General features: G+C 36.7%; 1 protein-coding gene and 1 long non-coding RNA gene across 5 annotated transcripts; one reads left to right on the top strand and one right to left on the bottom strand.

The window, feature by feature from the left end:
• Positions 1-65,850: 65,850 nt before the first annotated feature.
• On the bottom strand, positions 65,851-134,561 carry Stat92E (Signal transducer and transcription activator Stat92E). 3 transcript variants are annotated; one of them, XM_089641553.1, is made up of 20 exons: positions 134,427-134,561; positions 120,707-120,819; positions 119,535-119,676; positions 117,585-117,752; positions 116,084-116,192; positions 115,211-115,331; positions 109,425-109,531; positions 109,162-109,268; positions 108,758-108,829; positions 105,623-105,832; positions 101,662-101,892; positions 100,378-100,501; positions 98,000-98,128; positions 95,575-95,681; positions 93,855-94,013; positions 92,549-92,697; positions 90,459-90,614; positions 87,499-87,667; positions 73,068-73,260; positions 65,851-71,023 (listed from the first exon to the last, which is right to left on the bottom strand). In XM_089641553.1, exons 3-19 carry the CDS (start codon positions 119,660-119,662, stop codon positions 73,071-73,073), a joined length of 2,436 nt encoding a protein of 811 aa, XP_089497679.1. In that variant the 5' UTR covers positions 119,663-119,676; positions 120,707-120,819; positions 134,427-134,561; the 3' UTR covers positions 65,851-71,023; positions 73,068-73,070. The 3 variants fall into 3 exon arrangements, with proteins under 3 accessions (XP_089497679.1, XP_089497680.1, XP_089497681.1); XM_089641554.1 differs by lacking the exon at positions 134,427-134,561 and adding an exon at positions 133,637-133,678; XM_089641555.1 differs by lacking the exons at positions 65,851-71,023; positions 73,068-73,260 and adding an exon at positions 81,542-86,647.
• LOC149416083 (uncharacterized) lies at positions 109,833-112,124 on the top strand. 2 transcript variants are annotated; one of them, XR_016303518.1, is made up of 4 exons: positions 109,833-109,995; positions 110,818-110,887; positions 111,267-111,329; positions 111,431-112,124. It is a non-coding gene; the product is annotated as an uncharacterized LOC149416083 (long non-coding RNA). The 2 variants fall into 2 exon arrangements; XR_016303517.1 differs by lacking the exon at positions 109,833-109,995 and having other exon boundaries at positions 110,021-110,887.
• Positions 134,562-135,193: the final 632 nt, after the last annotated feature.

The following is a 135,193-nucleotide window of genomic DNA, read 5'->3' as shown; positions in this document are numbered from 1 at the left end:
TATGGTATCATTGCATGGGGAGGGGGTACTTCATCAGCTCTAGATCCTGTTGAAAAGGCGCAGAAAACAATTATGAAAATTATTCTCAAACTTCCTCAAACTGCAAACAGTAACTTAATTTTCAACATAATGAGAGTATTTCATGCATCTCTTTAAAAACAAACACGTGCTTTACGAAAAAAAAACTAACTTTAGATTTACGCGTAATTCGAACAAAGACATGTTGCAAGTTCCAGCACTTTCTTCCACCTTTGGTCAACGAAGCTTTGGCTGCTTTGCCACAAAGATCTTCAACATGCTCCCGGAAAATATTAAAGAGAGTCAAACACGGAAAGAGTTTCAAAAAAAATGTTAAAATTTGGATTTATTCAAATGATCGAGCCTACACTGGTGCCCTCACCCAAACGCCTTGTCATTAACAGTTATTGCAGTATGTACGGTGCTAAAACTTACTATATACGTATTGTGTAAATGCAAACAATAATGAAAAGTAACCAAATGCCTTGTCACAGTGAGTTATTATAGTATGTATTGTGTTTAAACTTATTGTATCTGTATCTTCAATATGTAAACAATAATGTAACCTAAAATAATGGATTGCTGTATGGGAACCTATATAAAACATTTACATATTAGCAAACCATAGACAAAATGGAGAAATAATTAACTAAAAATTCTGCCTCAATACAGGTTCGCCTAGTGAGGCAGGTTATGCACAACCTAAAATATAGTATATTATGCCATTTCTATATAACACTCTTACATTCATATATATTTTTTCTTATATTAGAAACTGCCGTATTATTGTAACATTATTCTTTCAACAATTTCATTGTTTCTAACTGAAATATAATTATACAACTTACTAATGATATATTATATATATTCTGTAATTTTTTTGATGAAATAAATAAAATAAAAATTTAAAAAAATGTTATTTTAGAAATTAAGAATAAATATGAAGTATTTAAATTCGTAACAGCTTTGGGGATCTGGTGAGGAGGCACGAAATGAAAGAGGTCGTGATTGTCACAGTGTTTTATTGAACCAGGTTGCCGTATGTGATATGACTTGGGACCGATGTTGAACACTCCGAATGCAGGTGGTGATGTGCTGGTCAAGCGCGGGTCAGTGAGGCGACGCCGCTGCTGGTAACCGGACTCGTTGACGGTCAGGAACTGGTGAAGAGCGCGGGTCTTCCGGGTGCTCCAGTGCTGACGGGAAAGCCGAAGGTGCGGTGGAGCTGGTCGGAGGTTATACGAGAGGTGCTTAGACCAGGGAGAATGCCGCGTGGTCTAGATACGTGGATGTAGCGCTGGTCAGATGTGCTGGAACCAGGGCGCTGTGATCCGGTGTATCGCTGGACAGGTCCATCGCACCTTCTAGATAGAAGATTCTAGACCTCAATATCCATATCATCACAATTATGATATGGATATTGAGCGACAGAGAAGATCACTGTGCATCAGAGCAAATATTATTTCTCGACGATTTAATAAATGTAGACCAAAATCAAAAAGGCAACTTTTTAACACATACTGCACGAGCCTATACAGGGTGTATCGGCACTAACCCGACAAACTTTAACCAGCTATTCCTTAGCACATTTGTAGTAAAAAAAGTTATGGGCACTTTGCTGTCCGGTAGCATTTTTTTTTTCAATTAAAAACAAAAAAATAAAAATTTCCACACTACATCACTGTCATTGGCATTGCGTTTCGTGTTCAACAGCTGTTATAAGCAAGTATGTCGAAAAGCGTCTTCGCTCTTTCGCACACACTAAATTATAATAGTTAAAAATGAGACGAATGGTGCCGTGCCATTTCGTTGTGATTGTAAAAGCGCGCCAATATAGGTACACACGTACATTATTCAACGGAATTCGAATAAAATATTGCCAGATGGGTTTTCAAACTTTGACAAAGGATAAAACAGTGGTGACATGTGGTGAAAATATGAATAGTACATTTTTTATTAAAAAAAACGTTACCGGACAGCAAAGTGCGTATAAGATTTTTAACTCCAGATATGCTAAGGAATAGCTGGTTAAAGTTTGTCGGGTACGTGCCGGTACACCCTGTATACCTCGGACCTGTGGACCAACTTCAACACAGCATCTCTAAGAAGAATGGAAGTACAGTACAACAATTCATACCGAATACTTTTTGGGCTGTCCTGGTACTGCAGTGCCACTAAGATGTTTGTAGAAGGGCGTGCTCCCGGATTCCTTGCACTAATGAAAAAAACGGATCACCAGCTTTCGAACGCGACTAGCCACGAGCGAAAACGGTCTTGTGATGGCAGAACTGCACTTATGGCAGGGACCTATCTAGTTTTATGAAGTGTTTTTTAAACACTTCTGGTGATGATCTGGCTTGTAAACCACACAGAACATCAGGGGATAATTAATTCCCTATGAAAAAATGGGTTGATTACAAAATTTACTCTGCAGGAAACGTAACAAATCATCCAGCCACCAAATACAAAAAAAAAAACAGAACTCACCGAATATATCACTCGCATTGAGATTGGCAGCGATTCCTTAATTTTCAAATTCGGCAGCGGACGGCAATCAGCACAATAACACTTGAATTCCCACCATGAAATAATGATCTGTCACGACCAGCTCTCAAGAGAGTAGAATTTAGAATAAAATTGAATTAAAACATTGTAATTATAAAAGTACTGTCACTTTTCTTGTGACCAAAATATTTAAAATCAGAAGATGACAATCAGGACTAGTGGTGCCCTCTCTTGTCAAAAAATATAATTCAGGTGAATCCAGCTGCTTAAATGCACAGATGACTGAATTTCATTGTCACTTATATTACTTAATAGGGCCTTCACCGGTGCATTCACCCAAATTCGCAGTTATTGAAGTCACCACATTATTGAGCGAATACATCTTAATACAAGTATAGATATGTTCAAAGGTATTAGGAACTAACACGAAAAATTCTGCCTCAACACAGGCTAGCCTAGTGAGGCGGTATTTGAGAAACCTCAACTGACTATACTTTTATTTTCTTTTTACCTTCATCAAAAGTTACAAATCAATGTACACCATAATATGTATTTATGGTTGTAATGTGTAAACTTTCCTAAAGATATTATTATTATTATTACTTTACCTTCAGAGCAAAATCTATGCGAGACTTCCCAGAGAGGTCTATAAAATCACTATTTTTAATTTTAAGTTTAAAATTTTAAGTTAAACTAATTTTAAGTCTACTTCTTCTCCAACTTCACTCCAAGATATTTATAATTGAGTTGCACTGTTGTTTGTCTGAGTTTTCTATTATTTTAAAATGGTAAGTTTTATTTAGAATATTATCTTTTGTACATGTGTAATGTTGCGCTATATAAGTATAATGCATTTAGTTTTCTGACTTTCAATTCTTTAAACAGAAGTTCTGATGAAAATGTATATGATTTTAGTGGAATTAGTTTTAATATTATTGAAGTGAAACTTCTTTAGGCGCGTAATGGATTTTCGGGGACGGAGTAAAACCGAGTCAGGATCGACACGAAAATGCGGGTACCCCCACCACCGCTCACCGTTCACTGTCCCTCTCTCACCATATGCGCTTGTTGAGGTGGGGGAGCCGCTCACGAACGTTCTCTCTCTTCTCTTCTTTCCTCTCTCTCAGACACCAGCGAACTGCGCCACGCCAAGCATCAGCTGCTTGGTTAGTATACTGCGTCGTGAGTGTAATACGAGTGAAATACGTAATTGATTGTGGTTCATACGGTTTGGTACAGAATTTCAGTGTTAAAAATGAGTAGTGACGAGATAGAGGATAATTAATTATATTTTTAACAATCGATGCAGTTTTTGCACGATTCATTAAGGATTTAAGTGCTCATGTATATATCTCGCACTTTAGTTACCATAACCCAATTATCACGACATTAGGAAATGATATTCATGAAATTGACAATGAAAATGGCACATGATTGGTAAATTGTCATTGTAATTTCTTTGTAATTTTTAATTGTAATATTGTTATTTATGTAATATTGTATACTTGTGAATAAATTGAAAATTTTTGGAACTATACATTAATCGAACGTCATTCATCTATAAGAAAATATTAGAAAAAGCAAATCCATGCTTCGTCGTTGAATTATTTAACCTCTAATTTTCAAACTAACCTAAGAGAGAAAATAGAGATGATGAAATGAAAATAGAGAGAGAGGAATACTAGAAGTTTCACTTCTGTCTTGCGTAGGCTTGACACACCCACTTTTTTTTTTTGTTATGTGAAGCGGTTGAGTATGTTTTTAGGGGTTCCACATCTTCCTATAATACCATTTTGTATTAGTGATTGGCAGAAAGCAAGTATGTAATTCTGAGTAAATCCTAGATATATCTTAGTTTCCTCACTCTTTGAGTACGTTTATGTGTGTGGACCATTTTAGGCATTTGTCTACTGCAATGCATTGGTATTTTTTTTATTTTTTTTTTATTTTTTATTAACGACAATTATAATTACAAAGTTAAGTATATTATTCGCAGTCCTCCTCACTAGGTATTCCTGTTCCGAGGCGGACTGTAGGTTTTTGTATAGGTGTAGATCGTGCTTTCCTTGTTAATTTCTACAAAAAAAAAATTAAAAAATTGTCTTCACGTTTGTTCAGTTCATAATTTTATTGATTTCCTCATCTTCATGTTTACTTAGCCATAATTTGATGTCGTTTTTAAATTTTTGTGTCTCCGTTTTTTTGAGTTCAATTGGGAGGGCATTATATAGTTTTGTAGCATGGAAATGATGATTTTTCTGGCCAAAAGACGTATTTAATTTTGGGATGTTCACTAGTTTTGAGGATTTCTTCCTTGTAATATAGTTGTGTTGGTCAGCAGGGTACTCATATTTTTCTGTAAATTTGATTAGAGCATTTTTTGAGTATAGTTTTATTATACTGAACACTTTAAAATTTTTAAAAATTTCTTTTATTATTAAAAATCTTCTTTATTGGTATCTCGGTTTGTCTCTCCATCGCTAAACACGAGATATTGCAGTTATGTTTTTGTCTATTTATCCTAAATTGGATTATAATTTGTATTTCTTTTTTTAAAATGCAAAATGGTACATAATAAGTTTTTTGTTTTTTAATTAGCAAGTTAATGTCAAACTGCTTGTTTAGTTCATTGATATATTTGTGTGGGCCATGTTGTTTATTTAATAGCTTTTAGTAGTAGCGCTGTGTTTTCCGCGTGGGGGATGATTAATAATTTCTCCAGATTTAGAGACATTAAATATATCATTGACATATATGATAAATAGCAAAGGGCCTAGTACTGCAACAATGTATTGAGATTTCACTACATTCCGAGTCACTAACTTGATCAATTCATTTTACGGTAATTATCCGGGATCGCTGGCCACGCTTATTTCGCCATTTTTTAAAAATAAAACCTTTTGATTCACTTGAATAACTTTAAACGGCAACTCTATGGAAATTTTATTTTCAACATTGTAGTTTTCATTTAAATAAAATTAAAATTGGCTTTCGTTGCATGGGATGACAGCCATTTAATAATTTAACGAAGCGTGAATTTTACTTCTTGGGTTTTTTTATTTATGTAACAAGTTTTCTGTGCTAAGACTTTTCCATTTATTTTGTATATTACCTTTTTTAAATAACATACGTGTGTAACATACGTGTGTAAGGTAGGTAATAGTGAGAAATACTAGGAAACAGGTATTTGGATTAAGATTTTTTTCATACTCGTACTAGTTGTTCCTAGTACGAGTATTTAAAAAAAAGTATGACTGCCATGCTCTAAACACATTACGTCCTGCCACGCTATGCTGACTTTTTTACCGACACGCGTCGCTTTACTAATATACGTGTGTGGCCGAAGAACAAAAAAGGTTGAGTATCATTGCACTAGATTGTTCTTTTGTTTCTACTCTTAATGTACGCATTCTATCTATACTGTCTACTTCGGCTTGTTTTATTACTTTATGTTCGGGTTAAATCTTCCCCACAGGAAAAACTAAACCCTTCCACACACTTTTCCACAAATAATCATCTAGTCAATCCACATTATGCAAGTGCATTATATAAGCATAATAAATACAAAACAATACAAGAACAACACGTCAACTCACCAGAGATCAAATGGGAAAATAATTCACCGACTCCAGATATTTTCATATCAGAGGGTTCGGCTCGGTAGAACTTCTAACAGGGCCTATAAATCCTACTGATCCCTCAGTATAAATATTTAAAAAAATCGTTCGTAATCCTATGTATATTTAAAATGACTGATTTTTGCATTTGCATATATAAATTCTCTGACAGATCTAATGCGCCTAAATTTTGAATGAGTGAGCTAGGTATAATGCCAGTAGCCGAAATAACGAATTGTAATATTTTTATAGTCTGAGAATGCCAAATTCTTTTTATCTCATTTCCTAAATCTGTGTATTTTCTTATTTTTTCATTAACAGATTTTTGAATAATACAGGAATTTGGAATAGCGACATCAATGATTTTTTTTTTTTTTTTTTAAAGAAAGACAAACATTCCCAGGTTACGAATAACCCAACAATGTTTGAAAATCTCCTACTACCACCACAGAAAGCCGAAAATGTTGCTTGTGTTGTGATGGAGGACTTAGCCAGCCGAGGAATCGAACACGCGACGCTCGGGTGAGACCCAAGCGCTATGCCCACTCAACCACTGACCGGTGATAAAAGTAATTTTTTTTTTTTAATTTTGTCATGTGAAACTATATCGGGTCTATTGTGACTAATCGTTCGGTCTGTTAGTATAGTTTTATCATAATATATTTTATAAAATTCGTTTGCTAAAAATGAATTTGGTTCGTATTCACAATATGGTATTATATTACGGCAGTCAATCAAGTTATGTTTATTTACCAAACTTTGGTGAATTATTTTTAAAACTTGATTGTGCCTAAATGTATACTCGGACGGTGCTAATATAGAACATCCCGATATAATATGTTCTATAGTTTCCGGAAAAGCCAAACATTTTCTACATAAATCATCAATTTGATTTGTATCTTTGATTATATGCTTCCTATAATTTTCAGTATTAATTACTCTATCCTGAATGGTAAGCGTAAATCCTTCTATTTCTGCGCTCAACTCTCCAATACTCAACCATTCGTTTGACGAAAAATTGTCAACATACGTTTGGTTGAGATAATTGAAGTGTTTTGCGTGTAAAATTTTATTTGACCAGGAATCTAATAATTCCTGGTTGGAATTTATAAAAATGTTGGCATTCTCGTCGTATAAATTTAAAGGTGTATGTACTTATTTCTATTTACTTTCTCGTATTATTATTTACTTTATTTATTATCTAGCTAATTTATTTACTTACTTACTATTTATTATTAGATCTGTCAAAGAATTTTTATACATAAATTCTTTGATAGATCTAATACTCCTAAATTTTGAATGAGAGCTAGCCATTATAATATTATAATTATCATTGTTATAATACTTGTTATAATTATTTTTGTGGTTAATTTTAGATTGAATTAGGTATGTGTATTAAATTATGTTAATTTGTCGGTTGAATTACGTTTGTAGTATATATTTGAATATTGTTTACATATCGCCTTTTAGTCATTATTTTCTTTTTGTATATACTTACTCCTCCCATAAACACGAGTTCCTGGAGCTCACCTTATGGAATAGTAGAATAATTAGAAAAAATATTAACTATTCATAGACATTGCTAAGGCAGTTTGGTCCTAAAAATGACTCTTTAATGACAAGCGCCTTTGGGATTCAATTTTCGTCTTTCTCGATCATACAAATCATCATATCAAAGTTCACACATTTGATCTGTTTTTGAAATATCTTGAGTTGTATGGAATATGATAGAGTAAAAGAGTGCGGCATTTATTTCATTTATGAGTGCATTTTATATAGAACCAGAACAGAAATGAGCTCATTTTGTATTTTTCAACATAAGTATTTTATCTGGCCCTTTGATTTACTTAACAACACTTGTAAAATCGGATCATATTTTGCTAATAACTCGAAAATACTCAAAAAGTTTCTGAATGAATTAATGAATTCTTGCTGTTGTTGATACGTTAAACAAGAATAGAAACAGGTCAATTGTAGATGTCCTTTAGATAACCTATAACCTATATGGCCTTTGGTTGTGTCTAACTTTAGTTTATTTTATGTACTTTTTTAAAAATTTATAATTTTTACTAAATTTTGTTAAAAATGTTAGGTTACTTCTGACTTCTGAGTTCGCGGCCCCGCGGCGGCCGCCGCACAGTGGGCTGAAAATCGCCTTTCATAGACATAGAAACTTGAATTTTAGGGGATTTTTTTGGCTAGAAATGGATTCTGCTGATCATTACTATGCTATAAAATTTCGTACGAAGCGATTGCGTGTACAAATGAAGGAGATATCATTTTTAAGAAAAATTTGTGTGGCACTGACATTAAAAATGAGGCTATCTCTGGAATCATAAGGTTGGCCATTCTATCCTTACACACAGATATACTACTATTTATTTGTATTTTTTTGACATACTTCGCATTGTGGCGCAACTTGCGATTTTTTTTTTATCCTCAAGTTGAAAAAAAAAACTTTTTTATGTTGATGATTCATTTTAATGCTTAAATGCTTTACATATGAGTATGCTTTGTCTAGTTTACAATATTTTGTTTACACTGCAAGCCAAAACACTGTGCACAGTGGGTTGAAAATCGCCTTTCATAGACATAGAGACTTGAATTTTCAAGGGTATTTTTTTTTGGCTAGAAATGGATTCTGCTGATCATTACTATGCTATAAAATTTCGTACAAAGCAATTGCGTGTACAAATGAAGGAGTCATAATTTTTTTAAGAAAAAATTGTTTGGCACTGACATTAAGAATGAGGCTATCTCTGGAATCATAAGGTTTACCATTCTATCGTTACACACACAAATACTTCTATTTATTTGTATTTTTTGACATACTTCGCATTGTGGCGCAACTTGCGATTTTTTTTTTAAATCCTTAAGTTGAAAAAAAAACTTTTTTATGTTGATGATTCATTTTAATGCTTAAATGCTTTACATATGAGTATACTTTGTCTAGTTTACAATATTTTATTAACACTGCAAGCTATGTCTATGAAAAGCGATTTTCAGCCCACTGTGCGCCGTGGCATTTTGCCAGCCCTGCCACCCAATAGTTAATTTAGGACATATAAATAGTCACATGACGCAGGCCTAATCATAAATACCAAAATGCGATGCACATGCGATCTCCACATGTTTCAGTTTTAATTACACCGGAAATAATATCTCATAACTTTACATGTGTACATACATTTACCAGCCATGCAAATTTGATAAAATTGAAATGGTAAATGAAAACGTTAATCTTTGAGTGACTGTTGATTGTCATTTCATTTTAAATGAGACTTTCAAATAAAAAACATTTGTAAAAGACTGAGAGCGATTGTTGGTAGATCATATAAACAAAAATCATTTTTATTTTTTTAATGATAGGTAAACTAATGTTTATAAGACAATGTTTTTATGCATAGCATAAAGGACACCAGAAGGTGCGGGTTCAATTCGGCATTTATTTTTACTCGGGAGATACCTATTTTCAATTTGTATGGATATTTCAGGCGAGTAATTAATGCTTTTAATAATTTATACATATCTCTACCTACTGTCCAATGTATTATAAATTATGCCGCCGACGGCAATTGAACTCGCGGTTCAATTTTTATATACTGTCCTACGTTTTATACATATAACTAGTAGGAGTATAGAGTTAGAGAATAACAGGAGTAACAAATATAAAAAAAAAACAAGGGATTCATCGTGCCAGCAGTCCAGAGCAGGAGCTGCTCCTAAATGTCCCTATTCTGACCAGCTCCACAATGTTGAGTGCTCGACTTCCAGCTGAGAGACTCCCTAGAATAATATTTTTTGACGTGCCCCGTGAGCTATCAGATGATAACTTCGTAAAGAAGGCCATCTCCGGAATCTCTGTAAGTGAAGACTTTAGTGAGGGTGCATCCAAGTGCAAATTAAGTCATATGGCTGGTGCTCAAACTGGACCGTCTTGCCATAGAGTGTACTCGGTGCCCGCTCATATTCGCTTGCCAAACGGTTGGACACTCGCACAACTTCTGCGAAAATATAAAGAGATGTTCCCACTGCGGTGTAAAAGGACATGCACGCGAGGCCTACCCCACTGCTACAGCAGCACCCAGTTGTACCACGTGCGCCCGTTTCGGAAAGCCAACAGCTTCCCGTGCCCACCCCACTGGAGATAAGGATTGCCCGGCCTACAAGACTGCGCTATTGTAGGACCTCTCCACTATCGACTATGGCGTCTAATCATACAGAAAAAGATGACGATTTACTAACTGTTGGTGCATTCAATATATTTTATCAAAATGTGAGGGGTGTTCGAACCAAGACTGTCAGTGTACGTAATGACATTTTAATTAATAACTATTATATCATTTATTTTACCGAAACATGGTTGAACTCAACAGTATTCAGTGAAGAATTGTTTGAAGACAGATATATTGTATTTAGAAGAGATCGCGAGTCCACCAAATCTGTGTCTAGAGAAGGTGGTGGAGTTCTTACAGCGCCTTTGAGGTTATTTTGCACAAAAACGGCGCTATAAAAGTCATACAATTATTATTATTATTATTCTAGCAACCGTTTCTAAAAAACTTCTTGTTTCTAGAAAAACTGGGTGGGAAAGTGACAATGAAGATTTGTGGCTCGTGATCAAGTCCAATAATCATTCAAACTCGTTAATTTTTATTTGTGTCCTCACGTAAGTGAGATCGTCTGTAAAAACCCGGTATAAATATACCTACAGTTGATGTTACACACGCTCATAAGAGCTGTTTATTAGTATATTCAACAGCATGTCTGCAGTTTCCGGCCAAGATAATTATAATGACTAGCAGTTAAAAACCCGCTCCACGGGTTTTTTTCTGCTAGGCCCTGCGGGCGGCTCTTGGTTGGGCTTCGCCCATTTTAAGTGATATTAACAACAGTTACATTTAATAAATAGATATTAGGACATTCACAGAGAGAGGATGAGTATATATATATTGTTAAAACACGGAACAGGAAAGAGTTAATTAATAATAACATTCTAAATTTACGCATAATAAGAATGACACTTGTTTGAATAAATGAAATTTTACGTATTTGTGATGGATTATTTCAAATGAAACACTACTATTGACTACATGTCTACAACTGATATTAACTGTTATCGTACCTAATATAATTAGCTCATAGGAGACTTGCAGTGTTTAAATATATGTTACAACCGTCAATGTCTATAAGTTGAATCAATATCGTTTAGTTTGTCACAATTAAAGATAGTTATAACAAAGTTGACTTAAATTTTTTTTTTTTTTTTAAAGAAAGACAAACATTCCCAGGTTACGAATAACCCAACAATGTTTGAAAATCTCCTACTACCACCACAGAAAGCCGAAAATATTGCTTGTGTTGTGATGGAGGACTTAGCCAGCCGAGGAATCGAACACGCGACGCTCGGGTGAGACCCAAGCGCTATGCCCACTCAACCACTGACCGGTCAATAATAGATTATTACATATTGATTAATTGTACCCGTGTTTATGAATAAAAGGAGGGTAATTGTGCGATGAGATTAGCAGTCGGTTTAATTAAAAGGTGTTAATTTTACTCCAACTGGTGGTAATTCTTTACCTACAACTGTTACTGTATCTAATAAAGTTTAAAATTAGATTATATATACAACATCATCAGGAGAGTAAAAATCTATATATAAAGGAAGATTATTACAATATAGCGCCCCTGAGGTGATATCTCACAAAAGCGGCGCTATGCAAATTGTCCAATAAATAAATAAATTTAATGTTTACATTTTATTGTGTATACACCGAAGTCAAAAATTAAATATAGATTGCAATTGGGAAAGAAGAAGTGGAAGGAGGGGGGAGGGGTAAGAGTAGGCTGGGTTTATAATAATTAGGAATTACAATATCGTTAGACGGGAAAGACCAGTTGAGTGGGAAAATATTTAAAAGAGAGTTTATAAAAAAAATCTTGTTAATTATATCTGCTTTTATGTTAACATGTTTCCTTATTTCTAAAATTTCTAAATTATTTATAGTAAAGTATTTTAAGACCTGAAAAAAACAAATAGCATATAACCATAAAATAATATATTCATAAGACAAATAGCATTTAATAACGGTTATTCTAATAAATTTATAGTTGAAATACTAAATTAAAAAATTAAACAAATTCTCTTCAAACGGTCTTTCTAAAGATAGAAATAAATAATGGCGTAGAATTCTGTTTGTGGATAACGATACTTCTAAAATTATATATAAAAACAATCCTGGTACTATTCAACTGGCGTTTTACACTAATAACAAAATGAAGAAATATATTCTTAAGAATAAAGATAGCAAAATTCAAACAAAAAAATCAGGAGTTTAAAAACTCAATTGTAATTTCTTTTACAAAGGTAGAACCAATAGAAACTTTGAAGTCAGAACTAAAGAATATCGCAGGGGTCTAAATGGAAATAGTGAATCTGAGTTTGCAAAACATCTTTTGAACAATGATCACACTTTCGATAAAAATTCAGGTCTTAAAATACTTCACTCAGGATATAAAGCATCGTAAATAAATAATTTTGAAATTTTAGAAATTAGAAAACATGTCAATATAAAATCAGATATAATTAATAAGCAAAAAAAATATAAATAATAATGAAAAATGCCATTACAAAGTGATAAGCTTCCAGAAGAAATCTTATTATTAAACGCTTGTTTATCGTAAGTAGTCAAATATTGTGAGCTGCATTTTTAAATATTCGCGCTATTCATTTGGTTCGTTTTTAAAGCGCCAGAGGTGCGCTCTGTCGGCCATCTACAGCTGTGCGTATCGGCCATTGAAACGGCCATTATAAATGTCAAACATAATCACGTAACTGTGGATAATTTTCATTGTAATGTAATTAATCCAATGGATTGTGAACTTTCTAAAACATATTTTCTTCGATATTATCCAAAAATTATATGAGCAGAAACGATGCTTTTGAAGAAATCTCGTATTATTATGAGGCGATCCTATTTTAGTATGAAATCGTGTCTTAATTTTCAAGTAAGCTGAATTTACCGAAACAGACAATTTTAATTTGACCAATCAGAGGGCCTACATCGTCCAGACGCTAGGACAATAATACTATCAGATTAATTCCTTCCATTTTTGCCCGTTGGTAATAGGTAAAAAAATATTTAAACTAAAATATTGTTGAGGGAGAGATGTGATGAGTGGGGTATGGGGGGAGGTCGAAGTGGTAGAGAGGAGGGGGGGGGATTTTATTTATGTTGAATTGTTATGTGTATATTTTTATTTTTTATTATTATCTGGACACCGCGCATGAGTCCCAACTTCTCCCAAAGGGGGGCGTTGAGGGAGAATTGTAATGATTTAGGTTAGGGGGAGGTGGAGGTGGAAGCGTGGTGGGGATTTAAAAATTTTTGTATTGTTATATGAATAATTTTTCTATTCTGATTCTTCCTACATTTTTGTGCTTTTTCTGTTTCCCTAGAAAAAACATATTTTTTCCCCTATTTTGTAATAAAAAAGGAGCTAGATTGCATAAAAAAACTAGTTAACCATCACGCTGTTTCCCCGCAGGGGTAGGCAGAGAGGACGCACCCCAAACAACTCGGTCTTGACATACACTCCTTGCCTCATTCACATTCATACTTACTCTTCTATTATTCTGACTCTTGACATGGTCCGACTCGAGTATCTGATTCATGTCTTCCTCGGGCGTTCCCGACTTCTGCTACAATTCAAATTTGCGTCATATATTCTCCTTACACTATTTTCTTCGTTGATTAATGCCCAAATCATCTAAAGCAGTGGTTCTTGACCTTATTGGAGGTACCGAACCCCACCAGTTACATATGCGCATTCACCGAACCCCTCCTAATTTGAAAAATAAAATAAAATAAAGATTTTTACAAATTCAAATCATGGTAGGTATATATTTATATATAGGTGTACAAAATGAAAAAAAAAATATATAAAACATACGTCAAAACATTAAATTTTAATGGTGAAATAAAAACATGAAACATATTAATTATTATTTGCTTTAAATCAGTGTGCCTTCTGCTGTTGCCTTTCAGAAACCAATTCAGAAATTCACGGCTTTACCTTGGCAAGTGCCACTCTCATGTCATTTTTACAACAAAGTCTATTCCTCTTCTTCGTTTTTATATCCAGCATCTTCGAAAAGGATTGCTCGCAAAGATATGTTGTAACAAAGGGTATAAAAATCTCCAGAGCTTTCTTAGCAATAACAGGGTATGTTTCCATTTGTTGACACCAAAACGTTGGGAGCGATGTTGTTCTGAAGAGTTGCTGTTGAACCTGGCTCTGCTGTAATCGCAAGCTCTACCGCTGCTTGATCACCTGCAGCCAATGATGGATAAGCGGGGCATGTCACCACGAATCATATAAGTCGGGGGTCTTGACCTCCACCGAACCCCCGAGACTGACTCACCGAACCCCTGGGGTTCGGTCGATCCCAGGTTAAGAACCACTGATTTTACATTAGATTCTTAAGCCTTCCTTTCGTAATTTTATTTTATTTTATTATATTTATTTAGGAATAAAATCTAATGACAGGTTTTCACGTAAACATAAAATTAAAACAACAAACTAAGGGTCCAGTACCCCTGGTCTAAAAATATTTACAAAAAATACAAAATTGTGAATATTAAATAAAATAAAAATAACATTGGATAAAAGAACACAAATAAATGACCATGTATCATGACAATGTTAATCAAGTGTTAATCTCAAGTGACCTACCAGGTAGGTAAGTATGGTAGGTACTGTGCATTATCAATTCAATTCAATTCTGTTTATTCATTTCAAAAACATTACAAAATTGTTAATTTCAATGCGTTTTTAAAATATCTTTGTAATAAGAATTCTTAGATTAATATTAACAGTGTGTATATCAACTATACCAGTAATAATAGAGCTTACCTTTTAAAGGCAGCTTTACTTTCAGCTAAGTATGTCGATATCCGAATTGATTCTGTTCAACATCAAGACTGCTCTCCCCACCGGCATGACCTGCAGGCAAGTTAGTCCTGCAAGCCGGGAGATAAAATAGTCTATGTTGTCGGTGACGGAGATAACCATCGGGAACATAGAAATGAATGCTTTCCATGATGAGAATACAAGATACAAGATCTTGTATACAAGGTCTTGTATACAAGATCAAAGAAACCGCATGTATTTGAATATACAATCAATGAAATTATTCTCCAACACCTAAACCAAGGCTGCCCAACCTTTTTAACAGTTGGGCGAAATTGACGATTTTGAATCACTGGCGGGCCACTGAATACCTGACGGTTCCTATTTCCATGGGGGGGGGGTTGTTAGAGAATTTCTATAAAACATAATTCCCCACAAAAAAAAATCAAAATGAGTGCTCCCCACAAAATATTTGAAATCCATGGGGAGGGGGGGGTTGTTACGGAACTTCGCTGAGAAAAAATTCCGCGCACCCAAAAACATCATATGTGATTCCCCACAACAATTTTTCGAATTCCATGGGGGGGGGGTGGCTACAAGATTCCATTTCGGACGCGAAAAATATTATATCAAAAACCGGTGTATTTTTGTTTAAAAAGTAAGTTCAACAGGTTAGATTTTTTCGTCGCTGATTCTCGTTCTGAGTAGCCTATCGCCTAAATCGCCTTCGTTGGCAACACTGGTGACCGCGCGCAAGCTGCATTGTTTGTTTTACCGCGGGCCCGCGACACTTTTTCAAATTGGCGGATTGGCGGGTTTTTTGAAAATGGTTCACGCGGGCCACTTATAATTCGTTCGCGGGCCACATTGTGGCCCGCGGGCCTGGGGTTGGGCAGCCTTGACCTAAACCAAATCAAAGATCTAGGAGTTATTTACGACAGCAAACTAACTTTTCACCAACACATCGATGATTTAATAAGCAGAGCATACAGGCTTCTCGGCTTCGTAATTACAAACTCATATCCGTTTCGTAACACTAAAACACTGACGTTATTATATAACACACTAGTCCTAAGTGTACTTGAATCAAACTCGATCATCTGGGCTCCACATGAATTAATTCTCGCGGCTCTATGGACGTTACCCTTGGCTTTACCCATCGATTTATATATTAGGCATGACCAATTACCCCTCCCTAGAGACACGTAGAGGTATTGCTTTGCTTAAATATTTTTTTCAACTAATAAACGGTCACTTATCTAATAATGAGATACTGGCCCAATTAAATTTTTTTGTACCAGAGTCTCACTCTCGAGGACGTCATCACAATCTTCTAAATACCTGCAAACTCATGCAGGTGTTTCATCCGGGATGTGGCCAGGTAGATGCAAGAATGTTAAAAGAAGATGTTTATTGTTAGTTTATGTTGTTAACCAATACACAGCAATTTCTACGAACGAACGACGAGTCATGTGGAATAGTTATTTCTTCAACAGAAATTATGACATCATTCCGAGTGTAAACGAAAACTCCATCATTTTGTAAATAAATTTTTTGGTGCTGTGTGATATACTATGTATAATTATTAACTATGTATAATTACTAAATGTGTATAATTTTTAACTATGTATAAGTATTAACTAATAAATAAATAAAATAAAAATACCTACATTTTTAACTCCTTTAATTATTTATTTTGGTATTCCTTGATTTGATACCGACTCGTGTTACCTTAACCGACCAAACCGAAGTACATATGACGTCATGTGTATCTTGCCAGATTAAGATAGTTGTTATTAGATAAAACTTTTAAAATTATTTTAACTGTGAAAAAATTTAGAAGGCCAATTACATTAAAAAAGGAGAGGGGTATTTTGGCTGTCGTTTGTATGGTCTGTTAGTCAGTACATGCGCCATTCTTTGTCATACATAAAGAAACGCTTCATGAACAATGAGTCTTTATTGAAATAAATTATTGAAGCGTGATGTAATAATAAGCGATTATTCCGGTATGTTAGGAGGTTAGTGCAGTGCCACACATTTCATATAGAAATACATACAGTATTAAAATATGATAAAAAAACGGATGAATCGTACATAAAACAGAAAAAAATGATAATAATAATCAATTCCCGTCGGCGACATTTAATTTTACTCTGGAGATATTTCAGTCGAATAATTATTGCTTATAATCGTTTGTTATCCGTTAGAGATTGTAGGTAATATTTCGAGTGAACGTGTGATGTTTTGTCATCTAGAAGTTAACCACATAAGAATTATATGTAAACCTCTACGAAACCAAAAATTCCGACCGCAATGAAAAAATATAAGACGTTATTTTTTTTATTAATTATTTGAGGTGGCCATAATGTTTACACATTTGTCTAATATTTTTTGTTTTTCGTTTTTTCGCACGGAGGTTAACCAATGTGCAACTCTGAAAAAAATGAAGCAAAAAGCTGTATGTGTTATTAAAATAGCATGACAACGTTTAGTAATAATATATATAAGTAGTGGTGGTAAAACACAGAAGTATATACGGAAACCTTGTGACATTGCCCTCTCGAAATAGTCGCACGCGTGTATCGATTTTTCTAGTTAGTGAAGATTACATGGTACGCAAAAATTAAAAAGAAGTAGACATATTTATAATTGATTCCAGTTCTAATGTATATTAAACATAATATAAAACCGTTAATATTTATTCATTAGAAAAAAATGGGATGGGTAGTATTTCTACATTATCGTTATTTCGCGTGAGAACTTCACTGGGCATTTCTCAAGATCTGCACGATGACTCACGTTGTGGAGTCATTATAGATGTGACTCACCTCCCCGCCAGCGGCGTAGCTACCTAGGGGCTACGCGGGGCAGTGCCCCGGAGCCCTCAAGCTCAGGGGGCCCTCGAATCCTTACCAGAAATCTCGATCGAACTGAACTTTTGGAAATTTCTCCTATTTTTAAAATAAATATGACAGGTTGCAACTTGCAACCCCACTTTAATCATGACAATTCAGTTGAGAGAAATTCAAAAGTTATGCCTAGGGAATTCCCCTAAATTCTTTCTGTAGGTTGGCAGTGTTGTCAATTTGACGGATAGTGATATTATGTGCGTCATTCCCCAACGACACTTGTAGCGTATTAAAATATGGATAAAAAAAAGAAACCCAGTGTTGCATTTAAACACAAACAACGCCAAGACAGAGAAGATAGTAAACAAAAATTGCCCAAAATTGACAAGTTTTTTAGTCAGCCTTCTGCAAGTACATCTGGCCAAAATATTTATATTGATAGTGACTCAAATAATGTGGTAACTGCAGTGTTGGTTGAGAAGCCTACTGAAGAAGATTCGACAATTATTGCAGTTGGAGATACCTCCGCCGCCGATCATGTGAACGTGGATGATGTTTGCATGACACACATAAGAGCAGAGGGTTTGGAAGAACCACAGACCTCTACATTTTTCGAAAATGTGTACGACAAATCTTTTTATGACTTGGGAAACTTCACGAACAAAATATTAAGTGATAACGAAAAACGTCAAATTCTTGATATGGGGCCTTTACAGCCTTCAGAACCTTTTCCAACAGACATCAACCAGAACAATAGGTCTTTTTCAAAATCGTACTATTTTTCGTGTTCTAAATATGGGCCAGTTAATCGTTTTTGGTTGTGTTATTCCAAAATACTAGACGCTGCCTATTGTCAACCCTGCTGGTTATTTGCTTCACAAAGGAATAATGTTTGGTGTTCGGGAATTCGAGATTGGAAGCATTTATCAGAAAGAAAACAACACAGTTGTTCGAACGGCCATTCGGAAGCATATGCTGTGTATGAATTTTGGAAAAAAAACGATACTAATACTATCGACAAGGAACTTGAAGATGAAATTCGCAAAGAAGCATCATTTTGGAAAATGGTTCTTCAAAGGTTATGCGATATCATACTTACCCTAGCAAAGAGTTCTTTGGCTTTGAGAGGACATCAAGAAAACTTAAGTCAGGAAGGATACCACGGAAATTCTCTGTCCTTTGTAGAGCTTGTCGCTCGATATTATCACATTTTGCAGCAAGTTTTGGATATGCCCAAAGGTAATAATAATTATTTCTAAGTTTTTTTATCGGTTTATTTTGTTTATAATTATTAACTGTTTAACTTGACTTGACTTTTTGAAATTGTGTTTTTTATGTTTTTAGGATCTACAATATATCTGAGTGCAACAATTCAAAATGAAATGATTTAGATCTTGGGGACCAAACTCGAAACCCATCTACTAGAACAAATTAGAGCGTCACCATTTTTTGCCATCATAATGGATACGACACAGGACATATCGAAGGTAGATCAGCTAAGCATTGTTGTGAGGTATGCAGTAATAACCAGATCTGAAAATGGACAGCCAATTGATATAGAAGTAAAATAAGTGTTTCTAGACTATGATGGAGCCAGTGTGATGAATGGTGAGTATAATGTGTGGGGCAAGGCTATGATGGAGCCAGTGTGTTGAGTGGTGTGTATAATGTGTGGGGCAAGGCTATGATGGAGCCAGTGTGATGAGTGGTGAGTATAATGTGTGGGGCAAGGCTATGATGGAGCCAGTGTGATGAGTGGTGTGTATAATGTGTGGGGCAAGGCTATGATGGAGCCAGTGTGATGAATGGTGTGTATAATGTGTGGGGCAAGGCTATGATGGAGCCAGTGTGATGAGTGGTGTGTATAATGTGTGGAGCAAGGCTATGATGGAGCCAGTGTGATGAATGGTGTGTATAATGTGTGGGGCAAGGCTATGATGGAGCCAGTGTGATGAGTGGTGTGTATAATGTGTGGGGCAAGGCTATGATGGAGCCAGTGTGATGAATGGTGAGTATAATGTGTGGGGCAAGGCTATGATGGAGCCAGTGTGATGAGTGGTGTGTATAATGTGTGGGGCAAGGCTATGATGGAGCCAGTGTGATGAGTGGTGATTATAATGTGTGGGGCAAGGCTATGATGGAGCCAGTGTGATGAATGGTGAGTATAATGTGTGGGGCAAGGCTATAATGGAGCCAGTGTGATGAGTGGTGTGTATAATGTGTGGGGCAAGGCTATGATGGAGCCAGTGTGATGAATGGTGTGTATAATGTGTGGGGCAAGGCTATGATGGAGCCAGTGTGATGAGTGGTGTGTATAATGTATGGGGCAAGGCTATGATGGAGCCAGTGTGATGACTGGTGAATATAATGTGTGGGGCAAGGCTATGATGGAGCCAGTGTGATGAGTGGTGTGTATAATGTATGGGGCAAGGCTATGATGGAGCCAGTGTGATGAGTGGTGAGTATAATGTGTGGGGCAAGGCTATGATGGAGCCAGTGTGATGAATGGTGAGTATAATGTGTGGGGCAAGGCTATGATGGAGCCAGTGTGTTGAGTGGTGTGTATAATGTGTGGGGCAAGGCTATGATGGAGCCAGTGTGATGACTGGTGAATATAATGTGTGGGGCAAGGCTATGATGGAGCCAGTGTGATGAGTGGTGTGTATAATGTGTGGGGCAAGGCTATGATGGAGCCAGTGTGATGACTGGTGAATATAATGTGTGGGGCAAGGCTATGATGGAGCCAGTGTGATGAGTGGTGTGTATAATGTGTGGGGCAAGGCTATGATGGAGCCAGTGTGATGAATGGTGTGTATAATGTGTGGGGCAAGGCTATGATGGAGCCAGTGTGATGAGTGGTGTGTATAATGTGTGGGGCAAGGCTATGATGGAGCCAGTGTGATGAATGGTGAGTATAATGTGTGGGGCAAGGCTATGATGGAGCCAGTGTGATGAGTGGTGTGTATAATGTGTGGGGCAAGGCTATGATGGAGCCAGTGTGATGAGTGGTGATTATAATGTGTGGGGCAAGGCTATGATGGAGCCAGTGTGATGAATGGTGAGTATAATGTGTGGGGCAAGGCTATAATGGAGCCAGTGTGATGAGTGGTGAGTATAATGTGTGGGGCAAGGCTATGATGGAGCCAGTGTGATGAATGGTGAGTATAATGTGTGGGGCAAGGCTATGATGGAGCCAGTGTGATGAGTGGTGTGTATAATGTGTGGGGCAAGGCTATGATGGAGCCAGTGTGATGAGTGGTGAGTATAATGTGTGGGGCAAGGCTATGATGGAGCCAGTGTGATGAGTGGTGTGTATAATGTGTGGGGCAAGGCTATGATGGAGCCAGTGTGATGAGTGGTGATTATAATGTGTGGGGCAAGGCTATGATGGAGCCAGTGTGATGAATGGTGAGTATAATGTGTGGGGCAAGGCTATAATGGAGCCAGTGTGATGAGTGGTGTGTATAATGTGTGGGGCAAGGCTATGATGGAGCCAGTGTGATGAATGGTGTGTATAATGTGTGGGGCAAGGCTATGATGGAGCCAGTGTGATGAGTGGTGTGTATAATGTATGGGGCAAGGCTATGATGGAGCCAGTGTGATGAGTGGTGTGTATAATGTATGGGGCAAGGCTATGATGGAGCCAGTGTGATGAGTGGTGAGTATAATGTGTGGGGCAAGGCTATGATGGAGCCAGTGTGATGAATGGTGAGTATAATGTGTGGGGCAAGGCTATGATGGAGCCAGTGTGATGAGTGGTGTGTATAATGTGTGGGGCAAGGCTATGATGGAGCCAGTGTGATGAGTGGTGAGTATAATGTGTGGGGCAAGGCTATGATGGAGCCAGTGTGATGAGTGGTGTGTATAATGTGTGGGGCAAGGCTATGATGGAGCCAGTGTGATGAGTGGTGATTATAATGTGTGGGGCAAGGCTATGATGGAGCCAGTGTGATGAATGGTGAGTATAATGTGTGGGGCAAGGCTATAATGGAGCCAGTGTGATGAGTGGTGTGTATAATGTGTGGGGCAAGGCTATGATGGAGCCAGTGTGATGAATGGTGTGTATAATGTGTGGGGCAAGGCTATGATGGAGCCAGTGTGATGAGTGGTGTGTATAATGTGTGGAGCAAGGCTATGATGGAGCCAGTGTGATGAATGGTGTGTATAATGTGTGGGGCAAGGCTATGATGGAGCCAGTGTGATGAGTGGTGTGTATAATGTGTGGGGCAAGGCTATGATGGAGCCAGTGTGATGAGTGGTGTGTATAATGTGTGGGGCAAGGCTATGATGGAGCCAGTGTGATGAGTGGTGTGTATAATGTGTGGGGCAAGGCTATGATGGAGCCAGTGTGATGAATGGTGTGTATAATGTGTGGGGCAAGGCTATGATGGAGCCAGTGTGATGAATGGTGAGTATAATGTGTGGGGCAAGGCTATAATGGAGCCAGTGTGATGAGTGGTGTGTATAATGTGTGGGGCAAGGCTATGATGGAGCCAGTGTGATGAATGGTGTGTATAATGTGTGGGGCAAGGCTATGATGGAGCCAGTGTGATGAGTGGTGTGTATAATGTGTGGAGCAAGGCTATGATGGAGCCAGTGTGATGACTGGTGAATATAATGTGTGGGGCAAGGCTATGATGGAGCCAGTGTGATGAGTGGTGTGTATAATGTGTGGGGCAAGGCTATGATGGAGCCAGTGTGATGAGTGGTGTGTATAATGTGTGGGGCAAGGCTATGATGGAGCCAGTGTGATGAATGGTGAGTATAATGTGTGGGGCAAGGCTATGATGGAGCCAGTGTGATGAGTGGTGTGTATAATGTGTGGGGCAAGGCTATGATGGAGCCAGTGTGATGAGTGGTGATTATAATGTGTGGGGCAAGGCTATGATGGAGCCAGTGTGATGAATGGTGAGTATAATGTGTGGGGCAAGGCTATAATGGAGCCAGTGTGATGAGTGGTGTGTATAATGTGTGGGGCAAGGCTATGATGGAGCCAGTGTGATGAATGGTGTGTATAATGTGTGGGGCAAGGCTATGATGGAGCCAGTGTGATGAATGGTGTGTATAATGTGTGGGGCAAGGCTATGATGGAGCCAGTGTGATGAGTGGTGTGTATAATGTGTGGGGCAAGGCTATGATGGAGCCAGTGTGATGAATGGTGAGTATAATGTGTGGGGCAAGGCTATGATGGAGCCAGTGTGATGAGTGGTGTGTATAATGTGTGGGGCAAGGCTATGATGGAGCCAGTGTGATGAGTGGTGATTATAATGTGTGGGGCAAGGCTATGATGGAGCCAGTGTGATGAATGGTGAGTATAATGTGTGGGGCAAGGCTATAATGGAGCCAGTGTGATGAGTGGTGTGTATAATGTGTGGGGCAAGGCTATGATGGAGCCAGTGTGTTGAGTGGTGTGTATAATGTGTGGGGCAAGGCTATGATGGAGCCAGTGTGATGACTGGTGAATATAATGTGTGGGGCAAGGCTATGATGGAGCCAGTGTGATGAGTGGTGTGTATAATGTGTGGGGCAAGGCTATGATGGAGCCAGTGTGATGAATGGTGAGTATAATGTGTGGGGCAAGGCTATGATGGAGCCAGTGTGATGAGTGGTGTGTATAATGTGTGGGGCAAGGCTATGATGGAGCCAGTGTGATGAGTGGTGATTATAATGTGTGGGGCAAGGCTATGATGGAGCCAGTGTGATGAATGGTGAGTATAATGTGTGGGGCAAGGCTATAATGGAGCCAGTGTGATGAGTGGTGTGTATAATGTGTGGGGCAAGGCTATGATGGAGCCAGTGTGATGAATGGTGTGTATAATGTGTGGGGCAAGGCTATGATGGAGCCAGTGTGATGAATGGTGAGTATAATGTGTGGGGCAAGGCTATAATGGAGCCAGTGTGATGAGTGGTGTGTATAATGTGTGGGGCAAGGCTATGATGGAGCCAGTGTGATGAATGGTGTGTATAATGTGTGGGGCAAGGCTATGATGGAGCCAGTGTGATGAGTGGTGTGTATAATGTGTGGAGCAAGGCTATGATGGAGCCAGTGTGATGACTGGTGAATATAATGTGTGGGGCAAGGCTATGATGGAGCCAGTGTGATGAATGGTGAGTATAATGTGTGGGGCAAGGCTATGATGGAGCCAGTGTGATGAGTGGTGATTATAATGTGTGGGGCAAGGCTATGATGGAGCCAGTGTGATGAATGGTGAGTATAATGTGTGGGGCAAGGCTATAATGGAGCCAGTGTGATGAGTGGTGTGTATAATGTGTGGGGCAAGGCTATGATGGAGCCAGTGTGATGAATGGTGTGTATAATGTGTGGGGCAAGGCTATGATGGAGCCAGTGTGATGAGTGGTGTGTATAATGTGTGGAGCAAGGCTATGATGGAGCCAGTGTGATGAATGGTGTGTATAATGTGTGGGGCAAGGCTATGATGGAGCCAGTGTGATGAGTGGTGTGTATAATGTGTGGGGCAAGGCTATGATGGAGCCAGTGTGATGACTGGTGAATATAATGTGTGGGGCAAGGCTATGATGGAGCCAGTGTGATGAGTGGTGTGTATAATGTGTGGGGCAAGGCTATGATGGAGCCAGTGTGATGAGTGGTGATTATAATGTGTGGGGCAAGGCTATGATGGAGCCAGTGTGATGAATGGTGAGTATAATGTGTGGGGCAAGGCTATAATGGAGCCAGTGTGATGAGTGGTGTGTATAATGTGTGGGGCAAGGCTATGATGGAGCCAGTGTGATGAGTGGTGTGTATAATGTGTGGAGCAAGGCTATGATGGAGCCAGTGTGATGAGTGGTGTGTATAATGTGTGGGGCAAGGCTATGATGGAGCCAGTGTGATGAATGGTGTGTATAATGTGTGGGGCAAGGCTATGATGGAGCCAGTGTGATGAATGGTGAGTATAATGTGTGGGGCAAGGCTATGATGGAGCCAGTGTGATGAGTGGTGTGTATAATGTGTGGGGCAAGGCTATGATGGAGCCAGTGTGATGAGTGGTGATTATAATGTGTGGGGCAAGGCTATGATGGAGCCAGTGTGATGAATGGTGAGTATAATGTGTGGGGCAAGGCTATAATGGAGCCAGTGTGATGAGTGGTGTGTATAATGTGTGGGGCAAGGCTATGATGGAGCCAGTGTGATGAGTGGTGTGTATAATGTGTGGAGCAAGGCTATGATGGAGCCAGTGTGATGACTGGTGAATATAATGTGTGGGGCAAGGCTATGATGGAGCCAGTGTGATGAGTGGTGTGTATAATGTATGGGGCAAGGCTATGATGGAGCCAGTGTGATGAGTGGTGAGTATAATGTGTGGGGCAAGGCTATGATGGAGCCAGTGTGATGAATGGTGAGTATAATGTGTGGGGCAAGGCTATGATGGAGCCAGTGTGATGAATGGTGAGTATAATGTGTGGGGCAAGGCTATGATGGAGCCAGTGTGATGACTGGTGAATATAATGTGTGGGGCAAGGCTATGATGGAGCCAGTGTGATGAGTGGTGAGTATAATGTGTGGGGCAAGGCTATGATGGAGCCAGTGTGATGAATGGTGAGTATAATGTGTGGGGCAAGGCTATGATGGAGCCAGTGTGATGAGTGGTGTGTATAATGTGTGGGGCAAGGCTATGATGGAGCCAGTGTGATGAGTGGTGATTATAATGTGTGGGGCAAGGCTATGATGGAGCCAGTGTGATGAATGGTGAGTATAATGTGTGGGGCAAGGCTATAATGGAGCCAGTGTGATGAGTGGTGTGTATAATGTGTGGGGCAAGGCTATGATGGAGCCAGTGTGATGAATGGTGTGTATAATGTGTGGGGCAAGGCTATGATGGAGCCAGTGTGATGAGTGGTGTGTATAATGTGTGGAGCAAGGCTATGATGGAGCCAGTGTGATGAATGGTGTGTATAATGTGTGGGGCAAGGCTATGATGGAGCCAGTGTGATGAGTGGTGTGTATAATGTGTGGGGCAAGGCTATGATGGAGCCAGTGTGATGAGTGGTGTGTATAATGTGTGGGGCAAGGCTATGATGGAGCCAGTGTGATGAGTGGTGTGTATAATGTGTGGGGCAAGGCTATGATGGAGCCAGTGTGATGAGTGGTGATTATAATGTGTGGGGCAAGGCTATGATGGAGCCAGTGTGATGAATGGTGAGTATAATGTGTGGGGCAAGGCTATAATGGAGCCAGTGTGATGAGTGGTGTGTATAATGTGTGGGGCAAGGCTATGATGGAGCCAGTGTGATGAATGGTGTGTATAATGTGTGGGGCAAGGCTATGATGGAGCCAGTGTGATGAGTGGTGTGTATAATGTGTGGAGCAAGGCTATGATGGAGCCAGTGTGATGACTGGTGAATATAATGTGTGGAGCAAGGCTATGATGGAGCCAGTGTGATGACTGGTGAATATAATGTGTGGGGCAAGGCTATGATGGAGCCAGTGTGATGAGTGGTGTGTATAATGTATGGGGCAAGGCTATGATGGAGCCAGTGTGATGAGTGGTGAGTATAATGTGTGGGGCAAGGCTATGATGGAGCCAGTGTGATGAGTGGTGAGTATAATGTGTGGGGCAAGGCTATGATGGAGCCAGTGTGATGAATGGTGAGTATAATGTGTGGGGCAAGGCTATGATGGAGCCAGTGTGATGAGTGGTGTGTATAATGTGTGGGGCAAGGCTATGATGGAGCCAGTGTGATGAGTGGTGATTATAATGTGTGGGGCAAGGCTATGATGGAGCCAGTGTGATGAATGGTGAGTATAATGTGTGGGGCAAGGCTATGATGGAGCCAGTGTGATGAGTGGTGTGTATAATGTGTGGGGCAAGGCTATGATGGAGCCAGTGTGATGAGTGGTGTGTATAATGTGTGGAGCAAGGCTATGATGGAGCCAGTGTGATGAATGGTGTGTATAATGTGTGGGGCAAGGCTATGATGGAGCCAGTGTGATGAGTGGTGATTATAATGTGTGGAGCAAGGCTATGATGGAGCCAGTGTGATGAATGGTGTGTATAATGTGTGGGGCAAGGCTATGATGGAGCCAGTGTGATGAGTGGTGTGTATAATGTGTGGGGCAAGGCTATGATGGAGCCAGTGTGATGAATGGTGAGTATAATGTGTGGGGCAAGGCTATGATGGAGCCAGTGTGATGAGTGGTGTGTATAATGTGTGGGGCAAGGCTATGATGGAGCCAGTGTGATGAGTGGTGTGTATAATGTGTGGAGCAAGGCTATGATGGAGCCAGTGTGATGAATGGTGTGTATAATGTGTGGGGCAAGGCTATGATGGAGCCAGTGTGATGAGTGGTGATTATAATGTGTGGGGCAAGGCTATGATGGAGCCAGTGTGATGAGTGGTGTGTATAATGTGTGGGGCAAGGCTATAATGGAGCCAGTGTGATGAGTGGTGTGTATAATGTGTGGGGCAAGGCTATGATGGAGCCAGTGTGATGAATGGTGTGTATAATGTGTGGGGCAAGGCTATGATGGAGCCAGTGTGATGAGTGGTGAGTATAATGTGTGGGGCAAGGCTATGATGGAGCCAGTGTGATGAATGGTGTGTATAATGTGTGGGGCAAGGCTATGATGGAGCCAGTGTGATGAGTGGTGTGTATAATGTGTGGAGCAAGGCTATGATGGAGCCAGTGTGATGAATGGTGTGTATAATGTGTGGGGCAAGGCTATGATGGAGCCAGTGTGATGAGTGGTGTGTATAATGTGTGGGGCAAGGCTATGATGGAGCCAGTGTGATGAGTGGTGTGTATAATGTGTGGGGCAAGGCTATGATGGAGCCAGTGTGATGAGTGGTGATTATAATGTGTGGGGCAAGGCTATGATGGAGCCAGTGTGATGAATGGTGAGTATAATGTGTGGGGCAAGGCTATAATGGAGCCAGTGTGATGAGTGGTGTGTATAATGTGTGGGGCAAGGCTATGATGGAGCCAGTGTGATGAATGGTGTGTATAATGTGTGGGGCAAGGCTATGATGGAGCCAGTGTGATGAGTGGTGTGTATAATGTGTGGAGCAAGGCTATGATGGAGCCAGTGTGATGACTGGTGAATATAATGTGTGGAGCAAGGCTATGATGGAGCCAGTGTGATGACTGGTGAGTATAATGTGTGGGGCAAGGCTATAATGGAGCCAGTGTGATGAGTGGTGTGTATAATGTGTGGGGCAAGGCTATGATGGAGCCAGTGTGATGAATGGTGTGTATAATGTGTGGGGCAAGGCTATGATGGAGCCAGTGTGATGAGTGGTGTGTATAATGTGTGGAGCAAGGCTATGATGGAGCCAGTGTGATGAATGGTGTGTATAATGTGTGGGGCAAGGCTATGATGGAGCCAGTGTGATGAGTGGTGTGTATAATGTGTGGGGCAAGGCTATAATGGAGCCAGTGTGATGAGTGGTGTGTATAATGTGTGGGGCAAGGCTATGATGGAGCCAGTGTGATGAGTGGTGTGTATAATGTGTGGAGCAAGGCTATGATGGAGCCAGTGTGATGAATGGTGTGTATAATGTGTGGGGCAAGGCTATGATGGAGCCAGTGTGATGAGTGGTGTGTATAATGTGTGGGGCAAGGCTATGATGGAGCCAGTGTGATGAGTGGTGTGTATAATGTGTGGGGCAAGGCTATGATGGAGCCAGTGTGATGAGTGGTGTGTATAATGTGTGGGGCAAGGCTATGATGGAGCCAGTGTGATGAATGGTGTGTATAATGTGTGGGGCAAGGCTATGATGGAGCCAGTGTGATGAATGGTGAGTATAATGTGTGGGGCAAGGCTATAATGGAGCCAGTGTGATGAGTGGTGTGTATAATGTGTGGGGCAAGGCTATGATGGAGCCAGTGTGATGAATGGTGTGTATAATGTGTGGGGCAAGGCTATGATGGAGCCAGTGTGATGAGTGGTGTGTATAATGTGTGGAGCAAGGCTATGATGGAGCCAGTGTGATGACTGGTGAATATAATGTGTGGGGCAAGGCTATGATGGAGCCAGTGTGATGAGTGGTGTGTGTAATGTGTGGGGCAAGGCTATGATGGAGCCAGTGTGATGAGTGGTGATTATAATGTGTGGGGCAAGGCTATGATGGAGCCAGTGTGATGAGTGGTGTGTATAATGTATGGGGCAAGGCTATGATGGAGCCAGTGTGATGAGTGGTGAGTATAATGTGTGGGGCAAGGCTATGATGGAGCCAGTGTGATGAATGGTGAGTATAATGTGTGGGGCAAGGCTATGATGGAGCCAGTGTGATGAATGGTGAGTATAATGTGTGGGGCAAGGCTATGATGGAGCCAGTGTGATGACTGGTGAATATAATGTGTGGGGCAAGGCTATGATGGAGCCAGTGTGATGAGTGGTGAGTATAATGTGTGGGGCAAGGCTATGATGGAGCCAGTGTGATGAATGGTGAGTATAATGTGTGGGGCAAGGCTATGATGGAGCCAGTGTGATGAGTGGTGTGTATAATGTGTGGGGCAAGGCTATGATGGAGCCAGTGTGATGAGTGGTGATTATAATGTGTGGGGCAAGGCTATGATGGAGCCAGTGTGATGAATGGTGAGTATAATGTGTGGGGCAAGGCTATAATGGAGCCAGTGTGATGAGTGGTGTGTATAATGTGTGGGGCAAGGCTATGATGGAGCCAGTGTGATGAATGGTGTGTATAATGTGTGGGGCAAGGCTATGATGGAGCCAGTGTGATGAGTGGTGTGTATAATGTGTGGAGCAAGGCTATGATGGAGCCAGTGTGATGAATGGTGTGTATAATGTGTGGGGCAAGGCTATGATGGAGCCAGTGTGATGAGTGGTGTGTATAATGTGTGGGGCAAGGCTATGATGGAGCCAGTGTGATGAGTGGTGTGTATAATGTGTGGGGCAAGGCTATGATGGAGCCAGTGTGATGAGTGGTGTGTATAATGTGTGGGGCAAGGCTATGATGGAGCCAGTGTGATGAGTGGTGATTATAATGTGTGGGGCAAGGCTATGATGGAGCCAGTGTGATGAATGGTGAGTATAATGTGTGGGGCAAGGCTATAATGGAGCCAGTGTGATGAGTGGTGTGTATAATGTGTGGGGCAAGGCTATGATGGAGCCAGTGTGATGAATGGTGTGTATAATGTGTGGGGCAAGGCTATGATGGAGCCAGTGTGATGAGTGGTGTGTATAATGTGTGGAGCAAGGCTATGATGGAGCCAGTGTGATGACTGGTGAATATAATGTGTGGAGCAAGGCTATGATGGAGCCAGTGTGATGACTGGTGAATATAATGTGTGGGGCAAGGCTATGATGGAGCCAGTGTGATGAGTGGTGTGTATAATGTATGGGGCAAGGCTATGATGGAGCCAGTGTGATGAGTGGTGAGTATAATGTGTGGGGCAAGGCTATGATGGAGCCAGTGTGATGAGTGGTGAGTATAATGTGTGGGGCAAGGCTATGATGGAGCCAGTGTGATGAATGGTGAGTATAATGTGTGGGGCAAGGCTATGATGGAGCCAGTGTGATGAGTGGTGTGTATAATGTGTGGGGCAAGGCTATGATGGAGCCAGTGTGATGAGTGGTGATTATAATGTGTGGGGCAAGGCTATGATGGAGCCAGTGTGATGAATGGTGAGTATAATGTGTGGGGCAAGGCTATGATGGAGCCAGTGTGATGAGTGGTGTGTATAATGTGTGGGGCAAGGCTATGATGGAGCCAGTGTGATGAGTGGTGTGTATAATGTGTGGAGCAAGGCTATGATGGAGCCAGTGTGATGAATGGTGTGTATAATGTGTGGGGCAAGGCTATGATGGAGCCAGTGTGATGAGTGGTGATTATAATGTGTGGAGCAAGGCTATGATGGAGCCAGTGTGATGAATGGTGTGTATAATGTGTGGGGCAAGGCTATGATGGAGCCAGTGTGATGAGTGGTGTGTATAATGTGTGGGGCAAGGCTATGATGGAGCCAGTGTGATGAATGGTGAGTATAATGTGTGGGGCAAGGCTATGATGGAGCCAGTGTGATGAGTGGTGTGTATAATGTGTGGGGCAAGGCTATGATGGAGCCAGTGTGATGGGTGGTGTGTATAATGTGTGGAGCAAGGCTATGATGGAGCCAGTGTGATGAATGGTGTGTATAATGTGTGGGGCAAGGCTATGATGGAGCCAGTGTGATGAGTGGTGATTATAATGTGTGGGGCAAGGCTATGATGGAGCCAGTGTGATGAGTGGTGTGTATAATGTGTGGGGCAAGGCTATAATGGAGCCAGTGTGATGAGTGGTGTGTATAATGTGTGGGGCAAGGCTATGATGGAGCCAGTGTGATGAATGGTGTGTATAATGTGTGGGGCAAGGCTATGATGGAGCCAGTGTGATGAGTGGTGAGTATAATGTGTGGGGCAAGGCTATGATGGAGCCAGTGTGATGAATGGTGTGTATAATGTGTGGGGCAAGGCTATGATGGAGCCAGTGTGATGAGTGGTGTGTATAATGTGTGGAGCAAGGCTATGATGGAGCCAGTGTGATGAATGGTGTGTATAATGTGTGGGGCAAGGCTATGATGGAGCCAGTGTGATGAGTGGTGTGTATAATGTGTGGGGCAAGGCTATGATGGAGCCAGTGTGATGAGTGGTGTGTATAATGTGTGGGGCAAGGCTATGATGGAGCCAGTGTGATGAGTGGTGATTATAATGTGTGGGGCAAGGCTATGATGGAGCCAGTGTGATGAATGGTGAGTATAATGTGTGGGGCAAGGCTATAATGGAGCCAGTGTGATGAGTGGTGTGTATAATGTGTGGGGCAAGGCTATGATGGAGCCAGTGTGATGAATGGTGTGTATAATGTGTGGGGCAAGGCTATGATGGAGCCAGTGTGATGAGTGGTGTGTATAATGTGTGGAGCAAGGCTATGATGGAGCCAGTGTGATGACTGGTGAATATAATGTGTGGAGCAAGGCTATGATGGAGCCAGTGTGATGACTGGTGAATATAATGTGTGGGGCAAGGCTATGATGGAGCCAGTGTGATGAATGGTGTGTATAATGTGTGGGGCAAGGCTATGATGGAGCCAGTGTGATGAGTGGTGTGTATAATGTGTGGAGCAAGGCTATGATGGAGCCAGTGTGATGACTGGTGAATATAATGTGTGGGGCAAGGCTATGATGGAGCCAGTGTGATGAGTGGTGTGTATAATGTATGGGGCAAGGCTATGATGGAGCCAGTGTGATGAGTGGTGAGTATAATGTGTGGGGCAAGGCTATGATGGAGCCAGTGTGATGAATGGTGAGTATAATGTGTGGGGCAAGGCTATGATGGAGCCAGTGTGATGAGTGGTGTGTATAATGTGTGGGGCAAGGCTATGATGGAGCCAGTGTGATGAGTGGTGATTATAATGTGTGGGGCAAGGCTATGATGGAGCCAGTGTGATGAATGGTGAGTATAATGTGTGGGGCAAGGCTATGATGGAGCCAGTGTGATGAGTGGTGTGTATAATGTGTGGGGCAAGGCTATGATGGAGCCAGTGTGATGAGTGGTGTGTATAATGTGTGGAGCAAGGCTATGATGGAGCCAGTGTGATGAATGGTGTGTATAATGTGTGGGGCAAGGCTATGATGGAGCCAGTGTGATGAGTGGTGATTATAATGTGTGGAGCAAGGCTATGATGGAGCCAGTGTGATGAATGGTGTGTATAATGTGTGGGGCAAGGCTATGATGGAGCCAGTGTGATGAGTGGTGTGTATAATGTGTGGGGCAAGGCTATGATGGAGCCAGTGTGATGAATGGTGAGTATAATGTGTGGGGCAAGGCTATGATGGAGCCAGTGTGATGAGTGGTGTGTATAATGTGTGGGGCAAGGCTATGATGGAGCCAGTGTGATGAGTGGTGTGTATAATGTGTGGAGCAAGGCTATGATGGAGCCAGTGTGATGAATGGTGTGTATAATGTGTGGGGCAAGGCTATGATGGAGCCAGTGTGATGAGTGGTGATTATAATGTGTGGGGCAAGGCTATGATGGAGCCAGTGTGATGAGTGGTGTGTATAATGTGTGGGGCAAGGCTATAATGGAGCCAGTGTGATGAGTGGTGTGTATAATGTGTGGGGCAAGGCTATGATGGAGCCAGTGTGATGAATGGTGTGTATAATGTGTGGGGCAAGGCTATGATGGAGCCAGTGTGATGAGTGGTGAGTATAATGTGTGGGGCAAGGCTATGATGGAGCCAGTGTGATGAATGGTGTGTATAATGTGTGGGGCAAGGCTATGATGGAGCCAGTGTGATGAGTGGTGTGTATAATGTGTGGAGCAAGGCTATGATGGAGCCAGTGTGATGAATGGTGTGTATAATGTGTGGGGCAAGGCTATGATGGAGCCAGTGTGATGAGTGGTGTGTATAATGTGTGGAGCAAGGCTATGATGGAGCCAGTGTGATGAGTGGTGAGTATAATGTGTGGGGCAAGGCTATGATGGAGCCAGTGTGATGAATGGTGAGTATAATGTGTGGGGCAAGGCTATGATGGAGCCAGTGTGATGAGTGGTGTGTATAATGTGTGGAGCAAGGCTATGATGGAGCCAGTGTGATGAGTGGTGAGTATAATGTGTGGGGCAAGGCTATGATGGAGCCAGTGTGATGAATGGTGAGTATAATGTATGGGGCAAGGCTATGATGGAGCCAGTGTGATGAGTGGTGTGTATAATGGTGTTCAAAAACATATTAAGGATATCCAGCCTGACGCAGAGACATTGTGCCACTCATTATTTAAATTTGTTGATATATGTGGCGTTAGCAGTTGTGTGGAAATACAGATTTTTTTCGCAACGTTGCAAGATTTGTATAACTTTTTCGGAAACAGCATCAAACGTTGGGATCCACTGTCAAAATTCATTGGCGAATCGGACACCACTCTAAAAAAACTAAATCCGACTAGATGGTCCAGTAGGGTCAATACGATATCTGCAATAAAACTTCGTTATTTTGATATTATTAAAGCATTATAAGAAATAGTTCTAAAGAGTCCTAATAAAGATGAGCGTAGTGAAGCAGAGAGTATTAAAACAAAAATGCTAAATATCGATTTCGTGTTGCTTTGCGAATTCATGCACAGTGTATTGAATGACATCAATTATGCATCCAAAACTTTACAAAAATGCGACATCAATTTGGGCGAGGCGAATAAAGTTTTAGCAGAGACCAAAGCAAAGTTGCAAATTTATAGAAATGATTTCGAATTATTCAAGTGCAAAGCCAGTGAAACTGCAAGAAAATATGGTATTGATACCCATTTTCAAGAAAGGCAAAGAAAAGTTAAAAAACATTTTGATGAATTAGTTGCTGATCACCGATTTCCAAACCGAGAAAGAATATTTATAATTGAGATTTTCAATAATGTACTAGACACAGTAATATCCACAGACATATGAATATTAATAGACTAGAAATTAAGGGTGAGGGGTAAAATCAACTGTTGAAGAACGAAGAGGGTAAAGCTGACTGTGATTCGTCAATAAATCAATCTGATAGTATATAGGCATCTCGCCTTATAATATCACCATTTAGTTCTTAAAAGTAAAATCTGCTTTTGAATGAATAGACATTTTTACATGGGAGCGCAAATTACTCGCCACGTTATGAACAAATTTGCGAAGTCCAAATTCGGCAAAAAAATTTCTTCTATTTTCAGAGTCGAATATTTAGTTTACGTATTTAGTTAAGACACTTTTATAAATGTTCATAATTTACTTCCCAGTAACAACGATGCGCACACTTGAGAATCGCTACATTCGACCAATGGGTTGTCACAACCGCTCTGTTCCTATTAATAATAAAATATTGAAATCTTTAAGAAAATATATAACATTTCACTTTTAAGAAGATAATAGAAAAGTAAAACAACTAAAAAAACAAATGAAATTATATACACACAGCTTTTACCAGCGATTCCTAAGAGTATTTGGAGTAAAAATTTGGACTTCATTTTGCCTTCCGATGACACTTTTTCATTTAAAAACAAAAACATGTTTTTCTATCACACATCGCCACTCAGTATAACCTAGCGCATTACGAGATATGCACTCCTTCTCGTTCCAGCAGTACCGTACATACGAAACAAGCGCGTACCTAACACGCGGTCCGTTGTGACCAAAGATAATATGTGATCGGTGGCGACGTGCGATAGAAAAAATAATATTTTTAATTTTAATAGATAAAAAAAATGTCATCGGACAGCAAAATGACACATACATTTTTCATTCCAAACATGCTCACTGTATCTACATTTTACTTCCAAACATACCAATTTTTCACAATTAATAACCAACCATTTATCCTATATTAAGTGTTGTTTATGAGTTGTGTAAAGTTCAAAACTCGTTTAGTAATAACGCCATTAAAGTGGAATAAATTTAAAAATTATTGGTTTATTATCCTTTATTAATACGACGGAGTTCCAAATGATACTATATGTATTTTATCAAAGCGCAAAAGGCGAAGGCACATCCCTGATTCTTGTGCACGGCTTTGTGTTTCGCGTCCATCGCGTGATAGTATATGTTTCTAAAACTGATCCATATATACGATGTGAATAAGGTTAAAACAAAGTAAAATAATGCTTACCTACGGAATGTAATACGACAATTGGGTTTTCATAGCGCAAGCCACCATTTTGCCGTGTTATTACGTAAAATGAACTCGACCATAGCTTGACGCTAGTTTGCACAAGAATGATGACGTCACATTCTCAAGATTCAAGGGAGGCCATACGCGAGCCCAGCCGGCTCCAATGGAACCGGTATGAGGAGTGGGGAATAATACGCTTTTTATCACTTAGGGCAGGTCTACTAATATTCATATGTCTATGGTAATATCTCAATTAGATACACGTTTTATTGGTATGAGTGCAGTCTGTCATATATTTGATTGTCTAACACCAACATTTTTATTACATGTTGATGAAGCAACTTTATTGCAAAAGTGTGACGAATTCCAAAGAAAATATTCAGATATAATAGGCCCTAGTTTTTCACTTCAATTTATTAATATTTACCATCTAGTTTTACCTCAACTAACTCAAGCATGGACTGTTCACCAATTATGTAAGGAAATAATGAGCAAATATGGAATGTTATTATTCTTTACAATTCCTGTCACTTCTGCAGCAGCTGAAAGGTCATTTAAAAAAAAGTGGGTGTGTCAAGCCTACGCAAGACAGAAGTGAAACTTCTAGTTTCAGCTGATGCTTGGCGTGGCGCAGTTCGCTGGTGTCTGAGAGAGAGGAAAGAAGAGAAGAGAGAGAACGTTCGTGAGCGGCTCCCCCACCTCAACAAGGTTTCACTTCAAAAATGCCACAGCCGAGAATCGAACCTCGCTTAACTGATTGAAAGCCAACCACGCTGAGCACCAACTGTAAGCAAAGCCGCATAAATTGATTATATTATGTAGGTTCTGAAAATATGAGAGCTTGTTATGTTTTATAATGTTACCTACATCACACCCAAAATATAATATATTTTTAAAAATAATGTACAATGTACAGAAATAGAATCCCACACAAGATCGCGTAGTGCGCTCTAGCGAACGGATATTTTATCAGAAGGAGATAGTTTTAATTTTTTTTTCTGTAAATTATTACATATTATCAAAATAAATAAATTAATTAAATAAATGTAATACAATTATCATAATATACGGATTAGATAATAATTTTAATCCAACACAATAACGCAAAGCGCGCTCTAGCGGAGTAATGTTTTATCACAGTGAGATAAGTGTTTTTATTATTTTGCAATATTATTTTCTTTTAAAAAATGTTCTGACCTACTAAAAAATAAGATATTGAATGAAAAAGGCGTTAAAAACAAAAAAATAATGTGCGATGGCCGAGAATCGAACTCGGATCAACTGCTTGGAAGGCAACTATGCTGACCATTACACCACCAACGCCAGTTGTCGGGATGAGCTAAGAAGCATTTATTTGTTACTTCAAAACTTTGACTAGATCAAATGAACTTTAATCGGTGGTGGGGGTACCCGCATTTTCGTTTCGGTCATGAGTCGGTTTTACTCCGGTCCTCGAAATTGCATGACGCGCGTAAAGAAGTTTCACTTCAAAAATAATTAAAAAATATTTAAGAAATAAGATGGGCCAAACTCGACTCCGACATTTATCGCTAATAGCAATTGAAAACAAAACCGCATCAAGCCTGGATTTAAACGAAGTCATTGATACTTTTGCGAAAACTAAAGCTAGGAAAAAATTGTAAATATAATTGTTATTTAGTCAGTTGGTAGGCCCGACCTTTATATAATAAACCCTTGAATCTTCTCTATTTCGTTTTATTAGCCAAACCTACACCAAGTATTAATTGGAATTTATGTTGTTACAGTTTAATATTTTTATTACCTGCCCTGCAGTCTGCAGTGCACAAAAAAGAGCTTAAGTAGCTTAGCATTTTTAAAGTGTTTGTATATTTCATATTTTTATTTGATAAAACCAAATCAGTTTACATAGCAGTGGGGCACCATTTTTTAATTTGCCCCAGGGCCCTTGGTTACCTAGCTACGCCACTGCTCCCCGCTATATCTAAATGCAAGCCAAGCGTACTAACAAGCAACGGACTTTGTTCTATTTGTATAATATACCCGCATCATAAACCTTGGGCCACGAGATGTATTTAAATTGTTGGTGACAACAAAACGTTTAATCGTTAATTGATACTTGGATTTACGCAGCTACCGCCCACATCTAAGTCACCAAGATTCAGCAGCGTACTTCAATATACTATCATTAGAAGTGCGAAGAAGCTCGGCCGATGTACTCTTTCTTCAAATAGCCAGGTCCGTTGTTGATTGCCCAGAACTCCTAGAACAAATACAGATACGAGTTCCTAACAGACGAACCAGATCAAACATGATTCTTAGCCTCCCTCGATGCAACACTAATTCTAATCAGAATTCTTTTATCTATCGTGCGTCCAACACTTTTAACACACACTATTCACAATTTGACATATTTAACTCTGCACCACACTCCTTAAAATCCCACAGACACTCTCTCGATACATTACAATAACAATAACTACATATACCATCCAATACAACCACCACTCTATTAACTCCTCCTGAAATGTAATTTTCCTTAGTAAATATCTCGGAATCACTACTCTTGTATACAATACCTATGTGGAAACCTGTAAATGGTTTAATTATTGTAACTCAATTAGTATTATGATTTTATAAATGTAAACTGTTGGTATCCCAAATAAAATAAAATAAAATCCCTTTACATCACTCAAGTGAACTATACAACTTAGCTGAACCTAAAGGGCTTGTTACAGTGATTTTATATGATCAAGATCTGTGAACTGTCAGTGATTGAAATCGTCAAGTTAATCCAACTATTTGTTCCTGTAGTTCGTACCTGCGGCTAGTTAATTAATATTATAATTATTTCGCATTACGTCCCCAGCGACCTGTTTGCAACATATCTCTAGTTAAACACACAAAAATACAAGTGCTAAGACTATTTATTTCTACTTTTATTTTCAAAATAATCATAATGATAAATATAAAAGTGAATTCACTTCAGTGTGAGCAGCGCTCTGCATTACTGTATACGTTTCCATTTCAATAATAACCAACAACATGATTAACTGCAACGAGTTCCTTGAAATTTATTGGCGAGGGTGCGGGGAGGGGTTTCGAAGAATCGTCTATTGCGGACATGATTGTCGTCGCGAAGTCGTCATCCGCTGTATCTAATTCTGAGGGATTTTTAATGTTAGAGTTTATGAATAATTTTTCCCCGACTATGTGCGAAAAGAATGTAAGGGGGGGGGGGGGGGGGTTAATGCCTGGGCATAGGATGTGGATGGGTGGGTTGGATGGGAGGTGAAGGTGACTTGGGGAGGGGTCGTTAGCCGGGTGAAGGCCGTCCTCTCTCTGCTTGGAACAGGTGGCGGTGAAGTGGAGCCCGCGCATTAGACGCAGCATGATATAATGACATCCTTTGGCCGAGTGGCCGAACAGCGGGCAAGGTGGCATTGAGTTGGAGCGGATTTGTCATTGAGTTATTCGACTTTTATTTTGAGGTGGAAAACGTGCGTTAGGTTGAATATTCTGCCACCTTCTTCGCCGTGGGTGAGCTGCACGAGGACCATCGGGACCCGACCTCATACTGGAGACGGAGATGGCTGGGAGATCGAGGTAACTTCTTGTAACTCTAGGAGAATCTCCTCCTCCGAGATTTGGGTCGGGATCCCCCTGAGGACGGCTTTTGTAGTTTTGTCCTCGTGCAGCTAGAAGGTGTGGAAGTTTGTTTTTATTTCCTCAAGCATTTTGGTGGCCAGTCGGAAGCTGGAGCAGTCGGCGGTGTGGACAAAGATGCCCTTGGGGATGGCTTTGTCGTGTGTAATTCGTACTCTAGCGTTCTCCAGCTTCTTCCTGAGGGTATTCCAATTTTTGTCCGAATTTATGATTATGGGCGGGATTTTAATTGGTCGTCGGGCGGGAGTCAGGGTGGAGTTAGTGGCTGTTTCGTCTGCTCCATCTGTTGTGATTGTGTCAGAGTTTGTTCGAGGAGGCGTGGTTGTTTTCGGCTTGATTGTATTGCTCGGGGTGATCCATAGTGGTGGAAAGTCTGTCGTGGATTTTTTCGGGGATGGGGGTAGAGCGGTGATGATGTCTAAGCTGTGGTCTGCTGAGGCGGAGGCGGTGGAGGTGGTGGCCGAGGTGGTGGGTGGTTGGGTGGCGATGGGCGGGGTTTTTCTTGGTGTACAGGGTGCGGGAGCGGTTGTTTCTGTTTATGTAGGTTTGAAGGGCGTCTAACGGAGGATCTCTATTTCTCTAGTTCGAGTAGGTACGATTCCATTTTGCTGGAGCTGGTCGTGATCGCTGTGGGGTGGTCTATGCTGGTCAGGAAGGTGCAGCAGGGTGGGGCGGGGAGCGCAGGTAGGTGGGTGGACTGTATACTGTGCAGGGTAGGATGGTGCGACAAGGCGGGTCGGGGAGCGCAGGTAGGTCTCCGTGGGCTGTGATGCCAGTGTTTTGGTGGATTGTACTCGGTGGGAGGACTGTGCTGGGCAGGTAGGCTCGGCGGGCGAGTCGTTGAGCGCAGTTAAGACACCGTGGACCTTGGTGTTGGGTTGGTTGGTGTTTTTACTGCATTTCAAAGCAAGATATACTGTCGCCTCGGCCGTCACTCTATCCCAAGTCCCTGTGGGATCATCCCACACCCCGCGAATTAACAAACCGCACTCCTTACTCCCCCTTCGGCTACTGCTCATATCGCTGCGACGATCAACAACAGGATTATCTCATATTAGTAATATTTACTGCTCAAGCTTCACTGTTTTTTTTTGCCGAATTCTTATACATGTTATTTCACGTTTCGCTAATAGGGTTTTAATTACGCATTTTCTTTAACAAAATTAACAAAACAATTATTAAACACTGTATAAGAATCCGGCAAAAATACAGTTTTTTAACTCTCCTAAAAATATTCCAAATATGCAGTGGCGAAACTATACTATCGGGGGGCCAGTGGAAAATTCATTGGATGTCCCCCCCCAGTAAAAATCACAGTCGTTTTGTAATTGATTTTTATAAATAACTTAAGAAGTTAAGTTAGTTAAAAAAAAACAATTTAGTCTTTACAAGACATTTATTAATAAAATTCTTTTCTCCGAACTTGTTCCTCAAAAGTATCAATTGATTATCGTTCATATATTTACTGCCAAGGGAAATTATAATCTAAATTAATTAATATTACATTGGTCAAAATAGCTTCGTAATAACACATTATACGAGTGTGTGTCAAAGATAATAATGATCACTGAGGGTTATCATAAGAAGATATACATATACCATGGTGGACTTTTCTGTAGGCCTTTTTAAGATATACAATTCCATGGTACATTACTTTGGTGTACCTACCTCATTAGCCAGCGTTAGCAAATGTAAGCGAAAATATATTTTTAGGACTTGTTTAACTTGTTCGCAGCGGTTATTTATGCATGAGCCAGCAAGAGAATACCGAGAAATTATTAAAATTTTAAAACAATATTCACATCTGGCATCATAATCTTCTGACGACGCACGCTTGGAGTCCAATTCCAATTATTGGACTCTCAACAATAACATTTGTCTGTCATCAGTTATTTTGTTTTTCTCTATCTAAAAGTAATTTTATACAATTCTTTTTTGTTTTCTGGCAAAAAAAGAGTGTAGTGTATTTGTCCCTTGTAGTTTCTTCTCTCTGCTGATCTTCCAGGAGTCACTTTTCGCTGCTGATTTCCAGCGATAAACTTTTTTTACTCCTGTCATTTTCCATATTATTGTTGTAGTTGTTTACTGTTGTGAATAATGGAGGAAGATTTCCCTCCTGGACCCCCTACAAAGCCCCCAGATCCCTCTCCGGACCCCCCAGACGGGGAAAATGTAGAAATTTCTGACAGTGATTCTGTCATTTTGACTACCTCTTCCCCAATAAAACTTGACTCGCCTTCGACTTCACAGTCCCCACCAGCACTTTCTCAACATCCTCCAACAAATTTTATCCTCCTCATTCCCGTGTCCCGTTCACCAAACACGGCTAAAGCCATTACAAGCAACGTTTCGATTACTAGGGCGATACTGAAAGTATCTACCACTCTGGAACGTGTAAATTTTCATTTATTTATTGTTTGCTAATTTATTTAGTGCCACTTTTCTGAGACATCACCTTAGGGGCGCTTTACAGTTGATGCAGGTATTACAAAAAATATAAATATTACGAAAAGAAAGTGAAGTTAAGTTAAGAAAAATGAACCATGGGAACAGGTGTCACAAAGATAGAAGATGGAGACTCTGCAGCAAGAATCTTAGGTGGTGAAGAAACTGGACCAGCTGCTGCAGGAAGAGAATATTAATTAACAATATATCTACTAACAGTGCCAGCACGAAGTTCCTCATTCGACCAGGTATATGTCTGCTGCTAATAAAGCGCTGACACCATATACGAGGCCTTGGCAGCACCGTTATTTTAAATGTATAAGTCCTGGAATATAACATATTAATAAAATTTGTTTAAAAATACATTTAGATTTGAGTCGATTAAGGAAAATGTATTTCTGTTTTGACTAGTGGTAATCTATAAAAAATAAAAGTTTACCAATTTTCCTTGAAATATTACACTCTTGTTACAAAACGATTAATCTAAGAAGAGGATAATTGCATGATCATATTAAGTTACAAAGTTAAAAACGATTTTTCCTCGTGAAAAAACCTTAAGGTCGAAAAATCAACCCAAAAAAACAAGTTATATTTTGCTGGAATACATCTATTCTAAAATGTATGAGGATTCATTCACTTCCCCATACTTAATATTGCATTTATTTTTTATTACCTACTCATTTTCGAATATTCTCTTTCGTTCAGGCTTTAAAAATAGACAATTATCTATGAGAATTTGTTGCGAAAGATAACAAAAGTACGTTCTCACAATAATTGTAAATAATATTTTTAAAAATCGTAGGATATTCAAGAGATGCCATGAATCCCCGCATTTTCCCCCCAAAATGGTTCTCCCTGCAAAATACCATGTTTTTTTAAATCTTATAAATTCCCCTAAATTTGGGGAATTCCCCACGAATACTCACTTCGCCTACATACACGTTCATATCAGCTTTGCGTCATTTTACATTTATTTGTAATACGGTCATCGTGGGGAGGAATCACATTACAATAGCAATAATTAGTCATCCGAAATACTAATACAAATTGAAAATATCTCCCGAGTAAAAATAAATGTCGCCAACGGAAATTGAACCCGTGCCTTCTGATGTCCGGTCAGGTGCTCTGTATCCACTGAGCTATGTCGGCTTATTTCCAACCCGCCAAATGATTCAATATGTACTAGTACTTCAATCAACAATTAATGCTTATTATATTTTTTCACCTGTAAACAACCAAATTTATTTTTATAGGAAAGGTTTTGTTAGTGCTAAATTTCTCACTAGATGGCTTCGAGACATATGATATCGTCATTTATTGGTTAAATATTTTGACTTGTCAAATATTATTATTTTTTAATGACATACTAATGTTTATAAGGCATTTATTTTTACTCGGGAGATATTTTCAATTTGTATTGGTATTTCGGATGACTAATTATTGCTTATAATTATTTGTTATCCTTTATGCTATGCATAAAACCTTGTCTTATAAAAGTTAGTTTATCATTAAAAAATAATTAATCACATTACAATTATCTCCCACTGCCAGATTCATGCCTCGTTGCCATATGTCAGTGTCGTCAGTGTTAGTATCAGTAACATTTCCTGATAAATGCCTAACAGTCCTTACACATAGCCCTTTGATATTATGTCTCACAAAACGGCGCTATTATTGATTACAGTGATCTAAAATAGTTAAATCTTTAACGTCACCAAAATTAAACTTAAAAGCAATTAATATTGTTTGCAGAAATGAGAATATTTCCTATGGAAGAACTGACGCCCGCTTCACGCCTTCCTTATTGATAAAACATACAGAACACAATACTCGAGTTCAAAGCACTGAAGTAGCCGGGCATCGCCCCCATTGGCAATTCTCAAGAACTAGCTGCTAGCTGGTAATTTCTAGAACTACTCTCCAACCACTTACGAAAAGCAAACGGAGGTCTAGGAGAAATCCCCTGTACGGATACTATAGAACCAGGTGCGATTGTAGTAAACACAACTATCCTGCAGCCAAGTGGGGGAGTAGGTAGTAGGTACCCAATATTACTATCCTCCTTATATTGGCTTAAATACTTGACATATCATTTTAGTATTTTACGTATTTCTGCGTAAATACATAAGTTACCATTAACCATTGACTGAATAATTGGGATTTCTATAGTTTAAAAGCCCATAAGACAGAAAAATGCATGATGAGATCGTCGAAGGGCCACTTGGTTACAGACGTTTTGTTTGGCTTCTTGTTCAAGTTTATCCTAATTTATATCAACGAGGAAACTAGTGCGCTTCGTTTGCTAACGATGGCCATCGAAGTTCTCTGGTGGATTCTTAAAGTGGATAATATAAGTAGTGAGTTGAATGTTAAATACTCTAAAAACGTCATCAGTAATTGTCGGTAGTTTGTATGTATAATATCGATACTGCGGTTGTAGGTAAGTGTATGCACAACATTCCAGTACTCGCTACAGCTGACACAGTTGGCCGCCCGCGCCTTCGTCACCCCGACCTCACCGCCGCACAGTGGGCTGAAAATCGTCTTTCATAGACATAGAGACTTGAATTTTCAAGGGTATTTTTTATGCCTAGAAATGGATTCTGTTGATCATTACTATGTCATAAAATTTCGTACGAAGCAATTGTGTACAAATGAAGGAGTTATCATTTAAAAAAAAATAAATTGTATGGCACTGACATTAAAAATGAGGCTATCTCTGGAATCATAAAGTTGGCCATTCTATCCTTATAAACAGATATACTACTATTTATTTGTATTTTTTGACATACTTCGTATGTGGCGCAACTTGCGATTTTTTTTAAAATCCTCTAAGTTGAAAAAAACACACTTTTTAATTTTTTTTATTTAAAGAAAGCAAGACAAAAATATATATTACAGTAAATAATAAAATAAAATACAGAAAAAAAACAGAAAAGTTCCAATAAACTACTTTTCAGTAGTTTGTCGATGGCAACTTTTCACATAAAAAATATTAAAAAAGTTAAAACTTATTTTACTTAATGACAGCAGTGATAAAAATAAAAAAATAACCATTTGTTTTAAAAATATAAAAACATATACACAACAGTGATAGTATCTACCAATAGTTTGTATTAGACTCTAATACAAACTATTTATTTCAGCGAGCCAATTTTTCAACATAATATTTGTTTTTACATTTGTACATTTTTTTTATTTATGTTGATGATTTATTTTAATGCTTAAATGCTTTACATATGAGTAGGCTTGCAGTGTTAATAAAATATTGTAAACTCGACAAAGCATACTCATATGTAAAGCATTTAAGCATTAAAATGAATCATCAACATTAAAAAGTGTTTTTTTCAAATTGGAGGATTTAAAAAAAAAAAGTTGCGAAACAAAACGAAGTATGCCAAAAAAATATAAATAAATAGTAGTATATCTGTGGGTAAAGATAGAATGGCCAACCTTATGATTCTAGAGATAGCCTCATTTTTAATGTCAGTGCCATACAAATTTAAAAAAAATTATAACTCCTTCATTTGTACACGCAATTGCTTCGTACGAAATTTTATAGCATAGTAATGATCAGCAGAATCCATTTCTAGCCAAAAAAAATACCCTTGAAAATTAAAGTCTCTATGTCTATGAAATGCGATTTTCAGCCCACTGTGCGCCCCATTCTACTAATACAACTGTAACTTTACCGCCGGGCCCGGTCCCTACGTTCCGTTTTCACCGCACGGTGCACTATTATATGGTTGGGCCCAGAACAAAACCGTCTGATAAATCGAAAAAAATTACATTTTTTTTAGAAATACTTATAGCGGTTTTCAATAGATTGATATATTTTATCCGTTGAAAAAAAAAATTTGTTTGTTCCTTTGTATATTTAAAATAATATCCAAGTACGGGTTCGTACAGAAATATTTTATTGAATCAAAATGTGGAATATTTCGTGGTGCAAATTTAAAGCATTTGAACTAGTTTATATATAGCATATTATATATAGCCGAAAATATTTTTTCTTAAGTTTAAATAATAAGTATTTTTAACATTTTTTGTTTTAAATAATAATGATCTATCTCCCTTTAAGCAAATGATACCTAAACCAGATTTTGACAAAGTTTAGGTAAACTTTTAACTGGTCGCAGGGTTTGCCTCTGTGAATATTAACACACCATTTTATAAAAGAAACATTTTTTAAATGTGTTAAAAAAACGGATTTTCTATAATTTTTCAGACCTTGGCATGCGGAAGAGTCATTAATGCAAATAAATTTGGAGAGTATACAAATAAAACCGCAGAATTGTATTTTAGCAATTACAACTGGTATTACATGCCAGTTACACGGTGCATAAAATATTATTGGACTGAGAAAATATTATTATTAGGTTTAATTCAATTTTACCACCAGGACGGCCGGCATAGTCCAGTGGTAACGCATTGGACTGCCATTCCGAAGGTCGCGGGTTCGAACCCGGCGTGCGCAAATAAATTTTATTTGATTAATTTGTGTTATTTCACAATTAATTAATTAAAATAATATATAGTATATTTGCGGCACGTTCCAGAGTGGAAGACACTACCAGTATCGCCCTGGTGTAAGACCACCATTCAGAATTGAAACGTTGCTCCAAATGGCTTTAGCCGTGTTTAGTGACTAGATCTGAATAGCCAGGTACTTCCCCACCTTCCTCTTTCTCTTCCCCACTTACCTTCAGCCTCACAACATCCCCCAATTGGGGATGCCATAGTCTCACTGGCTCCAGACGGGAGCAGTTGGGACTCTTGTGAGGTATTCACTATAAAAAAAAGGACATGTATCTGAAGATGCTCAGGAATCTAGAAATAAAGACTATAAGAGTTACACCATACTAGAAAGTGTTCAAGATCTGCAAAAAACGAAGATGTTCTACATTCTTTGCTCTATTCATCAGAGCCATTCATTTCTAGCATACGAATGGCCGTTACGAAAAAGACGCTGGACCTGGATGACGAGGCTAAACACCTTTTAGAATAATAAAGGATACGTAATAATCTTCCAAAAGGCTATTTTATCCTTAAGAGAGATAAAGTCTTTATTTCAAGTTTAAAAATGGTTATTTTTGTTCCTAATACTTGATCTTCATTGTTGTTATTATTTAAATTTACAAATCTTTTGTGCGGTTTTATTTCGATAACTGTATAATAATGATAAGCCATTTAATAAATTAGGAATCTAAATTTTAAAATTGGAAATTCATATGTCATACCTACGGCATATATTCTGGTATAGTAATGTGTAATTTTTATCAAATAAGAAATTCTAAAAATATAGTACTAAAGGATTCATATGTCTTACACTGAGTTATAAAAGTGGAAATTCTAACTATACAATTGTAAATGTTCCAAAATGCCCTGGAAAGAATCTCAGACTTGTGATGTCCCGAAAGAAACCATTCATCTGTTCTGAATGCAATTACTAATGTTATCCAAATTGACCCTGGTAATAAATTACATCTTTGCGATTCTTTCAAGGATAAAGAAACCATCCAGTCACTTCGAATGCAATCAATGTTTTTTCAGTAGAAATGTATGAACACGTAAAGGAAACAACTATTAAAAAAATAATTATTATAGCTAAGATAATCTGTGACAGTTTCACTTGATTAACTTTTTTGCTTTCTTATAAAATTATTCAGAAAATAAATTAAAGTCACTTTTGTGCTTGAAATCTAAAGTTTGTAGACTCCTTTTGGCTTGCGATTTGAATGCCTATTACCTACAATATAAGGTATAGCAAGAATATACACATTTTTGGCTTGAAGGTTCAAACCTTACTCATGGTACCATCTAGAGGAGGGTCCCATGAGTACTTTCCGTTACTGGGTACAATGAGTATAGGTACAGAGAAATACCTGGTAAAAATACCGGTGACAAAATACTCAAAAGTATTTAATACCGACCTCATTAATTCAGAATACGTAATTCTAATGCACTCGCATAACTTCTGCCCACATATTCCCCACAAATTTTCTACGTGAGCTTGATTCCCCCATTTATTATTCGAAATTATCCATGTAAAACATAATTCCCCACAAAAAAATCAAATTGAGTACTTCCCCTCAAAACATTTGCTACGGAATTCCATATCGAAAAATTCCCCACATTTTTCCGGTCGCAAAATATCATCATAACCAATACCCAACAGGAATAGCCGTCAAAAGTACCCTTCGAAAATACCTATTAAAAACACCCACTAAAAATACCCATCAAAAAACCCCATCGAATATACCCATAAAAAATATCTATAAAGAATGCCCATTAAAAATACCTATCAAAAATACCTACTAAAAATACCAATCAAAAATACCCATCAAAAATACATATTTAAAATACCTAGTTAAAGTACCTATTAAAAATACCCATTAAAAATATATATCAAAAATACCTGGTAAAAGTACCTATTAAAAATATTTAGTCCCCCCAGTATAAAATACTTGGAAGTAGTGAGTATTTTGGAACCAGGTATTTTGGAAATATGTCACAAGTACAAAGTATCGCATGGAAATACCCGGTACTTTTACTGGGTACGATAAATACTTCTCACCTCTAGTACCATCTAGTGGATTTCATCGCTTTTCTGACTTCGAACTGTGTTGACTATTCCCATCCACCGGGAAATATTATTTCGGTTTTTGCAAATACCCCCACGGATTATCCGGATTTAGAGTCTTTTAAAATCGTGATGTGAGTTTGCAAGCGCGCTCCTGTAGTGTGGGTATATCTTCTCGCTCGTGTAGCTTTTTGTGCATCGTGGTCTAGGCAGGCGATCTTTATATATTTGTTTTGTAACAATATCTTATTGTGCCATTGTTTAGTTTTGGGGAAACGAAGTGAGTGTGATATCGCGACTTATAGGGCTGAAATACTATCTGTTTTGTTTTTTTTTTTAAATTTAATTGAATTTTTTCCTGATGAGGGCTTGAGCTCGATTAATAGAAGTTTTCAAGGTGGGATTTTGATATTTTTGCCAGTGGCGGTGGAGGATATTTTTAGTTTTTATGAAATCTTTTATTAAATTTGGGAGGCTTTCCTTCAAATTTATTGCGGAGGATGCGGGGAGGGGTTTCAAAGAATCGTTTATTGCGTACATGATAGTCGTCGGGAAGTTGTCAACGGCTGTAAGTAGTTCAGAGGGATTTTGAATTGGCCGTCTTTTTCTCTCGTAGAAAGGGCAGCCGCGCCCCGCGAGAGGAAATAACGATGTACGGCCAATCTATACCATGGCAAAAATCGGCCAAATATCTTGGAGTTACACTTGACAGACGACTCACATGGACAAAACACATAAAAAACACTCTACAAAAAGCAAAAAACACATCCAACGCCCTTTACCCGTTGCTACACTCAAACTCAAAAACTTCCATACAAAACAAACTACTCATCTACAAAACACAAATACGCCCCATCATGTCATACGCCTCACCCATTTGGGGCACAGGTAACACAAAAAGTCTCGCCACATTCCAGAATGTCACACTTAGAAGATATACCAAAAGCCCTTGGTTTGTCCGAAATAGCATTATTAATTCAGGCACGAAAATCCCCCCATTTAAAACACATGCGGTAGAATTAGCCAAAAGATTCTATACGAAACTTCCTATGCACTCAAATCCAAGCATAGCATGTCTCGGGCGCTCAAGTCCCGACGACAAACCCACCTATCCATTCCCAGTCTCTATAACCTTCCCCCCTTGATGAGTGGACTTAAATAAAAAATTAAATTGCAACCAGATATACAAAAAATATAGTATAAATTTTACAAACACATTTATTTAAAACAATATATAAAAATCAAAATAAAAAATCTTTTACAAAAAAAAAATATATATAAATAAAATTTAAAAAATACCTACAGACAAAAAAAAAAAATAAATAAATAAAAAATACAAAAAAAATATAGTATTTCAGTCCTATAAGTTGCTATAGGCAGCCCACTCATCGGGTAGAAAAACACCATCCCCCAGGTACTTTACACCCTCAGTTCACGAGACATGGAGAAAATATTCCCCGAAACTCGTAATTACACAATAGATACCAAGAATGGGGGAGTTGATGATTAATCATTAAAAAATAATTTTTCCCCGACTCTGTGTGAAAAATATGTCCAATCAGTTTTTTTCTTAATTTTGTCGTGGGGAGGTTTGAGAATTCGTCGAGAGTTAGCAATCGGAGGAGAGATCGTTGTCGTTGAAGAGATCAATACTGTATGTCCAGGGGGTTTTGTGAAAAACGCTAAAATGTCAGGTCTGTGTCCGACAGGATGAAGGATTCGTCCGTTTTTGTTGGTGAGCCTACTATTCCAGGCGTGGTGTTCAATAGTCGGCGTTTGTCCATCGAGAAGTAATTCAAGATCAGACTTTCGTATCACCTGTGATGGAGGATTGTAAATTGAATTAATTCTCAATGAACCGGAGTGTTTGGAAAAATGGTAATGGAGATACTTTCTATGGTAGACAGGGGGATGGATGATGTTGTGTTTGTGAGCTATTTTAGTTTTCGCGTAGGCGGCTGTGCAACCGCCTCGAGAGTGTAAATGGTCGTTTCTGTATAGTGTATATTTTTAGATTTTTTGTGTGTGAAGTGGTTAAGTGTGTTTCGTTTATGAGTAATATTTGTGTGTTGGTGAAAATGCGTAGTTCTTGTACGTTTTTGTCTAGACCATTGGCATTTCAGAATGCCAGACGTAGCGCGGAGGGCTTGGTAGAATTAGCCATTTAGTTGGTAAATAGAATCGAGAGCTAGTCTGCCGTTGAGGTGGCAGATTGGAATTTGCGGTTGAGTTGGAGGGAATTGGGGGGAGGGGTTTAATGCCTGGGCATAGGATGTTGATGGGTGGGTTGGATGGGAGGTGAAGGTGACTTGGGGAGGTTGTACTTGGTGCTGGGCGTTTAGGGCATTCTAGTTGGCCGGGTGAGGGCCGGCGCAGTTTGCGCAAGTGGCCGGGCCGTCCTATCTCCGCTTTTCGCAGGTGGCAGGGAAGTGTGAGCCCGCGCATTGGGCCCCGCTGGGCCCGACCTCGTCCTGGAGACGGAGATGGCCGGGAGGTTCAAGTCTTGGAGCTTCAAGAGTATCTCCTCCTCCTCTCGTGCAGCTCGAAGGTGTGGAAGTTGGTATTTGTTTCCTCTAAAATGTTTGTACCCAGTCGGAAGCTGGAGGAGTCAGAGGTGTGGACTAACACGCCCGTGGGCTTTGGCTTTGGAGATGGGGACTTTGGCGTTCTCCAGTTTCTTCCTGAGGGTATTGCGATTTTGTTCGGATTTAACAATGATGGGCGGGATTTTGGTAGGTCGTCGGGCGGGAGCCGGGGTGGAGTGACTGGATCGTCTGCTCCGTCTGTGAGAACTCTATCGTTGAGGAAGGCAGGGTCAGTGACTGGAAGCAATACCGCCAGTAGCGAGGGTCTGAGGAGGCATGGCTTTTTTTGCCTTGATGGTATTGTTCGGGGTGATCCAGAGTGGGGGGAAGTCTTTATTGTTTTTTTCGGGGATGGGGGCAGAGCGTGGATATGTCGTGTGGGCTATGTTTTTCCAAACCGGTAAAGCGTACGTTAGCGCTGGACGAATTAGGCTGAGATACAGATGTATTTTCTTTCTCTTTGCTAGCGAGCTCTTTCTGTTGAATATTGGGCATATCGATCCTATTGCTTTCTGAGTTTTTGATTTCGCTATGTCGATTTGAACTTTCCAATTTAGTCGTGAGTCCCAGGTACTTAACTTCGGATTTCCAATCTAGTTGTTTTTGCTTGCGGAGTTTTTTCTTTGCGTTTTTGCGTGAAGGTTATTTCTTAAGTTTTTGCCTCATTTAATTTTAGCCGCCATTTTTTGTAGTACTTAGTGAGTGCCATTACCACACTACCATGTCGAGCGCTCTTGGTGTAGCATACATATACTGCTGCGTCGCACAGTGGGCTGAAAATCGCCTTTCATAGACATAGAGACTTGAATTTTCAAGGGAATTTTTTTGGCTATAAATGGATTCTGTTGATCATTACTATGCTATAAAATTTCGTACGAAGCAATTGCGTGTACAAATCGCAAGTTGCGCCACAATACGAAGTATGTCAATAAAATACAAATAAATAGTAGTATATGTGTGTGTAAGGATATAATGGCCAACCTTATGATTCCAGAGATAGCCTCATTTTTAATATCAGTGCCATACAAATTTTTCTTTAAAAAATGATAACTCCTTCATTTGTACACGCATTGCTTCATACGAAATTTTATAGCATAGTAATGATCAGCAGAATCCATTTCTAGCCAAAAAAATACCCGTTGAAAATTCAAGTCTCTATGTCTATGAAAGGCGATTTTCAGCCCACTGTGCGTCGTCGCCCGCATATCTTGGCATCATGTTTGAGAGTAGGCTGACACTTAATGCTCATATCGAAATGACGTTTAGTGCTTAACTTTAGAGACAGCCGGGTTCTCACAGTGCTATACATTGCGTTGGTTAAAATTAGGCTTGAGATTGTGTCCGTTTTTAGAGTAGTGGGATTTAACTACACTATCGAAGAGCGTTCATGACCTTTCCTACCATTCAAATCACTCTCTAATCATAATAAGAACAAACTTTGAAATTTTTAGCAAAATAGGTACACTAGTTTTTGAGTCTAAAGGGCATACAAAGGATATTGCCTTTTATTCTATAGAAGATAATATGAAATGTAAATATTATTTTTATTATCGACAAAATGACAAAGAAATTACTTTCATGTTTATCATAACAATAACAGTCTAATTTGACATTACGATAAATAGGTTACAAAGCAATTCAATTATTATTACAGTGACATCAAATGTTATTTTTGATCATAATTATTCATAGAAAAAACGTGTTTTGTGATACGACAACCGCACAAATCCGGTTACGACTGATCGGAGCCAGTGCGACTATGTCATATCCAATCAGGGCAAGCACAAGAGTACCAACTGCACCCAACCGTCTGAAGCCAGTGAGACTATGGCATCCCCAATTGGGGATTTTATTTTATTTTATTTTTTATTTTTATTTATTTACGGACAAATAGTCCATTAACAACATATTAATTACACGAATAAGTTTTATAAACAGAGATGACAGTGAAAGGAGAGCATATATAAATGAGGAGCGAAGACAATAACAATGACAATAATAATATAAAAGTAAGAATGGGAGATAATAATAAGTCAAAGCATGAAGATGGTTCAAAGGGCATTAGAAATTAGACATTGCGTATTGACTGTCGAAAGTCATTTAGGCATATACCACAAAATTCAATGCTTTGACTTGACAGTGAGTTGACAAGTCTCGACATTCTGGACAAAGGAGAATGGTATCCATAATTGGTAGAATGTTGATTGACGAACAGCAATTCATTATTTCGGAGTCTACGGGAAGGGATGTTGAATTGGATAAGTTGCAATTGGGATGTTGTGATAATGGAGGTAGCGGGGAGGGGAAGTAATTGGGGTAAAGGATGTACCTTGCCATTCAGATGTGGTCACCAAACACGGCCAATGCCATTTAGAGCAACGTTTCAAGTCTCACACCAGGGCGATACTGAGAGTATCTTATTACTGTATATTATTTGAAATGATTAATTTGTGAAATAACTAAATTAAATTTAGTTGCACACGCCGGGATTTGAACCATTATGTCATCTTTTGGGATGCTGTTAGTCAAAGGGTGTACCTCAACCAATCTCTCCCAATACGGCCGGCTACGCAGCAGGTCATATAAAAACTATAAACAGTTTTATAGAGAGAGAGAACACCAAGCTTTATCTTTCAATCTGGCTCACCGCCCACTTTCCAAAAATGTTTTGCATCACAGCGAGGGCGTTACAGCGGGGGCGTTATAGCGGGGGTGTTACAGCGTTTAAGTGTTAACGTGTTTTGGGTGAAAAGAAAAAAAGAGTATAAAAGTATGATTATTTTTAACTAAATCAATGTATAGTAGACTCTTGAGGAGGCCAAGACCCACCAGGGGATGTAGAGCCAAAAGATGATGATGACAATGTATAGTATTATTAACCCTTGATCACTCACTCGGGGTGCTATCAGCACCCCACGATTTTTTTTAACGTAAAAATAATAATAATTTGTCTAGTTACGAGTCCGCGCGTCTCAGTACCTTCAAGTGACCTTTAAACCCGTCGACATGGCGTGTCAAAGTTTGCGTGGGGTGGTCGCGACACCCCGCGAGTGCTCGTGTTATACTTTTGCGGGGGTTACTTTATCGGCAAGGTTACATAAATAAGAAAAAAAAAGATTTTGTTAATTAACCCTTATATTTATGATTTTCAATGAAAAAGTTGTTTTTTTTTGTTCTTTGAGGAAACATCTCAATATTATGACTAAAAAGGCTGATTATTATAATGTTTTTTAGAACAGTAATAAAGTTGATTTATAAAATTAAAGTTTTTTATTTACATACGTCATACAACACTAAATAATAAAATGCTGGTATAAATCCATTAACTGATACTATATGTATAAAAATATGCTTTGAGTATGTGGGGTGGCCACAACACCCCGCGAGTGCTCACAAGGCTAAAAACCGCGCGAGTGATCGAGGGTTAAGGGTTAACGCGCGTAACATCTTCACAAATTACACATCTGCCCTGATGATGAACATTGTAACGCTGTCGGAAACGTTGGCTAAAGAAGCAGGAAGCGCAACACGGCACAGTAACCCAAAAATAATCACGACAATAATATATTATGCATTAGTGTGATTATCTGCTAAAAATCCTTTGCCGGTCTTATCACGAAGGGTGCTGTTTGTCACGTTGTTTTATTTCCACAAAGGAAGCCCAGAGTCATGTCATCTTTGGGGTGCTGTGTGGAGGGTGTTTTTATGGATTTATTTATGCATTGTAAAATGTTTAATGCTATTTATACTGTTGATACTTTCTGGTAATGAATTAAAAATTATATTATTTTAAGATATTGTAGATTCGTCAGTTTCTCGTTTGAACCGACGCCAGTTTCTGGACCAGTACCAGATGGTAGAGGAATGCTGATTCGATTGTATTTTCAGCTGGCTGGTGATGTTATTTATAGGTACAGCTAATGGAACAATGTACAGGACGAGGCAGAAGTCCTAATGTGAAATGTCACTAGCCAAATCCTCCATCATTGCACTAGCAACATTTTCCGCGTACATTAAAATGTGAAATATTTTTTCCGACGCCTTTTCCTCAATGCGTATCATTTAGTCATATAACCGTGGCCCCGTCCGACGTTGGGGCCCTATTGAAAATTTGAAGAACTATTTTCCGAGTCCTGTGTCCTCAATGTATATATCCTGTGTCCTCAATGTATAAGTCCTGTGTCCTCAATGTACATGTCCTGTGTTCTCAATGTATATTATCCAGTGTCCTCAATGTATATGTCCTGTATCCGCAATGTATATATCCTGTGTCTTGAATGTATATTATCCCGTGTCCTCAATGTATATGTCCTGTATCCTCAATGTATATATCTTATGTCCTCAATGTATATATCCTGTGTCCTCAATGTATATGTCCTGTATCCTCAATCTATATGTCCTGTGTTCTCAATGTATATTATCCTGTGTCCTCAATGTATATGTTATGTATCCTAAATGTATATATCTTATGTCCACAATGTATATGTCCTGTGTTCTCAATGTATATATCCTGTATTCTCAATGTATATATCCTGTATTCTCAATGTACATATCCTGTATCCTCAATGTATATATATATTGTGTTCTGAATGTATATTTCGTGTGTCCTCAATGTATATGTCCTGTGTCCTCAATGTTAATGTCATGTGTTCTCAATGTAGATGTCCTATGTTCTCAATGTATATGTCCTGTGTTCTCAATATATGTCATGTGGCCTCAATGTATATATCTTGTGTCCACAATGTATATGTCCTGTGTCCTCAATGTATATATCCTGTGTCCTCAATGTATATGTTCTGTATCCTAAATGTATATATCTTATGTCCACAATGTATATGTCCTGTGTTCTCAATGTATATATCCTGTATTCTCAATGTATATATCCTGTATTCTCAATGTACATATCCTGTATCCTCAATGTATATATATATTGTGTTCTGAATGTATATTTCGTGTGTCCTCAATGTATATGTCCTGTGTCCTCAATGTTAATGTCATGTGTTCTCAATGTAGATGTCCTATGTTCTCAATGTATATGTCCTGTGTTCTCAATATATATGTCATGTGGCCTCAATGTATATATCTTGTGTCCACAATGTATATGTCCTGTGTCCTCAATGTATATATCCTGTGTCCTCAATGTATATGTTCTGTATCCTAAATGTATATATCTTATGTCCACAATGTATATGTCCTGTGTTCTCAATGTATATATCCTGTATTCTCAATGTATATATCCTGTATTCTCAATGTAAATATCCTGTATCCTCAATGTATATATATATTGTGTTCTGAATGTATATTTCGTGTGTCCTCAATGTATATGTCCTGTGTCCTCAATGTTAATGTCATGTGTTCTCAATGTAGATGTCCTATGTTCTCAATGTATATGTCCTGTGTTCTCAATATATATGTCATGTGGCCTCAATGTATATATCTTGTGTCCACAATGTATATGTCCTGTGTCCTCAATGTATATATCCTGTGTCCTCAATGTATACGTCCTGCGTCCTCAATGTACATGTCCTGTGTCCTCAGTGTATATATCCTGTGTGGCTCAATGTATATGTCCTGTTTTCTCAATGTATGTATCCTGTGTGGCTCAATGTATATGTGCTGTTTTCTCAATGTATATGTCCCGTGTCCTCAATGTATATGTCCTGTGTTCTCAATGTATACGTCCTGTATCCTCAATGCATATGTCCTGTGTCTTCAATGTAGCCTCAAGTGTAAGAATGTCGACTAATGTATGTTATTTCGACGGCGATAGCGAGCGGCCTGCTGGATCAGGAATTGTAAATCGATACCCAGAGCAAAGGTATATTTAGAACTCTGATGCGTCTGGATTCTCAATAATAAACAGGCATCTAAAACAAAAATTACTCGGAAGCACAATAGAAAGGAAACATGTTCGACTGACTTATTATACAAATAAACTAAAATATTTAATATCCTGCAAACCATATGTATTTAAAAACTAAAATTGGTTTGAATAAAATTAAAATGGACTAAGCAAAAGGAAATGGGGAGGAAAATACCCTTGGAACAAAAGTTTTATTAGAAAACACAAATTACGACATCAAAAACGTACGTAAGAGATATATTTTCAAAAAAAACAAAGGTTAGTGATATTTAATTATCCGTGTACATTGTACGTGCTTTTAAGCTACAGGTCGTTCGAAAGAATTAGTCAGAATAAGCACATATTTTTTATAATATTTGGCGATAATTTTGTGTTGTTTAATTTCCAGGGAAAAGAATCAACTATGGAATATCAGGAGATTGTGTCTGTCATCGATGTTTCATGCATAGGTAAATGTTAAAACTTATGCCAAAGTACGTGAAACTGTTTGTGGTTGGTGATCAAAAAGTGCCACGAACAAAATGAATTTTGATTCATAATTTCTATTTTATTGTCCAATTCACTATTACATTGGTATAATTCAACATATTTAGTATTTTTTGTGTTACTTTTTGTCAGTTTCATAATGTCATATTGTGAATTGAGCACAGACATAGGAATTAATAGACGAGAAGATAATGGCGAGGGGTAAAATCAACTGTTGAAGAACGAAGGGAGTGAAGCTGACTGTGATTCGTCAATAAATCAATCTGACAGTAAATAGGCATCTCGCATTATAATATCACCATTTACTTCTTAAAAGTAAAATCTGCTTTTGAATGAATAGACATTTATACATGGGAGCGCAAATTACTCGCCACGTTATGAACAAATTTGCGAAGTCCAAATTCGGCAAAAAAATTCGGTTCTATTTTCAGAGTCGAATATTTCGTTTAAGTATTTAGTTAAGACACTTTTATAAATGTTCATAATTTACTTCCCAGCAACCAACCAGCTTTGTGTTTCGCGTCCAGACGTTTCTCGATGTGATAGTATATGTTTCTAAAACTGATCTATATTATACGATGTGAATATGCTTAAAATAAAGTAAAATAATGCTTATATATGGAATGTAATACGACAATTGGGTTTATTCTCTTTTTCACATCTATTTTTACAAGTTTTCATATCACAAGTCAACATTTTGCCGTGTTATTTCGTAAAATGAACCGATGATGCCTCGACCATAGTTCGCACAAGAATGATGACGTCACGTTTTCAAATTTCACTTGAGGCCATACGCGAGCACAGCCGGCTCCAATGGAACCGGTATGGGGAGTGGGGATAATACGCTTTTAATCAACTTAGGGCAGGTCTACTAATATTCATATGTCTATGGAATTGAGCTTATTTTAAATGAACGAGGTTATTTTTGACATACTAACCTATGATTTTTCAATCGAAATTTACCTCGTGAATTTAATAACATTTCGAAAATTAGACGAGTCAGGTCGCTCCGTTAACCATGAAAACAAATATATGAAAGCGATACAATATTATGCAATCACATAACTACATGTGTAGGTAGGTGCCGTAGAAAATAGTTGGAAATAAAACATAGTTTTAATATATAATCTACTTCAGTTTTAAGGAATAAACCCTTTTTTCAATGTCATACGTATCAAATCAAGTAATACTTTAAAAGCCGAGCTACACTACTCGCGAAGTTGATCGAAGTTGACCGAATACGATAGTGTGGGCACGAACTTCACTTCGCTTCGGGCAACTTCGCTTCGCTTCGCCCGACTTCCGATTGTTGTCGGTAAATGCGCCCGAGTCAAAGGACTCGAAGCGTTACTCGCGAAGTTGCACGAGTGTGTGGGCACGCACTTCGAACTTCGGCTAACTTCGTCGAGGACTTCGTCGAAGCGTCGAAGCGTCGAAGCGAGTAGTGTAGCTGACACTTTAAGAATATTTTGTACCTCAGCACGCCTTAGGGCCCGTTCCCACTTCCGTTTTCAAATCGGAGGCGGGTCCCGTTTTAAAAACGGATGCCCTAGTGGCTGTAGTGGATGTATGGAGCTGTTCACACTTGTCCGACACGATTTGAAAACGGATCCGACATTTTTTGTCGGATGGCTCGCCTACGCAGCGCGTCCGTTTTCAAATCGTGTCGGAACACGCTCGCTCATAGTGTTGTATGGAGCTGTTCACACTTGTCGTCCAGTCGTTCCGGCAGAGTCCCCGCCACACCCCGACCCCTCCCCGCCCGCTCCCAGTCGTTAGGAAGCAGGCACGCTGCGTGCTTGTATTTGGTTATTTTGGTAAATAAATCAAAACTCTAATAATGGATAAGGAAATAAATCCCGAAAATTTAATACCACTGGTCGAAGAAAGAGTATGGTAATATTTTATCTTTAACTAAATAAAAACAAAACACTTGGTGTACACAACTTTTTTATATCAAAATTTTTATTTTTATTTTTTTAAGTTTACTTTTTTTTTAATTTTAAAGCTTTAATGAGATGCACGGAAGAGCGTATTAGTTTAATAAACACATAATAAAAAATATTTGAGTTGTTATTGTTTTCTTACTTTAAAATATCGATAGCCTTTCTTCAGGACAAATGCACTCTCTCAATTTTGTATTTTGATATGTTAAGCTTTCTGAAACTCATTCCAGTAGATGGTTAAAGGAAGTGATAGACATTCTCTTAAAAGCGCCCTTGAGGTGATTTTCTCATGGTGAAAACGGCGCTATATAAATAATCCAATCATTATTATTCTAAAATAATTAAAGAACTTTAGTTCATCACTTCTCAACTCACCAATTAACACTTGGAAAATTCCTACAGAAAATCATTCGGCTATGATTGGGTGTACCCAAAATTTTCTTTTCACTTTTTTCCTTCTTTTTAATAAGTACCACATGACAACAAGAGCTTCATCGTCGTCCATTGCGCACCATTACTGAAGAATGAGCAAATAACATGTTTTTGTTGAATCGACAATTATTTCTTCTCTAAAACGGAAGTGTGAACAGGGCCATTGGCCATCCGTTTTTAAAACGGGACCCGCCTCCGATTTGAAAACGGAAGTGGGAACGGGCCCTCAGGTCCCCGTCACTCTCCGTCCCCAGTACCCAGATACTCAAAGTAGGTATAAAATATTTTGTACCGGGTATTTTTACCAGGTATTTTTTTTGTATTTGTACTCACTGTACCCAATATCGGAAAGTACTCACAGGACTCACCTCTACGACGCTGAGGTCGTGATATCTGGGGACTGGGGACGGCCAGTCACGGGGGCATAGGCGTGCTGGGCACTGTGAAGAGTGTGAAGGGAAATTGGCTCGCAGACATCCGTTCGCCGCCCTGTCGCGGCGGAGCATAAATTATTTTTAATTAATTTCGATTCGCATTTTTGCATTTTTACTAACTCGGCGCAAGCCGAAATTTTGTCAGTCTCCACCGGGTTTATTTATGCTCCGTCGCGACATAAATAAACCCGGCGGAGACTGACAAAATTTCGGCTTGCGCCGAGTTAATAAAAATGCACAAACGCCAATCGAAATTAATTACTTTTATATACTAACATACATTTTTTGGTTATAAATTATTTCTAGTGTTTCAATAATGTCTTAGTAAATTATTTTTGTAAAAAAATCTGAACTATACCAATTTGTAAGACCATAAATAAATAGTCAAATTGAAGGATTTTCGCCACAAAAAGCGTGCTAGGATTTATTTATTAGTAATTTTATTTGAAGTAAAAACTAAATTCTTATAGATACGATCCGTAGATAATTTATCGTTATTCACAGTTGAAAATGTAATAAATCTGCGCATCGACCAACGGCAACACTTTATTATTGTATGAAATTAATATTATTTTTCAAAATTTAATGTCGTGCTTTATTAGGCAAAATAACGATCTTTTGAAATCAATTTGTGTTTTTTTTGTAGAAAAGTGTCCATACGTCTACAATTATCCTAAAAAATGACAAATTTCAGGTCGAGTCTACCTATTTCGCCTTAGCGAAGCTTAATGCCAAATTACTATTTTGATTAATCTTTATACCGAATTGGTGTACATTATGAAAACCATAAATATGCTTTAGATAAATTGAAGGTTTTCTTATCTATGCATAGCACAAAGGATAACAATTATTTTTATTTTTATAAGCAATAATTGTTCGCCTGAAACACTCATCCACATTGAAAAAATCTCCTGATAAAAAATACATGACGCAATACAGTTTTCTTATCGTTTCGCTGGAGTAGAATACTTAATTACTCAATAACAAATATAATTGTAAACTACTAAAAAATATATTTTTTCAACTGAAATGTATGAACGCGTAAAGGAAACAACTTAAAAAAATACAGTATTATAGCTAAGATTATCTGTGACAGTTTCACTTGATAATTTTTTTTGCTTTCTTATAAAATTATTTACAAAATAAATAAAAACCAGTTTTGTGCTTGAAATCTAACGTTTGTAGACTCCGTTTTTCAAGCGATTTGAATGCCTATTACCTACAATATAAGGTATACCAAGAATATGCACATTTTTGGCTTGTAGCTTCCTCTTAAGATTTTTTGGATGCCAGTTGTTTATTATTATATTTGTTTATATTATATTTGTTTATTATTTATTAAAATTTACTGAGATCAAACACAGACTAAAACAGAATCAACTGAACTATACCAAAAACACTATCTTACTTATTTTAAAATTATTTAAAAAAAAAATTATACTACATGATATATGTTCATAATTAAATTCATATTATGTAACTTTGATGTAATATTAATTTTCTTATAATTAAATTATACATAATATGTAAATGAAATCCTCAGCACGGGAGATCCCAGTGAGGATATCATTATATCTATTTGTTACAAAAAAAATATAATAAAACACTTATTATTATTATTATTCTGAATATTAGATTTAACGGAACTTATATATTGATTATAGCAATGCTTTTGTAGATGTTTTTGTTGTGTACGTTTGATAGCGAACTCTATGTAATCTATTGGATTATTATAGAATTTCCATTTTTTATGAAGTTTTTGTTTTTCTTTGATGATTTTGATTAGAGGACCTGAACACCAGTTTGGAATTTTTTCTTTTTACGAGGCGTTTGGGGACAAATTGGTTGATGGTATTATTTAGATATTATAAAAGGAAGTTTGTCAATCAGTCTATCATCGACAGATGTCGGTTAATTAGTTCATGGTCGACTTTATCAAACAGGCAAAGTACTTTAGGACGAGCCTTGATAATTGGAAGTGTATCGATTTGTAATATAATGTTAAGCGATGGGTGGTGTGAGTCTTCACTGACAAGAGGATTGCATGCACGAGATACATGGCATTCCTCATTACAGATGATTAAATCTAGGATTCGGTTATTATATTTATAATGTGATTGTATTGTTTTAATTCGGAGTAATAAATTGTGTCAGTAAGTGAGGAACTAATTGTATTTAAGTTTCCAGATGTTAAGTGTGAATCGTGAATTCCCCATATTATGGTGGACATATTGAAGTCTCCAATTACAAGTAAAACGTCATCAGGATATTGATTTTTTATATTAGCTAGTAAACAAAGCAATAAACTGAGAGCGGATTCATATCCATGACCTTGTGGGATGTATGCGCAGTGTAGTTTTATTTGAAATGTGTGCATGTTTATACTGGCAAATCAACAATTCTATGTTTAGCATTCACTAGGGGGCCACGCTGGGTGGAACGTTTTAAATTACACATAATTTTCCTTGTTTCAGATGAATCACAAACATTTTATTTCATTTTTGTAAAGTAAAGAATACGAGTTACGTTGTACGTATATATTTTACTAAATATTATAAGGTCAAATAGAAAAGAAGAACTCTTATGCCTAATAAGATCATATAAAAAGAGGAACTCTTGTGCCTAATAAGGTCATATAAAAAAGAGGAAATCTCGTGCCTAATAAGGTCATATAAAAAGAGGAACTCTTGTGCCCGATAAGGTCATATAAAGAAGAGGAATTCTTGTGCCTGACAAGGTCATATTAAAAGAGGAACTCTTGTGCCTGATAAGGTCATATAAAAAGAGGAACTCTTGTGCCTGACAAGGTCATATAAAAAGAGGAACTCTTGTGCCTGATAAGGTCATATAAAAAGAGGAACTCTTGTGCCTGATAAGGTCATATAAAAAGAGGAACTCTTGTGACTGATAAGGTCATATAAAAAGAGGAACTCTTGTGCGTAATAAGGTCATACAAAAAAGAGGAACTCTTGTGCCTGATAATGTCATAAAAAGAGGAACTCTTGTGCCTGATAAGGTCATATAAAAAGAGGAACTCTTGTGCCTTATATGGCCATATTAAAAAGAGGAACTCTCGTGCGTAATAAGGTCATACAAAAAAGAGGAACTCTTGTGCCTGATAAGGTCATATAAAAAGAGGAACTCTTGTGCCTGATAAGGTCATATAAAAAGAGGAACTCTTGTGCCTAACATGGTCATATTAAAAAGAGGAACTCTCGTGCGTAATAAGGTCATACAAAAAAGAGGAACTCTTGTGCCTGATAAGGTCATATAAAAAGAGGAACTCTTGTGCCTAATAAGGGAGCCACGATTCTTACTTTGGTTGTATATCATAATATGTTATGTTTAATAAAACAATTTTTTATAAGGTTTTTTGTTTTGTTTTTTTAGTTGAATACAGCGCAATTTATTGTAATTTTAAATTTAGGTGTAAAATGGGATTAATTTGTATTATTTCATTAATAATATTTGGTAATACTCTCAGTATCGCCCTGGTGTAAGACCAACTCAAAATTGAAACATTGCTTGAAATGGCTTCAGTCGTGTTTGGTGACCAAATCTGAATAGCCAGTAACTCCCCCACTTTCCTCTTCCCCTCCCCATTACCCTTCAACCTCACAACATACCTCAGTTGGGGATGCCATAATCTCACTGGCTCCACACAGTTGGGACTCTTGGCCGGTATTTTCATAAAAAAAGGTTTAATAAATTGATTTCCATTTCTCCTTTGTTTGTAGAATTCTTGACATATTTTTCCTTACACATTTTGATAATCAAGTCATCGAAATTTGGTACAATTTAGTAAAAGTGATTTATTACTATTTAGTGATGATTTGTCTAAACCTAACTGATGTGCAATTTATACATTTTTGATAATTTTCATTTATTAAATTATGAGAAATTACACAAAAATGGCCTAACTGCTTTTTCAGTAGCATTTTTGACATTGAAAAAAAAAAAACCAGCATTATTTGATAACTGTTTTTTTATTATTATTATTATTATTTGGTATCAACTTTGGTACTTACCAATGGTATGATAAAAAGTCAATGCAAAGGTAGATAATAATAAATCATTTGAAGACTTTGATAAAAAAAGACATTAAAATTACTATGGAGAGTTATGTCACCTATAAATGTTTAAGGCGATGCACTACGTCGTGTAATATTTTAAATTGAGGCGCTATCAATAACAGCCCTTACGTAGATGGCGATAAGGTTTAAATTCCCGCTTAACACCATCCACCTGTTATGATTTATGCAAGAAAAAACATGGCCAAAAAGTGCCTTTTATTTTATTTTGTGGATGTTCAGGCATAAATATTTAATTTTTTTTCGATCATTTTATAAATAACTTAATTTGCCACATTATACAATAAAATCATAACCGAAAATTGGTTCGTAAGTAGGAGATTTTGAACTTTAAAGCAGTTTTCATAGGCTTTTACATTATGTTTTTTCTGGGCTTATAAAAAGACTTCTAATCTAAAAAATACTCGATTATTTCAAAGACCAAGATGTATTCTACTCGCAGTATTTAATTAAAGCATCTGAAACATTTCTAAGCGAACAAATTTTCAAACCAAAAACACATGATTTTGCATTACTACGTATGGCATCGCCTTAGCATTATTAATTCGATGTTGAATATCCCTGTGTTCCCATGTTCCTGTGGAGATACATACAGTATAACTAACCATTATGCCGTTTCTCCGCAGGGGTAGGCAGAGAGGACGGACCGCCAAACAACTCGGTCACACCACACACTTCTCGCCTCATTCACATTCATACATACTCTTCTATTATTCTGACTCTTGACATGGCCCGACTCAAGTATCTGATTCACTTGATCGTGCCATGTCTTCCTCGGGCGTCCCCGACTTCTGCTACCATTCGCATTTGCATCATATATCCTCCTTACACTCCTATCTTCGCTCATTCGCTCTACATGCCCAAACCATCTAAGCGTTCCTTTTTTAATCTTACTCATTACGCTTACAATCAGCCTTGCACTCTTTGCGGATCTCCACATTCCTCACACGATCATACATGGTTTTACCACACATACGCCTCAGGGATCTCATTTCAACAGCATTCAATCTACTTTCATCCTTTCTTTGCCAGTTCCATGTCTCACTTCCATACATCAGGTTAGGTACCACGACTCCATTATGGACTGCTAACTTCGCTTCTTTGGACAATTTTTTGTTAGCGCCAACTGCGTTCAGTCCTCCATTAATGGAATTACCTGCATTTACCCTTGTTTCAATATCTCTGTCAGCCTTCCCATCTCTCTAGAACATACTTCCTAAATACACAAACTCATCCACATGCTCCAAGTATTCCTCATTCACAACTATATTGCACACTGTTTTCGTACTCTCTCTTTCAAACACCATTACTTTAGACTTACTTACATTCATCATTAACTTATTCTTCATGCATACTTGGTTCATCCTAGACACGAGAGACTGTAGATCATCTATACTATTAGCAATCAGCACCGCATCATCAGCATACAACAGGCAGCATACTTTCAAATTATTCAAATTCCGAAAAAAACAAAAAACAGATGAATTGTACATTTTTTTGCTTGAAATGGAACGTTAATAGACTCCGTTTGTCAAGCGATTGTAATGCCTATTACCTAAGATATAAAGTATACCAAAAATATACACATTTTTGGCTTGTAGCTTCCTCTTAATATGTCTACAAGACAAATACAAAATTTGGGAAACATACTACGGTGTTGTATGTTTCCCAAATCTATAAAGCCGGGGCAACTCTGGGAAGTTCAGTTAAAAAAAAACTGCAATAAAAATGGTAGGTAGGGGAAAAAAATAAATAATACAATATATGGTCAATAATCATTTTATGAAATAAAAATAAACAATATTATTTTTAAAATGAATACAAGGATTAAAAAAAAAATGTTGATGGCACAAATCAATAAACACAATGATTTTTAAAAACTAAAAAATAATAAATCTTACAATTAATTAAAATTTATATTTTTAAAATGCAAAAATGTAAAAAAAAAATTCACAAATATATATTATTTCATTTATATGATAAATGCTTGAAAATATTTATATTATTGACGTATTTTTAAAAACATTTTTAAGTGTCTCTAATGGATAAGCAGAGAAATTGATGCTTCACAAAGGGCAGTAAAAATGTTAAAATGCAATGTTTTTTTATGGCTAAAGCCATTTCAAACGATTTGATTCTATTTTGATATTATTGTATTGAATTGTGTATTTTTTAATTTCATATAAAGCTGAATTTACTAGACTGGTAAAAATATTTAATAAAACAATCATAATTAATTAATTAATTAATAATTATTATTATTATAACCGAAAATCAAAAATTATTTTTAAAAAACTTAAAAAATGATTCATAAAAAATAATCACTAGAATATACTGTCTTATAATAAAAAATAATTATTATAAATTCGTTAAAATAGGTAATACATATTTTTTTTCTTCAAATGAAATCTTTACATATTTTACAAAATTATTAAAAATATAATCAAAAAAGTTAAAAAAATATTAAAAAGTAAGTATAATAAGTCTGTTACTAAGATGTAGGAATCGCAACCAGAGTTGAGACGAACACAGAACTCACCAGATGCATTGCTTGATCACAGCATCTTAAAAATTTGTTTTTCAATAATGATAATATTTGGCGTAAACAAAGACAAGAGGCCATTTCAAAGTGACTCAAGATAAAGACATCACAGGGTAAGGAGTGTATATATGTACATATGCACTAATACACACAATTATAAGCTTTTGTTAGGGTCAACTCTGATTGCAATATATAAGGCAAATTGTATTGAAATTGAATGACTTGTCAATATATAATTCAAATTCATAGTTTGTTCATTAATATTTCATAGAAATTGGGTGTAACTTCTTATTATTAAGGGTAATAGAAGTGTTTTAGCTATACAGTGTACACGGCGTCTGGAAATTAGTGGTAAAAACTGGAATCTACATCATCGATTTAAAAAAAAAAAAAAAATTGGAAACTTTAAACCAAAAAAAAACATTTTTAACTCCTAAAGAATTTTTGGGAGATATGTCTCCTAGCCTGGCACGGACTCATAAAAATCATGCTATCACATTTGCAATTACGTTGGATATATCATTTAACAGTGTAAGAGAGAGACAACACTGTGCAGAATATTTTCATTTAAAAATTTACATAAACACTCTCGAAAAATTCTACTAAACAGCAAATTTTATAAAAAAATATTTTTATATGACATGAAAATAAAGTGAAGTGACAAAATACATTTTTCTTTGGACTCGATTTACCGAAAATCAAAGTTATACGACAAAATCAATTCCAAATGTGATTCAAATTCACTAGTTTCCGGACACTGTGTACACTATATTTTAAATAAAATATTTTCAAAATAATAAACAGACGCATGTAGCCTATTTAAAATAATTTTCACTCTACCGATAATACTAAACAAACAATTTTTTTTAAACTCTAGCGATTGCCAATAAATTTAAATATAAGGCATAATCAATTAACTTAACTTAAAAACGATTATCAAAAAAATAGCACCTTTTCGAAATCATTCTTCGTATACGTCTCAACACGTATACAAGGGTTAAACACTACGTATTGACTTACTAAAAAATTATTAAATTATGTGCAAAAATCTGATAGTGTAATTTGTTAATTATGTCAATATATTGAAGAAAATATTAAAATATAAGACTGACAGTATTTCTGAAGTTAAAAAATATGATTATTTTATCATCATCCGGTTGGGTGATGTTATCAGGCAGGTTAAGGAAGGGGCTGTAAGAAGGGCTTTGTTAATGCAGGCCTTGAATAGGCCCGGGTCGTTTTACACAAGAACAAGTCGGAGAAATTACCTGTTCATCCGAAACACACTACATCGAAATAACTGTAAAACAGACTCTGAAAACCTGCATATAAGATGGCTATCGATCTGCTAACAGCAGAATGTTAATGAGAAAAAAGACAGTTAAGCAGGTTTATCAAAAATCAATGTAATTGGGGGATCCAGCCCCAAGGTGGTGGCCAGATTCAACTGTAGAGCGTACAATTGCTGTACAATTAATAACTGTATTTGATTTATTTTGCAGCAAGAGATGGTCCAATTAATTCACAAATAAACTTTAAAAATGTATTGAAAAGATGAGATAATTTTTATCTTCGTCAATATTCAAGTTTCTTTCTAAAAGGCACAGCCAAAAATTTTTTACCAAACTACATAATAAAATATTTTGATTACATCAGTTGCTAATTGATGTCTACCTAAAAATCTTCTGATCTTATTTTCATCAGCTAAATCTGGCATCTTAATTGGATTTCATCAGCTAAATCTGGCATCTTAATTTGATTTCATCAGCCAAATCTGACATCTTAATTTGATTTCATCAGCTAAATCTGGCGTCTTAATTTGATTTCATCAGCTAAATCTGGAGTCTTAATTTGATTTCATCAGCTAAATCTGGCGTTTTAATTTGATTTCATCAGTCAAATAATACTGCATAATACTGTATTTGATTTCATTATCTAAATGATATATCTGTTTGTGATTTAATAGGTAACACATTGAATACATTTTCATGCAGTATTTAATATTGATTTCTTTAGCTAAATACTGTATATTTTTAAATTTATCAATTTAATTCTGTACATATAGTATCTGAACTTGATTTCATCATTCTAATACGCCAAACTTAGCATTTGATTTCAATTTCATCCAATTAATATTGCACATAAAATAAGGTCTGATTTTGATAACATCAGTTAACTACTTTATATATATAGTATCTGAATTTGATTTTATCAGCTAAATAATATGGTGTGCATAGAGCATCTGATTTTGATTTCATCAGTTAAATTCTACATAGATATAGTATCTGAACTTGATTTCATCAGCTAAAAATGGTATAATGGTACATCTGATTATGATTTCATCAGTTACGTCAAGTCTAGGAAGTTTCAATAATTCACAATATCATAGATTTTTAAAGTTTTGAAATTCAAAGCCGCAAAATAACAAATTAAATCAATAATAAGTGTTACATAAAACATTTTTGATGTGCCACTCATAAATTTTATTTTGAGAGTTAAAAGACATTTTATGAAGTCATACAGACAAATCTATTTTTAAAATATACTATACATATATCTAAAAGAAATATATTTATTTTTTACAAATTTTCGAATTAAAAAAAGTTTTTTTTTTTTATAAACATTTTTTTAAGTCCATTCTCATTCTTACTGACTGTCTTTAAAGTTGGGGTGTTTCAAAGTCCACGATCGGCACCATTTTGAATTTTTGACATTTGAACGGTCCCCGATAAACGCAGATTCCTGACATTCAACTTTTGATCAAATTGTTCAGCTGACAAACGTAACATCACAACCGTTAAGCTTGATTGCAATTTGATTAAAATCTGATACGGGCCGAGGAACAGATTTTAACAGGGACTATTCAAATGTCAATGATTCTTGGCCCATTTGAGCTCTCGATCAATTTGTGTTCACCTGATGAGCATAAAGCGTAACAACTTGACTGTTATGCTTAACGGCTGATCACAATTAGACCAAAAGTCGGATGAGACGAGAAGCACAAATTTCAACAATTCTCGGCCCGTTTCAGTTTTTGATGAAATTATGATCACTTGATAATGACAAAATAACCATTACGCTTGATTTTATCTAAGATTGAAAGGAGATTGAAACAACCCAGCCTAAGTCATTAAGCCGGGACATGAACTTGCAACGCATGAATTGAAGGCACGAACGCTAACCGCGCGATTATCAAGCACATTTTAAAGGCGTCATATTACATACTAGCTACAATCGTAAAAATTGACGCACTTTAAATAAATTTTATTACTTTTTCATCTACGTAGGTACCTACCTTCCTAAAAGAAAACTTTTTTTTTTAATTTTTAGAATAAATTTTTGCAGTGCATTGAATATTTTTTAAATGCTCTCAATGTGCGTACAAAACACGCAAAAAAGTCACAAACGTGAAAATGTCAAAACACGATTTAATTTATTTTTTTTAATACGTTAACTCCACACGCGAGGCATTAAATAACTTCCCTCGGGGTCCATCTCATCTTTGTGGATGCTGCGTCGAGGGTATCACCATAAGCCGTTTTATATCCAACAATGGACAAAGGCCACAATCTTTCCACGTTTCCACAGACAAATTGACTTTAAAATTTAAGATCAAAACCTATTCTCATTTAAAAACGCTTTTTGCATTTCTTTTCTAAAATTCTTTTTATCAGAATTGTCAATTATCATAATCATTATCCATACGTAGTATTCAATACAAAAAATATGTATCTAAACATATTTTTTGATTCCTCAATATTTTGAATTTTTTTTATCAATTTCATAAGATGAGTTTGAAACGCCCAAAAAACACTTCTAAGTGTATACATGTTCAGTGGTTCAATTGTATTAAAAAGATACATGAACCACACTTTAATACGATTCCAAATAACCTGGACAATTTGTGAATCTGCTCAATTTTTATAATTAATTTTTCTTGAGACAGCTTATAAGTGTATTAAACTTTACAAAAAACAGACATGACTACTTTTTATGTTGCCCTCTCCTATCAAAGGTTGGCTATCACCGGATTGGTTTAACCACCAGGGTCACTTAGTGCTTTATTTGTCACAAAACATTGAAAACCATTAGTCACGTAGTGCTGTATCTGTCACCGAATGATACATCCTCATAAAATTCTTTCGATCTCCTTTTTTATTTTGGTCAGAAACGTGATAAAAACAGTTTTAAAAAGAGAGAACACGTAGCTTCCTGTTTGCATTTAAAAGTCTACCATAGACGCTCCCATACATCCAGAAAACTGCCAAACAGTTCACCCGATCAAGGTTAGCGAATGTTTTTTTATAATTATTTTTATATAAAACTTAAAAGTGAAGCTTCGATGTAGTCAATAGATGGCGTTGCATGTCCGCACGGGGGACAGAGTTGCTTGTTGTGGTTTGATGGGTCAAGCAGACGACTGCCGCATGTCCAAGAATCACCGGCGATGGGAGTTTGAAGAGGGTTTATATAAAGCTGGAAGAAGAAAATAAATTAAATTCTTAGAAAGTCTAGATCTATAGTTGGCACCAGAGCAAGTGAATGGGACAAATAAGTGCACACACTTAACCGCTTCTGTGCCAAGAGCGAGTTAACTCGCATTCTTGGCCTGCTGTGCACAGCTACACTTCTACCTACTGGCATTTAAAAGGTTAAGTGGATGTAGAGGGAAAGTAACAAAAGAGACACGTTGGTCCTGGCAAGTTGATCTATAGGGAACAAGTAACGAAAGGGACAAGTGAGCATAAACTTTAGTGGATGTAAATGGGAAAGTAACAAAAGAGACAATTAATTAGTACACCAGGGTTAGAGGATGTATGGGGATTGTGGGCACTAGAGCAAGTAACAAAACGGACAAGTTAGCACAAACTTTGGTGGACGTAAATGGGAAAGTAACAAAAGAGACAATTATTTGGTATACCAGGATTAGTGGATATGTAGGAATTGTGGGTACTAGAGCAAGTGAAAAGGAACAAATGTAAGTAATTTAGAGGGAAAGCAGCAAAAAAGACAAGTCAGTACATCAATGCAGATACCAACTTGTCTCTTGGATGAGACGGTGCACAAAGTCAAGTGAATCTAAAGGGACAAGTTGTAGACTAAAGCAAATGAATATGGATAGGAAGTGATAAATAGGACAATTTGGCAGACTAAGGCAAGTGACTCTATTGTAAGAGGGTCAATTGTTGAAAGGGGCAAATCAGTATACTCAAACAAGTGAATCTAGAGGGAAATTGACACTATCACAAGATAATCTTGGGTCAAGTTTGGCAGACTAAGGCAAGAGAATCCAGAAGCCAAGTGACACTATTGCAAGAAAGTCTCGGGTCAATTGTTGAAAGGGCGAATCGGTATACAAAAGCAATTGATTCTAGAGGCAAGCAAATCCAACAAAAAAGTAGGTCCACAAAGACAAGTGAATCTATTGATAGAAGGAAAGAAGACTAGGCAAATGGATCCAGAGTTTAAGTGACAGAAGAGACAGTTTGGCATACTGAGATATTGAGTTATCAGAGTATAAACGAATGTAACGGGCAAGATGATCCAGAAGACAAGCGAGAAAAGGGGCAAGAAGACAAATGTAATTTATATAGAAATTAACAAAGGGCAAGTTGGTAGGCCATGATGATAAAGGTAGGGATTAAAAAAAAGGATGTGTTCTAAAGGATTTTCCAATAAGAGGTGTTATTTTGATATTCAATCGTAAAAGATCAATGGTTTCGTTGCTTGTGTGGCACGTAGTGCCGTCTTGTTGAAAGTAAACGTTGTCCAGATCAATACCATCCAATTCCGGCCATAAAAAATCATTAATCATCTCTCGATAGCGCAATCCATTCACCGTAACTGTTGCTCCAGCCTCATTTTCGAAAAAGTAAGGTCCAATGACTCCGCCGGACCATAAACCACACCAAACAGTCACACGTTGAGGATAGAGAGGCTTTTCAACAATAACTCTTGGGTTTTCCGAGCCCCAGATGCGACAATTTTGCTTGTTGACGAAGCCACCGAGGTGGAAATGGGCCTCATCACTCAAGATGATTTGCATTTGATTCACTCAAATGTTGAAGCGTGTATCGTTCCATTTTTATTAGTGGCGTAGTTTCTACTTGTCAAATGTCAAAAAATGACAGCTTCAAAAGTAACATTTACCGAAATAGCGGGCTATTCAAAATAACACCTCTTATTGGAAAACCCTGTATTTTGGTACAGGTTAAGATGGCGGATATTATTAGACATCTGTCATTGATTTACGTAATTATATAAGACGTATGTTTATTTAGTTCGGTATTACGAATTTCGCATATACTTTTGATGATGTACGATACCAACAGAGACCCATGACAGATGCTTTCATGTGGTCTATGGTTATGTTCAAGACGTGGCCATTTTTTGTCAACTTAGTACCGTTCCAAAATATAACATATTTCTTCACTAATGGTAGGTAATTGAAATATATGAAATGGTAAGCATGAAAATAATGGTTTCCATATGTGAATGGGTATAAAAGTAAAACACTCACGCATCAGTTAGACTTGGGTGGCTGTCCGCCAGAGAGTGGGAACAGCGGGTTGGCCAGATCGGGGAAGCAGCCGAAGCTCTGTAGATCCATGCAGTCGTCGAAGCCTTCCAGCTGGCCTCCGATGTCCGAATAGTCCATGCCGCCCCCGTACCCGCCCGCGTGCGACAGCGGGGTGGCGGCGCCCGTGTAGCAGCTGATGGTCATGGCGTCCGTGGCAGCGATGTGTCGTCATTGTTTGTGTAAATGTGTCATTTTGTTTGTTTACACAAGTGTGTTTTCATTATTTGTTTACACGAGTGCGTTTGATTTTTATAATTCATTTGTATATGCAAATTTGATTTAAAAGTATTTTTTATTGTCATTTGTGTGTGTAATTATTGTTTTGGTTACATATATAATTAATTAAATATTATTCATTGATAAAAGTGTATTTATTTTGTAATATTGGTTTACGTAAGTGTGTTTATAGTAATTATTGTTTAAGTAAACATGTTATTTGTTTACAAAAGAGTGTTTATAGTCATTATTTGTTTATGTAAGTGTGTTTAATTATCATTTGTTTATATTTATCAAATTTGGAACATTTTTGTTTTGGGTTAATTTATTATTTTAGTTAATTTTTAGGTGTGTGTATAAATGTTGAAGACGTCGTTGGCGAGACCGGAAAAAGAGAAAGAAAATTGCAGCACGTTAGACAGGTGATTCGACATTGTGTTAACAAAAATAAAAACTAAATCCTTGAAAAAAAAAAAACAAACGAAAGACGTTTTTTCTCTGTTCCGAATTTAAAAATGCAACACAGACTAGCCGTTGACTATTTTGAAAATCATGAATTTAACGAAGTATTTAATTTTTTTTAATCAATATTTCATTACATTTAAAATTACGTTTTGTGAAAAAATCACTTACGACCTATATTTATCGGTACGGTCAATAAACATATTTTAAACTATGAATTAAAAAAAAAAATTAAATTCTTAATTGATCGGTGTTGCAAGTGTGTAAAAACAATTGGACAAAAAAACATAATTAACAAAATTATAATAGTCGAAGCATTACTACTGTCTGTGCTGCAAATTTATTTCTCTCTTTCTTCCTCAGCCGAAAGGGTCGGAAAGAGAGGGGAGGGAAAGAGAAAAAACACAATTTAAAGAAGTATGTCGGCATCTGGCAAAACACGAAAATACAACATGTACAAAATGGTAGTAAAACTATGTTATTTAATAGCTCTTCAGAACATGACAAGATGAAAGTGCGAACAAGAACAAATTTCGGCTGTAGTCGTCGCCACGACTTTTTCATGATACCACACGGCAGAACAGATATTCTAGCACAGCACGGCATAACAATAGGAATGGTGCTATTGATTAAAATTTCTAAAACAGTACATTTATTTAAATTACTCTTTATCCCAAATTTTAAAATGAGAAATCTTTTACTGTAAATGGATTCATTTGATAAAATAATTTAGATAAATGATTTCAAACACTTTACTTTGGCCTTTTGAAAGCTGAATTATTTATTTAATAGTTATAAATAGTTCATGTGGATTGTGTTAGCAAACCTATAAACATTGTTATTGTCGTGTTTTAAATGCCTCGACACGCCTGTAATTAAAAACACTGCGATTACACGTAATACTGAAAATATTTATTCTTAATAACCGATGATTACAACGAGACAGTGCTGTGTACTGCCTCCTGAAACACAATTCCCAGCCTCACCTCTGAGGCAAACTCTGTACAAGAAGAACAAAGTAGATTGTCAAATAATAAAGTCAGAATTAATAATACATAATGTTGCATTGAACAATTGCTTTCTTTATAGGGATGGTTTAATGTTAAGATTTTTCAATACAATCAAGGATTGTTCAATACAGTTCCAAATCATTGAGAAATATGTTCAGAAGAATGATTGTTAAATTAGCAATTGAGAAACATGTTAAGTTGTTCAACACAGTTCACAATAATTAAGATTCATCATTCAATGATTGTTCAATACAGATCACAATATTAAGAAAGATCATTCAATATAATTCCGAATTATGAAAGATTGTTCAATATAATTCAGAATTAAGAAAGATTGTTCAATACAGTTCAAAAATGAGAAAAGATGTTCAAAACAAAAATATTGATTTTTCAACATAGTTTAAAATTATTCAGAAACATGTTAAATAAAGTTCATAATTATCGAGAAACATGTTTAATATAATGAAACAAATTCAATAAAGTTCACAATTCAAAAGATTGGTCAATAGTTTTACGGATCGAAAGAATGTTCAAAACAGTTCACAATAAATTGAGGGACTATTTATTTAATACAATTCACAAAGAAAGATTTTTCAATACAATTTAAAATTGAGTAGCATGTTCAAATAAGTTCACGATTCAAATTGTTTGATACAATTCACAATTAAGAAAGATTTTTTAATACAATTCACTAATAAAAAAGACAGTTCAATATAATTTCACAATAATCAACGAGAATTCAGTCTAAAATTAATGATTTTCGAAAGATATTCGAGTCAAGAATAAAACAAATGAAGTTAGTTTATGGGTTGAGAATGGCGTAAAACTTTACGCTTGGAGTACACGTAAATTTGAGAGTAACCGTTTAGCGTAAATTTAAATGGGATGTTAACATTAAATGATTACAATGACTTAAACTTAACGTATATAGAATTGTGTAAATTACACCTTTCAGTCTATAAAAATTTAATACAAAAATTTAAAAAAATTATCGTAAAAAGTACACAAACAAAATATATCACAATTGAATAAATGAAATTAATAATAAATCTAAATAATCATAAATATACAACTAGTGCTTGTTCCTTTCCACAATAATAACATTACAAACGCACTTTCACCAACATCCAAACATTTATCATTTATTTTTAAATAAAAATTGCACCAAATGTTTTTTTTTGTTCTATTGTCATTATTCTAAATGACACGGAAAAAAAAATTGAAATAACGTCTTTTAAGCATAATACAACTTTATCATAAAATGGACGGCACTTTGAGTGTAGTATTTTTGAAAATACAGAAATTTAGAATAAAATACAATTGTGTTTTTTTTTGTGTATAGTTTTATATGTTATTCGTTGTGGTAAGTGAAATACACCTTTTGAGATCAAATTTGCTGTCTAATGAATGAATTTTAATTCAGATCTGAAAGGGTAAAGCGTATATGGTTTTCTCACTCACTCAAAGTACCGTCATTATTATTTATCTGACAATATAAGTAGCATAATTAATTTTAATTAAAAATAATATTATGCAATTTATTGTAAAAAAATTACAGCTTAGAGGCCCTGGAAAATTGTCACTTGAACAAAATGCAAAAATAGGTCCCTTTCTTCAACTTATGCTTAATGCTTTCATCATCGTTGAATAAATCTCATAAAATAAAATTTATATTAAAAAAAAAATCACAAATCAAAGTCACTTTTCTCATCGATAAATTTTGTTTTTTATAAAATTTAATACAATGATTTTAATTAAATTTAATTTGGCACAAAATTTTCAAAAAATCATTTAGGCAATTTTTTTTCATCAAATTTTTAATTTGGCCAAGCGATATATGTGTATATATAATTTTTTTGTGTTTCACTTTTTAAGTAATTTAAAAATAACATTTAATAATTGACATTATTTTTTATTAAACCTGTATGTTCATTTTGAAAATTAATTAGTGGATGTAATTTTTAAATTTATTTTGACTTTGTCATACAAATACCCTGATATATGGTAGATAAATTCGTTAATTTTTTTCAATTTCAATATAATTAAAATGAAGTTTTTTATTATAAGTACAAATTTTCATGTTTGGCTACAAATAACATATCATTATATATTTTTAAAATTTTACATTGATTTATCAATTTTACGATTACGGCTGATCTATGAGCAATTTCATTCTATCTAATCTAACTACAAATCGCTTGACGAAACTGTTCATTTGGTCCGCCTATGGCAAGTTGAGCGTCACGTTTAACCTTAACAACCCAACTTCATGTAATTTATCACCACACACGGTTGTGGGTAGCGTTTTGATGTGGGTTAAGGTAGGCGATGTAGGAAGAGATTTATTAACTCTTTGCATGCGGCCGTATCAACTGTTGTTACGGCAAAAAGTCCATACTCACACGCGGCTGTATCAACAGTTGATACGGCAACTTTGAATGCCGATATTCCAGCGGTCTTTTGACATAAATTTATTTCCCGCTCGCTTGAACATTCGTAGAACTATCACGATACTGACATCTACAAGAATTTCTTGGAAATAAAATTGTATTTCATTAAAAAAACATCGATAATCAAGTGAGCCTCTTCGTGCCTTCGAGTGCTATAGTTTGCAATTTTGTCAACGGATGGCGTTAGTTCAATTTTGTTATTATATTAAGTGACATAAAATTTAAGTGTCCAGTTTTAGAAAAAGTTTTCATAACAAAAAATGATAAGTGCTCATGGTGTCCCACTTGTGTCTATCACCTAAGTACACACACGCCGAGTGAATGGCGGGACCACATTCAAAAGATACGGTACGTCTTTGTATGAAATTTTATGATTTTGTTTTTATAAACATCTAAGAGTGTTGACACACGAGGATTTGTTATCATATTGTGGAGAATAATCTGTTCTGTCTATATAGTCCAATAAATCATGCCAGAATGCTATAATTTGACATTTAATTGCGTGCATAGGTATTTGAAAATATGTACCGCGTACGGGTATAGATAAAACGGAACAAATTAACGCGTTCAAAAGGTTAATGAGGTTCTTGAAGATTCCCGGATTATATGAAGGAGGAAAAACAGACGCCAGTTGCTCGTCCCCCATTCAGCATCCCTACATTGCGTCAGTGCAGTAGGGTGCGTATAAACAAGCGAGCCAACTGCTGAACTGAACCACGACTAACAGGGAAGGAACGAAGCAAAAGAACACAAAACGCCGCTTGTGGTTACTTCGTTCTTTTCCCGTAATTTGTAGCCCGACTCGTGCATTTTTATCATGTCTGTTTGCAGCATTAGAGATGATAATCGGTCTGTTAACAATGTATCGTCAATTAGACGGATCACTCTCAAATCGAGCGTGAAATTGTGTCAAAAATACTGTTGTAACTTGAATACAATCGACGTCATAAACCCATACACACAACGATGCCTTCTGTTTGCTTGGAAGAAATTTAACACTTTGACAATTGTTAGTTTTTTAACTCTGTCTCAAAGGGATCTGAAAGTATTCAGAAACCTGATTAAATTGTCAACGATAAATTCGACAGAAGGACCAATCTAAAGTCATTCTAACTGCGTTAATTACACGTTTGAACTAAAACTGGTCTCATTCTGTTTGGCGTGACTCGCCGGCTGGCAATTTTTATATTTTGTTTTTGTTCAAGATTACGCGGAGATTAGAAATTAGGTACATAAAGCTATGATTTTTACTCCACTGTCATTACGGCCCATCGTACTGGTATAACTTACTAGAATAGGTGCACAAAACTTGCAATTCGAAGTGATATATATCATTTTCAATTAGCCAAACATACAAAATTGTAAATTTTCTTAAAAAAATTCATTCTTCACATTTTTGAGCGGTGATCTAAAACCACGCGGTCTAAGTCAGCAAGTTTTCGCTTTCCGTTTCTTACTCATAATTTACATTCGAAATGCCAGTAGTAGTATAGTGCAATATTTTTAAAATCAGTAATTGTTGTATTGGTCAATATATAATTAATTATAAGTGATATTTTTCAAAATTTCAAATAAAACCCTGATTTTCGAAAAGTTCTTAATATAATAATTAATTTATCGTAACACTAATTTAAAGAAGATTTAGGTAGAGTTGTATGAACCCTCGTCACTTTTGACAACGACGACAACATTGACATTTGCAGTCCATGTTAACCCCTACTGTACGCCTGACTACATTTGCAGTCTATTGAAATTATGACTAACTTGAAATGCACTGCATTGTACAGTGTATAGAGTTATGTTAAAGAAGTTTTTAAAATACTAATTTCGTGGAAACCTTTCTATTATTTCAAACCTAATTTGCAATATTAAATTCGGTTTAGAGATATTTACAAAATTTCTGCCTCGGCTTTCGATCAAATTCAATGAGAGTTTCACAATAACTCGACCTAAAAAAGAGATTTCGTAAATTTTGGCGATATTTTTTTTTCTAAACGTTTAGAAAAATATCTAATATTGGCCCAATTTAATAAGCTCTATGGAAACATAAAAATATTTATAGTATAAATTTTATTTTGACAAAACACACTTTGAGCCGAAAATTCACAACAATTCATCATTTTGCACAATCCATTCAAAACATCGAAAAATACAACATTGTTCGTACGTTTATTATAATATAACGGGTGAATGTTGCTTGATGACAAATATACAACTTCCCAACCTTTATCTTTCTCATCATTATCAACTCCGTACTTCCGTCAGCCTCTCGGCACTCTCCAGCGTGGTAATTACTCTCAATATCGCCTGGTGAAGAATTATAATAGAATCAGAGTCGAAACATTGTTTGAAACGACTTTATCTGTGTTTTGAGACCAGATCTTAATAGCCGGATCCTGCTCAACGATTCTCTATCCCAAACTCCTTCCCACTAACTAGGGCTATCAAATAAAATTTAAAAAAATTAAATCTCGCCAACTCTAGAAGCTTGATACAGTGTTTGCGCGAAATAGACAAATGTTTGTTTGTGTTAAAACCGCACAAGAATCCCAACCGTATGGAGCCAGTGAAACTATGATATCCCCAATCGGGGTACGCTGTAGTGAAGGTAGCGAGAAGGTCACCAAACACGGCTAAAGCCATTTCAAGGAAAGTTTCGATTCTGAACGGTGGTCTTACGTCGGGGCTATAATGAGCTTATCTACCACTTTGAATCGTGACGCAAATACGCTGTAGATTATTTTAAGTTAATTAATCGTAAAATAAAACAAATTAACAATATAAAATTTTACTTAATTTGAACCTGCGACCTCCAAATTCAAAGTCTACTATGACTGACTAACTTTGATATGTTATCAGTATTTTACCATCAAGCAACAGACTTCCTGTATTTAATTAAAGATTACATTGCTAAACCTGTAATACGTGTTGAGCTAATGATATATTTTAGCTTCAATGAAAATAACATTGAAAAAGTTTTAAAAACACAATGCGTAATTAATTAATTTAGAGTCGTCTGGAAAGAACAAAAGCTGGTTTAAAACCTTGAAATAATTAAATACCATACGTCTCATGGAAATCGTTGTGCTTCTCTTGCCGTCACAGTTAGAAATATGAACTAAGCAGTGTTAAAAAGAGAAAGCACCACGCTTTATATTCAAATCTAAAAATTAAAAAAAAAAATTATTAAAATACAACTTTTTTGAAATCAAAGTTTCCGACCGAAATATGATTTTTTTTTTTATGAAACTTTGTGAATTTTAATATTTAACTAGCTGTACTCCGCCACGCGTTGCTGTAGCTCAATCTGTCTGTGCAGATAGAGGAATGATATGCGTTTTTCTTTTACGTCCAACAGATGGCGCTGTTTTTACATGTCGCAGGTGACATCTATATGATAAAGGTATATAAAAACACACGCGTATTCGAATGTTGTATCAAAATTTCAAAGCAATCTGTGAAGAACTTTTGGAGATTTAAGATTTTGAACAAACGAACATTTTTATTTATAGATTATTTTTAGATGAAACGGCAAAAAAAAAGTGAAGTGATAATGTTTATAATACATTTATCTAATATCACACAGATGCATAGCTTGCGTACAGCATGTTTCGAACTTGTTTTAATCGACTTCAGAAAAGAAAATTACAGTATTATAAAAATTCGTTTGTAACATGATAAAAATAACTGTAACGATAGTATGCAAAGATACACACAATCAGTTTTTGTGGTTTACGTCAACAAGTATGAATAAGCACTGATTCAAACAATCCTATTTGGGTCGCAAAATTTTATCAAATGAAAAGCCGTTGGTTTTATCAAAAAATTCAGTCAATTCACATTAATTATCCTCATTTTAATGTCATAAATTTGTTGTGAAATAAGTCAATTTATAAAATTTATGCCCAACTGTTTGAACTCCGTCACACAAAATCAAATTAAAGATCGGCAATCAGCGTTTTACGAAATTTGATCAATCGCTGACGGGCCGAGAAACGACGTTCGACGTGTTTGTCGGTTACATTACGATGCCTCTGACGCAGTCACAAATCGAAAATCAGCGCTCTGGAAAAATTTAACACGCACTGACGGGTTGAGATATGACGGTCAACGGGTCAACGAGTCAACGGGTCAACGGGTCAACGGGTCAACGGGTCAACGGGTCTAAGCAAAGGTTAAATTGATATACTTGTAATTATAAGTGTTTGTAATATTAAATGTGATTCTAGATTCATAAAAAAACATTTTAGATTTTTTTTTTTTTTTATAAACCTGTTTTATCCATATTTTAGTAATTTCTTATACATTGTTTCAAATATCAATTATCTATTTATTTTAATTAAAAAATTGCTACTTAGAAATCCATATTGGAAGGCTTCATAGCCCATGATTGAAATGACACAAGAGAGCTGAATACAGTTGCATTGACCTCAAAATATTCAATAGAAAAAGTTGTGCAAAGTTCACGATGCCAGCGCTCACCCTTAACAAGATTTTCTGTTATATGTTTTCGATACGCGTTAGAGAGGAGAAATCTTTGTCGCTTGAAATTGCTTTAGCTTTGTTCGGTAACCTGGAGGTCTAGCACGATCGATAAAGCCTTGCGTCAATATGATATTGATGAAAACCGTCATCTATGTTCAGTTAGCGATATTTGCAACAACAAAATCAGAATGTGATTGCGACAGTCGGTAGACAAAAGCCGGTACGTTCAGCGCGGCCTCCAAGTTGTCGGATAAGCTGTCAATATTCACAACTTTTTGGATAATGTCTTTAGTTATGCAAAATAAATGGCTTATTAATGAATGGGGGTGAAGCTCTTAGAACTGAAAGAAATCGTATACACAATCCATAAACTTAATTAATTCATCTGAGACAATCGAGAAAGAAAAGTTATTAGTTATAACTAAATTATTAACTCTCTTTTTAGTGTCAAAAAGTACATGCAGACTGCCAAAATATATTAAGGTTAATATTGTAATTCGAAATTGACAATTTAATAGTATTTTTAACTTTTACGTGGCCCTCTGATGTTTAGGAATGTCAATTTATAGAGAGATGCGCCAGTGTTGCCAGCGTATATCGAATTCTGATTTATTACGTTATCAACATTGGTCTAGGTATTTAACGGTGCGACCACGCTCGGGAAATGGGTATAAAATCACCGGTAGTTACGCCTATCAATCCGATATGGTAAAGTCATCTATTTCACTGTGCTAGACAACAGACTGTGTATATTAAAGTTAATAATTTCAATGACAATTTGGACAAAGTCAATTAATTAGTATTTTTGCTATGACCGTGCTAGGGAAATTGGCGGTAAAATCATCGGTAGTTACGCCTACAAAGTTATCGATTTCGCTATGCTAGACCCCCTGATCTGAATATCTAAATGCTCGTCTATAGGTCACGCACATTTCCGTTCAACTCACAGCATCCTTCAAACACGTGTGAACTCTGGCGCTATGTTTAAGTTGCTTACAAAAATTTTTTTTTACTCATTGTAAATGGACAGAATTAATTACCGTTGCCAAAAAACAACCGAAATAATTAAACATACATACTTAATAATAATACTAGAATTGTCTATAAGCTCGATTGGGTTACCATAAACACAGCAGTAACAGTAACATACGTATAAAGTTACTCATTCGATTTATAAAAGTAACGATAAAAACAATATTTGGATTAAGAGTGCACTTATAATTAATATATATCCTAATTTATTGAGAATATCTCTAAGGAAAATTGCCTGATATTATAACAACTGGGCAATGGGTTGAAAATTCAAGGTGACACTGCAAACGATTAGTAGCTAAGTGAACAGATGCCGTGTGTTCCCACTGCGTCGTCAGGTTATTCTCAACCCAGGAATGTTTGTCTTTTGCCATTGAAAATAAATGCTGTCAATGCATTTATCAAAGCTCGAAAACTTCCTCATGACATTAAGATGTAACGCGAGGTTACCAGCGTAATAATTGAGTTATTTGCACGTTTTCCTGCAAGTTATCATCGTATGTAAAAACATATGTTAGCGGAGTATACCTATATGTAAATATATTGGCAGTTTTTTCTTAGATAAATAACACAGACGGAGTGGAAATTTTTCTCCGAGAATTATAACTTTAACGGAGTTGACTTTTGCCACTACAGCGTTAACGGAGTTAACGACGAAAAGCGATGAAACAAAAATTATGTTTACAGTTTTCATCGCTTTTAATGACCCTATATCACTTTTTAATTGATCACCGACGCTCAACTTTCACCGTGCTCCAGCTGATTCTATTTTCGTAATAACTTACTTGTTTATTGAAAAATAATGTTTTTGTAAATTGTACCGTTTTACCAGTTAATGTGTTTATACAGGGTGTCCGGAAACTCGTAGTACAAGCGGGAAACTGGTGAATCTACATCACATTTGGAGTCGATTTTGTAGTATATTTTTTTTTTATTTGAGCTTTCGTTATCGAGTAAATCGAGTTTGATGTTGATTTTTTTTTTTTTTAAATCAAATTCTTATAAATTATTACTGAAGATCAAAGTACCCAACTAATTAAAACTATTTGAAAGTAAAACAAATGAAGAAACTCGGATTTGAAGCATTATTTTGAAATCACCCTTCATTTAACACGGTGTAATCATAAAATATTTCTGCTCTGCAGGGTTCAAACATCTGTTATTCAACCCTAAACACCAGAAAAAACTTTAACCCTAAAATAGCCGAAAAATATTTTTTTTTGTTTTTTTTTTTTTTTGAAAATGCTCAAATCAAAAAACTTTATGTTTTTTTGGGTTCCCCATGTGGTGTAGATTCTCCAGTTTCCCGCTTGTACTACGAGTTTCCGGACACCGTGTATATTCATAAAAATAGAATATAATCGAACATAAGTAGTTTCCCCAGAAACTCTACTCATATTTAGAGAAATAATTTTTTGTAAATATCCTTAAGGGTACTTTGGCACACAAGAGATTAGTGGACTCGGAGCACCGCAAAGTCTTGTTTCGACTCAACCACTTTGCATTTCGTCTGTCTGTAAATTTGCTTGTGTGTTTCGCGTCCGGTCAATCCTGTTAAGTTGGTAGCCGTGTTTGATAGTACCTTTTTATTCCGCTAGAGCATACGACCGTTGCGAGCTGTTAAGTTGGAGTAATCAACATTACTGTTCACAAAACTACCGCGTTTTGGCACATATACATAAAATAGGGACACGCTTAATACGCACATTGGATTTTAAAAATACTCAGTAGGAGTTAGATAATAATGAGAAGTAAATCTTTAGGTTTGCATTTTAAAAGTTATTTCGTTCAAATTAAAACCAATTTCTACTTGGCGGCCATTGTTATTGATGTCAAAGCTTTGAGGTTATTTTTTCCATTCTCTTATATGCAAAATATGAGCCTATAACCCTAAAATAGGTAGTTAGGTTGTCAGTTTGGGTTTAATTAAAACAAAAATAAAATTTTAAAAAAACCAGCCTAAAAAACAATTAAAAATTATTATGTCAAAACATGGAAACGTCAAATTATCCATAAAAAAAAATTTAAAAATGGCTAGTAAAACTATGGTTTTTCCATTAAAAGCATGTATTAAACGTGTCTCTATTTTCTGTATATTTACCCTAGTTTTATTTGGGAATATAAAAATCAAAAAATTGCCTAATATATATAAATGCATATCTTTTACAGTGTCACCTTGCATTTTCAATACAAAACAAATATCTTAGAAAAACACTCAATGGAATTTTCCATATACATAATATATTGACAACAGCACATTAAGTCAAACTGTCACATTAATTTTTCAGCAAGCCGCAATATATGGGGAGCCAATTTTAAAATACAGTAATCCTCATTATTTGCAATCAAGACTATAAAAAATAGATGAAAAAACATATTAAAACCAACATTAAGAATCTAAAAGTTGCTTTAAATGGCTTGAAACGTATTAAGCATCCAGATCTGAATAGCCAGGTGCTTCCCAACCTTTCTCTTTCTCATCTCCTCTCACTGACTTTCGCGTATAATTACGGATTACTGTATTTAATTTTCAAAATATAAACACATAAAATACATACAGTGCTGAAATAATTTTTACGTGTCGTAAAAATGACGTTGTTCTTATAAGCTAAAACTTAAAAATAACTTTCAAAAGAAGTTGATCAAATATTTGATATTTTTCATTTTGTCAAAAAAGTACGTAAATTATGTACGGATTTTATAATCACTTAAAATTAATATATAAAGTGTATAAGATATAAAAAAACATTTCATATTATTACAATGATGTGTACAGTCTTTAAATTGTTAGCATTTTGTTTATATTAGCCAAAAAAACACTGGATTATATGAAATAGCATTAACAAAATGTTAGATTACCAAAGACAAAACATGTCAAATGAAAATAATGCTTTCAATTAGATTTCAGGAAAGGTTGCAGACATTGCTTCTATACCCTTCATATCATGGACCTAAAAAGCCACGGACGGAGCTGTTGGAGATAAATTTGAAGCCGGGGTCGAGGGGGAAGATGCCTTTAAAACTACTTAAATTTTTAAATGACTTATACCATCCGTCGCCTCATCAAATACCCCAAAAATCGTAAGCCGTTATAACTGCGTTAACAACACAAATAATAATAGTTCATTATGCACCACTTTGCATACAAATCGGTTCAAAAGTTAGTTATACAAGATGGCTGCCAGATAATTTTTCCTCACCCTAGATTTGGCTTCAATGCCATTCATACAAAATCGCACTAATGCTCTGTCCATTGCTTTTCAGGTCGGAGGTTAAAATTTTCACGGCCAAGAATTATAGTGATATATTTTTGGGGTATTATGCCGCGTTGCGCTACTTTCTTCTCTGGCCAACGTTTCCGACAGAGTTAAATATATTAAATAATTGCAGAAAAATTTCATAGATATTGCATTAAAATCCGAAATTTCAATATATTACTCATTTATATGAAATACCATACACAAAAATCTAAGGGACAGATGCACCAAAAGACAATACATTTCATGTCGAAAAATTGCACACAATTCCATAGATAATATTGCAAATGAATCCAAGATGCCAATAATTTAAGGACAGTACGTAAAATAATTAGTACAAGTTCGTCTGTTTTTGATTTCATTAAAAATCACAATAAAATAAATGCGTTAATATAACAATACAGAGAAAGAAATAAATTACAATAATATAACATTATGCGCATGTGGAATAATACGTTGCTAATTCTGCCTCTCCAGCCGAACGGGTTAAGCCTAGCTTAAGTGTAATGCGTCGTCGCCAACATAAGTAACATATTATAGTCAATTGTAATACTGGAAGTGTCATTTTGGGGGCTTTCCTTTACAATTGCATGACTGAGCTCTGAAAACTGGAAAGGTAAAGCATGTTAAGAGGTGGCAGGGGATTTTAGATATTTATGCAATTGGATGTTTTCAATTATTTGTGAGCTGAATAAAATTACACCCCTTCGAAGGTGAATCATTTATTCCCCTCCAGATTTATAATCCCCCATAGAAATGTCTAATAATCATTTATCCCCGTTGAAAATCTCTAAAAATCATTTATCCCCTTCCAGATTTTTAATCCCCCGTAGAAATGTCTAATAATCATTATTATCCCCGTGGGAAATATCTAAAAATCAATTATCCCTGTTGGAAATCTCTAAAAATCATTTATCCCCCTGGGAAATGTCTAAACATCATTTATCCCCCTTGGAAATGTTTAAAAATCATCTACACCCCTTGGAATTGTGTAAAAATCATTTATCCTAGTTGGAAATGTCTAAAAATCATTTATCCCTCTTGGAAATGTCTAAAAATCATTTATCCCCTTTGGAAATGTTTAAAAAATCATCTACCCCCCTGGAAATGATTAAAAGTCATTTATCCTCCCCTGAAAAGGACTACAAATAATTTATCCCCCTGTAGAAATGTCTAAAAATCATTTATACACCTCCAGAAATGTCTAAAACTCATTTATACCCCTCTGGAAATGTATAAAATATCAATGATCTCACCTGGAAATGTCTAAAAAAAATTATTATACTCTCTAGAAAGGTCAAAAGTATTCATCTCCCCCTGGAAGTATGGAACCCACCGCTAGAACCCCCCTGACCTATGCATTATCCCAAGAACAGCCCCGCCCCTTCTTCCTCGAGGTATGAACGACTACTGTATAAAGACTAACCGACAGTGGAATGAGTGTGGTTGGTAACGTTACCTGCCGTGCACCGTGCTGGGGGTGTCCCTGTTGGGGTCAGGCGAGTGCAGGTAGGAGTTGGACTGGTGGTGCGGGGTGCCTTGGTACGAGCCCACGGGGCCCCCCCACCCGGGCACGTGCGTCACCAGCAGGGGCTTCACGTAGCCATTGCTCATGGTCGGCTGGTTATCTGGAAGGGGTGAAAATAAAAAAATCACACATTTATTCATCAGGAAAATATTTCATATATAACTCTAGTCACTAATAATAACTGTAGCTGATTTTGGTTGGGATTATCTAAACCACATTATTTATTCCAAATCAATTTTTTAAATGTTTGAGGATGTGGTGAGAAGACGAATGAAAGAGGTTATGAAGTCACAGCGTTTATTGAGTCAGTGGATGTGGTTGATGATGATTTCCCCGGGCCGAAGCTTGACTACTTCAACTTTGAATATGCTGTGTGGAAGGTCCTTTTGGGGAGAGGAAGGAGTGAACATAAGTCTTGAAGGGAACCAGGAGGAGAGAGGAAACCCATTCTCATGTAACCTTGTACATATTATGCCCTATTCTTACACAAAATCATGAACAATCTTGTTGATTCATCATATCTGCTAGAAAAGATTGCATTTTGTTGACCTGAACACAACACCCGATCGAAGGACTTATTTAGAACACCTCACTGTAAAGCCAAATATGCGCAAAACCCTTTAATAGGACGTATCTGTAAAACTCACAATGCCTCTAGAGATGTACACATTTTCAACTGTAACTTGAAAACATATAAAATGCTACTTACTAAACTGATAACTTCATTTTTTATTTTGCGAAATAATCCTATCATCTTAGTTTATTTTATTGTTTTTATTATAATCTGTATTACTACTAACTGTCTTTAATTGTTTTTATAACATTTTGTAATTCCTTATAATGTTTATTCTTTATATTTCTTTGTCATTTATAAATATATTGTATAGGTGCAAATATTGAATCAACAACTAGAATTAATGGAACATTATCGGTCTAATGTTGTAAATAATTGCTGTTTATGCTAAATATATAAATGACTGTTTAATAATAAAAAAATAAAATATGTTGGGCACGATCACCAGTTCCGAAGGGATCAATGACGCTAGTTCCTCAGAGCATCTTTCATTGTATTATCGGTAGAACAAGAACAGCATACCTACCTGGCTCCCATGCTCTAAAGATTGAAATCCGTTTTTTCAGGATAGAGAGGAGAAACTATCAAACGGATCACGCAGAGTCAAAGGGTTTTTTCAGGTAGTTTAGGGCTGTATACCAGAGGTGGCATTCAAAGTCAGCAGTTGTGTACTATCTGCAGCGTCTGCTGGCTCTATACAGTATGCCCATCTTACGAGATGCTAACATGACTCTAGCAGAATTACACCAAGCATATCGATGGAAGTCTTGTTGAGAAGATTGCTTGATTGGCATGGAAAGAGACCCAACATAATATATCTACTCCCTGTTGAAATTGTACAACGTCTAATTATAAAAATAATATTGAAAAAACAAGAGATTATCCAACACACCTAATTTTTGAAAAATTTAAAGTATTAAAATTTAATGATCTTGTCCAAAAAGACATAATAAATCAAATAATAAAAGAAAAATAAAATTACAGCTCTTTGACTGAAAGTCGTACTCGTCAAAAATATATATTTCCAACACAAAAATGTAACACCACTTTTGCTCAACATCATTACATATATCTAGGGAAAAAATACTTCAACAGCCTACCCGAAAATATCAGAACAATAGAAAACAATAAACACCTACTAAAAGCAATTAAAAAGAAGTTCAATGTAAAAATACCAAAATGATGAAACTATGTAATTAATTATAAATTTTAATATTTATAATTACAAACACAAAATATTCTACATCTTGATACCCACCACTCTTCTAGACACAAATGCCAGCTTCTATAGAAGAGGAACATTCAAAAAATCAAAAAAAAAAAAAAAAAAACTATTATTTTTAATTTATTAGTAAAGTTGCAGTACGTGAAAACAGATGGCACTGATTGCTCCAATTTCTGGCATCGCCGAAAGGCACCGCCTTTATAGACACTAACACAAACTAATCGTGCCTTGCGCACACATGTACATGCACATTTGAAAATGATGTATGTATATGTCATTTTGACACGATGTAGTGGTCTGGTTGGTGTGGCGCTGCATTTCGTGGTTACTTTGCGAGTATTTTTGAAGTGATTGCATTATTGTGATAATTTTATACATTTTAACCACTCAGAACATTAGAATGTCAAAAGACGTAAATATGATAATAGCGGTCAAGACATTAGAATGTCTTTTCACGTAAACGCGCAAGATTTTACAAAAATTGATTTATTTCCATCACTAGTATACGGATTCCGATGATTTAAAAAACAGAGTATCGATAATGAATAACGCTACGCGTCTGTATTCAAAAATATCTATGGAACGTAGAGGTGCATTATCTAAGCCGATTGAATCTGTCATCTTGTTCGTTCATAATTTATTGCGTTTCTAAATAATTTATTAAAAATATTTTAGTTTGGACGGTTAATATTTTGATGTGACTAATAGTTTTTAAATATATTTCTTCAATATATAAAGTGTTATTTCTTTATGATACTCAGAAAAAGTACATTTTTCAAGGCTTTGAAAAAATGGTAAGCGATTTTTACATATTTTTGACGTTTTCATAAAATGTATATTTAGAAAGGCAAATATTTACGTATAACAAAACAATGCAATAGTGGATTTCATAATCTTTCCAAAACATTTTTTAGAATGAGGATACGTTTCCCAAAACGTGAGTTATGAAGCTTTTAGTAAAACTCGTAAATAACACAAAAATTATTACGTTCTGACAGTTCTCAAAGGAACACATAATAAATAAAAGTCTTTGTCTGAGAGGTTAAGCAGATGTATCAATTGATTATAGGTATTGAGAAGTGGAAGTCTCACCCTGGAAGGGAGTGTAGTATTTGGAGAAGGCCAGGTCCTTGGCGATGTCGGGGTACAGGGCCACCAGGTGGGACAGGTCCGACACGCGGTCCGCCAGGGAGCGGATGGCAAAGTCCTTGGAGGTGAAAGGCTGCAGCATAAATACTTCACTGGATTCTGTAAAAAAATCATTTTTTAAACACTTGATCATCCGACAACTACCATTTATAATCTGCTGTTATTTTTACTAGTTCGTACGCCAAAACCGTCCGTACCGCCGTCTAACTTGCTAGAGCTGACCATTTTACCAGTGACCTAAACTGGAGCGCCAAACCGAGTACAGCGATGGGTTGCAATCTTACTTTTACATGCTCAGTTACTATAGCTCCGTCTAACTTGCTAGAGCTGACCATTTTACCAGTGACCAAGGGTCATTATTCATTATTGTTGTTTTAGAACATTTCCTCTGTATATTCCTAGCAACTATATATAATCTACCGCTGACACTAATTATCGCACACTAGCCTCTTTTGTGCGCATGCAATATAATCTACCGCTGACACTAATTGCACACTTGCCTGGTTCTCGTGTTTGGCTTATTACTGCGAGTACTGTATTTGAATTCCTCCTACAAAAATCATGATAGTGAGAAAATGTAGCTTGTGCAATGATGGAGGACTTAGCTAGCAAAGGATAGAAACTGTGACGCCGCAGTGGTAACTCATACCAGTGGACCACTTGGCTACAAACCAGTAAATAAAAACTATTTTTTTTATTTTTTTTTTATGTGAATACCAAACAAAAGTCAAAAATGTCTGGAGCCAGTGGGGCTATGGCATCCCTATTTAGGGTATGTTGAGGCCAAAGGGAATTGTAAGTGTGATGATAATCAGTTCTGGTCACCAAACACTGCTAAAGCAATCAAACGATAAGGAACGTTTCAATTCTGAATGGTGGTTTTTCACCACAGCAGGATACAAAGTATTGCAGATTAGGAAAAGTTGCCTTGGTGGTTGAGTGGTTAGGATTCTCGGCTACGAATACGGAGGTTGCGGGTTCTAATCCCGGCACACGTAAATTACTTTTATTTGTGTTATTTCCATTCAATAAAAATAATATAATGTATTTATAGAGGGTTTTCCAATAAGAGGTGTTATTTTGATATTCAATCGTAAAAGATCAATGGTTTTGTTGCTTGTGTGGCACGTAGTGCCGTCTTGTTGAAAGTAAACGTTGTCCAGATCAATACTATCCAATTCCGGCCATAAAAAATCATTAATCATCTCTCGATAGCGCAATCCATTCACCGTAACTGTTGCTCCAGCCTCATTTTCGAAAAAGTAAGGTCCAACGACTCCGCCGGACCATAAACCTCACCAAACAGTCACACGTTGAGGATAGAGGTTTTTCAACAATAACTCTTGGGTTTTCCGAGCCCCAGATGCGATAATTTTGCTTGTTGACAGAGCCACCGAGGTGGAAATGGGCCTCATCACTCAAGATGATTTGCATTTGATTCACTCAAGTGAATTTTAATAATTTCAATGCGTTGTTGAAGCGTGTATCGTTCCATTTTTATTAATGGTGTAGTTTCTACTTGTCAAATGTTAAAAAATGACAGCTTCAAAAGTAACATCTACCGAAATAGCGGGCTATTCAAAATAACACCTCTTATTGGAAAATCCTGTATAAAAAAAAGTGTGTTGGAGATTGACGAAATTTTGCAAGCTTAACTTCCAAAACAAGAGGAAGGTCACTGTTAACATGGGATTTCTAAAAACCATCCCATCCACATTTCCCACCCCTTATAGTAGAATTTTTATACTTCTCGATGAAATTTTGCACACTCGTTCAAAGTGAGAGGAAAATGACTGTCTACATCTGATTCGAATCAGAATCGAAACGTAGCTTGAAATGGCTTTAGCCATAGTCGGTGACCAGATCTGAATAGCAGGGTGATAATAATAATATTTGGATGATTTGTATAGCGCCGTTTTCTTTTTTTCAGCCACACAACATACCCCAATGGGTATGTCTTACTATCACTGGCTCCAGACGGTTGGGAGCATTTGGGATTCTTGCGCGGTTTGCGTATAAAAAGTCTGACTTACCGTTCTGGTGGTCCTGCAGTTCGCCGCCCACCCACGCGATAGTCACTCCGCCCAACTCCGAGTCAGAGAACCGCAAGAGGAAGGTTCCGTTGCTGCACTGCGACAGCATCTCTTCGGCCTGCTTCTTGCGCACAAAGCCCAGGATGGCGCTAAAGGAAGACAAGAATGTATTAGAATAGAGTAGAGTTAAAAAGTCATAAGTTAAAAAACATTTCATGGAATGAATGTTAAGTTTGTTTGACCGCGTGGAAAATGATGTTCTGCTTGTTTGGTCACATGGAAATTTATTCATTGTTAATTTATTATTTGTTGTTAATTTATTCTTCGTCATATATATTTTTTTTAATTTCACATATCTACTGTACAAAAAATATGTATATATTTATGGGACGTGTGGGATTGCACTAACCTCCCCACATCCTGGAATAAAAATTAGTATTATTATTATTATTTATTTATTTATTTACGCCCTAATGGGCTTTTACAAAAGTAGTTAACAATTAATACAGTTGTGTTACATAGTTTACAATAAATTATGATTTTTGATTAAATTAAGGTAAATGGATGTACATATTTTATAAATGGACGTTCTGTTTGTTTGGTCACATTGAAATGGATGTTCTGGTTTTTTGGTCACATGGAAATGGATGTTCTGCTTGTTTAATCACATGGTAATGGATATTCTGTTTGTTTGGTCACATTGAAATGGATGTTATGCTTGTTTGGTCACATGGAAATGGATGTTCTGCTTGTTTAATCACATGGTAATGGATATTCTGTTTGTTTGGTCACATTGAAATGGATGTTATGCTTGTTTGGTCACATGGAAATGGATGTTCTGCTTGTTTAATCACATGGTAATGGATATTCTGTTTGTTTGGTCACATTGAAATGGATGTTATGCTTGTTTGGTCACATGGAAATGGATGTTCTGCTTGTTTAATCACATGGTAATGGATATTCTGTTTGTTTGGTCACATTGAAATGGATGTTATGCTTGTTTGGTCACATGGAAATGGATTTTCTGCTTGTTTGGTCACATGGAAACGGATGTTCAGATATTTTTGGAAATCAAGGATCAGATGATTCGGATGGCTAAAAAACAAGGATATCGATGTTCAAAATGGTTTGTCTTAATGGGAATGGACTTTTAGATTAAGGAAAGTTCTGATAGTTAGTTCACATGGAAATCGAGGCCAAATGGAAATTAATACTCAACTAATTTTGAAACATGGAAATCGATGTTCAATTAGTTTAGGAAATGGATGTAGGTACTTCAAAATGAATGAATGATTTAATCACTCACCCATCCACCCAGGGTCCTCGCAGGTGCTCCCTGGTCAGCTTCATGACTGCGTAGAACCACTCCCAGAAGGTGAAGTTGCGATCGGACAGTGGCTCCTTGCAGAACTGTGCCCAAGACAAGAGGCTCTGTCCCATCTCCGCGCCGGCTGGCATCAGAGCTCTGAAATACAATCAACACACCGTCTTCATTGCACTGGGTATGTTTTGAGTTATTTATTAAACCTTGGATTACCAAGATTCCGGCGAAAGCCGTCACAGCTTTATATGTTTATAATATCTTAAATAAAGAAATCTTAAGTCTATTTTAATTGTTTTATTATATTTTCATAAATCCTTCACAATGAAACTAATAGCTACACAAGAAGACGGTTGCATGGTGGCCGCACTTGTTCACAGCTAAAATAAATATTTTGGCAAATCAAAACTACATGATATATTATTTCTGGTGACCGGATAACACACACACCTACAAAAAGTGTTATAATGTTATGAAAAGTGTTAAATAGTTACGTATGTAACCTATTTAACTTAGGTTTTGTTTAAAGTGTGTTGAATTGTCATTTCGAGGAGTTATCATGGAACCATTATTTCCCTGCCAAGTTAATAAAATATATTCTAGTGTGTTAGCAGCATTTTTTAAGGTTTAAAATCTCGCATTGACATTGCCGATAGGCAAGGCAGGCGTTCAACGAACACAAATTTGACCTTGTCGATAGGTAATGATGGCGCACTAGCGGTTAAAATCAGTATCAAAGCATTTTGCGTCAGGAATCGTGGGTTCAATTCCCCGCAAACTACAATACAACTGTATAGTATTTCTTTAACACAACAGGCTAAATTCACTTTTGGGAATAACTACAATACAACTTTATGTTATTTCTTTAACACCACAGTTCACTTTTGGGAATAACTATAATACAACTTTATAGTATTTCTTTAACACCACAGGCTAAGTTTGCTTTTGGGAATAACTGCAATACAACTTTATAGTATTTCTTTAACACCACAGGCTAAGGTCACTTTTGGGAATAACTCATCCGGTCTAACAGATATTGTTGTCTCCCTTACTGTTATGGTACTAAACGGTGTTAGAAAGAAAAAACACCATGCTTTGTATTCAAATATAGAAGTTAACCACAGAAGAATTTAAATTTACACCTATGAAACTTTGTGAATTTTTTTATTAATTACTGGCAGCACCCCGCCACGCGTTGCAGTGGCTCAGTCTGTCTGTGCAGATACAGAAACAATAGCGCGTGTTGCTTTTACGTCCAACAGATGGCGCTGTTTTTCATTAAAAAAAAACATTTTTTTACCTGTCACAGGTGTATCTATATAATATAGGTATATAAAAACACACGCGTATTCGTAGAACTTTCGGAGATTCAAGATATTGAACATTATCTTTTATATTTATATAGATTTTTTTATAAAATATCTAATAAAACACATTTATCCAGTAAAATGTGTTTATTTTTTCATTATCAGTAATTTGAGTTCAGTGTTTTTTGTGTTTGCATTCAAAATTTGAATGTATCAAAAATTATATCTGTATTTCTAATAATACAATTTGAAAGTATATTTCATCACCTTTCAAAAACAGGTTTAGTTTCCGGATACATTCAGAAATATTCCATTTATTTAGATTTTATTGCATAGTCGAAATGTACACGAATTAAACACGATACACGAAGATCTGAGGAATTAAACACAATGATTACCTGAAGGCCTTTTCTCCCAGGAACCTCAAGTTGTCTTCAGTCAGAGATCTGCCGGTAGCTGATCTGAACTTCATGTTCAATGCATCGGCCACTAGCGTCCACGGCACCTGATAACAAACATCCAACAATCAGTTATGATTCTTTACGTGTCCCAGTGGAAGAGTCCAGAAGGTGATAGACTGCGCGGAAGAGGATTGGAGCAGGATGGGAAGGCTTGAGGACTGCCTGGAGTGAGTTAGCTAAGAGCTTCACAGTTGCACTCATAGAGGGCAGTGCAAAGAGCTTGCTTGGAAGTCCACAAGATGGCAGCTAGTAGTCAGTAGTCGCCAGGGCCAGTGGGAATGCTCCCAGACAAACTTACTGTTTCAGATATCATTTAGCCAGCTTCTAGTCAGATCGACTATCGAGTCACCAATCCCTGATTTAACACAAAGAACTTATTCTTCATAATCGAATATCGACTCTTTCAATGATTGGTGTAAAATTAATTGTTTGAAACTAAATGTCGATAAATGTAAAATTATGTCCTTCTATAGATCAAAAAAACCTATTGTCTTCGAATACAAACTTAATAATATTTGCTTAACAACTGTTACATCTATTAAAGACCTTGGTGTCTCTCTTGATAGCAAGCTTTCTTTTCGGGATCACATAACTGCAATCGTTAATAAATCCCTCAAACTACTTGGTTTCATCACTAGAATCACTTCGGACTTCAAAAACGTAAATACCCTTAGAACTCTTTACTGCTCCTTGGTTCGGTTATCTGGTCTCCTTTGTATGCTGTCCACATTCGACGCATTGAATCTGTTCAACATCGGTTCTTAAGAGGGATTGCTAGGAGGCTAGGTTTAGAAAAAGGCAAATACTGATATGATGAAATTGAACTAACTCTAAACCTCTCTCCTTTGGAAGTCCGTCGGGAAAGAAATGACCTCATTTGCTTCTTCAAAATTATAAATGGTATTATTGATTCACCTACTCTACTGCAACTCATTCCCTTCAATATCCCCTCGCAAAGACTCAGAAATAATGAACTGCTCTTTCTCAACCATCATTCGACAAATTATGGATATTATTCACCATTGTCCAGAATGTGTAGACTGGTCAACTCAAGTCAAAACCTTAACTTTTTTGGGATAAGTCTGAATGATTTTTGCCAGTCGCTAAACAAGTAGTGACGGAATATTATAAGTGTCCTGTGGTCCTGACCCACGGCGTATTCTTGACTTGATTCGACTTGTCACTTTATTTTCTTATATTATATCTACCTTATGTCTTTGTTTTCATGTACCTTTGTCTACTCCTGTATTTTTTATTTTACTTTATTCGTGTTATTATTTTGTAATTTGGACGATGTCCGTTAATAAATAAATAATCTCCTTCCACGACGACTTGGAGAACTGTTTGTGGGAACACAACAATAACAAAAATATATAGAAAAAAATATATAAAAATCCAATGGCGAAGATCAAGTGAACATCATTTGTGGGAGAGGTCAAATCCTATCTGCAGATATCACCGTGATGAAGAGAATTAGATACATTATCATCACATCCAGTGTTCACTTTTATCTCTTGAACGTCAGAGCGGAAATCCTCAAAATACCACCGACAAGGCTGAGAATTTGAGGGACTTTCAAAAATTATCTTAATGAGTTTTGCTTCTACATCCTAATGAAACTGACAATTTATTTTATTTTGCGTTTATTTTCTGTTTACCAAATAATATATCATATTATTCAAAGCTTATTTCATAAAACATTTCCCCAGAATAGCTAACTTTGTCTAAAAACAAATAATAAACATTCAAGTAAGGGAGAAAAAATAAATAAAAAATAATATGAAACTTTACAAGAGTCCAACTGTTCCCAACCGTCTGGAGCCAGTGAGTACCTGCCTATTCAGATCTGGTCACGAAACATGGGCAAAGCCACTTCAAGTAACGTTTCATTTCTGAATGGTGGTCTTACACCAGGGTGATACTGAGAGTATCTTCCACATGAATATACAAACTGGTTTTGTAATTTCTACATAAGCCTGAATAAATGCCCTGCAAGCAAAACAATAATGGAAAGGTGAGTTCAAAGGAATTCGATGACCTTCAAACTCCTTTGAAAATTTAAATATTTTCATTTTTGGTACACCATTGAACTAAAACGAATTTTGACATACAAAGAAATAATAACAAATACAGTGTTATTAGCGTAAGCGATTCTGATTTTGTCCTCTATACAGTATTTAAAGCAAAAAAGTCTAAATCGCATCGCAAAGAAATCCACCATTGTTGATATCAGAATGCATGTACGTGAATAAAAAATGTCACTCACATATTGTGAACGAAAACCGTTGCACTGGTTAAAATTAGACAAGCTGTAGTCTTTGATGTAATAAGGGCAGCGAAAGGATCTACTTGTTATGGTTACCTTATCAGGGACGGCAAACGGCACACGGCCGGGGGCGGCGAAAGCATTATCCCAGGTGACGGTGGCCCAGGCGTGAGGTTCCTGGTTTCCGTGAACTATCACCACCACTGGCAGGGAGAGGGTCCACACCTGGAAACAAAAATATTTGTTAAAAATGAATTCCAGAAGAAACTAATATCGAGAAAATATCTTATACATAAGTACATACTAACATAACCTTGAGAAATATCGATATGAAGTAATGCGTATGATCGATTATTAATATGAGAGTATGGAATGTATCGGGAGCATCTCCTTTCCTCTTCCTATTTTCCTCTTCTTCTCCCCTTCCTTTAACACCAAATTAATTTTAAGATACTAAAACTTCATTTCCAATGAAGTTTAGCATAAGAAACTTCTGTGGCTTGACTTCAGTTAACTTGTATATTTGAGGCGTGTTGAAACAAAGACAGCAATCTCCACCATTGGTGTAAAATGAGTTAGATATGGCGATGGATAGAGAATCAAAAATACTATCGACTGCTGCAAAGGTTTCGGAGCATAAACGACAATATTCCATACATTTTTGAATTTTAATATTTAGTTCCACAACAAACATGGCGATTTCCTTCAGGTTACGGAACAAAAACAGCAGTTTTTGTTTGAGCCAATCCGAGACCCAGAAATATGATATTTAAAACCGCCACCCCATACAAAGTGTGAACAACTGGTGTGATACATAAGGTATTGGAAAAATACAAAAAAAACATTTATTGCATTTTACTCAAAATGAAAAGAAGTGGAGATTTTTTTTTTTTTTTTTTTTTTTTTTTTTTTTTTTTTTTTTTTTTTTTTAATATTTACTCCACACAGGAGGCCCTGAAGAAAATAATTTCCCTCAGGGCCTATGTCATCTTGCCGAGCTGTTGAACTTAAGAACGAATCGTAGAAGCGACCCGTTCTCATGTGACAAGTGTCAACTGTGTACAAATGTTGGGCGCGCGTTTGGCGTGTATCCCGACTACGCACCGGTGCCGAAGGGATCAATGACGCTAGTTCTTCAGAGCATCTTCCATTGTAATACCGATAGAACAAGGACAGCATACCTACCTGACGCCTGTGCTCTAAAGATTGCAGTCCGTTTGTTAAGATTGGGGAATCTATCAAACGGACCGCCCGTTTCTGCACAGAGTCAAGGGTTTTTTTCAGGTATTTTGGGGCTCCAGACCAGAGATGGCTGCCAAATTCGACAGTAGGGCGCACTTGCGATTTGTACAGGGTGAGCAGTTGTGTACTATTAAAGTATCTGCGGGCCCTGTACAGTACGCCCAGCTTCTGAGAGGCCAATTTTACTCTAGCTTCGATGGAGCCCCCGTACCTGAGCTGGTCACTTATAGTTACACCAAGCATATCAATGGAAGGCCTGTTCGGAAGATTGCTTCCGTTGAAGGAGACTAGATTATCATTTGGATCCCTTTTAGACGTAATCAGACAGGATTGGGTCTTTGAAACATTAAATTCGACGAGATTATTTTTACCCCAGGAGGAAATACTCTCGAGATAACCGTCCATTCTCTGCTTCAAAGCCCTCCGAGCCATTGGAGTTTGTGTGCCCTTTGGGGGCTTGTCAAACAAAAAGCTATCATGAACTGTACTGTCATCCGCGTAACAATGAATCGGTGCACATGTCAAAAGGTCATTGATGTGCAACAAAAACAAAGTTGGAGACAGAACCGATCCCTGTGGGACGCCAGCATTTATGGAGTGCGAGGAAGAGGTGAAACCGTCAGCAACCGCCTGAATCGACCTATCCCTTAAAAAGTCAGCAATCCACGTACACAGGGATGCGGGAAGTCCGTAAGAATGCAATTTGTTGACAAGATTGCTGTCTTTGTTTCAACACGCCTCATTTATATCTATCATTGTATATTATATAAAAGCTGTTTGTTTCTTACAAAATAAATAAATAAATAACGTGTTAAGGGATTCAAGAAAACAAGTTAGGTAATGCTATCAGTAAATTGGAAATACGTGGAACCAGCTTACTTTAGTTAATAAAGAGGAAAAGTGTATTGAAACACTATGTGGTTGGGTTAGTAAAGAGGAAATATCTGGAACCCCAGTTTGTTAGGTAAGTCCATAGAGAGGAAATACTTGAAACACTTGTTGGGTTAGTAAAGAGGAAATGCTTGAAACAATAGTTGGGTTAGTAAAGAGGAAATGCTTGAAACACTAGTTGGGTTGGCAAAGAGGAAATGCTTGAAACACTAGTTGGGTTAGTAAAGAGGAAATACTAGAAACACTAGTTGGGTTAGTAAAGAGGAAATGCTAGAAACACTAGTTGGGTTAGCAAAGAAGAAATGCTTGAAACACTAGTTGAGTTAGTCAAAAGCAAATACCTGGAACACCAGTTCCCCTCCGCCCACGTTGAATTGGCTCTGGAACAAGAGGGAGAACTTCTCATCCATGACGCTCTCTGTCCCTTTCTTCTCGGCACGCTTGATCTTCTTCAGCTGCATGTTTCTGTCGTGTCAAAAAACAAAACAATGTTAAACACTCCACAGTTCCTAAATTAACATTTTGTTGAATGTACGACGTACGTAGGTGAATAAAATAATACTGGTACACGAAAACAATCGACCACCAAGTGACCAGTCAGTTCAAATTTGTACCGAAGGCGCATCAGGCGTCGGTCTGGCTCCCCCAAACGGGAAGTCACCAGTGTTGCAAGATCGAACGCTACGCTACCAGTACCATTGTAGCAGTTACTGACTCTAATAGTAACCGACTTCATCAAGCGTCTTGCTTTAGTGAGAGTGTATTCGCTCGTATGAAAGGAAACAGAGAAGCAGCATCAGCCGGCAACTGAAGCTAATTCTAGTTTTATTTACAATTTCTGATGTCAATCATAAGACACACATGGCGCCAGACTAGGTATATTAAGGTTAGTACTTCACGTTTAATAATGTCACATGTCACGAAATAAATGCTTTGCAATTTGCCAACAACTTACAAGCGATTCATGGAACATTGTACACACCCTGGATAAGTAGATAAAAAACACGAGTATGATTCACTTGTAAATAAAAGTTTAAGAGGAAGCTACAAGTCAAAACTGTGTATATTCTTGGTGTACCTTATATTGCAGATAATAGGCATTAAAATCGCTTGACAAACAGAGTCTAGAAACGTTCGATTTCAAGCACAAAACTGGTTTTTATTTATTTTATAAATAATTTTATAAGAAAGCAAAAAAGTTAATCAAGTGAAACTGTCACAGATAATCTTAGTTATAATACAGTATTTTTTAAAAGTTGTTTCCTTTACGCATTCAAACATTTCTATTGAAAATATATTTTTTTTAGTAGTTTACAATTATATTTTTTTATTGAGTAATTTACTTTTTTATTTGTATTCTACTCAAGCGAAACGATAGGAAAACCTTAAATTTATCTAAAGCATATATTTTTGTATTCATAATGTACACCAATAATTTTTATTTCATTCCCCACAGATTCGTAGTAAAATATGATGCAAATAAGTGAAAATGTTACACCATTACATTATTTACATACCTGATATGAAAATTCTTAACAGTAGCTTGAATTGTAAACGTCATATTTCTCTCAATCAACAGTGATATGGTATCCATACCCGCCCACCAAATTAATATTGGCGCATACCTGAAGCTGACGCTGAGCTGCCTGGTGGCCTGCTGGTACTCCATGGTGCCCGTGTTGTTGAGGATCTCCCCGCTGGCATCTCCGGTGCCTTTGCCGGAGATTCCCCCCACCTTTTCGTTCTTCAGCAGCGCATTGGCCTGGCTCTCCGAGATGATGGTCACCTTCACCTGCGGCGGGGTCATGTGCACGTTCAGCTTGCCGCCCACCAGCAGGCGCACGGTCGAAGTGAATCTGCAACATACAGACAGATGAGTTTGGACATTTAACAAACAAACAAAAAAAAGCAACCGCATTTTAGATTATTTTTTTTAAGATGGAACTTTCAAAGCTCAATATAAACAATATGCCAGATTTATTTATACACTATATTTCTGAGCTATCCATTCCGGAAAATACTGGTCTGAGGCAGTCAACTCTTAGATCAGCGACATCATCTGCAATTGGAAGGTTGAAAGAGCCTAAATGAATTCCGAACACTAAATTTGGTGATGGTGCATTCGGAGTATCCATCTCTAAAGGCGGCGATACACATGCCTGTAAAATGGACCAGTAGCTTGCATGCAAGCTACTGGCATGTGCAAGTTACTGGCGCAATGAGAATACACATGCAAGTTAAACTTGCATGCCAGTTGCGTCCTTGCATGCCTGTATTTGCAAGACGTATACACATGCCAGTCACTAGACAGTACGTGTCTCAAATCACTCTGAGACTGAGTAGTCTCAAGCTTTTTGGCAATGGAAAACATTCGAAGTGAATTAAATATCATCGTATTGCAATTGGCAGTACAATGTGTGGCTAATTTAATGAGAGAAAAGGCCGCGGAGAACAACAGGTCAGCTACTGGCATGCCCGTACTTGTCACGACGTTCACACATGCCGGTTTCATAGCCCCCCTCGTCCCCTCCCTCAACTTGCATGCCAGTAAATCAAATGTTGTGCAATCTACTGGCAAGGCAGGTACAGGCATGCAAGTTAGCGTATACACATGATAGTAGCTGGCATGTGCAAGGAGCTGGCATGCAAGTGTGCCAGCTACAGGCATGTGTATTCCCGGCTTAAGGCTTGGAATGAACTTCCTATGGAATTGAGATGTGTAACCAGCTCAACAGAATTTAGATCCAAACTAAAAACTCACTTTTTCAGACACTCATTTCCATAAACCCGTCATTCTATCCAAATATTGCGTTTTTTTTTTCCCTTTTTGTTATACCATAATTGTTGAGGCACACAAATAAATTCTCTAGCGATTCCGTTCAACTACTTATGATAAAGTCAAAATGCTATTGACTTGTCTACCAATGGACAATGGATAATATCGGAACAGAACACGTTAATCGGTTTAATTGTTGACAGATGAATCATCTAAATACGGTAAAGACCGACGAATAATTTCATTCATTTAAGATATACGAGTATATCCATTTAACCCATTGGGCGCATTTTGCACACGTGTTCTAAAATTAATTATAAAAACACCCTAATATTATAGAACTTCCTTCTTCTTCTGGCGCTAGTTAAATTAAATTGTTAACCTTTCCTTATCTGTGGTGTGTATTTACTACACATTGCTTCTAATAACTTTAACCCATCATATCCCGGGACCGCATATGTGAGTGTGGCACATTATCTACGAATTTAAAAAAAAAAAAAAATTATGTGCAATTTTGACCCTTATGTATAAGGAATTCGTATGAAGAACAAGGTCACAATCGCTTGGGCTATTCTCGTTCTTTACGCAGCAAATACCGGAATGACTTCTAACTTTTCAGATTTTTTACAAAGAATTTTTCTATGGAATGCCAACGAAATATTTGCCGCGTTTTTAGTGTCAAAGCGTCTTCTTTCATTATTTTTGATATAAATTGATTGTGGAAATAATAGATTTGAGGTATCATCAGAAAGATAGTTTTATCTACATTATTTTGATGTAATTTTTATAATATTTCACCCAAGAAAAGTGATGAAAATTAACTTCGTAAGAAATGTCAAACTTTTTAGGTCATAATGAATAATTATATTTTTAGCATTATTTATTTACAGGTTTCTTGTACAAAATAATATTATCAGTAACAACAGTTGTATAAACTACCGAAATCTGGAAGAATTGTTATCATATACTTATAAAATGCGACACAAAAAAAATTTAAGTGGACACTTGACGTTTGATTTTGGAATATGAGCCTTTGGAAATTGAGCTTGGAATTTCCTGGGACACCACAGGTTAATAACTCTATAAATATAATAAATTCTGGATTCAGATTTTAGATATTCCTCTATTATACATTTTTGAACTAAATTAAAAAATAATATATTACATAGTTTTCAAATTCAATTAAAAATCAGAGTTTTTTGTTAAAAATCGGAAACAAATACACCAATACAATCAACCATGTGACACTGCTACTCGAAGAGTGTGCGAGGAAATGACACGCTATTGATGTCCCGCTTTAGTTCGCTATGCGGGAACATGAGAAATCCACACGTCCGCAGTTGTATTTAGACCATCGATACCTACGACCACATAGCTGTGTGTGTGAGTCCAGCGCCCATCCAGCACCTGCAGCCAGTCGGTCGCGGGCCGTCGTTAGATATGGACTCCTCGCAGGTTTGTTTAACATCTGCCGATGGTTTTTTCATGTTTTCAGCAATTAAATTAAATTATTATCATTTTTGATATAAAATATAATAAACATAAGCGATTAGCTATGAATATTCATATTTTTCCGATATTAAATCGCTTATTTTGAGATGTGTATTGACTACACAGCACCGGAACGCGTGGATTTTTTTGGCACAGTAAGGGAAAGGTTAATGTCATTGTTTCTACATATATAAATATATATGTCATTAAGATAGTAGTTATAGGCCTTAGTCAAAAGTCACTAGATATAAGTCTTAGACGTAAGTCACTAGTTTTTAAGCCAGTAATTCTAGTATTAATTATTTAATAAATATATTTGTACAGCGCCCTTGAGGTGATTTTTCACGAAAACGGAGCTATATAAATTAACCAAATATTATTATTGTTATTATTATTATGATGAAACGGCACCGAATGCGAGAAGCAACTACTTCTGATATACTAATGTGTGGAATTGTTTTTTCGTCCGACATTCAACAATTTAACTCTTTGCATGCGGCCGTATCAACTGTTGTTACGGCAAAAAGTCCATACTCACACGCGGCTGTATCAACAGTTGATACGGAAACTTTGATGGCCGATATTCCAGCGCTCTTTCGTCATAAATGTATTTCTTGCTCACTTGGACATTCGTAGAACTGTCACGATGCTGACATCTACAAGAATTTCTCAAAAATAAAATTGTATTTCATAAAAAAAGATCGATAACCAAGTGCGCCTCTTCGCGCCTTTTAGTCCTTTAGTTTACATTTTTGTCAACAGATGGCGTTAGTACTAGTATGTCATTCACAACTTTTCATAGCTAAACATGATAAGTGCTCATGGTGTCCCACTTGTGTCTATCACCCAAGTACACACACGCCGAGTGAATGGCGGGACCACATTCAAAAGATACGGTACGTCTTTGTGTGAAATTTTATATTTTTGTTTTTATAAACATCTAAGAGTGTTGACACACGAGGATTTGTTATCATACTGTGGAGAATAATCTGTTCTGTCTATATAGTCCAATAAATCATGCCAGAATGCTTTAATTTGATATTTAATTGCGTGCATAGGTATTTGAAAATATGTACCGCGTACGGGTATAGATAAAACGGAGCTATTTAACACGTTCAAAAGGTTAATAAATAATTTATCGAAAAGACAAACATAATCGATTTTTATTAATGTTTTGCAGTAACGAGAATGTAAAAATGGTGGACCATTTTTACCAATGACTTTGTTAAATGGGGTCCTATATGGAGTGAAATCACGACTAACGAACTCCGACATCCTTATCAATGGTGCTAACCTTGTGACTGCACATTGAGACTGACCTTGTGTTGGTCTTCATGACCTGGGGGGGCTGTTTCTCGATGACGAAGGTGGACGTGACCAGGGTGCTGAGCAGCTGCGTGGCGCGCGCCCCCAGCGCGGGGAGCAGGTCTGGAACACCGGGGGGCTCCAGGGCCAAGCGCTGACGCAGACGTTCGGCTTCGCGGACCTGCTGGCGGCAGGACCAGATCACCTCGGCAAGGGACTCGCACCTAAATAACAAAATACATTGTTAGATCAAAGTGTCCATTTAGAAGCTATCGAAATTGAGGCTATCATAGACATATGAATATTAGTAGACCTGCCCTAAGTGATTAAAAGCGTATTATCCCCACTCCCCATACCGGTTCCATTGGAGCCGGCTGTGCTCGCGTATGGCCTCAAGTGAAATTTGAAAACGTGACGTCATCATTCTTGTGCGAACTATGGTCGAAGCATCATCGGTTCATTTTACGAAATAACACGGCAAAATGTTGACTTGTACTATGAAAACTTGTAAAAATAGATGTGAAAAAGAAAATAAACCCAATTGTCGTATTACATTCCATATATAAGCATTATTTTACTTTATTTTAAGCATATTCACATCGTATAATATGAATCAGTTGTTACTATCACATCGAGAAACGTCTGGACGCGAAACACAAAGCTGGTTGGTTGCTGGGAAGTAAATTATGAACATTTATAAAAGTGTCTTAACTAAATACTTAAACGAAATATTCGACTCTGAAAATACAATCGATTTTTTTGCCGAATTTGGACTTCGCAAATTTGTTCATAACGTGGCGAGTAATTTGCGCTCCCATGTAAAAATGTCTATTCATTCAAAAGCAGATTTTACTTTTAAAAAGTAAATGGTGGTATTATAATGCGAGATGCCTATATACTGTCAGATTGATTTATTGACGAATCACAGTCAGCTTCACTCCCTTCGTTCTTCAACAGTTGATTTTACCCCTCGCCATTATCTTCTCGTCTATTAATTCCTATGTCTGTGGAGGCTATTTATTTATTTTAGTTAAATCAGAGGTTCCCAAACTTTTTTGCCCTGTAGACCACTTGCCAAATATATTTTTTTTCCATAGACCCCCTGGCTGCCGAATATTGAATTTTCCTAAAACTATTAACGTCCCATGTGATAATCATTTATATTTTTAGTAAAAATATTCCCTTCCCTTGCCTGTCCAACAACCGGGTGGCGGTATAGTTCCTCTGTCTTTACATTGTGCAGACAGGGGCACCCTTGTGAGGTATTACACCAAATGAAAATGAAGCAGGATAAGCAACGGGAATTTCTTTCTGTAGCTGGCCCTACAGAACTGCCCCTTAAGTTCTTTGTCAGTGCTTATTCCGGTCAGTTCTTCTTGTCATATGATATCCGATTCTTCAACGTTGCATTTCCATAGTCAAAATGTCCTCAAACTTAGTTTTGAAGTCTGTGTGAAGTGCATTTAAATGTTGAACGTCATTATTACCCTGGACACTTTTCAAAAACAAGTTGGGGAACTAGGAAAATTCGCGGCTTCCAATGTGCAGTTTTTTGCTTGAATATATTAATTCTGACGAGAAAAGGAACGTGACTCTATTGATATACCTCTATTAAAAACTTTACGAAATATAAAAATACAAATATCAAATAAGTAATTTCTCAATCTATTATATTTGTGAGGTCTATTGTGTCATTTACGGAACTCCTAAATGTTGACTTGAGGTAAATGGGGGTCCGCTTGTATGTACCCCCATTTGAATCTCGTGGACCCCCAAATTTTTTTCTCGCTGACACAGACCCCCAGCATGCCGATATCGACCCCTGGGGGTCCATATAGACCACTTTGGGAACCTCTGGTTTAAATGTACATTTAGAGTAATTTTAAGAGTAAATAACAAAAATTGATATATTCAGAGTTAAATAATGATACCAAATATCGGGCGACAAGTTATTTACTAGTAGAATCATTTTTCCAAGCAGCATTACTAATGGTAGGTTAGTTCTGTGTCTCAGAACAACAAAAGTCCTGTACCGTTAAGTGTGAAATTGTCGGAAATGTACAATGCAAATTTTTGTATTGTGTCAGGAATACAGTTTAACTTCTATCGGTGAGGTTATTTATACCCAGCATACCGGAAATAAAGGCTAATGGGTAAAACCAGGGTAATACCTGAAGTCTCGAAGATACAAACATCTCGGAAACTTACTTTGTACTGTCTCTATCATTAGAGTAAGTAAAATCCATGTGTCTAAATATTAATTTGGCAGCCATCTCTGGTCCGGAGCCCCGAAATACCTGAAAAAAACCCTTGACTCTGTGCAAAAACGGGCGGTCCGTTTGATAGATTCCCCAATCTTAACAAACGGACTGCAATCTTTAGAGCACAGGCGTCAGGTAGGTATGCTGTCCTTGTTCTATCGGTATTACAATGGAAGATGCTCTGAGGAACTAGCGTCATTGATCCCTTCGGCACCGGTGCGTAGTCGGGATACACGCCAAACGCGCGCCCAACATTTGTACACGGTTGACATTTGTCACATGAGAACGGGTCGCTTCTACGATTCGTTCTTAGGTTCAACAGCTCGGCTGTGGAACGAACTGCCGGCCTCTGTGTTTCCTCCCTCCTACAACATGGGACTCTTCAAGACCCATGTTCACTCCTTCCTCTCCACAAAAAGACCCTCCACACAGCATCCCCAAAGATGACATAGGCCCTGAGGGAAATTATTTTCTTCAGGGCCTCCTGTGTGGAGTTATTATAAAAATAAAAATAAAATTATCAGCTGTAAGATGTTTTTTTTAGTTTTCGCTTAGAGATAAGATGGTTCGTCCTGCTGGAATCTTTCCCGGTAGGACGAGTACGTGTAAAACGTTCTGCCGAAAGATTACCGCCAGTCCTGCTGAAGTATGTGATTTGTATGGAAATACTTCCTGGTCCTTCCAGCAGTACCGCAACCTTAAGTATGTCCGCAGTGTCGAAATGTGTTGCGGAGATGCTTACGTAATGCATGCTCTTTATTTTTATTCAAATTTGATCATTACGCTACATAGAAAAATGGAGCAATAAAGTCTGCGTACTTCCGGAAGTACTCAAGGTCCTGCTGGCAGGATGCAAAGCATCGTTAACCTTTTTCAATGTTGACTCACCATTCCTGAATCGTGTCCAGATTAGCGTTGAATGCAGCCCCGTTGCCTGCCAATTGCTGTTCTCGTTTCCATCTGCAAATAAAGCATAAGGTTAGACAGGAGAATTAAATTAGAGAGGTAGTTAACGCAATGTATGGGTACTAATTCAAATGCAAATGTGCATTATGAACAGTAAAACGGTTTCCCTCCAGAATAGGATACAAACATGAAAATACAGTTTTTTTCAGGTCCTTGGAAAATCCTTTTGCACTGTATGTATTTTTTTAAATACATAGAAATAAGAATTTTTCCAAAATAGCATCTCCGAACAGGTATTGTATTATGCATAATATTTTAATGGCAGTGTTTGTGATGATTGTTTTATCTTGGCAGCTGTCTAATAGGTAAATGAACATTGCGGTTACCTTATGAGCTCTTCGTCGAGTACTTTGCTCTGCAGACTGTTGAGGGCTTCGATAGTTTCCTTCAGTTTGTCCACCAGGGCCAAACGTACTTGCAGCAGGTGGGCAACCTGGAAATAAATAATACATTACATCAAACAACTTGCACATGATTCAAATTAAAAATCATACCTATAAAATGCCAAGTCACTAACGGAGCACAATGGACAGTAAACAACAACAATAGGAAACTGGGTAAGTGGGAGTGAGAGGTGATATTTTCTTACCTTCTGATTGAGGACTTGCTCCAACTTCTCCTTTTGCGCCTTCAGTTTGACCTCAATCTCTTTTTGCTGATGGTTGGCTGGTTGGGTGGCTAGGTGTTGGATGTGAGCTGTGGAAAACCAAATATCTCGTTAATTAACCTTTAAGACACTTAATGTGAAAATCACATGGAGGGGGGTCACTAGGGTCCCCCATACATCGCGGAATTCCAGTAACATCCAGATATTTTTAATTTGACAATGCCAATCTTCTTCCAGCAGTCAATCATTAACCGGTAAACTGTGGCTCGACCGCCGGCGGGCTTTTTTTAAATCCGGCGGTTTTTTTTTTTTAAAATGCGATTTTAACCCTTATGTATAAAGAATTTGTATGAAGTAAAAGGTCAGAATCGCTTGCGCTAAGTTCGGACTAGAATTAGCTTTTTGTTTCATGAGGCTACGAGCCCTGTACGTGTAAATATAAATTATCTATGGTAAAGTGGCGTCGCTTTTTTTATGACCTTGTTTCTAACGGTCGGTTTCTGAGTGAGCGTTAGCTAAAAACGAGATTAATCAGTTAATTCAACAAATAAACGTAAGTAATTGTGTTTTTATACATAGTTCATTGACCAAGTAATGTGTTTTGATAAATATAAATCATTTTTGATATTGTAAATTTATAAAAGATGACGTAAAAGTTCGCAAAAATTTTGCAGGAACAATTTTTACTTTTTGGATGGAGTTATGTACATGATATATTACATTATTTGGAGTTATTCGTGTATCATTGTATGGAAAAAACAATTGTTATTATATATCGAAGCCCTCTTTTTGTCAATACTTCGTGATTATTTTAAAAAAAAATGATATGTCATGTCATGTGTCAAAAAAATAGCTGCGCGTAAATATTTGATTTTTAGATGGGAATATTTACGTGATCATTATGTTATTTTGAGTTATTCGAATGTCATTATGCAGGGAAAACAATTGAGATTATGTAACAAAGCCATTATATAGTCGATATTTAGTGAAAATATTTAAAAAAAATAAGTTGTGCATCTCTACCGTTTCACACAAATACATCGAGATTACTTTACATGTGTTAGTGTTTCAACCGACAGCGCCACTTTTTTTACTGCTAGCGGCAGATTTTAAAAGTTGTGTTATCAAGCAATTCGCGTATATTGTACAAGCAGGTCCAAGAAAATGTAAACTATTGTTTACGGAAATATTTTTATTGGTATTTATTATTTATTATGAAAAATAGTAATAAATATCACAAAAGTCACAGTATTAGTAAATATCACAGTTGTATAGGGTGTCCCAAAAAATAATAAGAAAAAATATTTTTTGTTTATTATTATATATACAAAATTTATAAATACTAGTATATGTCTGATTGTTCCTATTATTATAGAATGGAGACTAATACTGGACTGGAGGTACGCGGTAGAAGGACTGGTGAGGCAGCGCCGGACGGAACGATGGTATGTTTTTTATTGTTATTATTTGTGTATTAGTAGTAGTTACATTAGGTTGGTTGTTTGCTTTTTTTTTTTTTTTATAGGGAATACCTCACAAGAGTCCCAACTGCTCCCGTCTGGAGCCAGTGAGACTATGGCATCCCCAATTGGGGGATGTTGTGAGGCTGAAGGTAAGTGGGGAAGGGAAAGAGGAAGGTGGGGAAGTACCTGGCTATTCAGATCTAGTCACTAAACACGGCTAAAGCCATTTGGAGCAAAGTTTCAATTCTGAATGGTGATCTTACACCAGGGCGATACTGGTAGTATCTTCCACTCTGGAAACTGCTTAATTTTTTCCAGAATTGAAAGACATTAGTGTAACAATAAATGTTTATTTTTTCAGGTTCCTGGAGCCAACAGAAGAGGCGGCAGAAGCACCGAAGAGGCAGCGCCTCTAGCAATCACGGTATGTTGTGTATTAGTAGTAGTTATATTAGGTTGATTGTGTGCTTCATCTTTTCCAGAATTGAAAGACATTAGTGTAACAATGAATGTTTATTGTTTTAGGTTCCTGGTCAGCCAATAAAAAGGAGGAGGCTAGACTTGGAGGAGCCCTCGGATGATCCAACCCCTTCAACCTCTACAGCTCCAACTCCAACGAGGTAATTATAATAAGACTAGGCTAACTTTTACAGTGCAATTTTTGTATTTTTCCGACTTTTATTTTTATTGAACCACCCAGTACTTGAAATTGAAAAAATGCATTTTATGTTATATAAAATTGAAATAAATATTATGAAAAAAAATATCACTAAAATTTATTTTTATTCTCCTTGAATCATGATTCTTTGAACCACTCTGTATTGCGAATACAATGTGTATACAAGAATGGCGGCCATTTTGGAATTCCAGATATTGAAATAGACTTCAAATTGGTGAACTGTCTGAGGTAAATATTCTACATATTAGCATTGTTTTGGATATAAATTCATTATCGAAATAATAGGTGTTAGGTACCATTAGAAAGGTAATTCTATCTAGTTTATTTTGATGTAATTTTTACAATATTTCGCAATATAATTGTGTCAAAAATCAGGCTGGTAAAGTGACGGTAAAAATGTTAGAAAATTTACATCATAGTGCATAAATATATTTTTAGCATTATTTATTTACAGGTTTCTAGTATAAAAAAATATTATTAGTAACAACAATAGTATGAACTACCAAAAACTGAAAGAATTGCTTTCATAACTTTATACAATACGACACAAAAAAATTCTAAAGTGCACGCTTGGCGTGAGATTTTTTTTGAAAAGCCTAAAATATTTTACATTTTCAAAACAACGTAAATGCCATTATTTTTTTGAAAACACCTTTGGTTTGTTTTTTTTCATATAGGCTATTTATTCAGGTTTGTGTGGAAATAATAAAATCCGTTTATATTCATATACATAATTTTTTTGACAATTGTTTCCCGAACGGGGGAATTTTTTATTAATTTTTCAGATAAAGTTAGCTATTCTGGGAAAACGTCTTACGATATAATCATGAACTATATATGAATAATTAGCTACATTATCTGGTAAACAGAAAACAATAAAAAAAAAAGCAAATACTTAGTTTTTTTTCCGAAATTTGAGAAAAAACTCATCAAGGTAATTTTCGCGCTGTTTCCGAAATCTGCCTCACTTTCAAGAGGTTAAGTATGCAAAACTATCCTGCAGCCAAGTGGGGGAGTAGGTAGTACCCAAAATTACTATCCTCCTTATATTAACTTAAATACTTGGCATATCATTTCAGTATTTTACGAATTTCTGCGCAAATACTTAAGTTACCATGAATAATTGGGATTTCTATAGTTTAAGCCCATAAAACAGAAAAATTCATGGGGTTGTCGAAAGACCCACTTGGTTACAGACGTTTTGTTTGGCATCTTGGCCTGTCAAGAGTTAAGTAAAATTAAACTATTACGAGGAGGATTTTTCTAAAGTAATTTTGTAAGAATTTGATATACATTATTTAATATCGTAACCTTCTTTAGGTTTAAACATATTTTTACCTACGAGTCCCAACGACACATGCTCTCATGATATCTAAAATGTGGTACATATTTCTTATTTTTGAAGTTTTCGTAAAAAGTAACACCAATTTAGAAACCAGAAAAAATTATCTTTCACGTATTTGTATTTGAAATAAACGATAATCTTACTAAAAAATAAGATTTTAATATCAAACATGAAAATGTTAACAACAAAACTTACCGAGACGTTTTGACTCGAAACATCCATAATTTTGAAAGAATTGTATATTTAGAAAATACATTCCTTTTGTGGAGGGAATTAGTAAAAAAAAAATGGTCACTTTTTATGCCGTTTATACAATAAAAAAATAAAGTATTAATAATTTTTTAACATTCAACTGCCAATGAAAAAAATCCCGCCAATTTGTAATCATTTACTTTGTCAATTTTTAAAATTTTATCCATGTAATAATCACGTATAAATATTTGAAACAAACTGAATCACACGTCTAAGCAATACAGAATAAATTCAGATCATCAAAATGGATCCGCCCAATGGAATGTGATGTTTGTAACTAGTAATGTCCTTCCGCGGCTTAAAAAGGAGTAAGTGATCTAAAAAAACAACTTAGATATCACACAAAACTCTCGATTGGGGGAAGTGTACTACCCCCTTCGGTGTGGAAAGGTTAAAGGCTATCCAGCGGTCTGTTCTTCTAATAAGTGGCAGGTATAATGGAAACCTCAATTTCTGAAAACTTTCCACGGTTGAATCCCTTTAAACGCATAGTTAGAATATTTTTAAGTAAGACGTTAAGTGCGGTAGTGTGCCAACTACCGCACGCAACGGTTGTGTCCGCCGCGATGTTCGCGATGCCACCGGCACGTTATTGTTACCGCGCGTGCAGGTAGTGCAGTGAGTGAAGCGGATACCAAATTAAGTGGGCCTCCAACTACAAACTATGCCGCTATTTAAGGGGCCGAAGATCGATAGGTCTCCCGGCCAAGGGGAGTCAAAAAAATATCGGGGAACAATTAAAAATATTGTCCCTGAATATTGAGGGAACCTCTCGATCAAAGGTGGATTTCTTATTAAAAATACTCACTGACAGAAATATCGATATTTTGCTACTCCAGGAAACTCATATCGTAGAAACCGACTCACCACGCTTGGATATTCCCGGCTACCTTCTAGCGGCAGTGCGGGGACACCCAAAACATGGGCTTGCAACCTACATCAAGCCGGAGTTGCAGAATATCACCCGAAAAATCACTGATGGATATCACGCGATCGGAATTCAGGTTGGAAAAAATTTACCATGACCCCCACCCCCGCTATCTCGGAGTTACTTTGGACAGGAGCTTGAACTACCGGCAACACATGGAAACAGTGGGTAAAAAAACTAGGACAAGGTTTAACTTAGTTAATAAGCTAGCTGGAACTAGCTGGGGATGCGACGCCAACACGCTCAGAACAGCATCCATTGCCCTGGTTTTCTCAACGGCTGAATACTGTGCTCCAGTATGGGCTAGAAGCGCCCACACTTCCATGGTAGACGTTCAGCTTAATGCCACAATGCGAACCATCAGCGGGACTTTAAAATCTACTCCTCTCCCTTGGCTCCCCGTACTTGCAAACATCAGGCGAGAAATTGCAACACTGAGGGAATACAAGAAGGCGCTGCAAAAAAGCGCAATACCTCTACACGAAGATGTCGTCTCCCACCCGGCATGCCGCTTGAAGTCACGAAAGCCCTTCTGGGCGGAAGGAGAGAGGCTCCTCCGACTACCTCTCACCCCAGAAGATAGGTGGAAACTTGAGTGGCAAACGGCCAACGTGGGAAATGCCCATCTCATACAGGACCCCACCGAGAGACAGCCTGGGTTCTCACTGCCTCGCAAAACCTGATCCGCCATCAATAGGTTAAGGTGCTCCCATAGCCGCTGTGCCCACATGATGCACAGATGGGGCCTTAAAGAGTCGGCGATGTGTGAATGTGGTGCGGTGCAGACTACCGAACATGTGGTCAACGAATGCCCGCTCCATTCATTCCCCAGCGGGAATGATGAGGTTCACATGGCGACGCCTGAGGCCCTAAAATGGCTCGCAGATCTAGATGTCCCCCTCTGACCCCCCACCATACGAAAGAAGAAGAAGTAAGACGTTAATTCGTAATTCTAAATTTATTTTAATTCGTGGACAAATATTTCTCCGTGCTATTCGAAAGAAACTTGTTTTGCGTGAAAATAAATTCATTAATCTAAATCTGACGTGACTATTGTGACGTTCACGAACAACGGGTTAATTGAGCAGCGGACGAGCCTACCGTTGAGCTTGGTACATTCGTGATACTGCAGCGCGAAGGCTTCCTGTTCCTGTTCCATGATGCGCAGCTCATTGGCCGACTCCTTGGTCCTCTGACGCAGGGACTCCATCTGCTGGATCATCTGCAATAAATATACATATAACTTTGAAAGGGGACAGTGTACTCAAACGTTGAATTTCTACGAAACAACTTGACCCAAGTATAGTTCCTGAGTATAACTTATGGTTATTTTTTAAGGTTTTTACATATGGCACAAAGGATAACAAATTATTAAAAGCAATAATCATTCACTTGAAAAAACCATACAAATTGAAAAAAAATTACGAGAAATAATAGATGCCACCGAGGGCGATTGAACCCGCAGCCTTCTGCTCTAACCATTAAGCTATGTCAGTTTATTACAAACCCGCCAAATAATTCAAAATTGTACTAGTAATTTTCATTCAACAATTATTGCTAATTACAATAATTTTTTTTAATGAAAGTCATTCCCAGGTTACGAATAACCTGACAATATTTAAAAATCTCCTACTACCACCACAGTAAGCGGAAAATGTCGCTTGTATTGTGATGGAGGACTTGGCCAGCCGAGGAATTGAACACACTACGCCTGGGTGGGACCCAGACGCAATGTCAACTCAGTCACCGTCCTTTCACTTGAAAACAACAAGCTTTAATTTTGTATGAAAGACTTTGTTAGTTATTGAATTCCCCACTAATCTGTATATTTTTTGCTCCTACCATCATGTAGAATCACCTCCCGAAGTTACTACACTTTGACCCCGGACACCCTGTATATGTATCTTTGAAAGGGGAAAATGGACTAAGTGAATGAATCAAGTGAGGTTAGGTTAGGTTCTGATGAATACTGACCTCAGCAGTGGCCGTGGATTGTGCGATGGTGTTGCCAGCCCCCTGGACAAATCTCATCTCAGTGGCCAGGCATTGCTTTACGTAGTTGTACAGATTTATCGGATTGGAGCTGAAAAAACACAAAAATAATAAAAGTTATTCTTCATTTGTAACTTTTGTTACGGTTTTCCACTCAAAGAAGTGGTCAATGTGCTTTCTCCTTTTTTAGTGAACGTTTCGGATAGCGTTACAAACCTGGTTTCTAGGTTGAATCTATTTGTTGTCTCAAGAGATCAGTTGGTGGTCAGAGGATCTCCCCAAACCAGCCTAAGGCACGTCACGCAGCCGGTGGTCAAGGCACATCCTGAAATCCTGAACACACCTCACCTGATGAACCCAGACACCCCTGCTAAATCACCAAACGCAAACTGCTATCTCACAATGTCATTGAACATGGCTCTCATTGCATCTGGGATATTAAGGCTGAGATGCAGACAGCGCGGCTCAGCGCAGAGCAGGGCAACGCAGACGTTGCAATGTATGAAGGAGTATGGACTGCCGTACGCAGCGGCACAGACGCATGCGGTGCAGACACGCGACTGCTCTGCATGCGCCCAGTTGTGAACGCGGCACAGTTTTAGCAGAACGAGAGAAATTAATCGAATTAGTCAGAAATGAACCTCTTATGCATGACACGCGGTATCTGGAATACTCCAAAAACTCGCTTAAGGAAGTGTTACAGATTGATTGTTTTTCAACTTAATGTCAGGTAACTCTCGCTTCAACTGGAATTCCCCATGAGAATCTCGCTTTTTCATGTAATCACTTTGGCAAATTTGGCACTTTCCAAATATGGAGTCCTTACTTCGCAAAGGATATAAATCTGTTAGAGAGAGTACAGAGACAAAATACCAAGAGCTCTGAAAGATCTACGATACCAAGATAGACTCAAGGAACTAACATTACCAACCTTACAAGAAAGAAGAGAAAGGGGTGACTTGATCGAGACTTTTATCTGGACATTACAGTTGCCCTAGCATCCAACAAATCTTCACTTTTACCAAAACGCCTTTTGCATCTAATCCTAGAAAACACTTCCTTGCAAATAGAGTAGTGGATGCTTGGAACAAACTCCCACAACATGTCATCGATGCAACAAATATAAATCAATTCAAAGCTCTATTGGATTCACATTTGGAGAGAAGAAAGGACTTAGTTCAAACTTAAAACAACTCAATTACTGTCAAACTTGTTGTGAAATCAGATATGAACGCATCAGCAGAATGCTGCCTGCTCATTACATAATAATAATAAAATAGTTTTTACGCTTTGAAAGACCACAAATCAATAGAAGATTATTAATTTCAAAGTCAGAATCGGACTCGGAAATCGACATTCTCACGAACGACCAACGCCCAAGCGGACAAAAGCTGTTTTCTGCCTGGTCTGTCTTGCGGCGACATTCCTGCTTTGTACTGAGCTTCGAGGTCCACATCTCAGCATAAGCTGCGTTATGTCTGACCTGTATCTCTGTCGAAACATCTTGGCGGCCTCCATGAGTTTGATCTTGTTGAGGAACATATCCTCGGAGCTGAGAGAGGCCGCCTTCAGCTCCAACTCCTGGATGAGGCCAGCCACTAGACTGCTGATATACTGCTCGTGCTGCGGGTTCTCCACTTCCATCTCGGTCCTGAGAAACAAACAAGCAAACAAACACATCGTTAGAATGCAGAACATCAGATTTAACGTACAATCAGATCCTGCGCAGAAAAGTGCCACAATGTACTGCGCGGCAAACCGTTGCCCTACTTTAGCGAACTTTACTTGATATTTTAATATAAGCTCTTCGGCGGTCAACGTACGACTTATGTTGTGGTTTATTCAATGCATTCTCGACCCTTGCTGGTGTCAAATATATATATATATTTTTTTTTTTTCATGTTCTCCATAAAACGGTTATACACCAATATATCATGGAGAAGATTACAAATTAAAAAGTTTACAGAGGCAGTTTTACTATTTTGTGACATGTGTTAAAAGATAGTTACTGAATTGTCTGTAGGTGACATTGAAAATGTCGATGGCTAATGCAGAATGGTTAAGCAGTTGAGTCGCTCTGTTTATTGGCGCGTTCTGATAGGCAGAAGTCCTCGCTTTCGGAGCATATAAGAGTGCATGGGATCTCCCTCGAGTATAATTGTTAGGGACATAAAAGTTAACCTCTTTCAACATAGGCGGAATGTGTATTGTACCAGAGATTAACTTAAAAAAGTGTTTGCCTAAAAATATTTTTCTGCGGGCTTCTAATGTATTGAAATCGAGCATTCCTGTTAAGAACAAGGATGGATACAGAAATGGATAGTATGTATATTCCCTCGTATACAGGTAATGCATAAACCTTTTTTGTACTTTTTCTATTTCTAAGATATGGTTTTGTTCAGAAGGGGCCCAAATAATGGAGCTGTATTCCAGGATGCTGCGGACAAGTGCTTCATATGTTCTCCGTATTGCAATTCCATTAGTAAATGATCTCGCATTACGAAGAACAAATCCAAGCATTTTGTTGGCGCGGGAGACAATGTCAGATATGTGGGATTTGAAAGAGAGATTTGCTTCGAAGATCAGCCCAAGGTCACGAATCGCGTTTTTGCGTGTTAATATATTTTTTTTAATGTGATGGTCATATGCTTTACTTTCAGCTCGCCGAAATGGTATCCAGGGTGTATGTTAGGCAGAGATGTGCTTTATTTCAAATAAATCCATTTCAAATGGAAATGCAAAATGGGTATTTTCCATTTTGCATTTTAAATGCTTTTCTAAAAACCATTTTGCATTTTAAATGCTTTTCTCAATGCATTTTCCATTTTAAATGCTTTTTTGCAACATTTTTCCTACTATCTCCACTCATCTTTTTTTCATAAGCCCCAAATATCAGTCGGTCCTCAACCTCGCTAGGAGAGATAATTTACATTTGTCAAGTTGAGTAATTGGCAATTGAGTGATATCATTACAAAAAATACTGATTCAAATACTGAACATGGGGCCATGACGCTGTAATATTAAATGTTAGATAGCAGTTTCTATGTTTTTATGTTGACAACATTAGTCCCGCGCAAATTTTTTGTGGTTTCATAATCTGTAGTGGTGCTTATGGATTTACCATCATGTAATATGTTTGTTTTACATTGATGTCCATTGTTAAATGACAAAATTGTTTAAAAATTCTGTAATTATTTTGATTGTTTGACCTGAGAAACCATTTTGCATGCATTTTCAATGCATTTTGAAAATAGGTATTTTGCATTTTGCATTTGAAATGCTTTTCTAAAAACCATTTTGCATTTTCAAATGGAAAAGTTTGACCCATTACCATTTTGCATTTCAAATGGTTTTGGGTACCCATTTTGCACATCTCTGATGTTAGGTTATGTCTATGCGTGGGAAACTGGAATGGTCGTGTATATATATTTACCACATGTTCTCTTCAATCCAGGAAGCCATGAAGTGGCGCACCTCGATGGGGAAGTGCTCCCCGTATATAGCCCGGATCTGCTGCAGGCTCTCCGCCGGCAGCTGTTGCGCCTTCGCCCACAGTGACATGCTGCTATCGGCTTCTGGAACCAAAACCACAAAATAAACACTATTCAATTTTTATTGGAACAACTTATTTTTAACTTTTAAAGGTTATAACAATTCATGTAATATGTCATTGAAGAAGAAGATAATAAAGAAACATGAAACAGAACAAGACACAGAAAATAAAAAGATAACGGTCACAAATGGGAATCAACGTAAGACAGAGATCTTGGTTTCGATTCCCAGTTGAGAGCGAAACTTTTGATGCCAAAGAAAGATTTGTTACCAATTTTGTAATACAAATTCAATTTGGAAGCCACCTCTGGGCTGGAGCCTCAAAAAAACCACCTGACAAACAAACTTGATTCTGGGCAAAGGAGGGCGGTCTGTCTGACAATTTAATGCACATCTGCCATGCATGCATGCCGAGTCTGTTCTACGGGTATTTCAACGGAGCCTGCTCTAAGGAGCTGGCAGCATTGATCCCCTATTCACCTGAACACAGGTGATGTTCGCTTCATGGGAGTTTGTCGTTTTTGTGTAATTTCGCTCGTATGTGGAACTCACATAATTTGTTTCCAGGCCTATGTCATCTTTTGGGATGCTGTATGAAGGCCTTTTCTGAAGAGAGGAAGGAGTAAACATGTGTCTTGAAGAGACCTATGTTGTAGGAGGGAGGAAACACGGGGGCGGAAACTCATTTCGTAGCTGTAGAACAAATGTCTACAAATATTTGATGCACGATTGGCTTGTTTCCCAATGACCATGCACCGATATCGATGAAATGATCATATACGCTAGTTCCTCGTAGCATCTTCCATTAAAATACCGGTAGAACAAAGACAGCATTCCCATCTGACGCCTGTGTTTTACAGATTGCAATCTGTTTGTTAAAATAGAGAAATCTGTACAGTGCGCCCGGCTTTTGAGGGGCTATAAATTACAGCAGGGAGCACTTGCGATTTGTACAGGGTCAGCATTTGTACTATTAAAGTATATGCGGGCCCTGTACAGTGCGCCCGGCTTCCGAGGGGCTATAAATAGATAATAAAATAGCAGATTTATTACCTCTTGAGTCTGAAATTATATTTCCCCAAAAGCGAGGGAGAGTTTGTTTTCTAATATCAAAGGCTGCCTCGACAGGCGCCTCTATGTTCAAGTTGGTCTCCTGTTATTATAATCTGAAAATAAAACGAAAACAGTTTTTGTTAATTTAAGCGATGTAAATTTCCCTTGAAACATATATTTACAAAGTAAGATATCTTGATAAATGCTTTACAAAACACTTAATTGTTTTCTCTTAAAACTGCACTTAACACATGTGTGCGCTAGGCCATCGACAAAGACCAAATGTTTATTTTTACCCATAGTTTGCTCACAAATTCTCTTATAAAATAAAACTCCTATTGCAGTTTTGCCTTTCAGAGAATTTTACAATGCTTGATTGGTGGCGGCGAGTGTCTCTTGATTTTAGTAGCGACGTGAACGGACTGTGCGCGACAAATCGCGACGCGAGTACTATGTATTAAGAAGAGACGCTTAGGTGGTTCGAAAATATAAAGCGAATAAATTAAGACAGGAGTGGAAGAAGAATTATATGTGTGTAGAAAAAGTCGGGTATATCCGAAGAAGACACGGCACGATCAAGTTAACCAAATGGTTGTGTTGGCGCGTGTCAAGAGTCAGAATAACAGAAGGGTATGTACGAGGTAAGTATTTTTTTTTTATGTGAATACCGAGCAAGTTTGGAGTCAGTGAGAGTACGACATCCCCAATTGGGGTATATTGTGAAGCTGAAGACAGTGAGGAGGAGGAGATGGGAGAGAGGAAGGTTGGAAAGTACCTGGCTATCCAGATCTGGTCACCAAGCACGTCTAAAGCCATTTCTTGCAATTTTTCAATTATGAATGGAGGTCTTACACTAGGGCGATACAGAGAGTATATTTCACACTGGAACATGCCACAACTGTACTATATATTATTTTAAATGAATAATTTGTGAGAAAACACAAATTAATCAAATAAAATTTACTTGATTAATAAAAACAGGACTTTTAACATTAAAATATTTTATGTAAATAGATTTGAAATTTTCATAAAATGTTTTTTAGCTATAAAATTAGTGGCAAACATCAGATTTTATTTTTTTAAATGTTGAATTAGTGACTTTCCGAGGGATCCCTCTAGAAACATTTGAGATTTTAGTAATACGTTCATCAGAAATAAATAAAATAAACCTCACGGAAAGATCTATTTTCTAGGCCTGCTAGGGCTAAGTCGACCGTAACTTCGTCACTTATGTCGTTAACCCTTGAGACGTTGTTGATTTGCACGGATCGAACCTTCTACAAGCTTCCATTTTTTCAAAGACAATAACAAGCACTATTTCGTTCTCTTTCTGACATAAAAGAAATAGTTAATTTTTAGATGAGAGGAAGAGAGATATATGCATTAATAATGTGCGGTCGTTCTGGGACAAATATGGTCTTAGGAGAGTATAATGCGCACACGGCATTTGGGACTGTTTGGGTCTTAGAAGGTCCCAAGGGTGATTCTAAATTTATTCTAGAGGTTTGATAAGGCAAATTCAACCGCAGGTCTGTCCAGTACAACAGGACTGCGCATCGCATATTTTTATGCACAACTGCTTCACTTACGTCGTTAAGATTCTGGCTACATTTTAGGGTATTGTCAAAAAAACACAATTTACAAAGAAACAAAAAGAAAACCTACCTCAAACGAAAATATTCAAGAACCAACCAATATTATATATGGTCTCCTGTCCAAGCACCAACTTCTACTAACTTGACTCTCGAAATAGATGGAATTATAAAGAAAATAATAATTTTGATAAGAATTATTCGTCTTAACCTTATATCACATTTTAATCTTCCAAGAAAAAATCCGGAACAAATTTCTTCTTACTATTCTAATATGAGTATTTTTCTCGGAATTTTTACTTTTCTAGAAAATTAGTCACAGGCCCGTTATTTCAGTCCGTCTGTAACCTCACTCTGAACGACAATCCTCAATCCATTTTGAAAGACTGTAAACAGCATATATATATACCACACACGTAGACAGAAGTTTGGTTTTACAAAGAATAATGAAACACATTCCTCTATTAAAATCATAGACAATATGTGTAACACTGGTGATATCTAGGCTTACGACCTATATACGGATTATGTTCCAAGCCGCGCTAAGCTCGACACTAAGCTCAGTGCTGAGCTGAAAATCAACTGATATACCAGGCCATGGAATAATTTTAATGCCAGTTGTGTAACGGATTGTCGGACTTTGACTATAATAATATTTACATATGTAGACCGTGTTGTAAATTTGTAGATCCGAAAAGAATGCGTGAATGATGTTAAGCGTACTGACCAACATCAAGAAAGGGACGATTGGATGGTTAGGATATGTAAGAACATAAGCAGAATATATATGATGTAATATCAAATGGTAGAATAAGTCAGAGACGTCCGAGAAATATTTGGAATGATCAAGTGAATTGACTATGTGTAGAAACGTGTGGTGGTTCGTCTGATAAATTCTCCTATCTTAACAAATGGTTGGCAATCTTTAGAGCACATGTGGGAATGCCATCATTGTTCTACCGGTATTCCAATGGAAGATGCTCCGAGGAACTAGCCTCATTGATCACTTCGTCATAGGTGTGTAGTGTGTAGTACACAGCTGACATTTTTCGCCGTCATTTCAACAACTCGTTCTCGAGTTCAACAGCTCGGGTGTAGAACGACTTTCCGACCACTGTTTACTCCTTCCTCTCTTCAAAAAGACCTGCCACACAGCATCCCCAAAGATGACAGGCCCAGAGCATAATTATTTTCCCCCCGGGCCTCCTGTGTGGAGTTAATGGAATAAAATAAAAAATAAAACAAATATTTGAGAAGAAAAAATGTGTGACCCCCGCAAAGAAACATTTTGTCGCATAATGAGACTATCTACATATTATCATCTGCAACGAGGAAGAGGGGAGGGAGATGTGGAAGAGGGAGGTTGAGAAGTAGCACCCATCTATTCAGATCTGGTCACCAAACACGACTTATTCAATTTCAAGCGATGTTACAATTGTCAGGGTGGTCTTTCGCTAGGACGATAATAGAAGATTCTACCACTAGATTAGTTGAGATACGGTTTTAAAACAATTCATCTCTTGTAGCGAGCGAATGTTTAGTTTGGATTAAACAAACTACGGTTCCCCGGGAGTGTTTATTTTATGTATTACACTGTAAACAAATTAATATGCAGGTGTTGAAATCTGCAAAACAGACGATGTGCAGAGAATTTTAATCTTTAGTTTATTTATATATTTTCAAATGATCTCAAAAATACACGATTTTGCATCAAGACATTTGAGGGATAATAACTTTTATTTATTTTATGTGAATATCTAACAATAGTCCCAACTGCTCCCAGCGTTTAAATACTATGAATAGTAAAAATTATACATAACTAATCTACCTTAGTAAAAATCTTTTGTATTTGTTAAGTGATAAATTGAAGATGTCAACAGACTCGGTATAATTATTTTCCTCCATCAGTATTCTGGTCAATGAGGAGTACACATGGTAGTTAGTCCCGGAATTTCTGCGCTGAAATATATCCCAACTTCTAGTATTACATAGTGGAATCCGAAAGCGTATCAATGTAAACAATTCCGAACTATCAAATGCCAAAATTTAGAATTTTATATAGAAATACTAAGTCGGTGAAAATCATTTTGTCTGACAATTTAAGGCGATGCACTACGTCGTGTAATATTTTAAATCGAGCCGCTATCAATAACAACCCGATATATATGTCGATAAGGTTTAAATTCCCGCTTAACACAATCCGCCTGTTTTGATTTATGCAAGAAAAAAACATGGCCAAAAAGTGCCTTTTATTTTATTTTGTGGATGTTAAGGAATAAATATTTAAGTTTTTTCCGATCATTTTATAAATATCTTAATTTGCCACATTAAACAATAAAATCATAACCGAAAATGGGTTCGTAAGTAGGAGATTTTGAACTTTAAAGCAGTTTTCATAGGCCCTATACATTATTTTTTTCTTGTCTTATAAAAAGACTTATCTAAAAAATACTCGATTATTTCAAAGGCCAAGATGTATTCTACTCGCAGTATTTAATTAAAGCATCTGAAATATTTCTAGGCGACCAAATTTTCAAACCAAAAACACATGATTTTGCATTACTACGTATGGCATCGCCTTAAGCACCTTGGGGCATGTTGTGCTGCTGAAGGTAGTGGGGGAAGGAGATGGCTGTTCAGATCTGATCATCAAACACGATGGCTAAACACATTTAAAGCAATGTTTCGATCCTGAATGCTGGCTTTTAGTATAGATCACAGACATATGAATATATAGACTAGAACTTAAAGATGAGGGGTAAAATCAACCGTTGAAGAACGCGGAGGGTAAAGTTGACTGTGATTCGTCAATAAATCAATCTGATAGTATATAGGCATCTCGCATTATAATATCACCATTTGGTTCTTAAAAGTAAAATCTGCTTTTGAATGAATAGACATTTTTACATGGGAGCACAAATTACTCGCCACGTTATGAACAAATTTGAGAAGTCCAAATTCGGCAAAATAAATTCTTCTATTTTCAGAGTCGAATATTTTGTTTACGTATTTAGTTAAGACACTTTTATAAATGTTCATAATTTAATTCCCAGTAACCAACGATGCGCACACTTGAGAATCGCTACATTCGACCAATGTTGAAGCGCTGATACTTATGCAAACGGCTTTGTATTTTGCGTACAGATATATCTCGATGTGATAGTATATGTTTCTACAAACTGATCCATATTATACGATGTGAATACGCTTAAAATAATGCTTACATATGGAATGTTATACGACAATTGGGTTTATTCTCTTTTTCACATCTATTTTTACAAGTTTTAATAGCACAAGCCACCTATTTTGCCGTGTTATTTTGTAAAATGCCTCGACCATAGCTCGACGCTAGTTCGAACAAGAATGATGACGTCACATTCTCAAGATTCACAGGAAGCCATACGCGAGCCCAGCCGGCTCCAATGGAACCGGTATGGGGAGTGGGGAATAATACGCTTTTAATCACTTAGGGCAGGTCTACTAATATTCATATGTCTATGTTATAGATTCATATATTTTAAACACATGTCTTAAATCAATGTACGTATGAAGTGAAATATTATAAGTAGAAATTAACCCACTTTCCGATTGAGCTGAAACTCAGCAGATAAGACTCATTATCGATGACAATGCATTCTATCAACTATTGATATCAATCACGCAGACTAATACGCATTTCTCTGAAATAGGATGGCATGACAGCCGTTAATATATGAAATAATTGGGATTTAGTTTAGTTATTACCACAGTTGACTCCAGTCCATAGGGAGGAAGTTTCAATCCTCAGTAAAAAAATAAAAATATATGTTTTAAATGCATCTATTAATAAAAATAAACTTATTAAGGTGACACAATACCCTAAAATAAAGCAAGAACCTTAACGATGTTAAGTGAAGTTGCCGTGCACAAAAATATGCAATTCGCGGCCCTGGTGAATTGGACAGATCCAAGGTTGAATTTGCCTTATCAAATCTCTAAAATAAAGTTGGAATCATAACGACATAAGTGATGAAGTTGTGTAAAAACAATATTTTGCGCGCGGCCCAGCGTAATGGACGGACCTGCGGTCGACTTTGCCGTAGCAGGCCTAGAAAATCGATCTTTCCGTGGGGTTTATTTTAATTATTTCTGATGAATGTATTACTAAAATCTCTAATTTTTCTGTAGGGATTCCTTGGGAAGTTAATAATTCATCATATATAAAAATAATAATCTAGTGCTTACCTCTAATTTTATATTTGAAAAACGTTTTATATTATTTTCAAATCGTATTACATAAAATATTTTAATGAAAAGGTCCTGTTTTTATTAATCTTAAATATAAATAACTTAAATCCGTAGGGTTCCCTCTAGAAACATTTGAGATTTTAGTAATACGTTCATCAGAAATAATTAAAATGTGAGCGTCGAGCAAACCCCCGTTATAGCCGAAATTCTTTTTACAATTTTCAAAGTACCTACAGTAGACAAAATGTATCAAAAATATTCAATACTTCAAATTTACAAAGAAATGCAGTCAAATACTCATAACTTGCAATTCAATACATCAGCAAGATACCAGAAAACTATTAAAATCCCAAAATTTAACACTAAGCTCATTCAAAATACCTATCTTTATCTAGGCATAATTTATTTTAATAACCTTAGATTAAATTTAAAAAATATCGAAAATATTCAGGAATTTCACCTTAAATTAAAAAATTACCTTAAACTAGTATAAGTCCAAAATACGTTTACTACTTACATCTAGAAGTAATATTGTTTAAATCTTGTGTTGATTCTTTATAAATTATTTACCTTAATACTAACATGTACATAATTGAACTAGAATTCCCTCACCAAACACAAGAGCATTGTCTCTTTATGGTGAGGAAAGGCTACTTTAATTTCTATTGTTTTATATCTTTTTTTTTCCTGTATACTTATCTATGTAAAAATATGTTTTCAAATATTAAATAAAAAAAATAAAAAATAAAAATATATATATATTACTTGCAGGTTTTAAAAGGGAGGGGTTTGTATATTGACATTCCATACAGTAAATGTTTAATCCAAGATGGGTTATTTGGGATAAGAAATATTGCGTTCCGGCATATCTTTCTATGTTATCTCTGTTTGTATTAACGTTATCTGTAAGCATTGACGCAGACACAACTAGAGGTGATATAAAATATCAAACAACCATATTAAAATGGGCTCAATGAGTGTAAGACAAATATTGCCGGGATTATTTGACTTCCATCGTTATTATGGGAAAATGATGCTTGTGCAATGCTGGAGGACTTAGCTAGTATAGGATTGAACGTGCAAAACTACAGTGGGAACCCGACGCCTTGGACCACTCAGTTACTAACTAATTACTATTTTATTCATTGAAGATAATAAGCGACTCTCAAAAAAAATAAGGACTTCAGCCTTGCCGGGGTTTTGTTTTGACCGCTGAGCTAATCCGACACCCGTTTCAGTAATATTTAACTGAATCTAAGTTCTACAGTTGAATATGATCAATAGGGTCGAATTAGCTCATTGGTAGAGCAAAGCGTCGAGGATATCGTAGTCTCACTGGCTCGAGACAGTTGGTACTCTTGCGCAGTATTCACATGGAAAAAAAACGTAATCTTTGATAGCTTAATAACTAACCAATCTAGTTTTATTTATAGAGTTGTTGAAATATCAGTATTTCATATCTCAAGTTTCAATTTCCTAAGTAAACATAATGCAAGGTTTAAAACCACATTTTTACAAGAAATATAATTTTTTTTTACAGAGTGACGTAATAATTATTATTGATTTAAATTAAATGGATCATTTGTGTATTTGGGAAGTATGTTTACGAGAGATGGGAAGGCTGATAAGAGATATTGAAAGAAGTTTAAATGCAGGAAACTACATTAATGGAGGACTGAACGTGATTGGCGCTAATAAAAAATTGTCCAAAGAAGCGAAGCTAGCAGTCCACAATGAAGTGCTGATACCACAGACATATGAATATTAATAGACTAGAAATTAAGGATGAGGGGTAAAATCAACTGTTGAAGAACGAAGAGGGTAAAGCTGACTGTGATTCGTCAATAAATCAATCTGATAGTATATAGGCATCTCGCCTTATAATATCACCATTTAGTTCTTAAAAGTAAAATCTGCTTTTGAATGAATAGACATTTTTACACGGGAGCGCAAATTACTCGCCACGTTATGAACAAATTTGCGAAGTCCAAATTCGGCAAAATAAATTTCTTCTATTTTCAGAGTCGAATATTTCGTTTATGTATTTAGTTAAGACACTTTTATAAATGTTCATAATTTACTTCCCAGCAACCAACCAGCTTTGTGTTTCACGTCCAGACGTGTCTCGATGTGATAGTATATGTTTCTACAACTGATCCATATTATACGATGTGAATATGCTTAAAATAAAGTAAAATATTGCTTATATATGGAATGTAATACGACAATTGGGTTTATTCTCTTTTTCACATCTATTTTTACAAGTTTTCATAGTACAAGTCAACATTTTGCCGTGTTATTTCGTAAAATGAACCGATGATGCCTCGACCATAGTTTGCACAAGAATGATGACGTCACGTTTTCTAAATTCACTTGAGGCCATACGCGAGCCCGGCCGGCTCCAATGGAACCGGTATGGGGAGTGGGGAATAATACGCTTTTAATCACTTAGGGCAGGTCTACTAATATTCATATGTCTATGGCTGATACTAATTCTGATGTATGTATGACAGTGAGGTATGGAACCGGCAGAGAGAGGATGAAAATAGACTGAATGCGCTATAGAAATGAGATCCCTGAGGCGTATGTGGAGAATGGAAATATGGAGATTCACTTAGAATTAAAGGCTGATATAATGACAGTGAAGCATGCAGAATGAATAAATTAAGAAATTAGTGTAAGCAGAATATATGACGCGAATGTTAATTGTAGAAGAAGTCGAGGATGCCCGTGGAAGCCATGTCACGATCAAGTGAACCAGATACTTGAGTCGGGCCATGTCAAGAGTCAGAGTAACAGAAGAGCATGTATGAATGTGAATGAGGCAAGAAGTGTGCGCCAAAACCGAGTTGTTTGGTGCTCTGCCCTCTCTGCCTACCGCTGCGGAGAAACAGCGTGATTTTTACTCAGTCAGAAAATATTTATTTATTTATTTATTTAACGCCCAGAGGGCTTTTACATGGTTGGTAGTATACATAATTTTAATTTGACAGATACTTTAAAAGTTACAAAAAAAAAAAAAATTACATTTGATAAAAGCTATGCAACAAGTCATACAAACACAAGAAACAAAAACAGAAAATTACAGCTATTTGTAGGTTTACATGATGTGTTTAGGAGTATTGTTGAAATAAATGTTTTAAATGATCCACAAAACTTGCCAAGTTGGTATTGAATATGTCAACATCACCCAAGTAATGATTTCCCATGGTGTGAAGTCGTTGTATCGGAGAGTGGGCAATGTAGTTACGCTTATGTGTGCTGCTGTAGAATATTGTATTTTGTCGTGTTGTTACTGTGGGTGTATGTATGTTTATAAGTTGCAGGAGTTCACAACAGTCGAATTTAGAGTTAAGTATTTTGAATAAGAACGTTAAATCGTTTATTTTACGTCTATCTTCTAATGTATGTATTTTTAGAGTATTTAATAAGAAATTGTATTTTAAGTCTTCGACAGGGATATTTAATTTAAAATTTATAAAACGAAGAAATTTTTTTTGTATTCGCTCAATGTTGTTAATGTGAATTTTGTAAGATGGAGACCAAACTACTGAGTTATATTCAATTAGACTTCTTACTAGAGATACGTATAATAAATGGCTTGTAAAGAATTAAAGTTTTTATATTTATATTTTAAATGCATATTTACAGAATAAAAAAGTCCAATAACAAAGATACATTATACAAATACACAATCATAATTGCCGAATTAGCAATTTAAATTTATTAATGCTCAGGTGGAAAATGTCGCCGTCAGAGGCTAGTGAGTTTAGAAGGACTATCATTCTTCCTAGAGGCATTGCTGATGGTAAGTTAGTCCTACATCTCGGAAGAATTAACGGTTTGTGTCTACGCGCTCTTGCGAAGTTATCAGGGACGTAAAATAAAATTTTATTTAAAATTTCTGGATTGTTGATATGACCGTTCAACAAGTTATAGGCCATCATCAGCAACGCAGCTTTCCGCCTGTTGACAAGACTATCGATACCCAGCATTCCGGAAAGGAAGGCTGATGGGTATAACCAGGGATAGTACTCGAAGTCTCTAAGATAAAGATAACGTAGAAACTTCTTTTGTACTTTCTCCACCATTGTAGTGTACGTACCCATATTATTGAGCTACTTTCCAAAATACTACGTACTAAGCTAAAATATAGCAAGCGAACCACTGCAGAGCTGCAAAAATGCCTGGAGTTACATAGCACAAATCCAAGCATTCTCAAAGCCCTGCAGCATATCATTTTAATATGAACATGAAATGTTAAGTGTGGGTCAAAGGTTATTCCCAGATCTTTCGATTCAGAAATATGTTTAAGAGAACATTGGGACATCCTATAGTTGAAGTAAATCACAATGTTTGCTCTAGTATAGCACATTTCTTAAAGTTAAAATCTAATTTGTTAATTTGACACCATACCAGGATAGCTTTTAACGCGCCTATACCATAAAAACAAATAATACTACAAAATTATAAATATCATTGATTTGTATATATCGGCAATAAATGTAACGTATCATATTGATATAATGGATTCGAACCCTGCAAAAAATAAAACCTGATGTACAGGTGGGAATGCTGTCCTTGTTCTACCGGCATTTCAATGGAAGATGCTCAGTGGAACCAGCGTCATTGATATCTTTGACACCGGTGCATAGTCTGAAAGACGCCAAACGCTTGCTCAACATTTGTCACATAAGAATGGGTCGTTTCTACAAATCGTTTTTAACAGCTCGGCTGTGAAACGATCTGCAGACCTCTGTGTTTTCTCCCTCTCCTCAGAAAGACCCTTCACATAGCATCCTCAAAGATGACATGCCCTGAGTGAAATTATTTTCAAATATCAAATCAATCAAAACCTCCTGTGAGTTGAGCAAATGTAAAATAAAACAGATTTAACTCATAACTTTTTGTTGAATTCTTAAAGTTTAGTTAACTAACTAACTCATCACGCCGTTTCTCCGCAAGAGTAGGCAGAGAGGACGGACCGCCAAACAACTCGGTCTTGGTACACACTCTTGACATGGCCCGACTCAAGTATCTGATTCACTTGGTCGCACCATGTCTTCCTTGGGCGTCCCCGACTTCTGCTACCATTATTTATTTATTGTTTTGGTGTTTAATTCGTAGAACTCCATTTAATTTTTTTAAATAAATTTAAAATAAATCAAATTTAATAATGTTATAATAATTATTAAGTTCGGCAAGTATTTTTACAGTTTTTAATGTGACAGCTGTTTCGGCTTTTGAGGCCACTATCAAACTGTGGATATGTCCACATGGCGACGACTTATTTATATGATTTTATTTATCCCCACCCATTTAAATTTCTATAATGGTCAAAAATGATTCATTAAGAATTGGAATAACCAAAATATTTGGGAATCCAGCAGTGTTTGCAAACCTGTTAAAATTAATGACCTAAGGGTTTTTTTAATTGTTGGTACGTGGGTGATTATGTTAAGGAATTATATTTTTGGGGTTTTTTGAAAATATTAAGCAGGGGAGAATTGATCATTTTTGTTTGATTATTAATTAGGGTTATGTTTGGATCGTTAGTTCTTTTATTTATCTCTAATTGTTCTAGTAAATTTAATCTAAAACCCTTTCTTTCTATGTGTAAAGGTTTAGGCTCGTTGTTGTCAAGCGGGACGTGGTTTTTCTCCAAGAGGTGAGCTGCGAATTTTGAATCAATTTTATTATTTTTATAGCAACGCATATGTTCTTTGAATCTAGTTTGAAAAGGCTCTCCCAGTCTGTCCAATATAAACGGCATCACAGTCTATATGGTCGCATTTTAATTCATAAATTTTACTTTTAGAGTTTTTGAAGTTAGTTCCTATATTATTATTAGTTTTAAAAGCAATATTTAGACCACATTTTTTAATTTCTTTCGCTATTTTTAAAGATATTCTGCTACCATTCGCATTGGCATTGTATATTCTCCTTACACTCCTTTCTTCGCTCATTCGCTCTACATGCCCAAACCATCTAAGCGTCCCTTTCTTGATCTTACTGATTACGCTTACATCAGCCTTGCACTCTTTGCGGATCTCCACATTTCTCACACAATCATACATGGTTTTACCACACGTACGCCTCAGGGATCTCATTTCTACATCATTCAGTCTACTTTCATCGTTTCTCTGCCTCACTTCCATACATCACGGTAGGTACGAGCAAAGTAAAGGTTAGTTTCAATCTAAATATGCATAAATTACTTAATTAACCCAAAGTAAGAACTTCATGACCTATTTTGTGTTATAAATAGTTGTTTCTTTTAGTAAAAATTGAAATAAAGCGTAATTTCCATAATCTGTGACTAAACGTGCAGCCGTTAGGGAAATAATTACAAATTAAACATCTACGTTAACACTGCACTAGAGTTCTAACTGTTTGTAACCAATGGTACTATGGCATCCCCAAATTGGAGTAAATCATATGATACGGCCAAATCCATGTCGAACAATATTTATATTTAAATGGTGGTAATTCACCAGGGCGAAACTGAGAGTATCTACAATTTGACAAAACGTTCAGATGTACATATTGTAAAAAGCATTTAAATTTAAATTTGAATTTGACATGAGGTTCTAAACAAAACAAAACAAAAAAACACAAACCCAAATATACACAAAGTTCAGAAAACAAATCAGCACAGTGTAACATTTAAAAAAATGTTCTTTTTAAAATATAATATAATAATTTTGTTAGAATCTACGTTCGAATATAAATAATATCCCAATATAAACAACAAATTTGGCAAGAAATCCATAACACTATTTCTAAATGTTAAACTTGTTATTTATATGTATACAATGTTGAAAGAATCGTTTGTTCTACGTTTTAATATGATTACTTCCTGATGTTAAACAATAATAATGAAATTTGAGAGCACATTTTCAAAATCTTTAACTTGTTTTTACAATAGAATGTTGTTAGAACCGTTCACATCGTTCGAGCACAACACAAAATTCAAATTTGACAGCAAAATGTTCCATTTTTAAATGATTAACTTGTTTCTACAATATGATGTTGTTATAATCGTTTGTTCTACGTTCGAATATAATAATTAGAATCTTTTGTTCAACGTTTGAATCTAATTAATAATTACTTTTGGATATAACAGCGAACTCACGGCTCTGGGCGAGAGATTTATAAGTAGTTTGTTATTTTTATTGCTCCAGGACGCGCCCAGGAGCAAAAGGGTCGCCATGGTAACAGCTAGATTCCTGGGATATCAAGGGGCCAAAGATTTATGTACCTACCTGTGTAATATCGAACGCTGTGCACGTTTTTCCAAGAACTGACAAGCAATGTACTTGGAAACAGGGTTGCCAGATAAAAATATTCAAAAAGGAGGACTGATATAATGACAACTTAGAATGAAGGACATTATTACAGCATAATATTCATATAATTTAGAAACTAGATTAATATAACTTTTTTTTCACCAATTTCACTATCAACATCATTCATCATTCACATTTCATTAACGTAAAACAGTAAACACTCAATGTGTCAAATGTTTCGCTTCTGGCGTCCCTAACCTCTTATATTTCCTCAGACTTATTTTATCATTAATTTTAATGTAAAATATAAATAAATAACTGAGTCATAATACGTTTTTTTATCACACACACGCCTCGGGGATCTGTTCACTGCTTTGAAAATGCAAAGGACTGCGAAATCGCCCACACAATTTGAAATTATTTACCTATTTGAAACGGAGAATATTGGAAGGCTGTTTTAAAACGAATGGAGGACATTTATTTTGAGTGGTAAAGGACATGTCCTCCTTGGCGATAGCATCTGTACGGTAACCCTAGGTGAGGAAGTGCCGTGGGCCGGGACTTTGCCGAAAACAACAATTTCACCACTAAATCAAACCTGATTTCACTTACTGTAATGTCCAAAGGACGCGCGAAACACTCTTTTGTAATCCCACAGAACAATATCACAGCTTTTTCATCGCAAATATGCGAATAAACACAATAACTTCAGCACGACGCGCGCTGCACGAACTTCCGAGAATCGGCCATTTGTAAATTTACCTGTCACGTGACGTTACTAGTTGCGCGCCGGGGGGGAAAAAATACAACTAAAACCGTGTCTCTCCCTCTCACGCATTACCTCGCGCATTGAAACGAACGAAACAAAAAATAAAACGTACGTTACTAAACTTTTCATTATCACAATAATGCTGCGATTCTTTCTTACACTCTGATTTACAATAACGACGAACGAAATAAAAGATAAACGTATGTCTAAATTCATTAACAAAAACTTGTCTGCACTACGCACATAAGAACATTTTAAAAAGAAAACAATAAGGAAAAAGTTCAAGCATTGTATTGATCTAAAATTAGTGTCACAACTTATGAAATAATTTTTTTGTTAACATTTTTTATCTCTCCTTGTACGTGCTAAAACATTTCATTATTTATTATTACAATTATACTACGTTGCTCTTTCTTACACACTTAAAACAATGAGACAAACGATAACAACGTACGTCTCAAATCATTAAATAAAATATGCACGACAAACTTAGCTACACTGGAAAAATAACAACCATTAAAAAAGAAAACAAGAATCAAAATGTATAAGTAATCTATTGATTACAAATTGGTATGTAAAGGTATTGTACGACATTTTTTATTTCTATTTA

Source organism: Hesperophylax consimilis, chromosome 17 (assembly GCF_061612785.1).
Source record: "Hesperophylax consimilis isolate HC1 chromosome 17, BYU_Hcon_1.0, whole genome shotgun sequence".
Classification (NCBI taxonomy): domain Eukaryota; kingdom Metazoa; phylum Arthropoda; class Insecta; order Trichoptera; family Limnephilidae; genus Hesperophylax; species Hesperophylax consimilis.
The sequence above is the reverse complement of the archived record's forward strand: the minus strand, read 5'-3'. Positions and strand labels throughout refer to the sequence as shown.

What these genes read in the sequence shown, in the direction of transcription:
- Stat92E (XM_089641553.1), bottom strand. Translation starts at nt 119,662, where the DNA reads ATGTCACTGTGGGCGAAGGCGCAACAGCTGCCGGCGGAGAGCCTGCAG. An exon ending in GAGGGGAACTGGTGTTCCAG is followed by an intron (nt 98,129 to 100,377) that starts GTATTTGCTTTT and finishes TTTTGTTTCCAG; the next exon opens with GTGTGGACCCTCTCCCTGCC. An exon ending in CGTTTGCCGTCCCTGATAAG is followed by an intron (nt 95,682 to 97,999) that starts GTAACCATAACA and finishes GTTTGTTATCAG; the next exon opens with GTGCCGTGGACGCTAGTGGC.